This window comes from Barbus barbus, assembly GCF_936440315.1.
Source record: "Barbus barbus genome assembly, chromosome: 29".
NCBI classification, from domain to species: Eukaryota; Metazoa; Chordata; class Actinopteri; order Cypriniformes; family Cyprinidae; genus Barbus; species Barbus barbus.
Genome location: NC_136757.1, coordinates 9,131,657 through 9,250,544, shown reverse-complemented (window position 1 = coordinate 9,250,544; position 118,888 = coordinate 9,131,657). Strand labels below are relative to the sequence as shown.

The 118,888-nt window shown below is 35.7% G+C and overlaps 4 protein-coding genes across 9 annotated transcripts; 1 reads left to right on the top strand and 3 right to left on the bottom strand.

Annotated features, from left to right (window-relative positions):
- Window positions 1-1,229: 1,229 nt before the first annotated feature.
- LOC306848956 (uncharacterized protein) lies at window positions 1,230-14,533 on the top strand. Of its 2 annotated transcripts, none has more exons than XM_079383750.1 (9): window positions 1,230-1,514; window positions 2,439-2,552; window positions 2,646-2,708; window positions 3,261-3,431; window positions 6,866-7,052; window positions 7,231-7,367; window positions 13,257-13,303; window positions 13,450-13,490; window positions 14,039-14,533. In XM_079383750.1, the coding sequence occupies exons 1-9, from the start codon at window positions 1,476-1,478 to the stop codon at window positions 14,092-14,094; spliced, it is 855 nt and encodes a 284-aa protein (XP_079239876.1). In that variant the 5' UTR covers window positions 1,230-1,475; the 3' UTR covers window positions 14,095-14,533. The 2 variants fall into 2 exon arrangements, with proteins under 2 accessions (XP_079239876.1, XP_079239877.1); XM_079383751.1 differs by having other exon boundaries at window positions 3,336-3,431; window positions 14,039-14,471.
- Window positions 14,534-19,556: 5,023 nt separating this feature from the next.
- LOC306849555 (RNA-binding protein 39-like) lies at window positions 19,557-31,236 on the bottom strand. 5 transcript variants are annotated; one of them, XM_079384678.1, is made up of 18 exons: window positions 31,214-31,236; window positions 31,008-31,079; window positions 30,628-30,687; window positions 29,577-29,647; window positions 27,785-27,837; window positions 27,503-27,694; window positions 25,480-25,545; window positions 25,313-25,366; window positions 24,169-24,286; window positions 23,886-24,038; window positions 23,661-23,798; window positions 23,472-23,537; window positions 22,508-22,712; window positions 22,293-22,373; window positions 21,736-21,850; window positions 21,509-21,614; window positions 20,405-20,483; window positions 19,557-20,312 (listed from the first exon to the last, which is right to left on the bottom strand). In XM_079384678.1, exons 7-18 carry the CDS (start codon window positions 25,542-25,544, stop codon window positions 20,212-20,214), a joined length of 1,281 nt encoding a protein of 426 aa, XP_079240804.1. In that variant the 5' UTR covers window position 25,545; window positions 27,503-27,694; window positions 27,785-27,837; window positions 29,577-29,647; window positions 30,628-30,687; window positions 31,008-31,079; window positions 31,214-31,236; the 3' UTR covers window positions 19,557-20,211. The 5 variants fall into 5 exon arrangements, with proteins under 5 accessions (XP_079240804.1, XP_079240803.1, XP_079240802.1 ...); XM_079384677.1 differs by lacking the exon at window positions 29,577-29,647 and having other exon boundaries at window positions 30,982-31,079; window positions 31,214-31,234; XM_079384676.1 differs by lacking the exon at window positions 29,577-29,647 and having other exon boundaries at window positions 31,214-31,230.
- A 5,221-nt stretch (window positions 31,237-36,457) lies between these two features.
- LOC306848925 (ammonium transporter Rh type B-like) lies at window positions 36,458-40,575 on the bottom strand (the record flags this gene model as incomplete). The annotated part of the gene is made up of 2 exons (XM_079383715.1): window positions 36,458-37,453; window positions 40,129-40,575. The coding sequence occupies 2 exons, from the start codon at window positions 40,573-40,575 to the stop codon at window positions 36,458-36,460; spliced, it is 1,443 nt and encodes a 480-aa protein (XP_079239841.1).
- Window positions 40,576-43,548: 2,973 nt separating this feature from the next.
- LOC306849358 (solute carrier family 12 member 5-like) lies at window positions 43,549-102,137 on the bottom strand (the record flags this gene model as incomplete). Its single annotated transcript, XM_079384316.1, has 26 exons — window positions 43,549-49,149; window positions 49,258-49,391; window positions 49,569-49,583; window positions 50,611-50,825; window positions 51,205-51,330; window positions 52,538-52,645; window positions 52,937-53,068; window positions 55,082-55,251; window positions 56,341-56,536; window positions 56,624-56,792; window positions 56,942-57,046; window positions 57,983-58,102; window positions 58,344-58,442; window positions 59,785-59,903; window positions 60,006-60,180; window positions 61,372-61,429; window positions 61,673-61,771; window positions 62,253-62,420; window positions 62,835-63,046; window positions 63,129-63,376; window positions 64,034-64,164; window positions 64,460-64,514; window positions 67,558-67,704; window positions 67,914-68,045; window positions 68,139-68,239; window positions 102,083-102,137. The coding sequence occupies 26 exons, from the start codon at window positions 102,135-102,137 to the stop codon at window positions 49,058-49,060; spliced, it is 3,381 nt and encodes a 1,126-aa protein (XP_079240442.1). The 3' UTR covers window positions 43,549-49,057.
- Window positions 102,138-118,888: the final 16,751 nt, after the last annotated feature.

Genomic DNA, 118,888 nt, shown 5'->3' with positions numbered 1-118,888 from the left:
CTGCATTCATGAAAGACTTGCTATATCTAAACGCACATGTCAGTCTTTACTGGCTTTTGTGATATCTCATCATCAGTTTTTATCATCAGTTCCAATATTTCTTCATTAGTTGGGAATAAGCAGTAATTCGTGCACACTAAATGTTCTTGACAATGTAAAAATGGTTGGGTTCAAAGAACCAAATGCGTCTTTTGTTTGCAAACTGATAACTTCAGTGCCCCAGATCAGTTTGTCCTTAGATCAAGCACACAAGACATATGATCTTGGAATTATTTTTAAATGATCTAAATCATGTTTTTTTTGGATAGCAAGACAATACTGGATAGCAAGAGGTTATCATCTATCAACATTGATATGAAATGTATCTTGAGCAGCAAATCAGCATATTAGAATGATTTCTGAAGGATCATGTGACACTGACGACTGAGTAATAATGCTGAAAATGTAGCTTTAACATCACAGGAATAAACTGCATTTTAACATATTAAAACTGAAAACTATTATTTTAAATTGTTATATTATTTCACAATTTTACTATGCTAACTTTTTGATTATATAAATGCAACCTTAATGAGCATGCAAGACTTTCAAAACATTTTTAAAAATTATTACAGAGCCCAAATTTTGAACAGTAGTGTATGTATTATAGATACCATTAATTCATAAATCATACTTGCAGTAAACATTAACTATCACAGATCTATTGGAAACCAGGTGTCCTTTCATGTCTCACCTCGTTCTTTAATCTTAACGAAGCCTGTGGAGAACACAGTCTTTTTCCCTCTCTTGAGAGCAATGACTTTTTCTCTGACAGCTATCATGTTAAGATGTCTCTCAGCATGCTTCAGAAGGTACAAATCTATCCCAGGAACATGGAGAACATCCCTGCACACAAAAGAAAGGGGGGAAAAAACGTAAAATGGTGTGTGAACTTTGATCACAAACAGGTATAGGTTTAGATTTACTGTTGTGTGAGTCTAGGGACCATAATAGGTCCTAATAGGAATAACGGGGCTTGTTTGAGGGACAGAGAAAGATCATGAGTCAAAAATCAAATAATTCATTGCATCATCTGTAAAACATAGGCATGCAAAGGATTTAACTTGAAAAAGACATAGTGAGCAGGAAGCCTTGCTTTCATAAAAACATTATGAAACATGAGAACGTAAAAAAAAGAGAGGAAGAGAGAGGTGTGGGCTTGAAAAGGCGGAGAAGTTAATGAAAAAGACAAGGAGGGGGTGAAGGGAAGGGACAGAGAGAGCTCCTGTGAGACACCAGTTGTTTAATCATTGTGCTTGTCAAGAAAGCGCTATAAATTCACTGTCTGCCTGCACATACATTTTGATGGTTCATCGATTCATTTAAGAGCTTTTCTGTCATTCTGCTTCAACTCTGCACTGCAAAACATCCCCTGGATCTGCTCAAATGCATCTAACTGAGGATTGTAGACTTCTCCTGCTGGATCGGTGAGCCAGATGAACAACCCTACACCTCTTCACTTCTACAGAACCAAGGTAGGCTTGAAGGTCTTCAGTGGGACTATACTTCTGGTCCTTCTAAAAGATGGAAACACACTCTCTTATTGATACGATTTTTAAAAGACGAGCAGCAATGTTTTTCATTTTTTTACATATTCTCATTTTATGGGGTACTAGTTTTGACATGTTAAGATGATTTAGTGATGATAAAGTGGTAGTATTTATGCATTTCTCAGCTCTGTCACCACATCAACTGATACGGTACATCTGCTTGTTACACTGTCAACAAAGAGTTAGTTTACCTTCAATTCAAAGGGCTAAAAAGGTTTTTTTTTTGTTTTTTGTATTTATTCACAAAGTGAACAGACTGTGGTTAAATCACCCTAGAGGATTATTGGCTACTAGATTAGAGTATGCTGGCCGTAAAAGTTAGTGGCATAATATCAAAAGAAATTTTAAAAAGATGGAGTAGATGCAGAAATATCAAAAGCAGCAGGATGCAGGGCTGACAGAGAGCTATAAAAGCGATAAAAAAGATAAGGAATGAAAGAGATAAGATATATTGATAGTGAGGGAGGGAGGCATACCTGGCAAAAAAAAACCCCATCAATTCTTCATTTTGACTTTACAACAACTTGCAAGAATAACTTTATTGACAGAAGTTAGAAGAAAATGGTGAAGCGTTCTCACCATTTATATTCAGGCATTGATTTTTTTTTTATTCCACATATATAAATAAAAAAATATATATTTATAAAAGCATATTATTCATATTAATATTTATCCGACAGTTGCCACAAGAAGAATTGCTTATTAAAAATAACACTTTCTTAAAATTAAAATTTAAAACGGCAAAATGGTGTATGTGAGAGGTATGTTTAGGTTTCTTGTATATAAAAAGTCCCCTAATGATAGAAAAAACAAACATCTCACTCTCTCTCTCTTTAACTGTCACTACAGGGGAAGAATGTATGTGTTCTCATGCTACTGTGTGTTCCCCTCTCCATGATGGACATCCCTGGTCCTTGCAAACATGCCATAACCATGGACCACCTGCTTCAACTAAAACAACTGGTGAGGAACCAGATCACAATAAAGTTCACGGAGTCATCCTTTGATTTCAAATGCAATACCTCTGTCTTAACTATTCATATTTTTACTCTTCAGATCAGAAACCAGTTGCAGACTGGCTGTTCAATCACATATACATTCATAGAGAGAAAACACCTGGTAAGACGGCCATTAAAACACTCTCTTCCACTGCTCTGTGTTTAAAAACTGATTTGTGTTTTTTTCCATAATACGAGCTTCTACTCCAAAATCTTCTGTTTTGAATCTGGCTTTGGAAATGCAGCAAAATCAGATGTGTGTTTTAGATTAGATGCTCACACCAAATTGTCATCACTCATTGCTGAGATTTCCATTATGGCACCCTTGACATGGCTGAATTCAGCATGCATTTTGATGAAGCTCTTAAATGTCTCTGTTATTTTGTAAAACAGTCTTTTTTTTCTGAAGACAGTCTGAACTTTGGTTTAGCTCTTAAATCTGAAGCACATAGTCAATCATACCATCTTACAGAAGATAATTCACAAAGTACATACTGTTAATATCAATTGAGTCGCTGATTCACCAAACCAGCGACACAAACAGCAGCAAAACCAAAGCCAACTGCATGATCTCTTTTGAAAGTAAAGTCAAGTACACAAGCTAGTGTGCCAGATTTTGCTCTCCGGGTTTTTCCAAACGGTTTCTTACTCATTTCTCTTCCTTGTCTTTTAGAGCGTGGTGTGTTATGTCAAAGCTGCTCTGCCAAGGGTGCTTGAACTGTTTAATGTCCACTTCAAATACGTGCAGGGCTCAGGAAGTGCTCAAGCAGTGGTCTCCATACAGAACCTCATCCTCAACATCTACTCCCAACACTGCATACCTTCACTGGACGAGCAACTGGAGGTGTGTGCACACTCACACTCAGTGTTGGGGAAAGTTACTTTTAAAAGTAATGCATTGCCTTACTTGTGTGTTAGTTTTTGTCACATGGGCTTGCTTATTTGTTCTCTTATTACTAAAAATCCCAAACGTTATATTTTTGGCAATTTTAAAGGCCTTTTTAAAAGTGAAATTAATAAGCCTCAGTTTAAAGGAAGTGCTTCTGCACCTCACTGCAGTACTTTACTAGTTACTTGAAAAAAGTAATCTGATTACTTTACTCAGTTACTTGTAATGCGTTACATCCAAAACTGCAATTATTTTGATCTCAGGGACAAAAAGCCTCACTTTACTTATGGATCGCTAGGTTACTTTAAGATTAGTCAGTGAATTGTCATGAACTCACAGTAAACAATTATTTTTTTAACACTTTACAATAAGGTTGAATTACTGTACATTCTTAAAAATAAAGGTTCTATTGGCATTTATGGTTCTGTGAAGAACCTTTAACATCCATGGATTCTTTCCACAGCACAAAAGTATCTTTATACACCTTTTTCCTATTCCCCTTTGAAGCTTTGTGTGAAATATGGAAATAAACGGTAAACAATCAGTTAAAGGTTTGCCCTAAGAAAGCAAAAATAAGGATTTTCAAAAACTTTGTATAATGAGGAGACATTCTACCTTCAACCATTGAATAATAAAAGGAAATTTACAAGTCTAAAAGCATTAAAAATGGACTTTCAATTGACTATTTCTGCAGCAATATTACAGACGTGTTAAATATCACTGTAGTAATATATATCTACATCATGTAACATACGTTGCCCTAACTGGAATATTGAGTGATAATATTTCAAAGGCATTTCCATCATTTTGCCAGACAATAAGTATTGTTTTTACCTGCTTTAGAAACATTCCAGTAAACACTGTTAATAAGGATTAGAATTGAAAAAGGGAAACAATCACACTCTAAAGCATCCACGTGAAAACAAACCAGGAAAGAGATATATTGTATATTTAAAGCTCATGTCTCATAACAATGTTAATGCAATTGCAGTGTGCATTCATACCACCTCTGAGCTGCATTAAACATTAATGACTGTCCATTTACCTTTATTTAATAAATGCTATATGTAAAAGATGGCTAATGTTCATTGCATTAGCTGCTGTTAACATATAATTTTCATATTAGGTGTTATTTACTTATTACAGCATTTAATATTCATGGGTTATGTGCAACTTTAACATATGCAACTTTCAACATTAAAAAACGTTTGGTAATCCTTAGAAATGAACATTTACCAATCAAGATTAACGAATTATGTAAATGTTTTGTTCACTGTTAGGTCACATTGCCTATTGCATCCAAAAATACTTCTCCACCTTGTTGTAAAGAGTTGCCTTTAAAGGTTATCAAAATTAAAATTTTGTATCCAGAAACATCACTCAAGCACGTTTTGGCCTATATGTGTGACTATTATTAAGCTTTACTAAGCATTATTAAGCGTATTCACTATTGTTTATTGGTTTACATAAAACATTTGCATTCCTTTTCATTTATTCAAAAAGATATTTCGAAAAAATTCAGCTTGAGAATTTTTCCATCTGGTGGCTGGTGTCGTATATCAGCCGTGCGTGAGAAAGTGGTTCAAGTACAAAACGTAAAAAGAAGTCATGCTGCTACTTTCTCATACTTCTAATGTGAAAAAGGCATTACTCTCTATACATACTTTCAATTAACTTTATTTTCTTTTTTTTCCAATAAGGCGCTTTTAGTGATTTATTGACAATGCTTATTTGCCATGTCATTCCTAACTGAAACTGCATGCACTAAAGTGTGGAATGAGGCAGAAACTCTCCTTCAATAGCCTCTTCATCAAAACAATCTCTCGTGGCATGAAGCAAAGCATGTGGATTAAGGGATCCACTCAAACTACACTTAAGGAAATGCTAGTTCTGGCTTTGCTGAAGACAATAACGAACAGACAATTTGTCATCATAGGGATTTCCCCTTCAGATCAAAGGAGGAAACCTACTGAGACTAATTTATAAACCGGCTACGTTCTTGACATTTTACATGTATAAATGCAGCCAACCCTAAACTTTTCAATAGTAATGCACATTATGATGCTGCTGTATTTTTTTTTATATTTTTAAAAATTATTTACTATTTGATGGCTTATCTTAAATAAGTTCAATATTGATCCACGGTCATGACGATTTTCTTCTGTGAAACACACACAGCAAAAAAATTCTTATCTTACTTTAGTATTTCTGTCTTGTTTCTAGTCAAGATATCTAACAATTCTTAAATCAAGCCACTTTTATATAAAAAAAATATTTTTTTGTGTGTGCCCTGCAAAAAATGGCTTATCTTACTTGGTATGTTTGTCTTGTTTCAAGTCAAAAATCAAGATACTTTTACTAGATCAGCAGACGTAAGATATTTAGTCTTGTTTCTAGGGGAAAAGACTAAATTAAGTGCATTTTGCTTAAAACAAAAAACTATCTGCCAGTGGGGTAAGTACAATATTCTTAAAACCATACCGTTTTACTTACCCCACTGGCAGATAATTTTACTTGTTTTTTTTTTACTACGTCATTTTGCTGATCTAGTAAAAGTATCTTGATTTTTGACTTGAAACAAGACAAACATACCAAGTAAGATAAGCCATTTTTTTGCAGGGCACACACAAAAAATATTTTTTTACAGACATAAAAGCATCAAGAAAGTAGGCCAAGTCATCCAAGGGTTTATTCGTTCACCAGTCCGACATTACTTTCTCATGACTCATAGTCATGTGTGGATGTCAAGGTATTCAGTGAACAATGACTTAAATTTAATTTCTGATCTTCAAATGAGTGAAAATTGTATGTCATGTATTTACATTTGGAATTGCACATTTGTAATAAAGTTTATATATGAACTTTAAATGTAATAATCAAATAACACTACAATATTATAATACAGTATCAAGTACTTTAGTGTTATATCAAATATCAAAATAAAAAAGTGTACTTCTTTAAGAATGACAAACAATTATTAGAAGGTAATAGTTTACTATTTACTTTAAAACTATTAATTTAACAAGAAGTATACAAAAGTGTCCATTTATTTCATTAATATTATATGCAAGTACATTTTTAAAAAATGTTCTTTTAAGATTTGAAATGTACTACAAGTGCACAATTAAGCATACTCAATCCGCAAGGGATGGACCACATTTATGATTCTTTGATGGTACTTTTGTGTTCTTTTTGAAGCTTGAAACTTTGTGTTCCAATGAAAAAAAGACATTCATGGCTTTATAACAACATGAGTTTGACCAGATGATGACAGAACTGACATTTCTGGGTGAACGATCCCTTTAAAAATCCACCACAACAATCTTAAATAGAGCTAAACCCCATCCCTTTGTATTTATTTATTTTTGTTTCTCTCTCACTCTCTGAAGGAGGACCCTGTAGCATTCGAGAGGCAATACAATGAGTCTCCTGTCCAGGCACTTCAAAGAGTCGAGGAGGTCCTGTCCCTCTACTTGCACCTCATCACTACCACAAACACTCCTGTTAACTGGACCTGCGAGCAAGAGTATAGCAGCAATCTACCTCCTACTGTAACACAGCTAACCACCAGCACAGGTGAATGCACGCACACACACACACACACGCTCGCACGCACACACACACCTACCTCTTCAGGAAAAAGGAACGGGTACAACTAGTAAAGCTGTAGGCCAGACTGAAATGATTTTGAAACACACACACACGCATACATCCCTCCAGCAATGATTAAAGCCACATGTTTGTCTTTTGAAAGAGGTTGCGGTGGGATTATTCGGGCAAGATCCTCAGGAGTCCTTCAGTGAGGATTTCTACAGGCTGGGCTTCATTGTGGTCTCCATCTGTGGAGGATTTCTTATCTTACTCACCGCCTACTGCCTCCTAGAGAGAAAGGTATGCTATTCCTCCATAAACACAGACATAAATGCCACCTGAACATTTTTAATTGGGTCCAGAACTTTTATGTACAATATGTTATAATTTGATAAGTTCCCATAAGGCCAAATGGGCAAAGCAATTATTTTCACACAATGACACGCGTTTGACCTCTTCTCAGCAGCGTTCAATAAGGCTTGGCAAGCTTCTATTTAGTGCATCACGATGAAAGACCTCCAGCCAGCACAATGATCTTCAACTCAATCTGGAATTGATTTGTGATAGTGTGTATGTCTAACACTAGAAAGCCTTTGGTTCTTATAGAAGAAGAAATTAATGTAAAGACATTTTTAAAAAGCTGAGTGATTCTTGAAGCATTCTCGAAGCAATTTCATAGTGGAAAATATTCTCACATTACCAAAAAACGAAATACTACATACTTCATAAGAAACTGCTTAAGAAATAAATTACTTTGTTGCAGCACTTAATTAAGTATTTTCAGCTAAATATGGACCAGAAAATCACTCCAGATTATTCAGGTTAGGACAATTAGACCCAAGAGTCCATTATTTAGCAAACCAAAACAGGTTCTCTTGTAATATATGCTAGTAATGAAAAGCAGTCCCACAGCATGACACTATTATAACCTTTCTGAAATTCTCTGTAGATATTAGTGGTAGAGGTGTTTTGCCACAAGCATGCTTGTGAATTTTGACTTGGAGGCTTAGAGAGTACACTTTCATGTTTCTTAAAGGGGTCATCGGATGCCCATTTTACACAAGTTGATATGATTCTTTAGGGTCTTAATGAAAAGTCTGTAACATACTTTGGTTAAAAATCCTCAATGGTAGTGTAAAAAACACCTTCTTCACCGTGTCAAAATCAGCTCTGTTTTCAGCACGCTGATCTAGTTCATGTTGCTTTAAATGCTAGTGAGCTCTGCTGACCCCGCCCCTCTCTTGTGTGGAGTGATGAGCAGACCATAGATATGTGTAGATTCCCTATTCGACCGCTCCAGATACATTGACGTATCAGCCATCTCGCATTCACCATAATAAATGAATTTTCAAAGATATACAAGCGTATAACTCTCTGTTGTAGACGCACACAGTCAATGCGCTCAAAGATTCGCAGACCGTTCCAAAACTGGCGGATGGCTTACGTATCGCAGCCCATAGAAACAGTCGATAATGAGGCATCTAGGTGTATATATCTATGGAGCATACTAAATTTCAGCTGCAAAACTGGCTTACTAGCACATTATTAGGAAAGGCGATTTGCAAAGATTCATAAAAAACCCTTATACTCACTTCTTCTGTAGATGAAGCTGGATCACGAATGATTTGGGCGAACATAGATGCATTTATGTAGATTGAGGATTGGCGCATTCACTTCAAAGCGAAAGTAAATCCTCTGGGTCTTCAGCGGCTCAGATATCGGGAGTAAATGATGACTGCTATATTCATTATTACATCCAACAACTAAACACTTCAATCGCTTAATTTGAGACATCTTGTCTTCCCCTGCACCGGAGCAGACACAATGGCGGACAGCTCTCAGCTCACTCAGGGAGGGTCTAAGGTAAGACGGTCTTGTCAATCAACTCTCGTGGGAGTGGTCTGTACAGAACTTCGTCAGAACAGCCTGATTTGAGAAAGAGGATTTTAAAATAGGGATTAAAAAAAAAAACACTGGGTAGATTTTGATCATTATAGGATGGATGTGTACACACACTTCCAAAACATATTTACGTTTAAACAACTTGAAAAGTGAATTTTGCATCCGATGACCCCTTTAACACAAATACGCATACTTTTAAAAAGTGCATTTTGTAATAATGTCCAAATAAAAGTTTTACTTTGAGTTACATTTTAAATCATAATGTTTTCATAATCTTGTGTCATGCTTTAAAGTACGCTTATTTAGATGTGTTGACTAACATATTAAAAGGTGACATATCATGAAAATCTGACTTTTTCCATGTTTAAATGCTATAATCGTGTCCCAGGTGCATCTACCTACCCAGGAAATGTGAAAGAAATTAACTCAGCAATTTTTTATTTATTTATTTTTTTGGTAAGCCTTTCTCTGCAAGCTTGTAAAAAAAAAAAAAACGCATCAGATTTCCCTCCCCTTGTGGCATAGAAAGGGGATCTTATTATAATATTACCGCCCTTAATCTGCAAGTTTCCAGCCATGGCGCCACCATTGTGTTTTCACAAGCAACAACGGTGTACCAGTTCTAAAGGCATGGCGAAAGCTCGAGCAAAGCATGCTAACTGTTCTATCACTGGCTGCACTGACGAGCACAGAACACTATTTAGAGTCCCAGCCCCAGAGGAGACAAGAAAGCAGTGGATTTACTGATTTATTTACTGCACTGGAAAAAAACAAGAAGTTAAATTTACTTAATTTTTATTTTGCAAATTTTTGCATGCATATTTTTTAAGTAAAATTTACATGCGTAATTAAGTAAAAACTGCTTAACTAAATTATGTAAAATTAGCAAAGGAAATAAGTAAATTTAATGGGTCATTTTGAGTAAAAAATTAACTCCAGATGTCACAAAACAGCAAGTTATTTAACCTAACAACAAAAGCTACCATAAAAGTGTAAATACATCTAAAAAAAATAAAAATTACCTTATTAATTATTCATGCCCAAGTGCATGATGGGAACAACGGGATCATGACATTGATATTTATTTACTTAAACAATCTTTGTAAAACATACAATTCCAAGTAAAATATACTTATATGTTCAAACTTTAAATTCTACAAGCTTAAATTGAGTACTAATATTGAATTTACTCTTTTTTACATTTTTTTATTCTTGCCTGAACTAAATTATTTAAAGTAGAAATTACATTTGTTTTTCTGTAGCATTTACTTCACCACAAAATCATTTTTATCAGTGTGTATAATACGCTGCTGCCACACAGATCAAATATAAACATGCGATTTCTTTCCCAGCGGTTTACCTTCACAGACATAAACGACTGTTTTTGTAACTCATATGTATTTTTAACAAACTTATATGTATTTGAAAGATAATTTATAGTTTAGTACTCGTATGCTTTCTGTGCACGTGTTTAAGATGTTTGCGCTCAGAATCAGAAAACCGTATATCAGAAGTTTAAACTAATATGGATTTAAAATGCATGATTTATGTGCAATAGACATGCTAATCAAAACCTACTCTCACGTAGCCAGACCTTCAGACTGACGGCTGAAAGTCTGGAATCCATGGCAGCTTTCATTGGTCAAGGCCCGCCCATGAGGCCGTTTGACCGACATGTTAAACAACCAACCACTTTGGAGCCACCGATAAATAGTTGTCTCTGTCACACCATCCCCCTGTTTTTACTTTGGTTGCCCGTCTTGTTCATTGACCCAGTTTCTGTCTCCCCTTGATTGCCTTATTTAGTTCACCTGTGTCTAGTTAATGTAGTCATTAGTTCCTCTCTTCCGTTTCTATAAATTCCCTTGCTTTAGTTCTCAGAGTTGCTGGCTATTAAGGTTGTTTTGTCTCTGTTGCATTGATTTACACTTCGTTGGATTTCGTAGCCTTACCTGTCTGGATTTTATGTTTGCTCTCCTGAGGATTATTATTAAAAACTGTGTATTTGGACTAAACCTTCGTCGTGCGCTTTGTATCCTGCCAACGAGAGTGAGAGTCTACTTGGCTAATGCACATTTTCCAGTCAGCCTTATATATTAACCCTTAAATGCATGAATGTTTCGCCAATCACTATTACATATTCAGGTCTTTAGCGACCCGGACCTATATATCCAGCACGGATGGATCTCTAACTGCTGCATTAGCAAAAAATTATCTTGATGTTTTAAGAACAATTACAGAAGAATAAAGTAAAGCATATTTCATTACCCTTTGAAACTTGGAAGGGTTCAATTTGAGCAGATGATTGTACCATCGCCGTCATTGTCAGAGCGCACTTCCACAGTACATTCACACATTTCTCACATCTGGCTCATATTCACGATCTCAAACATATTCTACCAAAACTACCATTTTCAGTGACTTCAAAATCAATAGTTTGATCGCTGGCAGCTTATTCACCACATCCACCATCAAATGACAGTTACACTTGTATTTTATCGCATAAAGTAATTGCTCTGCAGTATAGCCATTCAAAAGTTCAATTTTTGCTTATGATATTCTTTTGTTTCATGCCTGCGATGATTATGAGCGAAACATCATGTCATTATCGTCTATTAAACAGTGCCATCTCGAGGAGGAAAGGTGAATTGCATGCATTGAGTCATCAGATATTTGAATATTTTTTGTGCAGAAAAAATACACTTACACTAATACACACCTCGGGTCTCAAGCGACCCTATACACTATTTATAAAAATTAATCAGAAAACAGACATTCTTTTAAATGTATTATTTTTTCCCGTTATATTGTTTATAATGAATAGATTGAGGAATACTAAGAAAGGTGATGTCTAACTTTAAAAAATGAAGGAGGGAGAGGGTAGTGAATGACATCCCGGGTCGCCAAAGACCTGAGGTATGCATTTAAGGGTTAAAGGGTTACTCCACCCCAAAATGAAAATGAGGCTTGTGACTGTCCCATTGACTGCCAAGTAAATAACACTGTAAAATCCCAGAAAAGTATGAAAGACATCGTTAAAATAGTCCATCTGCCATCAGTGGTTCAATCTGAATGTTATGAAGCGACGAGCGTCTCCTCCGAGTCACCGTAGTGCCATTTTGGAGAATATCTGCTGGACGCAAACTGCGTACGCTGTTCTGTGTCAGCCGCGCCACACGGTGATTCGGAGGAGACGAATTGTTGAATAAAGTTGTAATTTTTATTTTCTTTGTGTACAAGAAGTATTCTTGTCGCTTCATAACATTCAGATTGAACCACTGATGGCAGATGGACTGTCTTTAATACTTTTCTGGGCCTTGACAGTGTTAATTGTTTGGCAGGCTTGGGACAGTCACAAGCCTCCCGGTTTTCATCTAAAATATCTTAAATTGTGTTCCAAAGACGAACAAAGCTTTTACGGGTTTGGAATGACATGGGGTAAGTGATTAATGATATCATTTTCATTTTGGGGTGGAGTAACCCTTTAAAGGAATTCTTGTTCATTAACAGCTATTGAAAGCTGTAGCTGTGTAATCTGATAGTACTGATGTTTTTTTGTTTTTTGTTTTATATTGTAGATGTTTTGCCCATGTTCAGGTTTGATAGATCTCTTAATGGTGTGAAATGAATTTGGAATGGATATTTTTTCTCTGTCTCCTGCCTTGTTAAAAATTAACACTGGAGTCAGAATTAGCTTAAACCAGAAAAATATATTTCTCCTATCTTATGAATACTTAGGCTCACACTTAATCTATTAATGCCTTTTAAAGAGAATAATGAAAAGTGAGAAGTATAAAGTGAAGAAATATGTGACCCTGGAGCACAAAACCAGTCTTAAGTCGCTGGGGGTATATTTGTAGCAATAGCCAAATACATTGCATGGGTCAAAATTATTGATTTTTCTTTTACCAAAAATCATTAGGACATTAAGTAAAGATCATGTTCCATGAAGATATTTTGTACATTTCCTACCGTAAATATATCAAAACTTAATTTTTGATTAGTAATATGCATTGCTAAGAACTTCATTTGGACAAATTTAAAGGCGATTTTCTCAATATTTAGATTTTTTTGCACCCTCATATTCCATATTTTCAAATAGTTGTATCTCGGCCAAATATTGTCCTATCCTAATAAACCACACATCAATTGAAAGCTTATTTATTCAGCTTTCATGATGATGCATAAATCTCAATTTTGAGTTTTGTGGTCCAGGGTCACATATTTGTTGAATATGTGACATCACTTATGCATATCATTTCAGCTATAATTCTGTTTCCTCAACAGAAGCTGCAGCGTCAGCTTTACAGAACAAGAATTTCATCAGACTTGGGGTAACTTTGTGTTTCATCCTACTATTAGAGGTTTTTGCTGTTTTCATATTTTCATATAATAATTTCATATATTTGAATGCTTTGTACAAGCTATGACCTAATATGTCAAAACATCTAGCCAAGGAATATCTAAATTTCTCTTACAGATTACAAGTTGTCGAAAACTTTGAAATCCAAGAGAAAGTATGTAAGTATATGATTAAATAGTAAATCTATGATTGAGTTCATAATATCAAAAGTGACAATAAAAATAAATTAACAGTGATATAGATCCCTGTTTAGAACTGATATGTGATATTGGGTTGGCATTTGATTGATCAATATTTCTTCTTCATACCTGTCCCAACTGCTGACGCTCAACCATTATCTTCAGCACACAGACAGTTTTTCTCCAAAAGTAGGAGTCAAATGACCTAGGAAGGGCATAAAACATGACTGAATATTGTACACAGCAAGTGATTAAAAAAAATAATACAAAAATCTTGGTTAAATGTTTGAACATTTATACTCTTATACAAGGTTTCCCAAACTCACGAACTGCAGGAGGGTCTTCGTAGTTGATGAAAATTAATTACATGTAATGAATAAATAAATAAAATAAGCATACTAATATATTAAATGTTTTTAGAGTATTTTATGTTTTTGAGTATATTTTTTTACAGTCTTTACTCTTCTATACATTAACTATAGCGCATATGTGTTAATTTCCTTAATTCTCCTTCTCATCTTTCATAGACCAGATGAATGACAGACGGACACAGCTTGGCTCACACCTCTCCACTGCCTTCTAACTGATGTGCTCTTTCTGGGTGCTCAAGAGAGTATAACAATGAAATAGACTGTCTGATACTTCAGGAAGACCACGACCACGATCAGAGGAAGCAGACTGAAGAGATGTGTCTGATCTGTCAAGATAACTCATACGCCTTGGAACTTGTACACATGTAAATGTGCATATTACTACAAACATCTATTTCTGGACTACTGGAAAATTCAAAGTATTGCATGCTCAGTAATGCTACAGTTACATCAATCCACAACACCTACTGTATGAGCTACAGGAGGAAAATAATTCAATCGTAGTTTGTTTCATTTGTCAGTCTACTATATTGATGTTATTGTTCATATATGAGCAGTATCTTACAGTAAAGGCTTAGTTTGTTGATGCAGAACAGTTTCCTCATTTCTTTCCATTTCCAGTATGAAGTAAATATATATTTGAAAGTACTGTGAAAAAAAAAAAATGCTCACCAGAAAATTAAAATCGCCCTTAACATCATTACCCTGAAAATGTACTCACCCTCAGGCTGTTCAAGATGCTTTAAAGTTTGTTTCCTCATCCGAATGGATTTAGCATTACATCACTTGCTCACCAATGGAGTACTCACCTCTGCAGTGAATGGGTGCCGTCAGAATGAGAGTCCAAACAGCTGATAAAAACACCCTAATATTTCACAAGAAGACTCTAGTCTATCAATGAATGGCTTGTGAATCAAAAAGCTGTGTTTGGAAAAAAACAAATCCATCATTAAGGTGTTATAACTTTAAACTGGCCAAAATGAAAAAGTCCATCCACTGTTGTCCTCTCACATCAAAATCCATACGTCAACTGGAACATTTTGGACTGTAAAAAAGTGCTTAACCTGTGCATATTTCTCTCCTGATTCAGACAATACAACATTTTCAATGGAAAAAACTATATTATGGATAGAGACTTGTTCTTTAGGCGGAAGCAATGGTTTGAAGCTAAAAAAAAAATCTTAATGATGGATTTGTTTCTTACAAACATGCTGCTTTTTGCTTCACATCAGATGGACTGGACTTGTGTGGATTACTTGTGGATTATTGTGCTGTTTTTATCAACTTTCACTCTGACGGCACCCATTCACTGCAGAGAATCCATTGGTAAGCAAGTGATGTAAATGCTACATTTATCCAAATCTGTTTTTTAATGGATTTTCATTTTTGGTGAACATTTCCTTTAAGATAACAGTGTCACATATCTGCCTATTTTCCAAAAAGAGGCCAAAAGGTTATCTCTTTTTTTTTTTGGTGACATGCTGACATGAAAATGCAGTTTGAGCTGACAACACTACATTTTAAGAGGGTAATTTTGCTAATTTATATTTAGTTTTATAAGTTGCTCTATGGGAACTTTCTTTTGGTTTTCCACACAAAGCCAAAATCTAAGCAGGATGGCATATTATCTACTATAACAAAGCAGAAAAAAACAGTTCCAGACACAAATGTTTCCGGTCGACCCACTTGAGCTTTTCAATTTGAATTTTGTTTCCGTCTAAGTTTCTGTTGGAGTGTGTGTCAACATTTGGCTAAAGCATTAAACATTCACAGACTTCTCTCCAAATTAAAACCAAAGAAATGTGGTAGAGATTTTCGGATGTCTGCTAAAGATTAAAACAAGATTCTTAGTAAAAAGGAAGAGCTTATATTTAGCAGAAAAACAGGACGAAGCTTTTTGTGAACGAGATTTGAAAGCTGACGGTGTATTCCTGTCTCAACAAAAATTAAAATTCTCAAAACAAATCAAATACACAAGCTACACTTGGTTTGCTTTATGAAGGCTCCGCAGTGAGATGAAGGTTGTATTTATTTGTATCAAAATGGCATTTTCATTGCAGTTACACAGCAGACAGTTGCAGCAGTGCATGTAAGAACAAGAGCAAGTAATAATTAATCATTAATTAATGAAATAAGAGGAACCAGGGTTGGTTGACACAGGGTTAAGTTCTGAACCCGAGTCTTAAAACCAGTCAGATTTTTGTTAAAACAAATTTTCTCTCTAAAACCTTTAAATATTATAAAACTAATATTCTGTACACGATCGTTTAAATGTTTGGGGTCAGCAAGACTGGTGTTTTTAGAAAGAAATTAACACTTTGTTTGTAATCAAAGGTGACAGTAAAGACATTTATAATGTTACAAAAAAATCGATTTCATATAAATGCTGTTCTGTTGAAGTTTGCATTCATCAAATAATCCAGTATTAAGTTTTCATCATTGATAATCAGATTTTTTTCTTCAGAATATCAGAATGTTTTCTGAAGGATCATGTGAAACTGAACACTGGAGAAATGACTGCTAAAATTCAGTTTCACAATCACAGGACTTAATTTCATTTTATATTTAGACTTTCTGATCAAATAAATTCAGCCATGGTGAGCATAAAGGGCTTCTTTTTTAACTTACTGATTTTGTGAGAAAAGTTAAAAGCTTCTGAGAAATTGTGAAAGAGTTGAAACAGTTAGCACATGGAGCATACAATTAAATCATTATGCCCACTGGGATAACTAGCATTATTTTGTCACAAACTAATTAAAATTCATGTTCAGTGTTTCTTGACTTTGCATTTGCACATTGTAAGTTTATTACAATAAAGCACACGTGAGTCTACAATTAATCTGTTAAATCATGCACTTTAAAAGTTAAACGTCTTTAAAAGTCAGTTTTATAGTCATTCTAAATCACAAACATCATAAAGACCTTTTCTAAATGTCTGGCAACTAATTGTGGCAACCATGAACTGCAGTTCTGCAATTAATTCTCATTCTTTCCCACACTTTTTTTTTTATTCCTGCCAAGGTTAGCCTTTATCACAGATGTCTGTGAACATCAAAGTGCTGTTTTTGATAACCGCTGGTGTTTTTCACATGGATTTTTCCTGTTGACCATTTCCTATGTTCCTATATGAAACAGACTTTTGGTATGACTAATATTTTGTATTGACAAAAAAACAAAACAATAACCGAGTTTCCTAATAATGGAGAGCCAAACTTATTGAAATTTTCAAAAAACATTTTTACGAATGTGCGAGACTTCCGGTGTCAGCCGCTTCCAGTTATTTCGGCTGAACAAAAACAGTCAGTAAAGCTGCAAACCAGTATTTCTTATTTCATTTTAATTATCATAAACACATTGGTTTGTAACGCAAACAGTTTTACTATTTACTGCACTTTTTTTTGTTATTCTTTATTTTACGTTTACGAATCAGAAGTCTCACACGTGCAGTGTAAATAGCTTACCCCCATTTGAACAGCTTTTTTTGTACGGATACCCTTGTGAAAAAGTGCACTGTATTAAATAATATGAACTTTTAGTGTAGCCTTCTTAAAATATTAAATCTTTTTAAAAACTGTACTTGCAGATAATACTATAATATTAACACAAAAGAAGATATTTTGAAGAACGTGGTAGTCATTGACTTCCATAATTTTTTTCAAGTTTGGTTACCAACATTCTTCAAAATAGCATCTTTTGTGTTCAACAAAATAAAGAAACTCATACAAGTTTGGAACAACTCGAGGTTAAGTAACTGATGAAAATTTTCATTTTTGGGTGAACTATCCCTTTAAGTAGGAAATAAATGCATGTCATTTCCATTGAAAGTTGTATGTTATGTATTTAAATATTTGTAAAAAGTAATATAATAGGATATTAAAATATAATATGGTTGCAAACAAACATAAGATTTGTATTATTATTTTTGGGGGGTATTTTCTCATTTTCCAAAACGAGGCAGCCTCTATTCTCAACATGAACAGTAAAATTAGTTTTTCAGACTCGCTGAGATGACTAGCAGATCAAAAGGTGTCTGAGATCAGGCCAATTTAATGTCAGATTTAATTTACTACCACAGATGGGGCGCAGGATTTCTCAAAGGAAGAGCCAAAAACCCATCTTGGCTGCTAAAGTTATGTCATGGTCTGTGGGGTTCTGGACACTTTACAGATATTTCACAGAACTCGAGTCCGCCCGTCCACTGAGAGCTGACGCAAAAAGCTGAACATTTGAACATTGGGTCCTCTTTTAGTGTTTTTTATTTTTATTATTATTTGTAATCTGCATTCAACCCACTCTGATGCTTTTATACACCTGAACCTTGTCCTTTGCTGTTTGAGATACTTGCAGTGCATTACTGCAGACACTTTCTCAGTCCTGGTCCTAGAGGTTCAATAATAAACATGGCTATTAGGAAAGTTATTATTATTAGTTTTTGCCTATACAGATAAAAGTTAATGGCTCTAAAAATGGTTATCAACATTCTTAAAAATATCTTCATTTATGTTCCGGAGAAGAAATACATACTGGTTTTTACATGAGGGTAAATAAATGATAAGAATGTTAATTTATGGGTGAACTATCCCTATAAGAATTAAAAAGTCACTTAATTCTGATTGGCTGGAAGGTGTGCCTTTAAACAAGTCTTGCATCACACCACACAAACAGACAGCTGCTTGCTCACAGAGACAGTCTACCTTTTTAGCCAGGACACGTCCCATTTGACATTATTTACACAAGACTGACTGGGAAAGTTGGAATATTGCCTTTGGCTGAGCTGGTTCATCCTCGGATTGGAATCAAGCTATTTCATCACAAGGCAAATTCCCAAGGTTTCAGTGCATCTCAATCAAAAATCACATTAGCAGGCTTTCCAATATTTTATGCAATATTTCCTTAAGCCCCAATGTTCAGTTATGGGATTTGGGAATTGATTCTAGTGATACATAACATTACTCAAGACACATTACATTTCACATGATCCGTCTCATCTAGCAGAGTTTACATGTCTGGTTAAGGTTAATACTACAGCTGCACCCTTAAAATGACTTCTCCAAAGGAGTGCGAGTTCATACAAGGAGTGCGCAGATCTGTCATCTGTACATGCCTACTTTGATTAAATATTTTAGTTTAGTTCACTTAATTCCAATAATTTCACTTGCATTATTCACCAGTTATTTTGATATAAATGTTTTTGATTATAGTTATTCATATTATTTTGATCTTAGTATTTTAAAATCTGACAAAGTCATTTAATCATAATTTTCTGATATCATTTGCATACAGAAAACAGTAGTTTAAAGTGACAGTTCACCCAAATATAAAAATCCTGCCATATAATCACCCTCGTGTCATTCCAAACTTGTACGACTTTCTTTCATTTTTCTACATAAGAAGATATTTTGAACAATGTCTGTAACCAAACAGCTTTGGTGATTAAATAAATAGAATTTCTCAAAATATCTTCAATGTTCTACAGATATCATACAGGTTTAGAACAACATTAAGGTGAGTAAATTAGGACAGAATTTTTATTGTTTGTGAATTATTCCTTTAATACTTCATTATTGAATAAACTAGACAGTAAAACATAACATCTCCCTCTAGTGGTGCTCTGCTCTTAATAAAACACGTCTACCAACCCTTCATAACAGCATGAATGCAAAGACAGAACTCATTTTTACAGTGTTGTGAAAGTCATTTAATCAGTAGAAGATTTTAGAAAAATCAATTCTTGATTATGAAACGTTATAAATTCAAAGATGTTTTAGAAAGCTAAACAGCTCAACTGGACTCCAGAAAAAAAGACAAATCAAATTTTTTGGTTGTCTTTTGATGCTTAAAAATGAAGAAACGGAAAGGAAAATGAACCAGTCGTTCACAGCACAATGTCTGTCATGGAAAGATGAAGACCGATGCAAACTTTCACTTGAAGACCAAACAGAAAGTAACCTTGCAAGAAAAATCCAACAAACATAAAGACGCTCAAATACCTTTCAAAAAAACGCCAGAATCTCCTTCAAAACCGGTTTTCGGGAGTCAAGAGCTCATCTAGAGGGCGACGGTGTTACAGGTTTTTCACTTATCAATAGACCACTGTACATAAAGCCGAGAGCTGGTCTGAAAGCTTGCGAAATGCAGAGAGGGTGATTCTAACTGCAGATCAACACCCCTGCTAAAATACAATATGAAAATACAGTCCAACTGTGAAATCTAACTTCATACGTTAGATGGCCCTCCATGACAGGACTCCCTCTGTTAATTTGGGAAGGGGTTGTAGGGCAAGCGTAAGGAACCAGACGAAGCGGGGTCAGCATGGGTCACTCCGTGGATCACCGGTTCATGGGCCTCAGGTGCTCTGTGGCTGTGGCAGCATCTGGAAACAGGTTATGGTACGTAGGGAGAGGCACGTAGGCAGCTGTGATCATTTTACCTGTTAAAGGGAAGGAGAGTGTGATTAATGTCATACACAACAACACAAGGCACTCTATAAAGAGAAAAGATTGGGAAATGCGATGGGTTTACCTGCAAACCACCGGCCGTGCAGAGCACTGACAACAGCCATTGCTACTGGGATGGTTGGACACTTTACATAAACATTTCCCTGCCAAACAAGAGCAAAGTGAGGATTAGGACTTTTAAGAAAAATGAAAGGCAGCCTTTGATTTTGAACCCTAGAATGTAGGGGTGAGTCTCAAAAAACATGTTCAGGTCATATTTTACCCCAATATCTCACACACAAAAAAAATTATTTTATGTTGCATTTAGAATATGATTCATCTTTTCAGGACCAATAGATTGTGAATTAATTATGACAAATAAGCATATCCCCCTAAAATCTCATAACCATAATGGGTCTTGAATTATTTCATAATTGCTATATTCTCTAATCTATATTGTAATTTTCATTAAATTATTAAAAAATATATATATATAAATTTATTTTTAAAAATGTAACTAAAATTGACTTAAAATTAAAAAAAAGTTTTATTTTGCACAACAAATGCAATTGTTCAAACGTTTGGGGGTTTATTTCTTTATTTGAAAAAAAAAACAAACAAAATAATTATTCAGAAAGATGCATTACAACAGAAGGATTAGGTGACAAGACTGATGTTGCTTAAAATTCAGCTTTACCATAATAATAAACTGCATTCTTAAATATTAAAATAAAAAACAAAACAGTTATTTTGAACTGTAATAATAACAATATTGCTGTTTTTAATGTATTTTTGATCAAATAAATGCACCCTTGGTGAGCATAAGAAACTTACAGACCTTAAACTTTTGAATGGTAAATGTAAAAATACTTTATAATACAAATTCTATAATACTATGAAAATATATGACATGCAAAAAATATTATTGCTCCTAAAAACAGGATTAATTTTAAATAAGCTTTATTTCCTTTTCACCCATTTTGATGGGAAATATGACCATGTTCTCAATAGATTTGGTGATATTTAACTACTGTGTGGCTATAAAAAGTTTACACGCACTGTTAATGTTGCTGCTTTTTAAGAGTAAAACTTTGCTGGTTTTCATATTGCATTGAAAGTGGTGACAAAAGTGACATTAACAGGGCTGTGTAGACTTTTTTATAGCCACTGTATGAAGGTGATGACTTACTTGAGCAGAGTTCTTGTCGACATATATGTGAATGATGCCTCCGTGTTTTCTGCACTCTTCAATGACATCATCCTTTATCTCCAGGTCCCAGCCAGGTTCGTTTTCCCTACAAAGCAACACAACAAGAAATTTTATTATCAATTTCTTTCTTTTAAGGAGGACACATGCCATTCGACATCACACACACTATATTGTCAAGAATAGTCTTAATAATAAATGCAACTCACATCTGTGGACTGAACATGTTGGAGAGCTGCAAACAGTGCGTAGCCAGTGGCTGACTTGGAAGGTTCATAGCTTGGTTCATACCAGGATTGGGAATGAGAGGTTGTGTGGTTGAGGCTGTCAGAGGCACAAAACGCATACATAACTGTCACTGTTAAGGCCTTTTCACATGAAAAATTAGACATGAATATTTGGAGCAATGACACTTTTGAATCAAAACAATAGATCCCTATGTTTACTGACGCCAGGTGCGATCAAGATACATATCTGAGGAAAATGCATTGTTGGTCAGCGCCACTATTAAGGCAATTAATCATTCCGCGCTCCGTGTGAAAGCACCGTTTGTTTGCAATTCACCTCGCTTTTTCACATCATGCTCAGTGCGAAACGGCTTTCTGAAGAATCAGTAAATGGTGGAAACAAGACAGCAAGTCAACAAGCTCTGCTCGATTTGTCATATCGCCCCTAGGGGCAAATTCTCAGGACCTCAGTGCACTTCAAATTCCATACAACTTCATGGATTCTAAAATAGGAATATGAAAATGATTCAAAGACACACCATTTGCCAGATTTCCAAATGCCACAGAGCCGCTCATCTGTAAGGCCTGCTTAGCAGCAGCAGGAATCTGCAGTCCTGTACCTAAAGACATCCCAGAGACACGTATAAATGAGTTTACAACAATGCAATATCATATGGAATAACAATTACACAAGTAACTTGAATAAGTCATTGGCACATCTGAGAGACAGTAACGCGCAGTGTTCAATCTGTACCTTCTGCGAGTCTTGCCATCAGCTGAAGTCGACCTGTTGTGCCCAAGTCAATGCCAGTTCTCTCCAGTTCATCGCTGTCCAAGAAGGAGCTTGCAGATGAGGCATCCGAACGCTCGGTAACGTGACCCACCTTCATTGGCCGTCCCGCAAGCTCGAAACCATTTAGCTGCTCCAGGGCTTTTTTAGCACATTCTGCATCTGCAAACTGCACAAACAGACAGTTAATCAGAATTGGATTTATGACGCAATGGCAAAATAGAACCGTCCTTGTCTTCCTGAAATGACGTTTTTCCATTATGTAGATAAAGTTATTATAGTTATGTATATAAAGTGTTTCCTTTGCCAGTCACAACATGATGAAAAAAACTGAAAAATGTATCATTTAGAAATCACAGTTACAAACTCACAATGAGCGATGCACGATTACGGATCTGGCGATCAGGCGTAGTGTGAACACACATCTATAATTATAGAAGCACTGCATATGCCTTGTAATGAGAGGTTATACACAGGATGGATTTGTTTTAAAGGCATTTTTCAGCCAAAATAAAAGCTTGTTGATTTGTAGTTCTGAAAATGAGGAAATTATATTAGAACTGAAGGTACAAGACAAGACACAATATTAGTACTGGAAAATGACAGTTGTACTTTAAAATTATTAACTATTATTTTTCTTAAATACTAGTCTTAATTTTACAGTCAAATATTACAATTGTAATAAATCCTATTATAGATGGCAATAATTCCTAAAATAAAAAAAGATTATAATAGTAACTACTATCGCATTGATAATCAAACTTTTTGGCCAAATAGTGCAGCCCTAAAATCACAAAAATCGCAATTCAGTCATGCAGCTCTACTCACATCCATGATGACAGTTACAATAAGGAAGGACCAAGATGGTGAATAAAATGTCAAATATGGCCCCTTTAACCTTAGTAAATTTGTATTTTGATGAACTCACTGATATGAAGCCGTATCCTTTCGACCTGCCAGTCTCACTGTCCATCATTAGCTGGATGCCCTCAATCTGCAATAACGAGAAAAAAACAAAAAAAAAAACACATTAAATAGCAGATTCACTCCACGCTAGTTTTATCTTGGTTAAGCTGCTTATTTATGCATCTAAAACCATTTAAAATGCCAACCACACCTTTCCAAACGGCTCAAAAATGCCCCTGAGCATGTCTTCAGTTATATTGAAGTGCAGGGAGCCCACATAAAGCCGCATTGGTCCTGCGCCGCCTCTCTGCAGCATGCTGGCCATGGCTGCTGCCCTGTTCTTCTCAGCCTGAAATATGCAAACAATTCAACAAAATGATTCACATGCACTGGAATAGGAAGCGGACAGAGGATTTGCTGTGTGTTATGCTCTGACCTGTGAAGCCTGGACTATGATAGGCACTCCCAGAACCCTCTGCCCCGTCAGGCCGATCGCCAGCGGTACCGATGTCGACTCCACAAACTCAATGTAGGCAATGCCCTTCGACCTCCGAGAATTTCTATCAGAGATCATCCTTACGTCACGGACCTTAAACGATGGATACAAAAGCTCTCATGTGCTTTATTTGTCATTTAACATCAGCAAATGGAGAGTAAAAAAGAAAAAGGAACCAAAAAATTAATCACAACTAAGTTTGTTTTAATCAAAGGCATCCTACTTTTCCCACTGCAGAAAAGAAATCTTCCAGATCTCTGGGTCTAATTCTGGCAGCGAGCTGCATGCAGAACACAGTACGGGCGTCTCTCTCCTCTGGGGTCAGATTATCTATCGGTTGCCTGTTTGAAGAAACACACAGGTCATCAACCACTGAAACACAAATTATTCCCTCTGGAAATAAATCTTATGACCTTAAATTAATCTCTCATGGACATTCCCAAAACATAAACCATTGTCTAACCATAAATAAAGATCATGGTCATTCCATGAAGTTTAACTTTTAGAATATAAACTACTAGGTTTAAATTAATATCTCTCAGCCACAAGATTGAAAATCCTGTTCTAAGTTCCATATAACTGAACATACTGCAAAATATTAAATTGAGAAGTAAGCTTCTGTAAAATATTAAGAGATGTTTTACATTTCATTAAGTTTATTTTTCTTGACCTATTGGCAAAATTTGAAATACAAGTTACATTTATGCTTAAACCCCCTTTTTTTTTCTTGAAAATAATTAAGAAGCTCTGTAGGCTAACAGGCTCAAGATTTAAGACGATTTTATTAATTTTTACCCAGCTGTTTAACTTGATATTTGATAGAATACAAACATTACATTTCACCAGTATATGAGCTTTTTGTGTTTTGAAATAGTGTGCAAACAATGCACTCCAAGAATTGATATAGCCTAAATATGCTATATCAGACTGTGTACTAAATTTGACACCAAACTAAGACACTTTAGGAGTGAATCAAGTTAAATTAATATTATATTAGATTAGACTAGATTATCCACGATAAATGCTTTTTAAAAACATTCATGTCAGGCTAAAAGGACCTTATTATTCTCTATTAAAATGACATTTTGTGTATTTCTATTGACTATATTGAACAACATTAATGAATCGAAACAATTGCACAATTATATAGACCCTATAGCAACTGTAGGCTTGATATATGACATACAGTATTACTGTGAGGCAGAAGAGTTAACAGTGCCTTTAACACCTTTTAAACACAACTGCACCCACTTCCTTTTCTCAGCTTAACCATTTGTGCACTGGAAAGATTCCATGATCTGTGTCGATTTTTAAGGTGTTCAATACTTCAGTACTACAGCAGAGTAAGACAGTGATGAGCATCTCACCTGACAGGGCTTTTGTCCTTCTTAAACGGGCTTCTGCTCCGAGAGCGCCTGCGACTAGAGTCAGAATACTCCGTCAGTCTGTGTTTATCACCCACCCGTGTATGATTACTCAAGACAGACATGCACATCAGCACACAACAGGCAGCAAGATTCACAGATGAGTTCACCTGTGTTTGGCGAAATGTTGTGGGCCGGTCTTCCCTCCAGGACCACCATTTAATTTCGACCCCATACTATGACACATAAAACAAGGGATGGTCTCAGCGTTAAACCAGTCAACTTTCAGCCATCGTGGCCATGCAAGGGCAAGTATCCAGTGAAAACCCATTGCAAGCCATGGCAAAACTAAGGGTTCCTAAGCTAAAAAATTGCCTTCACAAGATTTTTTATTATTAAAAGTGTAACAAAAAGACAGACCTAACATGAGTTGTGATGATATCGATAGAAATCACTAGAGCGATTTCAGCTTCAATTTAAGTGGAAAACTGCACTACCCATAACCCTAACCCTATATTATATTGACATTTATTTATGGAAAAAATTCAACCATAGTCACAAAAAAAAAAAACGAGCGATCAATGTTTCCTCTGTAAGGGCATTATATTTTATTATATTTTGATGAATATTTGAAGAAACCCAATGGAAAAATATATATATTTTTGCAATCATGATAACTGAAGAAGTGGGCGATCACTGCTTGCTCCATAAGGGCATGCTGAGTTTTGTGACTGCAACTGGCCAATGAACCTGTGGTTAAGGTGGCCCCCGTGAACCAGAACACAGTAGGCCTGGATGGATGTCGCCTCCAGGTTTTCTATTCTGAGAATTCCTCAAAACAAGCACCAGGCATCTTCAAAAACATTGCATTAAGGAATGTAAGATTCACGTAATTCTGCATTCTTAGCAAAGCAGATGAACATTTAGTAAGACACTGATCACCTCTCTAGTTACAAGAAACTAAACCATGCTTCCCAAATACACAACATGTGGCAATATATTCAAATTGGTCCATGGTCTGTGGAAAAAAGGAAAATTCTGTCATCATGTACTCACCCTCATGTCGTTCCAAACTTGTATGACTTCAACTCATTTTTAAAACATACAGTAGAGCTCATGAAATCTGGTAAACGGAAGTTTAACTGTGCTTAATTGCTGGGTAAAAAAACCAATGAGGTTTGTACAGTTGAGCTTGTGCAATGCAATGTGTGCTTGTTTCTTTGGAAGACTTGGATTAAACTGCAAAATTCATATTGATACTTTTACAATGTCTTTATGAACTTTTTGAAGCTTGAAAATTTAGTTTGAAAGGACAAGAGAGGATTTCAAAAATCTCTTAATTTGTGTTCTGAAAGAGCTAAAGGGGTCATCGGATGCCCATTTTCCACAAGTTGATATGATTCTTTAGGGTCTTAATGAAAAGTCTATAACATACTTTGGTTAAAATTTCTCAATGGTAGTGTAAAACAACACCCTTTTTACCCTGTCAAAAACAGCTCTGTTTACAGCAAGCCGTTTTGTTGCATGTTCCTTTAAATGCTAATGAGCTCTGTTCACCCCACCCCTCTCTTCCGAGCCGCTCTCTGAGTGACACTTAACTTCCTAACTAGCACATTATTAGGAAAGGCGATTTGCAAAGATTCATTAAAAAAAAAACTTATACTCACTTCTTCTGTAGGTAAAGCTGGATCACGAATAATTTGCGTGAACTTTTTAGATAGATCGGGGGGTGCATTCCCTTCAAAAACAAACGTAATCCACTTCGTCTTCAGAGGCTCAGATGTCAGGGCTAAATGACGGCTGCCATGTTCATCATCGAAACAATGGCGGACTGATGATAGCTCACTCAGGGCGGGTCTGTATTGTAACCAAAGTGTTCAAGATCTATGAACACTTGATATGAGAAAGGGGTTTGGATTCATCGGGATTTAAAAAAAAAACACTGGGTGGATTTTTATCATTATAGGGTGGTTGTGTACACACACTGCCAACACATTTTAGTTCAAACAACCTGTAAAAGTTAAATTTGCATCCGATGACCCCTTTAAGAGTTTTATTTCTGGGTGAACCATTTCTTTAACTATTTTACAGTGTTGTAGATGACTGAGTGACAATTTACAACCCTGAATTCGGAATGCTGACCAAGAAAAATAACATACAGACTCCAAATTGAACATTTAGGGGTTAACTTACAAGGGGCTTTTGCGTCCACGAAAACGTCCACCACGATCCTTGCTGCGGGACCGCGACCGCTTGCGTTCTCTGCTCCGAGAACGTTTCCGCTCATGGCTGCGGCTCCTGCGCTGCTCACGGCTCTTTTTGCGGCCCCCGCTTCCACTCCTCCGTCGACCAGGGCTCGGACTACGACTGCCGCTGCGTCTTTTCCTACGTGAAAACCCCCCCACAAATTCATTCGTTACCAACGTGTACTTACCTGAAATGCAGTATGACAAAAATACAGAGGGTTTTGCTTACTTTTTGCTGCGTTCCTCATTATGACCATTGGCGCTAGAGGACTTGCTTTCACCCTGAACAGGATTGATAAAAGAACAACATGAGGATGGAGAGGATACATTGGAAATTAAGAGGGGAGGGGGATAAGAGAAAAGCCAGAAATGCTACTATTGTTGGCTCCTTTATAATAAATTCCTCATTTTATCACTTTGGATAAAAGAGTGTACAAATTCAATGCAATCAAATGGTCTGTTGTAAATAATCAGAGGTGAGAGGGGCCTGTCTTTAACATTTTTGAAAACTGTCAGTTATGTTCAAGGTTTTGACATGCTAGGCCATGTGTTTTCAGGGTAGTATAGGTACCCTGCTATTTTTAGCCTAAGTCTTGTTGTTGTCATGCTATAGAGCTGCTAAAGGGCATTCCTGAGTGGAGGCTGTCAGTCCGTGTGATCTTCCCCAGTTTGCGCTGTTGGACTGTGAGAGCTCGATGCCATCTTTGTCTCACAGCTTGTCCTGAAGCAGACAGGGATTTACACGGCTTAGTCATATCGCCTCCCAAAAGACAACGCATCAAAATCAGCCAAAAAAAGACAACTTAAAACCTCATCAAAAGATTTTCAGGGCTTTTTTCCGCATCTGTCTCATTTTGACAATTATGACAGGCATTTTTTGTTACTTTTGAGAAAACTAACAAAAATTATATTTATATCTACCTTTACTGATAAAAAAATTATTACTGGGTAATTCATTTTTTTTTTTAATAGCAACAGCTTTGTTAGAAAGAGATATTACTAAGTACATGCACAAACCATATGCCAATGTCAGCGGTTTTAGAGACCATCAAAACACTGGGTAGAGAGACAGTATTCATATTTAGAAACTTCAAATTCATTTATAGGACACTTCTGCTCTTTTCAGGTTTGAACACCGAAGCTGACCTTCAGTAAAGGTCAAATGCAGTCCAGGGCTTCAAGGTTTCAATTCTTGACTCCAGGTCCAATGAGAAGGCTATACCATACGAAATGCCATTTGCAGTAAATATTACTTCCATAATATGAAGAATTTCTCTTTTTTTAAATGTTGGGCAGGGGTTGATTTTATCAGTTTACAACGTGTGTCTATGGTGTATAGCATGTACACCACCATTCAAAAATTTGCGGTCAGCAAGATGTTTATTTTTTAAAGAAATTAATACTTTAATTCCGCAAGGATGCATTAAATTGTCCAAACTTGACGGTAAAGACAGTGTTACAAAAGATATATATTTCAAATAATACTGTTCTTGTGAATGTTCTATTTATCAAAGAATACTGAAAAAATAAGCAGCCGAATAAGCAGTGTTTTTACCATTGATAATAATAATAAATGTTTTTTGAACAGCAAATCAGAATATTAGAATGATTACTGAAGGATCATGTGATACTGAATAATGATGCTGACAATTGTTTTAATTAAATTAAAATAGAAAACAGTTATTTTAAAATATAAAAGATATTTCACAAACCACAATATTACTGTTTTTACATTTTTGTTGTCTTGGTGAGCACAAGGCTTCTTTTCAAAACATTCTTACCAACCCCAGAATTTTGAACAGTAGCGAATATTTTTCTGCCACTGCATCAAATTCACTTTTAACAGATTTTTGGTGACATGGCTGAAACCTGAATACTGTCTCTGCTCCATGTCACATTACGTTCCATCTATTGGCATTCATTCACCGTTATGAGACCAAATTGATTTAAAGGTGTATGGTGGCGGTCTATTTGTATTTTAGATCAAAGTACATTAATACATTGCGCAATTACTACCTTACTTTTTTTCACAGTTCACACTGGAATCAAAGATGTATTCAGGGGAGTAGAGGTGAGATATCATTAGGCAAGTCTATAAAAAGAGATAGATGGGCATTTATTTGTAATTCAGGATATCACACTATAAATCATAGCTCTCTCTCATACACATTACACAATCTTAAACTTTAGTCAGGCACAGTCAATAAAAGCAGGGTTTCTGAGTAGCCATATGACAACACGAGTTCAATTCACACACAAATTAAAATGTTGTTATTGTTTATCCACCCACGTTGTTCCAAAACCTCATTCTACTGAACATAAAAGGAGAAACTCTGAATTTTTGCCAATTAAAATGAATGGGCATGGGGGCTTTCAAACTTCTATATATATATATATTATTATTAAATTTGCTTGTAAGACTAGCAACAAGGTGAATAACAACATTACAAACTTTGATTTAAATAAAAACAATATTTACAACTACAATCCCATGAATCAATCCCAAGATATGATCAAATTACAACAAATTGAGACATAAAATTATTACCGTAAACATTTTTACAATATATACAGAAACTGCACATTTATTGCAAAATATGCATTAGACAATTTTTTAAATAATTTTAGAGCATCATTTACAGTCTTTTATATTTATAATGTAGATTTTCATTAAGGATTTTGCTGTTAAATATGATCATTTTGAAACTAAGGTGGGCTCATATCTTCAACAATAGCATTATGCCATTGTTTAACAACCTCGTAGGTCTGTCTTTAATGGATTTTTAACTTATCCTTATCAAGAAATTCCTCTGTGGAAAATATTATAATTCTATTTTTAGTTCTACTGCACTCATATGGACTATTTTTATGGTGCTTTTTGAAAAAAAAAATCTTAAGCTTATAGCTTCAGTCCTCATTCATGACTCTCACACGGATAGAAGCAATCTTCAAAATTTCTCCCTTTGTGCTCATCTTAAAAATGATATCCATACGGGTTGAAAAAGCATAAAGGTGAATAAAATGACATTTAAAAACAAAAAATGATCCGTCAACTTCCGGTCGTCCACCCACCTTCTTGTAAGGAGCTTCCAGCATGGCCTCAACGTCGAAGTCGTCCGCCATTCTGACCTGCTGAATATGAAAACAACAAACATACATTTTACAAACACAGCCAACCTGATGAGTTATAGTTTACGGTTCCGTTTAAGCACTCGTTTCATCGACTGAACAAACAAACAAACATCTTCCGGTCGAGCTGTGGGTTCTGCAGTAACCCAGACAACAACAACAGCATTACATAAGCAGCTCATTAGACGCCATACTCGTGTCCATATATGACAGAATACTCTAATTTATGCTATATGTCCATTTAATTCTGAGCCCAACTCTTAATTAGACCAATATCTGCTTATTGGCAAACATTACCTGGTTTTATTTAGCACTCCGGTTACCGTCGCGACCTCTTCGACGGGCGAATTAATTTTGACCGTAAACACAGCTGCGAAACAAACAATCCGACCCGCCTGTAGACGAGCAAAACATACAACGAATTATCATTCAAGAAAAAACAAATACCGATGTGTGTATCTGTGGATATTTAATAAGCTCGGTTCAGTTTGTCATGAGGTTTCCCTCACAAGACAACTTCCTGCTTTACCCAAAATGGAGGCTGAGAGGGGCGGGGTTTCCTATCGTTTCGTAATGTAACGCTAGATAAAAGTCGAGGAACTGTGGTTATTCTTGCAGAATTAGCAATGCTTTTGTTTCTTTAAATACCATGCACCCTTGATAGACCTGCTCTGTTTATTGCACAATTCCCAACTAGTTTAGCGCTTTGTAAACAAGTCAGATTCAATCTAGAAAGGCTCGAATTAAAATTTGATTTACATGAATATTAACGTTAAATGTATACACATGTATAAAGTAATATTTATGAAAATTAAAAGCTTATGTTAATATATTATCTGTATCTATATTAGCTATAAATGTGCAATAATATGCAGTTTTTTATGTTCTAATTAATAATAATTACTTAATTTGAGAGAGTGTTTATGTATGTATATTACCTCAAATTTGTTGGGTATAGTTTTCTTCTCATTCTAATGCCAGTTCTTCACTCGTCTTCACAGCTGTCTGAAATAATTGTCCAAAGCAAAATTTAGGGATATTTTTTTAATAAAATATTTTTTATTCAAATATATTGGCTAAAGAGACACCAGAATCTTTAAATAATGTTCATTACATGGTTTAAAGATTAAAAAGATATATATATATTTTATAAAATTTGTTTCAATATCATACCTCTTAAAGAGTTAGTATCTTTCATTCTTGTTTAATTCAATATGTTACTTGTTGTTTGTTACTTGTAATTATTTGTGAGTGAAAACTGTTTGAAAATTGGTTCAGTGCACAGAGATGTAGGCCTAGTAGATAGATTTCATATAAATATATTCAATCACAAATATCCAAAACAACTTTTTTCTTGTTTATTATGATAGGACAGATCAGAAGGACATGAAGTGGGAAAGAGATAGGGGCAGGGTCAGGAAAGGTCCTTGACACAGGACTCAAACTCGGGATGTTTGTAGTGCAACGGAGCACTACCCACAAGGTTATCGGTGCCGACTTGTTTTGTTTTGTTTCCTTTTCAAACTAAATAATTCCATGTACTGTATTTTGAGAAAGCGTCATCAATCAGCATTCACACTCTGACCTTGAGTAACCTAGCCTTACTTTACAAAAGACTATCACATTATTTAACTGGATGCATTTACAGCCTAACTTATTAATACAATAATATTCTACCCATGGTTATACATTTTACAATATATGCATGCACTAAAACTCTGTGTATGCTTGTAGGCTATTTTAAATATGTGCATATCTATCTGTCTAAACAGACATGGACATGACCCCAAGAAATACAATCCACTTATAACTTTTCATCAAGATAACTTTCATCACCTGTAAATGTACTAGTTCATATTTCACAGTTTTTGAACTGTTAACGGTTTAACTTATCTTTTGTTTAGAGAGGGAGGTGTCCACCTTTACTCAGTGTGAATCTGGCTGTGCTCACAATACTCAGATATCATAAATCATTCATTTGTAACCTTGTGAAAAAGAAGTGCACTTCTTTGTATTAAATGTACACTTGTAGTTTTCAAAATTTAAAGTATGTTTAACCAAAAAGGAAATGGAAGATAAAATAATATTACTGACATTATAAAAGGCCACTTAAAGAGAGACACGTTCATGACTGTTTTTTAACCCCTTAACTGTCATCCCCATTTTTGAAAATTCCTGAGAAAGTGCGCTATCCAAGGTTGGTCTCTTTTTAAAGAAGACAATTAACAGATTATTACAGAAGTGAAATCATTTAATAAAATTAAAGTATTCAAAAATGATAAAAGTTTAAATTTACTGTAAAGAAAATGTATTATACTATTTATAATATACATTGTATAATACTATGTATTATTACTATTACATTACTAGTGTAATGTACTACACTAATAAATATAAAAAAATAGTTAAATATCCAAAATTGCTATAAAATTAAAGCCATATGTCTACATAAGTTGTGTTCCAAATTTGAAGTTGATATAAAAAAATGAGATTCATATGCAATTTTGTTTAGGCGTTATACCAAAAACAGCCACCGGCTGCCATCCAAACTCCATTGAATTTTTTTTTATGCATTTGTCACAAATCTATCAAGTTCTCTCTCAATATTACATCTATAACAAAATAAAACCATCACATATGGAATCTTGAGACTCAGACCTTTCCAACGATATGTATTTTGTCAAGATTATAAAATGTTTTGATTCTATTATTTGACCATAATACAAACCCGATTCCAAAAAAGTTGGGACACTGTACAAATTACGAATAAAAAAGGAATGAAATAATTTACAAATCTCACAAACTTTTTTATTCACAATAGAATATAGATAACATATCAAATGTTGAAAGTGAGACATTTTGAAATGTCATGCCAAATATTGGCTCATTTTGGATTTCATGAGAGCTACACATTCCAAAAAAGTTGGGACAGGTAGCAATAAGAAGCCAGAAAAGTTATATGTACATATAAGGAACAGCTGGCGGACCAATTTACAACTTATTAGGTCAATTGGCAACATGATTGGGTATAAAAAGAGCCTCTCAGAGTGGCAGTGTCTCTCAGAAGTCAAGATGGCAAGAGGATCACCAATTCCCCCAATGCTGCGGCGAAAAATAGTGGAGCAATATCATAAAGGAGTTTCTCAGAGAAAAATTGCAAAGAGTTTGAAATTATCATCATCTACAGTGCATAATATCATCCAAAGATTCAGAGAATCTGGAACAATCTCTGTGCGTAAGGGTCAAGGCCGGAAAATCATACTGGATGCCCGTGATCTTCGGGCCCTTAGACGGCACTGCATCACATACAGGAATGCTACTGTAATGGAAATCACAACATGGGCTCAGGAATACTTCCAGAAAACATTGTCGGTGAACACAATCCACCGTGCCATTCGCCGTTGCCAGCTAAAACTCTATAGGTCAAAAAAGAAGCCATATCTAAACATGATCCAGAAGCGCAGGCATTTTCTCTGGGCCAAGGCTTATTTAAAATGAACTGTGGCAAAGTGGAAAACTGTTCTGTGGTCAGACGAATCAAAATTTGAAGTTCTTTTTGGAAAATTGGGACGCCATGTCATCCGGACTAAAGAGGACAAGGACAACCCAAGTTGTTATCAGCGCTCAGTTCAGAAGCCTGCATCTCTGATGGTATGGCGTTGCATGAGTGCGTGTGGCATGGGCAGCTTACACATCTGGAAAGGCACCATCAATGCTGAAAGGTATATCCAAGTTCTAGAGCAACATATGCTCCCATCCAGACGTTGTCTCTTTCAGGGAAGACCTTGCATTTTCCAACATGACAATGCCAGACCACATACTGCATCAATTACAACATCATGGCTGCGTAGAAGCCTGCAGTCCAGATCTTTCACCCATAGAAAACATTTGGCGCATCATAAAGAGGAAGACAGTTGAGCAACTAGAAGCCTGTATTAGACAAGAATGGGACAACATTCCGATTCCTAAACTTGAGCAACTTGTCTCCTCAGTCCCCAGACGTTTGCAGACTGTTATAAAAAGAAGAGGGGATGCCACACAGTGGTAAACATGGCCTTGTCCTAACTGTTTTGAGATGTGTTGATGCCATGAAATTGAAAATAAATATGACACCCCCGCGAAGGGGGAGGAGACTGCTAAAACATTTTGAAGTATCATTTCAATGGTATCGCAATGTCTGATTTCAAAATGGTTTTCACAGGAAGACTTTTGAGATTTTAAGCTTTAAAATGGTATATAACTTATGATGATTGCTAAAACGTGATAGGCAAAAAGGCAAGGAAATACAGACTTTTTGTGACGAAGGTCAGAACTCCTGTTATGATGTAGATTTATCACAGACTCTTGGTGCACTCTTGTCATAAATCAATCTATTACTGTTACTACATAATTTGTAACAACAACAAAAAAAGACCTTTCCAATGATATGACCTTTCCCCTGGTGGCTGGCTGCAGTACAGGTCATAAACCCAATAAGGTTTTGGTGATTTAAGGTAGTTGTTTTCACTCTATTTGTTCAATTGTTCGTTTTTGTGATAAGTTTGATTTTAGCTAGTAATTTGATGCTATAAGAACGAGGCGTGACGTTATGGTTGAGTTTAATACCGCGGCTCCACCTCACTACTGCGCAGACTCTGGCTCCAAATGACGTCATTTTCTCACGATGACAGCGGCCATACTGAGATGCTTTGGCTTCACTTTCGCATCATCCATCTTTTTTTACAGTCATGACCGGAAGAAGTGGAAGCGGTCGACTTTGGCATAATAAAAGCTCCGCTTCTTTCGAGCCGTGTATTGCGCTCGTCCTTCATTAGCAATCGCTCCAGTATCCACTTCTTGCTTCCACGACTTTCAGCCCCACCCTGCTTCATATTACAGTGGCCTTAATAAGTCTTTAGCTCATCCATGGATGATTTCTGCCCGAGTCCCGACGGATTGCATCAGCTGTGGGGATGAAGGCAACAACTCCCATGATTCCACACTCAATCACGGCGTCATCAAACTACATATTGTGCCTTTAACACACTTAAGTCACTTTTAATAAGTGCACTTTGTAATAATGTTAAATTCAGCGTTTTACCTTAACCCACATTTCATATCATTGTTTTGTTAATGTTTTGTCACTTTTTAAAGAAGTACACTTATTAGGATGTATTGACTAATAAACTAAAGTACATGTAAAGTATATAATGGATTATGATTTCAAATGTGCTATTTCATATTTAAATATATTAATATTTAATAGTTAATATATTTTAAATGGAATAATTTGCAACATCATCATTATAATTATGTCTAAATATATGACTTACCGGTTTTAATAGAAATGACATTAAAATATCTTCCTTACCACAAATGCTTGTCAGTACATTTGTACATATTTAGTTCTACATAAGTGGGTCAAAACACTCTTAAGTCCAACTAACTGCATTTAAAATACATTTTAATATAATTGCAAGTTCACACTTACATACAATATATTATTTCCATAATAACTACTCATTTTAAAAGTATGCTAATGTGCAGTTTTTTTTATGAATTATATAAAATATTATTTAAAATATTCTACAAATACAAAATTTGATCAAAATCATACACTTTTTATATTTTGATACACAGTATACAAACCTCATCCCATCAAATATTAAAATAAACTATTTTTTGGGTAAATACAATCACAGTTAGCAAGTTACACAGTACTCAGTTCTGAAGTTCACAGCAGTCCTACATTGACATTTATTCCTCTTACTTAACGCACAGTCTTTTTCATTGTTCAGTCAGCATCAGTTTTGTTTGTCTCTTTGAGAACATAGGACCATACGTCCTGCGGACCATTTACACAGTTGTAATCTGGAGGAACATTAAAGAAGAGCTCATCATCAAAGCATTTCTCATCACAGGGGGAAGCCAGATAAGGTAGCTTGAGTACCACACCAGTCAGTAAACCCCCGACTGCCGCCAACGCAATAGTCACGAACACGGCAGCCACCTGAAAGAGGGCCTGTTCCTGCGCGGTTCGACCCAAACCCGCCTCCAGATCTGGGATCAATTCCTGCAACTTCGCTAGCAGAGGGTCTCCCTCTGGAGGGGCCCGATAAGAGAAGGTCTGGTAGAGACTGGGGCCGTACGTTTCCTCGGTCGCCAGCAGGATGGCGCAGATTCCTGCTAGGCTGGAAATGAGTCCCGTCAGGCCGTGCAGGTTGTGTATGCCGCACTGATCCTGCAACCGCAGCCGGCGCGCCAAGAACGGGCTCAAGTATTTATACCCCAACATGCATGCAACGCATCCCAGGATGCCCAACACATAAGCAGCGGCCGGCGAAATCATCATGTCCACCGAAGCACCGACAGTTACGCCACCAGCCAGTGTTACGTTCTGCACATCAGCCATGCTGATCTTGCCGTTCTTGGTGAGCATGCTGGACAGGGCAAAGGCGGTGATTGTGGAGGCACTGAGACCTATGAACGTGTGGAGTACGGCTCGGTGCTGGTCGTCGCCCTTGAAGGTCAGCGCTGAGTTGAAAGAGGGCCAGAACACCCAGAGGAACAGGGTTCCCATTACAGATAGCAGATCCGATTGGTAACTTGTCGACTCTTTTGGGTGTCCCTCGTTTAGGCTGGGCCTGTACAGGACAAAGGTGACACCCAGTCCAAAGTAGCAGGCAAAAATGTGGATGAGGATCGAGCCACCGGCATCGTTGATCTTTAGGTATTTCACTACAGCCCATTCTGTGACACCAAACACAGGGATCTCCAGCAAGGCCATGATCTGCACAATAGAATATAGAATGAGGATGTGTGATATGTGCAAATTTACATGCATTCGGCAGGTGCATTCACCCAAGCCTTTTACAACTTACAAATGAGGAATACTATTAATAAAGTGATAAAGTGATTGACTTTGGTGATGTAAATGTACTCACAAAAGCATGATAGTCACACAGTTGAGCCATCATTGAACTTAGTGTGCTGCTTACATAGGCAGCATTTTAAGGATTCATAAGTTAACTACAAGAAGTGTGCGTCTTAATTATTTAGTTTTTTAGGATGGATCATTTAACCAAATTCAAAGGCAGCACTGTTTGTATTGACTGTGGAAAATGCAATCTCAGACCATATTGTGCCGAGCTTAGTGAAAAGATAATAAATAAATGTACATTTCAATCTAAAGTGAGAAATCTCAATGAAATAGTAGAAGTTGGGGTGTGCGATATTGAAAAAAAAAAGATCTTGATATTTTTGGGGATTTTTTAAATAACGATAATCAGACGATATTTTGCTGAGTGTGTTATTGTGCTAATATCTGACTACCGTGGACAGCTGCAGTTTTTGATATTCTTCATATTCTGTGTGGTAGAAATTAATCTTTTCATGTAAGTTTAAATACATTTTTTACCTTTTATGGGCAATTTTACCTTTAATAAAGCCATTTTTTTCTAAAAGTGTGCATCTTTTGAGTCAAATTGTTACATTTAATCAGTCAATTAGAATAATAAGACATTTAGGCTGTTACCAAACAAATGAAACCAGTATCAACAAAATTAATCTTTGCAGAAGTTGCATCTGAAGTGGTATCTAGATGTATTTACTCACTGTTTAATGCAGCTCAGAGGTGCATGGCATGCTTTAACCGGCAGTTACAAATGCATAATGATTTGATATTTTAAAACATAAAACATTGAATACTGATATTTGAAATTAGTTTAAAATTAAAAATATACTTTGAATGTGAAATTAAAACCACCAGTAGGTGGTAGCAAGTGACTGTTAATAAGTGAGTCAAATCATTTAAACGGTTGATTCATTCAGGAGCGAAACATAGTCATATGAAATTATATATATATATATATATATAGACATACTGTACATACATTTTCTGCCCCATATCTTGAATTTTATGATCATTTTATTAGACTGAATCATGCAGTGAAACACACTCTAAATGCGCACATGCTCTAGTCTACACTTCATCACATAAGAGTGCGCTCCGTAGGTGTTTTGTTTGGTTTTTGCTAAATTATGTCAGGTACTTTATATTAGATGGCCTTAACTACTATGTACTTACATTTAAATTGATCATTTGATACAATGCACTTATTGTGTACATACATGTTGTTTTTACATTGTACTTAAATTTTTAAAAATACCTAAATGTAGTTATATCTGTAATTAATTTCTGTAATTACATTTATAATTACACTGTTGACCCATCCCTTGCACATTAACCCACCCTTAAACCTACCCATACCACCAAACCTGTCCCTAACCTTACCTGTATCCCACCTCAATAGCAGCAAAAGTGTTTTGCAATACAATATGAACACAGTAAGTACATTGTACTTATTTTTTGATGTTAGTACATAGTAGTTAAGGCCACCTATAAAGTGTGACCTAATGTCAAATTACATATCGTTAAAACAACAATTACTATATTATTGCAGACGATATATATCGCACACCACTAAGTAGAAGTAGTGTAATTAAAATGCATTATTTATTCCAACATTTGTGTATTTTTATGCTTATTAGGACATTTTTTTGTTAATGTTAAGTTAATGCTGCTCTGTGTCTGTTCAAAATTCTGTGTAAAGACAATGCAGCATAACAGTCACACTAAATTATTCCTGCTCTGACACACACCAGCTCCTAGTATGCAGTATGCAATACAAATTGCTGTGTAAATCCATTTATGCCACCTCTGAGCAGCATTAAATAGAAGCGCTTCTGTGCCACCTTTGTGGTGTCAATTTGGCATTAGAGTATCATGCTGTTTGCTTACCCTTGTGAAAATTTGCACTTAATTGTATTAAATGTGCACTTATAGTGTACTTCACATCTTGAAAGCATATTTTTAAGCAAATTATATATTATTGAAATAAAAGGCTACTTAAAAAGAGCAGAAGTATATTTTAATTTACCATAAATGCTTTTTTAAGATATTAGAAAATACACTTTAACCATTTTTCAAAGACAATAGAAATAACCACAGAAGTATTGAAAAATGACATAACAGTGGGTCAAAACTCTAAAGTTCAGCTAATTGCATTTAAATTCAAACTATAATAATGTTCATGGAACTGCAATTAACATTACATTAATAATAAGGAGCTCCAGTTGGGATGCTTCTTAGAAGGAAGATGCTTTTGGCAGTAGGCAGTGAATTTTAGAGAAACTTTTTATAGTTTATAGGAACATACTACGCAAAAGATTTCATGACAGTCTTGCATTGCTTAAGAGAAAACATTGGTGCATGGCAGATCTTCATCTCATACATATAACAGGTGAAGGTGAATATACATAACAGATTGTTGTTAACATTCAACAAATCTTTGAACTGTACATTTTCAGAGCTGCAGTCATCTGACGATGGAAAATAAAGCAAAACATCTTTTGTTGATTCAATATCAAATTTCAAGCCTCCTGCTGCAAAAATAATACACTTACCAGGAGTTGCACAGGGCTCGTCTTTCCCAACACTGCTCCAAAAGAGATGAGCACGACAGCACAGGCAAACTCAGCATTGATCAGATTCAGCACACCAAGATGAATCTTCCCATCATGGTAAAACTGAAAGAAGCCCTGCACCAGAATGGCCCACTGAATGGTAAATGTGGCGATTAGGAAATTAAACACCATTCCACCAAAACCATAGCGCCGGAAAAAGGCCAGAAGGCAGCCGAATCCGAGAAATATCATCACCTGAATGTCAGCAAAAAATGGATAGTTCTGATACAAAGAGTTCTCCATGGGCCGCGTCTGGTTGTTCTGTAGAAGTGCATTAGCATCATCTTCGTATGTCACAAAGACTGCATAGAGAACCACAATCATGACCTCCAATGCAAAAATTAGTGCAGGAAGCCGCACACGGAGTCTGGTAGATTTATTCTTCATTTTGACTGTAACTGAGTGCACAGCCAGCAGCCCTGCCTTGCTTTCTCTTCCTATGACACTTATTTATTTTATCTACTGTAGATTGATAAGCAGAATGCTGGCCATTGGCTGAACCATGAAGTTACATCATCCACATGCTGATTTAGGCAAAGGGGAGGCCAACTGCACTTTGTCCTAAGTAATAACCATTCCCAGGATTTTAAATTACTCAGCAACTTCAACAAAGGGTAATGTATAGACTCAGCTTAAATCATATCACAGAAGAGTGATAGATAGGAAGAGAAAAGAAATTCATTAACACGTTTATTGCAAAGATCAATGGCACAATCAGTTACAGTCAAGATAGAAGCTCAATGCTGAGTTCAGAGCAATGCACTTTATTCACATTATTGTTTTCTATCGTGCTGACATAACACAGTACAAAACGATCTGCTCATTTGCATTTAAATATACAAAAGTGAATCTTTTAGAAAGCTAGTGAGATTTCTTTTGAAAGATGTTAATGATGATGAATTCATGAGAGTAAAAGGAAAATCCAATCAAAGTGTTTTAAATCTTGTTGAACTTTAAGGAAAATATTGTAGAAGCTTTCAGCTGTGTGATTATGTATGTTAACTGTTGGATGATCTAGATAGACAGACAGATTGACAAACAGACAGACAGATACCCTAGTAAAAAAGTAATATATTTAAAATAAAGTTTGTACTAAGTTGAATAAAAATCTATTTAAATCTATTAAAATATTTACTGACATCGCTCAAGACTTACTGATATAAAATATAATTAAACTTGATCTGGAGTACTACTTGTGGACAATGCATTTTTCTTAATATTAAGCCTAAAATGTATTTTAATGTCAGTATTGATGAGGATTGTATGATCTTTGAATAATATCAGTCTTTAAATGCAAGATATTTAAAGTGTAAATTATACTTAAGTGGTTCCACTTTAGCACAATCAAATATGCTTCAGTATATCTTTAGTTGGACTTCCTCACAATTAAAGTGCATTAAGTACAAAATTAGTTGTTCTAATTTAGCAGACTTGAAGTACACCAGTTCAGTATACTAAAAGTACAACTGGGTATTTTTATTAAGTACATAAATATGTAAATGTATTTGTAGTATACTTAGCATGAAATAAATGTATTTAAAATTCAGATTTTTATTTTTCACCAGAGTAGACAGATAGGCAGACCAGCAGACAAACAGAAAGAGACAGACAGACTAATAGACGAGCAGATAGACAGAACCACAGAAAGATAGACAGAGACAGACAGACAGACACAGAGTGTGCTCTTTTATTGCAGTTGCTCTGATATTTTCTTCTGCTGTAGTTTTTTAGACACACTATACTGTTGTTTGGAGGTTTATGCTGACCTACCAGAGCAAACAGCACCTCTGTGTATTAGTCTGAAGAGCAGATTATATTCTCTGTATGTAAATGCAGTAAGTCCTTGAGACTGTGTTTATGGAACACATTGTTCTAGACACTTTGGTCTATCCGGATCGATCCTGTTTGCACAGACTGTTTTGACGCATTTCAACAGTTATTCACACCGTAAATGTAGCAATTTTTTTATACTTTAATTTTTTTAGAAATTTACATTTAGAATGTTTTGTGTTTTCTTACAGAAAACTGGTTGCTGCTTTAGTGTTTCTGCAAATTTGACATCTCTCTTCTGACCAGCATCATCAATCTCTCTGTATTTTTTTTTTTTTTTTTCCACTTTTAAAAAGTCATAGAAACACCATAATGGATTTTTTCTTTCTTTTTGTTACGGGGCGAATGAGACATCAGATGTGCGGATCCATCTGCAAGGCTTTTATTCAGGAGAAGTCGTCATGAAACAAACACGGTTCAGACAATGGCAAACAGGTACAACACAGGAAAGACAAAGAGTAATCCTAGGACAAGCGGGGGTCTTCGATCTGCAAACAGAATCCGGAGAGCTTGGCAAAGGGGTAATCCGCAAACACAATAGTCCAGACAGGGGCGAACAGAGTCCAAATGGCAAGAAGATCGGGCAATCCGAAATACACAGGCAAGGATCTTCACACAGGAAAACAGGCAAGGCAAGACTAGACTAAACTAGGAACTATGAACTCCGTAAAGTAGCTATCGCTAGAAGAGTGATAAATGCTAGGAAGGTCATGGCTTATGTAGAGAGTGTGATTGGCTGCAGCCGTGTGCGTAATCAGAGTGAAATGGATTGTGGGAACTGAACTGTGTAAGTGTAACAGTCTGTGTAGTGTGAGAGTCAATATGATGGAGGGGCGACCTCTGGTGGCAGTTGGACAGAAGTCCATGAACCGGATCCGTGACACTTTTGCTATTAGGGCAAATGGGAACGCAAAATGTATATTCTCTGTTCACCACTACAGAAATTTACCCAACTATGACGACTTCTGTTAATTTCAGCCTTGTTTTCACATTTGCTTTTTCTCAAGCAACTTTGATTGCATTTCAGGTATAGGCTACCTGATTACTATTATTATTTTTAATCAGTCTGTGCATTCCCTCTTTGAATTCACCCAGTATCTGTTAAGAGCTGATAAAATGTAGAAACTGTAACTTGAATGCAATGTAAGTCGCGTTGGATAAAAGCGTCTGCTAAATGCATAAATGTAAATGTATCTGTTTACATTGAGTGTTAATGGCCAACCCTGTTGGCAAAGGCTATTTTCAACCCAACACTGATTAGATATTTTGCGTTCAACACAAACAGCATAATACTTGTATTGGCATGTTGTGTAAGTTGCACTCATCACTATTTGCATTTAAATGTAAATATAATTTTTTACTTAGTCTATACTTAGACTGAATTCTGAATGAAATGTTTGAATACAAATATTGTTACTGAGGAAAATACTCACCATGACTACGCAAAAACTCCATACTTTACTGTATATTAGAAGAAACGATCCCAGACTGCTTTCGCTTACAAATGAAAACACAAGAATAGTTGTAATAAATGACTTGAACTTTATTGCATTTTGTGCAGACAAGTCTATAAAATGGTCCAGAGAAACCATTATTCATAGAACATAGAAGCTTTTGACAAGATAAAACAATAATTTAAGATATCTAGTTTAAATATATTTTCATATAACACAATTGAGACACAATTTTCTATTTATTTTTAAAATATTAAACTTGCATGGACACACAAATTAAACAGCTAGCATATATTTACAAAAGTAACTGCCACGGTTTAACCTCTCTTTTTCCAACAGAGTGATATGTAACACAGTCATATACACGAAGAAACAGAAACACGCCACCTCGTTCCCCGTTACAGTCACGCTCACAAACGCATGCCATTTTGACTCCTCGTGAGAACCGAAGCAGAAAACATAAAACACAATCACTAATCAAATCACTGTCTTTGGATCTACACTGACTACCATACAAAAAGTGTCAAACTGCCCTCCTATGGAGAAAGTAGAAATGTCGGCTGTGTAGAAACACTCTTGCACACACTGCTGGGAAAGTTTCAGAACTCAGAAGTATCTGAAAATGTGCCATTAGAAAATCAGAATAAATGCTTAAAATCTGAAAGGATGACTGAGGTGAGGCCTGGTGAATTTCTGGAGTTAAAACACCAACATGCTGAAACAGGTATCAGGAGCACTGAAGGAATGATCCCGCAAATCTAAAATAACTGCAAAAGCTTCTTCTGTTTGTTCACTCTTAAAAATAAAGGTTCCAAAAGTGAGTTTTCATAGCAATTCAATTTTAGGTTCCTCATACAAAATTTCTTTGAAAAGAACATTTTTTTTTCTTATTAGTGAGGAAAATATTTAGTGATATGAAGAATTTTTTTTTCCAGAAATTGCTGAATATTTACTCACCCTCAGGCTATGAGAGTTTATTTCCTCATCAGAACCCATTTGGAGAAATTTAACATTACATCACTTGCTCACCAATGGATCCTCTTTAGTGAATGGGTGCCGTCAGAATGAGAGTCCAAACAGCTGATAAAAACATCACAACAATCCATTGTGTTTTCAACTTTAAACTGTTGTTTTCAGCTAAAATATGAGACTTTTATCTGTAAAATTGCTTTTTTCAGTGCAAAGGTCATATTGTGTGAATAAGGAGGGAAACATATGCACAGATCAAGCAAAGTCTACAAGCAAAAACAGTTCAAAAATATGTCAGTGGATTTTGATAAAAGGATGAACTGACATTTTGGTCAGAAGTTACGGTTTAAAGTAATAAAATATGATAATTGTTGGACTGGAGTGGGGTGGATTACTTATGAATTATTGTGCTGTTTTTATCAGCTGTTTGGACTCTCATTCTGACGGCACCCATTGACTGCAGAGGATCCATTGCTGATCAAGTGATGTAATGCTACATTTCTCTAAATCTGTTCTGAACAAAAAACAAACTCCTCGAAAACTTGAATGGCCTGCGGGTCTGTCAGTAAATTTTCATCAAATTTTTGGGCAAATAATTCCTTCAAAGGTTCTTCACAGAACAACTGATGCCAATACCTTTATTTTTTAGAGCGTATATCCCAATACAACATGATAAATCAACTGTGGCAGCTTCTTTTCCCTCGATTAACTTCAAGTCTGGCTAAATAGCTCATTTCATACAAGTCAGCGTTCTCAATAATGCACTTGAACATTTTCATACACGCCGCTTCAGCAATCACTTACAAATATCATTAGCACCTTCTGAAACACCTGCGATTTCAAATTCAGTTCGCTGGTTATTTTATAAGCCCTGTTAGTCGACTAGTATCATTGTTGCAGGATTCTTACAAGTCAGCGTTGCATAAAAAGCATCATGATTAATCTATACACATTGTTTACTTCAGTTTCCTACAACAGTGCTCCATAGCAAGGACACGAAATAAAGATAAAAAGTGACTGAATGTAAATATGTGAGAAAGAAACTAACTTTGAATTTTCACAGTGCTTATTTCTAGTTATGCTTTGGCCAATTTGGGGTGACTTTCGAGTTTACTGCCCCTTTCAAGGGAAGATAAGGATCGACATGCTATACAGCATAAGGTTTATGACACTTCTTTATATCTTCAGCCTTGGGGAAGGATAAGACGAATCTGATAAAATGTTATCGAAAAGCCCTTTGCATCAATGTGAATTCAATTCAGATATTCTATACTTCATGAAGAATGGGACATCATTATCATCTTCAGCCGCAGAGTGAAACCTCTGTATCCAACAGCACGCAGCCAATATGGCTTAATCATGACATTGTCCCAGCATGTTTCCCTTTGCATGACTTTAAATAATGTGGAAAGTTCTCATCGAACTGCAAGTCACCCTGGCAGATACGGAAGCTCTGATTTCAGTCTATAATACTTAATAGTACCACTATAAACAATTCAGTAGAAAGTAGTTTTAGGCCCTCAAAGAACTAAACTGTAATTGCATAGGACTCCAAACAAGCCAAACTGGTCTTTTGTGTTGTAAATTCTAACGTATAGCAATGCAAAAGTTCCTTCAGATAAGATCATCATTTTAGCTAGAAACATAAGCAATAAACTTGGAAGAATTACGATAGGTAGCACTTTGCAATTTCTGTTGTGGAATAATAATAAAAAAAATCAGTTGGTTCTGAGCATAACTAGAATACTGATAAAGAAAATTTACTTTGCTAGAATTCAAATTATTTCCGCAAACAACGATTTAGTTATATTTCACTTATATGAACTTTTACACCACAACCTTTCTACTACAAAGTGTGAACTTTGACATGATCATGTATGAGGTATGCTTGAGTAGTATTAGGACAGACCGATGGTGGCATTTTGACAAACTATCTGAGACGTTTTGCCAGTAAAGTACTTCCTGTCTCAGAGTTGTAGAACTCCAAACCCTGTAAAACATCACGTGAAAAATGACTAATTTGGGTGTCTGAATGTAATACGCTTATGATTTCAATGCAAAAAAACTATAAATATTGCATTTATTTTTTCTTTTGTTTTCAGTCTTATGTTTTGGGGGAGTGCAATCTATTTACATTTTAATGACGGTAGCAGCAACCTCAGCACAATTTGATTTGAAATTTTAAAACATACAGTTAGTTATTTTCCTTTTTTAAGTCTCACAGTTACACAAGACGATATTTTACTAGTCTAGTCAGTAATCTAATATATTCCTTTTTTCAACGTTGTAATTTTACAAAAAAATAAAATAGTTTTTTTTAGATAAATGTCTTTTGATATCTTCTATTTCTACCACACATGAACTAAATAATATGCTCGTGCTCGTGAATTGAACAGTCCGCATCAGTCGCTCACAGATGCTGCTTAAATGTAGCAAATTAGTGTCGTCTTTACAAATGTAAAAATAAATGAAAATTTCAAACATTCATGACAAACATTAGATATGGTTTTAAAATACTATGCAGTTAAAATATGCTTTTGTTCACAAATTTGATTTGGTGAAAAAGGATGATAAAACTGCATCTGCTGTATAAAGCAACTGGTGATATCAGACGCATGATATGTTTTAATGTCGTGACCCAGCACTATCCGTTTCTTGTATATGAAAATGCGAAAATTTGTTCACTTTTTTTATTTTTTTTTTATTCTCATATGGCACGGTTTATATTTAGTGATTTGGTAAGAGATGTAAATACCATGTTTACAATCAATCAGAAATTGCTGGATGAATAAATAATTTTCTTTGTAAATAAATATTTGAAATATAAATACTAATTCTTTTCTATTTACATTCCCTTAATATATATGTGATTCTACTATTAAATGAGATTATTCAGGATTATATTGTCATGGAATATTTGAACTGTGTATGGGTTTTCCATTATACAGCAGTTCTGTTTAGACTCTCTTCACAGTATGTACACGTGTGTGACTGAGCAATATAATTCATGTCTGCTGATGATATTTTAAGTGAACATATTTGTGAAAGGAACACAGCCTTCAGACCCTCTTCTATATTATAAAACCCCTGTGAATCTACTCATGTGCAAACACAGACACGGTCCAGCCCTCTCATATTGTACAGTATATATGACTCTTAAAAGGCTGATGTAGTCAGAGGACATGCAGATGGTCAAGGGCAAAGCTGATAGTCATTGATCCAGAAGTGCTTACACCTGGCTCACATTAAACCCTGGTCAATTCTGTCCTTGGTGTAAAAACAAACCTCGGACATTTACGTGGTACACTGGAAGACTTGTTTTCAACAAAGAAAGATTCCACTCTATTTACCCTATGACAAGTAATGAAACAATGGAGAGACAGTATAGGAACAAAATGTAAAGCATAAAGGGACGGTCACACTAGATTTTGACTTTCATTCCCTTCCATATTTTCATTCACATGCAAACAAACACAGAAGAATAATAATCTGGTGGACTTTGAGCTGCCTATTCGAATACCTATAAAATGTTTGACTAATAGAAGATTTAAATATCATATTGATGTTGAGGATACTCTCAGTTTAGGGATTTTTCATAATCTTGTTCTATATACACTACCATTCAAAGGTCTGGGGTTGGAGAGATTTTTTTTTTTTGAGAGAAATTAACACTTTTATTTTGCAAGGACTTTAAGCAAATGACTTATATTCATCAATGTTATCTGAAAAAACATTATCATGGTTTCCACAAAAATATTAAGCTGCACAACTGTTTTTAACATTGATAACAATGATAGGAAATGTTTTTAAGCAGCAAATCAGCTTATTATAATAATTTCTGAAGGATCATGTGACACTGAAGACTGGAGCAATGATGCTGAAAATTCAGCTTTGCATCAGGAATAAGTTACATTTTAAAATATATTCAAATAGAAAAGTTATTTGTTATAGTACTCATACTTCAAAATACAATTTTTTTTCTCTCTCCATCAAATAAGTGCAGCCTTGGTAAGCATAGCACACTTTCAAAAACATTTTAAAATCTTACTAACCCCAACCTTTTGAAAGGCAGTGCAATACAAGTTTAGATAAAAACACACTTTTAAAGAAAGCTGGATGAATCAGAACAAATGCCACATTTTGACATTTAAAATGAACTGTTTTGAAGTGCCCACCAAAAATAAAGTTGTTTTGCATGTTTAAAATCCAGTGCGACTGTCCCTTAAAAGTGTTGTTATGATACATAATATTAAATAAAGAGAAGTTGGATCAGAGTATTTGGTCAGGTGCCACTGGAGTACATGGGCTTTTGGAAATTAGTCAGAAAAGACCAACTCAATCATTTACTGATTTGTGTGTGACATAAACTGTTGACTTTATGAGGTTAGAACTGAGCCAATAAGAGGAAGATTGAGAGATAGATAGAGGGATAAAACTTAATCATGTGGAAGAAGTGACATCTATTAAGCTGGTGTCTTTTTAGACTATGTAGTGCAAATTCATCTTATATGTGCTGGGGCGTTATTGCTCATGGTGCAGGTTGGGGTTACTGGGACGTTCCGTCTATGCAGTTAGGGACGAGGGGTGAGGAATATTTGGTGGTTGAGCTGAGCCCCTCAAGAGTAGATAGTGATGACCTCACGTCCACCTCCACGCACGAGGAGGACCCTGTTGAGACCCTCGGTCAAGACCTCGAGGAACTCCATGTCTTTGTGAATGAAGTTAAGAAGCAAACTTTCACATTTACCTGACAGCTCAAAATAGCTTCACTGTAAAAAAAGTCTGAAGTTACATATTTTTAAATGAAAAAAGATACAGTTCTCTTCTCCGTTGCGGTTCTTAGGTGGTCCAGGCATGTTTAGAAGGACTAGTTTAGCTTCTTGTGACTTCTTCACAATGACCTCATTGAGTTTCTGTGCGTGGTGCATGCGTCTGACGTTGGATTGGTTCCTGTTTGAAACACCATATTGCAAATACTTTTTTTGTGAGTGTGAGCTTTCTTTATGTCTACATATTTAGCAGATGTGAAGCGCACATTTATATGTGATAATTAAGTGTACCATCTTTTAAAATAATCAGAAGGTATCAAATAATGTAGCATTAGTGTTATCTTAAAAGTGTACTCACAGGTTCTCCCATTCCCTGACGCATAAGCGAAGGAAAATAACAGTGAACAACACAACGAACAGACAACACAAATACAGTAACAGTACAAATTCGACTTTAACCATAAGTTCAAATGTAGAGATGTACCAAAAGTATGGACAGCAATATATCTCAGATGATTATTGATCAAGTAAAAACTATAAGTAGGTTGGATGGCTTTTGTGTCATGTCGAACTGATTTTTTTTGCGTGTGTGTGTGTCAGGTGTCAAAAACGTTTCTCACTGTTTTTTCCCGAAGTAGGCTAAGCAAATGAAGCAAATGCAAGTGCTGATGATGACAAAAGTGTTTCTGTTTCAGAGTGGAGTTTAACTTACATTACCGATGTTTGCTGCAAATATGCAAGAAAAAAAAAACAGCTATAAAATTACATTGACATACGGATTTTTTAAAATATAATGTATATGTTTTTTATATATTTTCATTTTAATAAAATAAATATAAAATAATAATTATATATAAATATATAACTAAATATTATTTATATTATAAATATATAATTTAAATAAATGATTCAATTCATAATTATTTAAATTATTATAAATATATACTAGTTATCATGAAAATAATTACTGCTATTTTCCTTTCATTATATCTTCCATTGTAAGCTTTGTTATACATCCTACTAACAGATCGATGTACACTGATCAATGCACAATGCTCAGTGGAAATACTTAAATGTGACATTGAAAATAGCTCTAGCACATCTCTGTGGGGCTGTAATTAAGTTTTGTTAAAGTAAAGTGTCAATACAATGATCTGGTGTTCCATAGTCAAACGTTTAATAAGCAAAATATCTTATCCTGTTGTTTTGTTTATTAAAATCAGTGTCGATGAAACTTTATGCAAAGGTTTGACTAACATCTCACCCTCAACTAACAGAATAATAAGTTGATTGACGGATGTTTCCTTAATAATTTAAATCTCATTTTTGATTCGTTAAAAGCTTTTGTATTCACTTGATACAAAACATATTCAATACAGACCGTCTTTATCTTGACTCACGGTTTCATGTTGAACAGATCCTTTATGCTTTCAGGGTTGGCCACTGCTGGGTTATTGGGCTTCTCCGTATCGTCCGTCCAGGTCATCTGCAGCTCCTCTCCGGGGCTCATGGCCATTGGTGTGGGAGCGGTAGGGGAGGTGGGGCAAGTTGGGATGGGGGTGGCATTTTTTTCCTGAATGAGCTGAACCTGTCGAGGACGGGAGATACGGACAGACTAAGAGAAAGGTAAAAAGAGTGAGAGGGTAGAAAGGGATAAAAAAATTAAGAAGTGAGAATTGTTGGTTTTCTGGGAACCTTCTTTTCTCAGAAGGATAAAGAAAAATATAGAGGGGGAGAGAGACGTATGCACTGCCAGGGTGTTAACAAGAAAATAATGATTTTCTAGTAGATAATGACTGAGAGAAGAGAGAGAAGGGCAAAAATAGAAAGTGATAAAGAGATACTATTTTCATGGCTGATAGGTCCGTGCTATCATCTAATCATCCAGATGGAAGAAGGGCGTGAATAGCTCAAATGGAAAACAAGCACAAAGTCACACACTTGATGGATAATAGCACAGAGAACAAAGTGAGAGAGAGAGAGAGAGCAGCTACCTCCTCTTCAGATTTCTCTTCACCACTTCCTCCCACAGACTCCTCAGCAATACTCCTCTGGGGGTGCAGGTTTGAAGGGTTCTTTCGCCGTATAGAGCCACGGGACACGTCTGTGATGCTCTGAATCTGAAGAGACAACAACAGAGCTGTTAGATTGATCAGATTTATACTGTTAATCTCTTTATGTAACAGTTAGTTATGGTTCTCTAGCTTGATTGGCCAAGCAGCTTTTCTTCTGTATCTACAGTACATACTAACAAAAGAAAGTCACAGGTTTGGATCAACATGATGACAGAAGTTTTATTTTTGGGTGAACTTGTGACTTTAAAAACTTTTGTTTACCCTTAGTAAAAAATCTATGTATCTTTCACAGCTTATTGCTTCAAATAAATGTTTTTTGGTAGAATAAACCTTGTGTAGAAGAAGTGAGCTTAATTGTATTGAAAGTGCACTTGTAGTGTACATTGACTCTTTTAAAAAAGAAGTATATAAGTATATTTATACTTCCAGAAAATATATTAATGAAATAAAAAGCCACTTAAGTGTACTTAAAGACAGTACATTTTCATGACTGTTTATTAATACACTTAAGTAGACTTTTAAGTGCTCTTAAAATAATGTCAGATCTAATAATGTAATAATCAAATGTCAAGTGTAATAATGTCAAATTAGTTTAAAATAGATTTTGAATCCTTGTTTTATTATTCTTTTATCATGCTTTAAAAAAGAACTCTTAATATGTTGACTATGTACTAAAGCACATGTAAAGTACATGATTATACTTTTAACTGTAGTCTGTTATTTAATATTACATTTAAAGTTATTATATTCGAAATGTACTAAATTGCAACTTTATTACAAATGTATAATTACAAATATATTGAAATGCATGACTTACATTTTTAAGTAGAAATGACAAAGCATATTTGTCAGTACATTTGTCAGTACACCATTTCAAAGACAATTTTGAAGTAATTATGAAATTATATAAAAAGATGTAATTAGGTGCTACTTAAGAAGCTTTAAAAAAGGCATTTGAACATTCAGCTAATTGCATTTAATATACATTTAAAATATAATATGTTTTCATTTAATTGTAAAGAACATGCAATTATGTGTCCAAAAACATTACATTCAGTTTGCACTTAAAGGACTAGTTGACCACAAAATGAGAATTCTGTCATCATTTACTCTCCCTCAAATTGTGGAACATGTATGATTTTCTGTATTTTGGCATTTTGAAGAACGTTGGTAACCAAACAAATTTTCTTCTCCTTTGACCTCCATAGTATTTTTTTGAGTATGCTAAAGTGTCCTTTTTCCCTCATAATACCTCTCTCTCACGCTCATTCTTGGTCAGGTGCATCTCTTTCAGAATCTGCGACCGCTGCTCCATCACCAGGGTCTTTTCGTAAGTGTAGGCCGAGATGTCGCTGTCATGCTTGAAGTAAATAAAAGCACAGGTTAGAACAGGGGTGTCAAACCTCCGACCCTGGAGCCTCTCGTCTTTTGCATCCTTTAGATGCAACCCTAAACACACCTGATCCAGCTAATCAAGTCATTAAGGCTTATTTGAAAACTACATGGTATGTGAGTTGGAGCAGGGTTGGAACTAATCTATGCAGGGCTGCGGCCCTCCAGGAACTGAGTTTTACACCCCTGGGTTAGAACGATGGTTGTCAGTATCTGTGTGTGTGTGTGTGTGTGTGTGTAAAGTTTGTTGGTTTCTCACCATTTCAACCACCTCCACCTCAGCATCAAATCGCAGATGATAGAGGAACGTCATCAGGTCCTTCTTCATCTGAATGCTGTTGTCGTCCATCTGAGCCACAGTGAAGATACGCATCTTGCACTTCCTCCACACCTACAGTTGAAGCAATATAATTATCCAGTGTAGTAATCATCTCATTCAAAGACATGAACTAAATGTGATCTCAGTTTCGATAGCTAGTGAGTGCCCTCACTAGGGAACAACTAATAAAAGGCATCCAAACTGAAATGAAATGTTAAATGAACACATAATAGACATCAATTGTGTTAATCCTCAGTTACTCAGTTAAATACAGCACATAAGAGACTGATTTTGGGGCGGTTTCCCAGACAGGGTTTAAATTAAGCCAGGAGTAGGCTTAACAGCTACAAGTCTCTCCTATAATGCTTGATGAGTTTGGAGAACACCTTACAAGAGATCAGAGACCATCTCTCCAGATCCTTCAGATTCCCAGCTCCGTACTCTCTCCTCTTCAGTTTTCTATAGGGTTTAGGTCAGAGAACCTGGACGGCCATGGCAGAACCTTCATTTTGTGCTCAGTGAACCAGTTTTGTGTTGATTTTAATGGTCCTTTTGGATCATTGTTCTGTTGGAAGATCCAACCATGGCCCATTATAAGGATTTCTGACCCCATAAGTCAACTATTTTCTGCAATTCTCCAGCTGTGATCCTTGGAGAGTCTTTGGGCACTCAAACTATCCTCCTCACGCTGCATTAAGACAATATAGACACCGACAATATACTGTAGGTAGAGTTGTAACATTTCCTGTTGATTGGAACTAATCGTAATTATTGTCCTAATGGTGGAAATGAAAATGTTCATTGCTTTAGCTCTTTATGATGTTTTATTAACAAGGTTTGGGAGGAGCATGATCAGATAATCAGTCAGGCCCAGGTGGAGCTCGTCAGCTAACTCACCTCTGTTCTATGACAGTTGTCCAGCATCCCACCTCCACCTCAACTCCTCACTCTTAATCTTATTTCATCCCATTCTTGGCATGGGATGGGGGCTCTCTGGGTTCGGGCTCTATCCCGAGCTCGGAGCCCTCCCTCCGGACAGCACGCCAAATATGCTTACTAATTGCTCAATCAAATTATATGTTAGTGCGAACTTGTGAATCTTTTTTCTCTGTTTTTCTCCAATATAATTCTGACAATGACTCCCCCCCCCCCCTCTCTAAAGCAGCTGCTTTATAATATAAATAAAAATAATATTCTTGGCATTCCTTTTTTATTATTCGACACCTGAAGTCTGCAGTTCACTTTGCTTGCTTTAAAAAAAGTGTTCTCTTGTTCAGTATCATTTTTGTTTGTTTTTTTGATCGCAGTCTTTTTCCACTGCTATTGTTTCCTTGGATTTGCTTCTCAGTTCCATACAGTTTTAAGCTTTTCTTGGTTCATTCCATGTTTTACAGGCAATCTTTGTCGTGCTAATTCAGATTAGCACAGTTGGATTTAAATTAATGTAGTTTATTTTAGTTAGTAATCTGCACTTAATCTGTGTTTCAGAAAACCCTTTTTTAAACTATGATTAAATATTCTATATTAAACTGGCAAAAGGAGGTTGCAAAAAGTATTGAATAAAAGGATGCCATTAATTGTGGCCAATGTTTATTAGAGAAAAAAAAAAACATTCATAATGAGATTTCCATTCCCTTTTATTTTACTTGGTTGAATTTAATTACATTTTTTTTAATGAAAGATCAAAATGATTAACAGTGCACATTTATTTTCACAGGCTTATTTGTTCATATCTACCAAGGGTACCAATAATTTTGATACATAAATACTGGAAACAACCTTAATCTGAAGTTAAACCTGCCTCCTGGTTTAATTTAAGACTCAATTTAGTCCTGAAGTAGTTCTAGTCTTCCTCCAGGAGATCATCATATTAAAATCTGGAATAGACTAAGTCCATGACAGAGAAAGCAGATTTCTGTCTAGGCCATTTTAGTCTAGGACTAGGCTTAATCTCTCTCCAGGAATCCGCCCAATAGAGTTTAGATCAGAGCTATACGGTTTTTGTCCACAAGTAAAGTACTATTATATACCATCAATAATAAAACATTTGCTGCAACACTGATCTGATCACTCCATCAACAGTACCTTGTGATGGCGCAGAAGGAAGGGAAGGAGCATGAGCATGCCTCCATCATGGACAATCCACCACACGTCGATGTGGCCCTCAGTGAAGCGCTCTCCGTTTGATGGATATGCAGAGATGTTCTTTGGCACCAGCAAGGCCAAGTGAGCTGCAGTGGTCTCCCTAACAACCTCTGTGGGGGAATAACAGAAACTCAGTAAACTCAATACACCCAATAAACTCATGCACATGGCTTCTTGATAAAAAAAATCTAATTGTGATAAACAACAACAAATATCCAGGTTTGCTGAGCTTGTTCATAGGGCAGCACAATTTGTTCATAATATATCAAAATGGTTATAAAATAATAATTATTATTACTACATAACAATATAAAAACACTACATTAAAACAAAACAAGAACTACTACTGTAATACTTCAAGAATTGCTATTTTAATATTTCACTGTAAATCAAGTATTTAAGAAAAAAATATGATAATAATAATAATTTCATTTTACATTACAAATGTAAAATGACAATTTATGGCCTTTTTTAAAAAAGTATTTGTTTTTAAATATATTAAATATGTATGGCTGTTTTAATTTCTTTACACAATCATATTTTCTGTTTTAATTATCTTCAAAATTTAAACGGTTAAACTTTTAAGTGAAAAACTGCAGGAAGCCCTTAATGCTTCTCTTTTGTTGATACACACTACACATTACAAGTTTGGGAAGATGGTGGTTGCAGGTTTCACTCCCAAATGCATGTCAAAGCATTTTTCTAACTCATATGTAATAAAGAGATATAATATATAGGTTTCATGTTTTGTTTTGCAGTAATGAACCACTATTTATGCATTTATGTATGTACAGTATGTATTTATTTACTTAAATAATATTATATGTAAAAAAAAAACCATCTAAATTTACATGGTTTAATTAAAAAAAATGCATCTCTAAATCAAATACATTCATTTATATCAACAAAATGAATGTTATTTTGATTAATTGTGCAGCTCTAGTCATGTACTGTAGCAGTTAGTATTCATCTATATAGATATCTATGCAGTCTTTATCATTGCTCATAACAGACAGTTTACAATCCGTTGTGTGAGCATATAGCTTTACTGCTTGATAACATATCAAGCAGTAAAGTTGCGCTGCAACGAAAGTCATGAAAACATGAGTAAAAAAGTTATTGATTAGATATCAGAGGCAGTGCTCTCTTTGCCACACTGTTCAAACTAATCCAACTCCATGTCTCGTCTTTTGTCTTACCAATGAAGTTCCTGCAACGGCGGTGCTCCTCAGCCAGTTTCCAGTTCTTAGGGAAGCTGACCAGAACCGTGTTGTGACGGAGGCCACCTAGACCTCCAGCCTGGATGAGATGTGACGTGGCATTCCGCAGGTTAGAAGAGATCACAACCTGACTGAATCCCTTCACCTTCTCGACCTCCATCAGCTTCCTTAGGGACTGAGAGAGATGGAGCTTATTAGTGTCTCATTTCTTCAGGAGCTCAGCTTTGATCCTGTGTGTGTGTGTGTGTGTGTGTGTGCGCACTTGGTCTCCTTTCTGCGCCTGTGGTTGGTTGTTTAAGTAGGTGCCCTCCACACATGCTCCCACGATGGTCAAGCCTTTGCCTGCTTTCAGCTGATTGGTCAGCGACAGCAGTCGAGGCTGCTCTACGTTCTGCTCCGCATCCAGACTCATAAGCACCAGAATCTGGGGCCTGGAAGATTGATAACATTTGAAAAAACGTGTAAAATACATTCTCAGTATTTTGGATGAATGTAATTTGACATGGCAACCAAACACTGCATGTAATACGTTACTGCTTGTTTGTTGTGTGAAGGGGAATATTACTGATCGGTCACTGACCTCCAGTTTTTAGTGTGAGGAGGACCTTCCTCCAGCCGCATCAGAGCATAGCGGGCGGCACTCAGAGAGATGCCACGAATCCCATCGCCCCACTCTTTCTCTGCCCTACAGAGAAGAAATACACATTTGGTAACTTTCTGTGGATCGGGTGTTCAAACTATGCTCAAGTTATAACTTTTAGATATTACAAATGTTTAACACAGTCTGAAATCAGGATATTACCTAACAATTATTTTATTCTAATCACATCACTATTTTTAACAAGAAATAAAAAAGAAATAAAGGTTTATACATTTAACATTAATAGATACTGAAAAATGTTTTGATAATCAAACTGAACTGCTTGGGGTCAAAACAAGGTTTTTAATTAATACTTTTATTTAGCAAGGATGCACTGAATTATTATTAAAAGTGACAGTAAAGTTATTTATAATGTTACCAAAGATTTCTATTCACAAAAAGTTTAAGCAGCACCACTGTGATAATAATAACTTATTAGAATGATTTTTAAAGAATCATGTGACACTGAAGACTGGAGTGGTGATGCTGAAACTTTTATTTTGATATCACAGGAATAAATTACATTTTAAAATATAATAAGATACAAAACACTTATTTTAAATTTTAATAATATTTAACATTATACTGTTTTTACAATATTTTTGATTAATTAAAAACAGCCTTAGTGAGCATAAAAGCAAAAAAAAAAAACAACAATCTCCAATGATTTTTTTCTATGAAAAAAAGTGATTATATTTCAAGAAGAGGGACCCTTGTAAGGCTTCATGTTTCGTTGGCCAAAATTTAGATTTACATAAGTGATGATTATTCACCAACAATCTTCCACTAATAATCATCTAAAACTACAGTATATACATTTACAGTGAATAATTACTCGTCAGGCCTTTGAATAAATCCTCATGCAAAAAACAAAAAGCTGTAGAGACAATAACGCCTGCCAAGAGTGAGATTGATCTAGTTAATGTGAAACTCATTAGGTTTTTCCCTTTTTTCTCCTGTCGCTCAATTAGGTTTGCTTACCCGCAGAATTCGATGTACTTGTAGATGCAGCTGGCGATTACCATGGCAACAATGGCGTAGTACCAGGAGCAGAGGAACATCAGGGTAAGACACAAGCTCATGCCCAAGAGTGACAGAGCCCTGGAGAGAGATCACAGGCCATCTCATGCTCAGTGATTTTAGTGTCAGCTGTGTTTATTTTAGTAATGATAACCACCACTTATGATCTTAGTGGTGGAAGAAGAACTTATTTATGTGGTGTGATATCTTCATTTTAGACTTTAAGCTTTCATCCCCTCAAACCAGTGATATTGTGAACAAACACACTTTCTGTTCTGTCAGTGACAATCGTAAGGGAGCAGGTGTTTGTGTGTGTTTGTACCAGTGGTAGAATTTAAAGCGTGGCCTCCAGTTCGGGGTCCTGAGGAGCGTCTGCAGCGCACAGGCCAGATTTACAAACATGTAGCACATCAGGAAGAACCTGTGGGGAAGACAGATCAAAAACTCATATGTAATAAAGAGATATAATATGTGTGAACACACACGCGGAGCAGTTGGCAGCCAATTCTGCGGTGCCCGGGGAGCAGTTGGGGGTTCGTTGCCTTGCTCAAGGGTCTCACCTCAGTTGTGGTATTGAAGGTGGAGAGAGCGCTGGTTATTCACTCCCCCCACCTACAATCCCTGCCGGACCTGAGACTCGAACCCACGACCTTCAGGTTACAAGTCCGACTCTCTATCCATTAGGTCACGACTGCCCCGCTTGTTGGCTATTGCTACAAAAATACTCATGCTAATTAAGACTCCAAGGTCACATTTAATCAGCATTTAGACAGCAGAATTTTATTTTTGTATTCTGAAATAAGAAAATTTTTCGATATATTTCAAAATGTCAAAATGCTTTATTTCATATTATATTTGAATATTCTGATATTTCAAAGTGCTAATATAATAAAGTGAACAAATTTTTAAATAATATATAATATTTTAGATAACGTTTTATAATAATTTAAGATATTTACAACTTAAAACTATATATTTAAAATTAATTATAAATTATGATTAAAAAGAAAAGTCATATATTTTAAAATAATTTATAATAGTTTTTAAATAATATTTTAAAATAATAATACAATTAAAGAACATATACTTGAGGATAGGCTGGAAGATACTTGGATGAATGAAAGGCCATCAGTGGATTATGATGCTTTTTGCAGCCAAATCTTGCAGTTATGGCATCTACCAGCGGAGGCTAACTGGCTCATGCCAGACCTTGACCCCTTAATTGAAGCTTCTTGACTTCACACAAGTGATCTCCATTTAACTACCTTGGCTTTAAAAACCAATGAGCTGCATTAGTGATAATTTATGTGTGTCATATTAAAGGTGTTGAATATTTATGAATTCAATTATTCTGGATTTTATGCTCATAATTATATTAGACCACTTTGTCTGGATCTGTTTGAAATCAAAGACACTTCTTTTGCCAGTCAGCAGCAAAAAAAGAAAAAAAAAGAAAAAAAAAATACCCAAAGCATGACAAAGTCCATACTTTTATCAGCTGTACATTTGTAATTCATATCTGCAGAGGTTATAAGGGGAAATGTAGTGTTAGCGAATACAAAGTGCTGATTTAATGGTATTTTATTGTGCTATATACCTGTAAATAAGTTTAGGAGTTATTGAAGATCAGGCTTTTATAAAAGAGGCTATACAGCACAGTGGAGAAGTTTTATTACAGCAATAGAGACAGTTTATTGCTGTTGTTTCTCTGGGAATCATAAAGAATGAGGTGCACTGTGTATTTTGGGGGGAGTGTTATTTACATGGACAGAATGGGAGCGACTGCATCCAGGGAGGCGATGAGGATGCCAATCTCACAGATGCAGGCCGTCAGGAGGAGAGCCCATGTAGGTTCACCGTTAGCTTTGCCATGACCAAACACCTGTTAAATACAGAATATGATCACGTTAGTATGATCACTTAGTATGATCAAGTATCGAAGTATCAACAGAGAGATAGTCAGAGGGCAAATGTAGAGATGTACCCTGAGGAAAGGAATGATGCCGTCTCGGGCGATAGCCTGCAGGAGACGGGGCGCTCCAGTCAAACTCTGAAGCCCTGCCCCACAGGTGGAGAAGAACGAGCCGAAGACAATGACCCAGGGCGAGGGCCATGCCAGGGTGCCAATAACCAAGTTACCGTTGACACCTTCCCCAAATCTGGATGTTTAAAGCAGTGTTGTTATTGTTTATATTGCAATAGTATCAAAAATAATTTTTCTTTGAAAACTTAAAAGACAATTAGAAATATGACAAAAGTTTAAATACTAAAATTACTAAAATTAAACTAAAATAAAAATAAATAGAACTTCTACACATACACTGAAATCTATATGTGTAGAAGAGTGTTATTATTGTCAACTAAAATATTAAAAAAATCTTCAATCTATCATTTTCATTAACTGAAAAAGTTATAAATAAATCAATAAAAATATACATGAAAACTTAAAAGAAACTTTATAATTTTCACTTGGCAATTAGCTGAAATAAAATAAAGTTTGTTTATTTTAAATATTAAAAATACTAAAACTAAAAATTGAAATAAATATAAATGAAAGCTAAATAGAAATATTTTAACAAAAACTAACAAAAATGACAAAAACATATAACAAAATCACTGAACTTAAACTAAAATTAAAATCAAAACGGAGATATTTGTGCCTAGAACTGTGTTATTATTGTTAAGTAATAGTATTAAAAGCATTTTTGTACAAATGAAATAAGGCTGAAATCAAATAAAATGAAAATATCAGATGAAACCTTAAAAGGAAATTATAAATGCTGCCTTGGCAATTAACTGAAAATAAAACTAATAAACTAATAAAGCTAAATAGAATTATTTAAACAAAAACTAATAAATGACAAAAGCTAACAAAAAATAAATAAAAATAATAAAACTTTTTTTAAATGAAAATGAAAACTGAAAATATAAAAATAAAAAGGTAATTCTAAATATGAATAAATGCTATATTAGTTTATAAATAATACATACACACACACAAACACACACAGTTGGGTTTAAATGCTTTACGGGGACATTCCATAGGCATAATGGTTTTTATACTGTATCGCCCTACAGTTCACCAGTCCTAGACTTAAACATACTGCATTTTTAGATTTTCAAAAAACTTAATTCTGTATGATTTATCAGCTTGTTTCTTCATGGAGACCAAAAAATGTCTCCACAAGTACAAGGATTTGCCATCTTTGTGATACAAGGATTTGCCATAACGTAGGGTTTACCCAGACCATACACACACACACACACACACACACACACACACATTTTTTTGTTAATTATTCAGCCTATACTGAATCCAACATGAATCTAAAATAGAGTTCCAGACTCACTTGTCCCTCAAAACGACTCCGTCCACACAGGCTCCGAACAGAATCACACTAGACATGTCTGCGAGAGCAAAAATTTAGGAGAACGACACAAAGCAGCAAAAAGGCATTCACCATATTTCAGCTATTTTCCCACAGATGGAAACATCAAGTCTTATGATTTTATCACAGTCGTTTCCTGGATATCCAATTACACAGTATTCTGTACATTCCAAGATGTGCAGTTCTGCATTGTGTGAAAGTCACGAGTCATTTATTTCTGCAAAGCTGGAGCAGTTTATTGCCTTTTCGGAGTAAAGGATACAGATGAAGGAGGTGGTTATGATGGCCAGGATGGTACCAATAGGGATGGACTTCTGAGCGTCCTGCAGGTCACCAGAACGGTTTGAACCAGCCATGATACCTGTGACACACATATACTGTACTGTATATATTATATCTACAAACACTAGTGTTTGTGGGTCAGGTTCTGCCTGGGTTGAAGGGATATTATGAGAAAAGATATTACGAGAACAAAAAATGACCTTTTACTGTTTTTACTGAATTTAAAAAAGACGAAAACATAAGTACACTGTAAAAAAAAAAAGTTGAGCCAACTTAAAATTTTAAGGCAACCAGCTTCAGCAGATTTTTGAGTTTTCTCAACTTGTTGTTTTAAGTTGATACAACAAAAAGTTGAGAATCTCCCACAAAAATTAGTTGAGAGTATCAACTAAAAAATCAGCTGAAGCTGGTTGCCTTAAAATTTTAAGTTGGCTCAACTTTTTTTTTTTTTTACAGTGCACGATTCAAATTACTATGACCATATATTTAAAAAATGTCCATAATAAACATAATAAAGACATGAATAATTTCCCTACTAATGATCAAACTGTTATACTGACCTGTGACAGAGGGGAAGTAGATGCCGACCAGCAGGGTGAAGAAGCTGGTGATGTCAGCCAGGACGTATCGGTTACTGTTGGTTTCTGGGGCCTCAGGGTCGAGTACTGCTGGTAGACCTCGCTTCTCTAATATCGAATTTTTCTCGCTGAAGGCGCTGAAGAGGTTTTCTGTGAAGAAAAATAAAAGAGTACATTATTTTTGAACATTACATTTATTTTATCCTCCCCCCCCCCCCAAGATTTATAATCACAAAGTAATTTTATTTTAAATGTAATTTATTCCTGATGCAAAGCTGAATTTTCAGCATCATTATTCCAGTCTTCAGTGTCACATGATCCTTTAGAAATCATTCTAATATGCTGATTTGCTGCTCAAGAAACATTTCTTATTATCATCAGTGTTGAAAACAGTTGTACTGCTTCATGTTTTTGTGGAAATATTTATTTTAGAATTCCTTATTGAACAGAAATGTCAAAAGAACAGTATTTATTTTAAAAAGTAAACTATTCAAGTATTATTTGAAATAGCAAAATATGGTGATGAATATTAAAGTATCAATGTGAGTGTTGGGGTTTTCTAACCTGCCAGGATGCCGCTGGTGATTCCAGGGATTCCCTGGATCTGACTGACGTTGTTGTTGGTGAAGTACTCATCGCAGGTGGCGTTCAGGAACTCAGAGTCACAGAAGGCTCTCCAAAGCCTAGTGGTGACTGTGGCATTGCCTCGCTCAATGGTCTTGGCACAAATGTCAAATCCCTTTGACACAAGAGTTCGGTTCCCGAGCACACACACCCTACACAGGATAAGGGCTGTGTGATTATAGTCACTCCTGAAATGTATTCTGTACCCTAAAGAAACATTCAAATTCTACTTACGGAAAGTCAGGGGGCTCAAAAGAAGTCTTGATGACGCCAGCGTAGACAGCGACAATGGAGAGAATGACGCAGGCGAGGAACACAAGGGCCAACTTGTTGACATACTTCACGCCGACAAAGACGACTAAAGCCATGAAGGAGAGTACGATGGTACCGTACACACGCATGTTATTCAACAGCGCTGCCTCGGCCTCTGCTCCCTCCAGACCCTCCATCTTGAATACGGCAGCTGCTGGCACGATGTAGATCTAGAAAAAAATTCAAGAAAAAGAAATTAAATAAAATAGTGTAGAAGATTCCAGTGGTTAAAGGGATAGTTCATCCATAAATGAACATTTTGTTATCATTTACAAGCCCTTAATTTGTTCTAAACCTGTATGAATTTCTTTAATCTGCTGAACACAAAAGAAGATATTTTGAAGAATATTGGTAACTAAATAGATTTTGGTTCCCAAAGACTTCCATAGTATTTTTTTTCCCCCATGGTATGGAAGTCAATAGCTACCAGCAACTAGTTGGCTACCAATATCCTTCAAAATATCTTTTTTGTGTGTGTGTGTTCAACAGAATAAAGAAACCCAGGTTTGGAATGACAAACAAGTTAAAGGTGAGTTAAAGAAGATATAATTTTCATTTTGGGGTGAACCATGAAGTTTGGGGTGACGTTGTGCAAAATTAATGTTCAAGTACTGCACAAATATCAAAACTGTGAATAATACTTATTCAGAGTATACATTAAAAGTTACTTGTCATTTACAATAAAAGTATTTTATAAATGCACATTATTTTGTTATACAAATTTAAGAAAAAAGATGTGAATTATGGTTATCATTGCCTGAAAGACTTGTCAGCTAATTTTGCTTTAAAATGAAAAATGAAAATTATATATAGCAATGAAAACGTACCAGCAGGATTTCGATGCAGCCCAGGATGTACATGGCTCCTGCAAAAGTGGTGCCAAGATAGAAACATATACCAACGGCCCCTCCAAACTCCGGCCCCAGTGAACGAGAGATCATGTAGTATGAACCTCCAGCTGTAAGTGCACAAACAAATGTACCATTAGACATATACATAGTAGAACATTTCACGCCGTCATAGCATTTTTCTTTTCTTGAAATTTCTTGAAAACAAGAGGCACATTAACAGGTTGCGGTTATTTCAAATAAACACAGAGACAGACATGCATCCACACAGTTATGACTGCGAAGCTGATTTCAGCACAGTTGGGAGCTGTACTGTGCGCTGTAGCTAACTGCCCATGAAGAACAACAGGATGGCCGTCCTCTGGGTGTCTGCACACAAACACAAACACGCTGAATTCTGCTCACCTGGCACAACTCCATTGGTGGCAATAGCACTCATTGAGATAGCAGTCAGCATAGTCTGGAAATAGAGTAAATAATGATCAATACAGAGGGGACAGTGAGTGACAGAGACAAGAGGCCCCCAAGTCCTCCAGTCACTCGTGAAAGAAAAATGTATTTATTAGAAAAGAAACCTTGAGTACATTAAGACATTGTGCGGTTGAGGGGGGTTTTACAGCCACATAGCTGACTCATTGATCTTAAGGAAATGGGGGGATAATCATTTTGTCCCATCAGGCCCCTTGATTTTAAGTGAAAGCCCTGCACAAACACATGAATTTTGTAATTATATTGTATCATTATTGTGTTTTTTTGTTGTTGTTGATTAAATACTTTGCCAATAAGGTTTCATTTGTTAACCTAAGTTAACATTAACATTAAATTCTGTATTTACATTAATTTAATCATTTAATAACATACTTTTAAAAACAAAAGTTGTATCTGTTAACATTGCTTAATGTACTGTGGACTAACATGAACAACAATGAACAACTGTATTTTATTAGCTAACACTGACAGGGAGTATTAAAAAATGCATTGCTTATTGTTAGTTCGAGTAAGGAAAATGCATTAAACAATGTTAACAAATGAGACCTTATTGTAAAGTGTCAATATTTTCATAATAAATTATTACATACAATATTACATACAATGCCCATATGCATGTTGTAGCACTGTAACACTGTCTCAACCAAATGGCATGAGTTTGAGGTGGAGCTACATGTATACCTATGACGGATGAGAATTTGAGAAACCTGTTTGGTAACAGTCATTATTATTTAAAAAAAAAATATTATTGTGTCTTCATCAACCTATATACAATACTGTTCAAAAAATTTGGGGTGGGAAAGATTTATGTTTTAAGGTATTTATTTTAATTTTTTTTTTAAAGTAGTCTCTAATGATCACATGATCACACAGTGTCACATGATCCTTTAGAAATCATTCTAATATGCTGATTTGTTGCTCAAGAGACATTTCTGATTGTTATCAAAGTTGAAAACAATTGTGTTGCTTATTATTTCTGCAAAAACCATGATACTTTTTATCAGGATTCTTTTTAATGAAAAGCAATTGAAATAATATTATAAATATCGTTACTGTCACTTTTGATCAATTTAATTTCCTCTTTCCTAAATTTCTTTCAAACTTTTGAATGGCAGCATTCTTTAACATACAGTACATACACACATACATTTTTACACTCATGTAACGTGTATGATATCTGATGTACTCAAACTCTAAAACACGAAGCTAGAATATGATTTATTTGTAAGTATTCATATACTGCCAGAGCAGCCAGGACCGAAACAAACCTTGTGACAATGACTAGTGAGTGTGGCTTGGCAGAATTATTCTGTGAGTGTGTGTGCATTTCCTGGGGTTTGGCAGGGTCAGAAGGGCATTATGGGGGATTTATGGTGGTAGAATCTGAAGGGACAGCTTTCAGCTTTTTTATATCAAACAATATTAAAACAGATATGACAGGAGGGGAAAGTGCTCAGAGTGGGACCCCACTGCACGTTCACTTACATAATACTGCTGAAACAAAATACTGCAGCAAATATTCACTAATATGTGTCACAAGCACACATATAATGCATTAAATCACGCACGTAGGGGCCTATGATTTTCAGAATGCTGAAAACGTGGATAGAATCACAGAATCCAGTCAAAAAATGGTGTAACTTCGAATTTGGAAAATTTAGGATGAAAAAAAGGAGAAAAAACAGGTCTTAACATTTAATCAAATCATTATATGGACTAGTGTATGTGAATATTAAACGGCAAAAAGACTGTTATTTAAATATGAACATGTTCTGTTTGTCTCTGTGTGAACAAGTGCTGTTTTCAGTATCTGCTGTCTCATTACATGAGGATATGAACACATGAACTCTAAGGGTCACTTAAACAGCATTTCACTATTTCATTTGATTAAAAAGTATCATCAGATACACACATAATCTTGAACAAAAGGTCTTAACTACAACCAACAAAATATAAGTTTGGTTTAACTTGAAGAAATTGTGAAAAAATATTTCTATTGTAAAGTACTTCTCAAAATAACAATAATAATAACAAAATTATAAAAAACATAAGATTTCACACACAATTAAAAATGTTTCTTACATGTTTTAACTAATTACAGCTATGTTTTGCAGCACTTTGTTTGCCAATACAGACAACAATAAAACACATTTTCAAATAAATAAATACAAATATTTCATAGGGCCCTAGTATTGTACAAAATGTAAAAATGTATTAAATTGCTAAAGGTTTATTAATTAGCCACACATTTTGATTATTAAAACTGAATTAAACCTTTAAATCGGAATCAATAAATATTAAAACAGAAAATGCAGAATTTGGGAAAATACATCAGAATTTGGGAAAATTTAAAACAGATTTCATGGGCCCTAAAAAAAATAATTTGTTATTATTATTATAATTTTTTTTTGCATTTGTTGTTTTGTATAAGTTTCATGGTTATTTATTTAAACATGCTTTTTGATTATTAACACTTAATCTAATTATTAAAATGGACTCCATCAATACAAAAACCGCAACTTAAAATGGTGAAAAAATAAAAGAAATAAATAGAAAAAAAATCAAGTGGATTTCATAGGGCCCTACGCACGTCACAAGAATCACCAGCAGCAGGAGCGACATGTGCTAAACTGACAGCTCTGAAATCAAACACCTCATGTAAGCATTTACATTTATGTTCTTGGCAGAAACTCCGTCTGGCATGCTCACAAACCCACTCACCAAAATGACTTACAACAAAGTGATTGTATAACTGTAAGCAATCTCCAGTTAAAGGAGCAGAGGGGTAAAAGGAAACCCTACGCTCTGAAGAGGGAGTCTCTGGGGCTCTTGCTGCATAATGGTAATAAAGAATTCTGCTTTCCAGGCCTGAACAGACCTTTCTGTCGGTGTAAAATACATTCAGATCTGAAGGATAGTGTGCCTATTTATAGAGTGTTTGAGCTTGTGTGTCCCACCCACTGGCATACCGGACCCCCCATGCCTCCTGTAGTGTATGTGCATTTAAGACTGACCGTGGAGCAACACATGAAGACAATGGTGAAGGTTCCCAAGACGCCTCCAACGCCCACCAACCAGGTCATCCTGAGGAACAGGATCACCCCCAGGATGTTCTGCAGACATGGCAGGTAAACGCCCATGATGGTGCCCATACGTGGAGCCTGTCAATCAACCAATCAGTAATCAGGACACCATAGAACATAATGCTCAATACACAGCATCGTTAAAAGGCAATTTTGGCTGCTTGTCAATCAACATCCACCCAGTTAATGCGTAGCTACCATCCATCAACACAGAAGACCGAGGATCATGAAAGAACGGTCAGTAGTGATTTGGCAGTCTGCAGAGATAATGGAAGAGTTCTTGTCACCTGCACGGTTTTCTTGCGCGCCTCCTCGTTGTTTTCTGCCTCCTCATGCTCTTTACTGCCCTGCGTCAGGTTGGAGTAGTTGGCGAGGCTGCTCAGCAGAGAAGATACCATGGGACTGGTGTCCATTTCCTCCTACACAACACACACATACAAACAAACAAACGTGTAAACCTACTGCACATTCATTTCTAACTGTTTTAAATCATTAGCAACACTGAGGACTACCTCAAACAGGGCCATGTTCTTCCCATCATACTGCTGGCTTTTCTCTACGTCACTGGTGCTGCTGTTGATAAAGGGGCTGCTCTCCTTGGATGTCGCATCTCCTGTGAACATACATGAATTAAACATTGTTTATTAGAATCTGAGATAGAATATATTTACAAAGGATGCAAATTGTAACACTTTAGGACACTTACAAATAATTTTATAAGTTTTGGGTTAGCAAGATTATATTTTGAAAGAAATTATTACTTTTATTCAGCAAGGATGCATTCGGTTGGTCAAAAGTGACAAAGATACAGTATTTATATAATTACAAAAGATTCTTTTGAACTTTCTATTCATCAAAGAATCATGAAAAAAGGATAAAAAACAGTTTTCAACATTGATAATAAAAAGAGATGTTTGTTGAACAGCATATCAGCATATTAGAACGTTTTGTAAAGAATCATTTGACACTGAAGACTGGAGTAATGATGCTGAAAATTCAGTTTTGCATTACAGGAATAAATTACATTTTAAAATATATTAAAATAAAAAAAATGTTATGTTAAATTGTGATAATATTTCACAATATTAATGTTTTTACTGTAGCTATGCAGCCTTGGTGAGCATAAGAGAGCATATAATATATATATATATATATATATATATATATATATATATATATATATATATATACATATATATATATATATATATATATATATATATACATATATATATATATATATATATATATATATATATATATATAGATATATATAAATGAAAAATCTTACATAGCCCAAAAAAAAAAAAAAAAAAAAAAAACAATTCCTCACAAAACTCCTGTTAGGTTTTAAAATTTTCTAAAAATATTATTTATATTAATACAATTACATTATGCTTTAAATTAATCAAAATCAACATCAAATACAAACAATAATACATTTGCAATTTGTCAGACATTGGTCCCACTGGATTTGCTTACATGCAAGATCAATGTCATCGTCAACGATTTTGTAGCAGTATCATCAGATTTACATCACAAGCATGTTTGGTTGAAAATGTTCTGTTTTTGCAAGACAGCTTTGTCTCACAATATTTGCAGATAATCTCACATCTCACACAAACTACAAGTGCTGTGTACAGAACAATTACCCCAAGTTTCCTGTCCATCTAACAGAAAAGAACAGGAAGGGGATGGATAAATACAACTGTAAAGAAAAAACAGGAGCGCATCAACATGGTGCACTTCTTGTGTATCAGTGTGTGTGTGGGTGAGGAATTCCAGGACTTCTACATACTCTTCCATAGCAACAACCCGGTTCTGAGCCTATTTTTACACTACCGCTTTCAGCCGCACATCCTTTATCACAGGAACCTTTGATCGCTTAATTCTGAAGTGCAACATAAACCCTCACAGGTTCAGAACGATGCTGTTGTGTCCTATAAATATGTCATGGTTTTTAATTGTGTGTATTTCTAAATTGTAGTGCGTATTGTAATTTCTTTAGTATGCTGTCAGCTTCCCTGCCTTCTCTAACATAATTATATGTGGGAGCATGCCCATTAAATGGCCAAGGGAATCCTGCCTCTTTGCTTGCCCGGTTTAATCTGATGTATTAGTTTAATTAATCATGCTTCCTGGCAAAATGTTGTACATTTTAATTTTCACAGCATTTGCTTGCTTATTGACCTGCGACCCTATGACCTTTAAACACACAATTCACCACCTTGTAATTTCATCTGTCAGCGCTGAATCAATATGCCGCAAAGCCTTGTGCTTCCTATGGTAGTTTAAGATACAAGGACACAATAAATGATGATTATTTTAAAGCTTTTAGCTTTTTTTAAACCAAGCACAGTTGATCTGAATGCTTTTATTGCCTTTGAGGCTAGAAACATTTGTAAAATTCAGCCTTAAAAAATGCATAAAGCACTATTGCATATGATCAAAGAAGAAAAGTTGAGTTGGTCTGTGACCACATACTTTCATTTTTAAAATATAAATGTATTTTAATAATTATATGTGTTATATGTGTAACAGAAACATTTTATGATTATTTATATATGACTTTATATGTAATCATTAATACTCATATTAATTACATTTCATGAGATTAACTATGACTGTATATACTCATGATTATGTCAATTGTGCTAAACATAAAATCATATATATATATATATATATATATATATACACACACACATATATATATATACATATATATATATACACACATATATATATACATACATATATATATTGACAGCTAGGTTTTTATTTTAAGGTTTACACATTGAACATTAGGCAAAATGAGTAGTAAAGAAATATTATATTTTTTCAGACATCTTCATATGCACCCCGAATTCCAGAAATGTTGGAACGTTTTTTAAATTTAAATAAAATGAAAACTAAAAGACTTTCAAATCATATGAGGCAATATTTTATTCACAATAGAACATAGAGAACGTAACAAATGTTTAGACAGAAAATTTGTACATTTTTATCCACTAAATGAGCCCCTTTCAAATATGACGCCTGCTACAGGTCTCAAAAAAGTTGGCACAGGGGCAACAAAGGGCTAAAAGCAAGAAATTTTGACAAGATTCAGATGGGAGAACATCTAGCAACTAATTAAGTTAATAGACATCAGGACTGTAACATGATTAGCTATAAAAGAGATGTCTTAAAGAGGCAGAGTCTCTCAGAAGTAAAGATGGGCAGGCTAGCCAATCTGTGAAAGAGTGCGTCAAAAGATTGTGGAATACTTTAAAAACAACATTCCTCAACGTCAAATTGCAAAGGCTTTGCCAATCTCATCATCTACTGTGCATAACATCATCAAAAGATTCAGAGAAACTGGAGAAATCTCTGTGCGTAAGGGACAAGGCTGAAGACCTTTGTTGGATGGCCGTGGTCTTCGGGCCCTCAGACGACACTGCATTATTCACCCGCATGATTCTGTCATTGACATTACTAAATGGGCCCAGGAATACTTCCAGAAATCACTGTCGGCAAACACAATCCACCATGCCATCTGCAGATGCTAACTAAAGCTCTATCATGCAAAAAGGAAGACATATGTGAACATGGTCCAGAAGCCCCGTTGTGTCCTATGGGCCAAGGCTCATTTAAAATGGACTGTTTCAAAGTGGAAAAGTGTTCTATGGTCAGACGAGTCCAAATTTGACATTCTTGTTGGAAATCACGGACGCCATGTCATCCGGGCTAAAGAGGAGGGAGAACTTCCAGTCATCAGCATTCAGTTCAAAAGCCAGGATCTCTGATGGTATGGGGGTGCATAAGTGCATACGGTATGTTTGCATGTTTTGGAAGGCACTATGAATGCTGAAAGGTATATAAAGTTTTTAGACATATGCTCCCCTCCAGACAACATTTGTTTCAGGAACGGCCTTGTGTATTTCAGCAGGACATTGCATAACCACATACTGCAGCTCCTACAACAGCATAGCTTCATAGCAGAGGAGTCTGGGTGCTGAAATGGCCTGCCTGCAATCCAGATCTTTCACCTATAGAGAACATTTGGCGCATCATTAAATGAAAAATACGTCAAAGACGACCACAAACTCTTCAGCAGCTGGAAACCTATATCAGGCAAGAATGGCAGCAAATTCCAACACCAAAACTCCAGAAACTCATAACCTCGATACCCAGACGTCTTCAAACTGTTTTGAAAAGAAGAGGAGATGCTACACCATGGTAAACATGCCCCGTCCCAACTATTTTGAGACCTGTAGCAGGCATCAAATTTGAAATGAGCTTATTTTGTGCATAAAATTGTAAAATTTCTCAGTTTAAACATTTGTTATGTTATCTATGTTCTATTGTTAATAAAATATTGGCTCATGTTATTTGAAATTCTTTTAGTTTTCATTTTATTCAAATTTAAAAAATGTCCCAACAATTCCGGAATTACGGTTGTAGTACTTTAATGATTTAAAGCCAAATATTTCATTTAGGCATCCCTGGTCTCAGTTTGAAAACGCATGAATCATCCTGGTATAGCACTTGGTTCCTACTGTATATGTTTCTTTTCTCTCTAATCTTTGCAAAAACTCCTACTTCTGGCTCTCTTGATACACCATCCCACAACCCCAGCAGACTCACAATGAGAAAAAGATTGGTATACAGATTGAGATAGATCCTAATCTCTGACATCTTGCATGCTGTGTGGTGAAATTTATAACAGAAGCATTTGGTTTGTTGTTACAACCCCAGAAGGGACTCGGAGCATCTCTAGACTTATTACAGACATCATATCATACAGATATCAAAGCTTGCTAGATGAGGGGGTCTGCTGACTTTGCCCTGCTGTCCATTTTATGTCTCTGGTTCTGCGATGTTGCAGAGGCAAGAGCAGGTAGCTGATGCTTGTAGTTTTCTTAGAGCTATTCTTTCCACCACTTTTTCTACACTGTCTTTGCACTATTAGAAACACACACACAGTACACACACCTCAGGCCTCTGGCCTGTTCTATTTATTATTATCTATAAACTGTATGCGATCAAATTATATTCAAGCCATATCACACATAATGCCATGTCATTCTAGGCGGTTTCTAAGTATAATATAAGTCACCTATTTGTAAAAGTACTAGCTAAATGATAACTTAGTAGTACTGATATGTCAGTAATATTGCTAATAGCTAAACTTGGTGAAATTATTAGTGCATCAGTCCATACTTATAGCACTTCCCTCTTCTTCATACCAAACAGTCAACACTTGCACATCAGCATGTGTGATTAGCATGATGAGTCAGTCAAAGCCTACAGCAGATCAAGGGAAGAAATTCATGGTAACTTTATGCATATTTCATTTATACAGCCCATCAAAGTCTAAATAAGTAAATGCTAATTAGTGATGAGCAAAATGTGTAGGCTGAGTAGGCTGAAGCAGAACATGAGCATGATGTTCTTATTTCATGCAGTTTAGCTTTGCAGCTATTGTGAAAAAAGTACACTTTAGCATAAAATTATGTTTGTATAATTTATAAAAAAAAGTTTATTTAAAAAAACTGTATTTGCAGATAATATAAATATGAAATAAAAGGCAATTTAAGTATACTTAAAGTAAGTACAAATCCATGACTTTATTTATTTTCTAACACAATTAAGTAAACTTAAAAAAGTAATATAAAATAAAATAGAATTTATAGTATTGCAAGTGCACATTAAATACAAGCAAGCACACTTCTTTTTCACAAGGAACTAGTTGCTCACTAGTTGTTGTTTGCTGCTTTGTACAGTGCTAGCAATTAAACTTATGTTTGGCAAAACAGACTGTCTATCATATTTGACTTTGTCTGACTTCCACAGTTGGGGTGTTGGCTCTTTATTGAGCTCATATGCTGTTACGATATGGCTCAGAAACATTAAAAAATGCTAATGGTCACTGTTGAGGGATAATTGTAACAGTAAAAGTTCATTGTTGTTACATCAGCACATTTAATACGAAAGCATAAAACGAATATAAAACAACAATAAAACAAAGCAATAAAAAGTCAAAGCCCCAGTGTACTATAAAAAGCGAAAATACAAAAACTACAAATAAACAGCCATGTTGCTCAGATCCATCTGTTAATATGGGAATGCTCAGTGAAATTAAGACAGCACTGCTCTCGTTCCCTCTAAGCACCTTTGCCTTTCTATAATCCACAGTTTTAAAATCTGCTTTTCAAAGCCCATTTCAGCCCATGACAAAGTAATCTGCTTTTTAATTTTTAATGTTTTGCCTGCCCCTTTCTTTTTCTCTTGCATTTGTGTGGTCACATTTAGTGTTCAGTACTTCATAACACATTCAGCACTTCATAACTCTAAATATTTATGGTGTGTAGGATCCATGTGCTGACTCTTTTGACAAATGAGTACACTTATAAGCACTTATTATGAATATACTTATTTTGTATTTATATATTATCAGGCACTTTTTTGCAATTAAATGAAAATGTTTACAGTTTAAATTTATATTAACTTAGCAGTGCTTTTTTGACCCACTTAAGCACACATAAATGTACAAAGGCATATAATTGCAAATAAATGTTTGTAATTGCACATTTGTTATGATAAAGTTGCAATTTAGCTACATTTCAAATATAATATCCTTAAATGTAATATTGAATAACACACTTTATCAAGTACTTCACATGTAATTTAGTCAACATATCAAAATAAATGTACTTCTTTAAAGGATGACTAGTAAAATAATTTAAAATGTGCTAAAGGTTTTAATTTGACATTATAAGTGTAAATTTAAAAGTGTACTTAAGTGTGTTAAGAAACATTATAAAAGTGTTATATTATCTGCAAGTGCAGTCTTTTAGAAAAATATTCCTCGTGTTTTCGCGCACACTTGGTGAATAAAGCTGATTCTGATTCTGATTCAGTACAGTTATTTTCTTTTTCAGAAGGGGCGATACCCAAATGTGAGATCTAAAAAAAAACATTCTGACAAACCCAAAGTCCAGAAGTGGGCAAAAATGGGATCTTCTGGAGCATGAAGATCAGACCATCAAGCTGCAATGAATCCAGTTTAGATGGCCAGGGATTCAAGCTATTTCGGGTCCAGCCCCTTAAAGGATTTCATGATCTGAGAGCCTGTATATTCCCAAAGGCTGAATGTCATCTTTGTCAGCTTCTGAATTGAAGCACCTTTATCTAACTGAAGGAGAGAGCAGGTGTTTGAGAAGCCTGCAGAATTGGTTAGCTTGTGTCTCAATCTCCCTGAGGCTGATTATATCAGGCTGTGCTGCTGTGTGGAGCTTCCTCAATTCCCTTCACAACTGATCAGCAGAGATAGGCAGCCTGAGACTGAAGGAGTGGGATGGAGGCTTTGGTGTCCTCGCTGCATGAAAGGGTTATAGTGGGCAACTGAAAACCAAATTTGAAGAAAACAAGCTTTGCTTTAATGCATGGCCACTGGCCAGTTTGCAGTTGGTGATGGTTTTCTTCCCACTCCACACCTCCTTCGTGCTGTTCTGACTAAGTTTGCAATCACACTTGTGCTGTTATCATTTCTCCCCTATCTCAAGTGCCATATTCATGTCTTCCTGTATCCTCTTTGCCTCCTCCTTTTGTCTTCAGGCCACCTTTTGGCTCAGCAGATCCTTCAGATCTTTAGTGAATCATGTTTTGTTGTTTGGGAAAACAACACGGCCCTCAACAAAACACCTTGGTGTCATTGTATGACTCACAGATCCAGTCTTATTTGATTTACTTCAAGTAAAGCCTCCTTTACTTCCGTTTGGTCCTGGTGGTTAAAGGCACTTGTTAAATGGTCAGTTTGCATTAGGGAAGAAATGCTGCATCCAGAAGTCCTAGAATTTGTTGGATCTTCTTGTTCTTGTTCGGTTCCCTCATAGATGAGATGTCTTTTATTTGCTTGATTAGAATTGTTCATTGACTTTTGATGCTGAAGTCTGCTAAATTGGAACAAGTAATTTTGTACTTATGCATTTGAATTGTTCGGAAGAATGTCCAACTAAAGATATACTGAAGTATATTTGATTGTGCTAAAGAGGAACTATTGCAAGTATATTTCAGGTTGAAATATCTTGCATTTAAAGACCGATATTATTCTAAGATCAAACAATCCTCATCAATGGTGTCATTAAAACATATTTTAGATTTGAACTATACTTCAAATCTAAAGTATAGTTAAGGTGTGCTGACAATAGCCTGCTCCTCAACACCAGCAAGACAAAGGAACTCATTGTGGACTTCAGGAAGAAGAAAAGTGGAACGCATGACCCCATCCACATTAACGGGATGGTTGTTGAACGTGTCTCCAGCTTCAAGTTCCTGGGAACCCACATCTCGGAGGACCTGACCTGGATCACCAACACATCCAGCCTAGTCAAGAAGGCTCACCAACGCCTCTTCTTCCTTAGGACACTGAAGAAGAACCACCTGTCTCCAATCATCCAGCGGAACTTCTACCGGTGTGCAATTGAAAGCATCCTGACCAACTGCATCACAGTCTGGTATGGGAACTGCTCAGCTGCTGACCGCAAGGCACTACAGAGGGTGGTGAAAACCGCCCAACGCATCACAGGGACACCACTTCCTGCCATTGAGGACGTCCAGAGAAAACGCTGTTTACGTCGAGCTCGCGGCATTCTTAAGGACTCCTCACCCTGACCATAGACTGTTTAACTTACTGCCTTCTGGGAGGCGCTTCAGGAGCCTCCGAACAAGGACAAGCAGACTCAGGAACAGCTTTTTCCCAACAGCTGTTTCCCTACTAAACTCTGCCCAATGATACCCCCCTCACACACCACTACAAACTCTTCACCCCTCCCCATCATTAAATCGATTAAAAAAAACAAAACAAAAAAACAACAACCAATCTACACTGAGTACTATGTACTGTACATTTTTATTTCTATGCACTTTCAATGTTCATTGCACTAGTATTTATATATCTTAATTTATAGCTTATTCATATCCATTTGTAATTATTTTCATAGTTTTTGCTCATAGTGTACATACATTTACTGCACAATCCATCTGTATAGTATGTTCATATCACCCATCTGTATATCATACTGATAGTATTTAAAAACTTGTAAATTATGTCCATAGTACTACTGCCTTATCTGTATATTCTGTACATATGTAACATATTGTAGGCACTGTATATCCTGTACCTCTGCTTATTGCACTTCTGGTTAGATGCTAACTGCATTTCGTTGCCCTGTACCTTACATGTGCAATGACAATAAAGTTGAATCTAATCTAATCTAATCTAATCTACTTAGTGTGAAATAAATGTATTTTAAATATATAACTTTTTTTTTTACTAGGGAAACACCATAAAAAACTTTTACTACACTGATGAAAACTGAACTAAAGTGAAAAGAAAAACTGAAAAGAAAATAGAGGGGATTATACAAGAAAGAAGATGTAGAAATAATCAAATATGATCCAAATTTACAAGATAAATCTTACTAATTTCAGTATTTAAAAAAAAACAGTCAGCTCCCTAGAGATTCTTTTCATTACTGCCTTTTTTATACATCCTCTATTTTCTATAATGCCAACCTTATCCGGTTTCTTGAGAAGAACTCAATAACATTGCATCACTTCTGGGTCATGACCAAAGACATAACTGAACTTTGTTTACTGAAAAAGGTATTGTGGTTCAGAAAACAATTTATTTTGTTTCATGAACAGCACTCCAGTCTACTCTTTCCTCATTTTATGCTAGTAACGTTAAATGATATCCCTTTTTAATCATGATGGCACTCAGTGCAACACAGCTTTCCCTCAGGACAAAGGTCTTTGTCTAGTTATATACACAGAGAGCCAAACTGCAAGAACTGCTTGCCCTGATCACTCAGAATTCACTGTTTCTCGCAAATGATCCTCCACACTCTTTAAAATAAAGGTTCCAAAAAGGGGTTTTTGCAATGATGCCATATAAGAACCATTTTTGGTTCCCCAAAGAACCTTTCAGTGAACAGTTTTTAAAAGAACCATTTTTACTAAGTGTTAAGAATATTTTAAAGATCTACAGAAACTTTTTCCACTATAAAGAACATTTTGTGCAATGGAAATTCTCTATTGATGTTAAACGTCATAGAACCACAGATGCCAATAAAGAACTTTTGTTTTTAAGAGCCAGTCATCACATTAGTGATTATATAGGATGGATGTCAGATCAAGGTTTCTTTAAATCGCTGTTTTGACAAGCATTCTCTACTATGATGCATCATCAAGGGATTGATAGTTATTTTTGATCTGAGAATCTCCTGTAGAGAAGCTATTTATCTTCTCTGAGTATTTGGCCACATACACACTGTAAAGTTTCAGGAGTAACAACCACGTTTAAAGGTCACCCAAAAAATGTATTTCTGTCATTAATTACTCACCCTCATGCTATTCCAAACCCGTTCGCTAATCTTGAACTACTGATGTCACATGGACTATTTTATTGACATCCTTACTACCTTTCAAGGCCTTGAACGTGGTAGTTGCTTTGCTGTCAACGCAGGTTTTTTATAAAAAAAATCTAAATTGTGTTCTGAAGATGAACAAAGGTCTTACGGGTTTGGAACGACATGAGGGTGAGTAATTGATGACAGAATTTCAATTTTTTGGTGAACTATCCTTTTAAATACGGGAGCGAATCTGCTGAATTATCATTTTGTGTTTATACAAAACAGAACTCACTCTCGAAACTGCCTTGATTGACAACACTCATAGCAAGCAGTAATAATAGCAACGTTTTGCTGTCTCACACGTTTGGTATCCATTATTTTTAACCAAAGTAATATTACAGCTACAAAAGTCTTATAATGTTCAGCCATTTGAACTAAACCACCAACAGAGCTGTCGTGTTTTATGTTTGGAAGGCTGGAAATATAAGAGCATGCTCTTGAAGGGTTGCCATGTCCACTCTAAGTGATGATTATTTGGGCTTTAGGCTTGTTGTTTGGGCTCGGCTCATAAATTGATCCAGTAAAGTAGGCAGGTGCAGGACACAATATTTTGCGTATGAGGTTTGTTTTCCAAGATATTGCATTTGGATTTGCATTTATTATGCATTGTTCTTATTTTAGATCTGACAACACTAATGAGTCAAGATGTACCTTGTTCCCTGTGATTTGACTACACTGTAAAAAAAAAAGTTGAGCCAACTTAAAATTTTAAGGCAACCAGTTTCAGCTGATTTTTGAGTTTTCTCAACTTGTTGTTTTAAGTTGATACAACAAAAAGTTGAGAATCTCCTACAAAAATAAACGGAGAGAACTCAAAAATCTGCTGAAGCTGGTTGCCTTAAAATTTTAAGTTGGCTCAACTTTTTTTTTTTTTTTTTTTTTACAGTTTACAACTCTGATCTGTTTTTCAATATGGTTTCATACACACTGTGTGAATTTCTGTAAATGAACCCACATTTTTTGGGGAATCAATTCGGTAGTAGATTGCGGTTGTCAATCCCTTAATTTACTGAACTTTGTTCTTGCTGTGTACAGAACAGGATTAAGCACTAAAAGATGAATTGACCAATTTAGTGTGAATTGTGAGTTCTTGATGAGTTCTCATCAAGAACTTACAATTGATTCAAGATTTCATTGGCCAGTGTGTTCCCTGAGAATCGAACCTATGGCAACACCAAATTCTACTGGTTGATCTACAGTTGTTTCAGCACGAGTTTTATCAGATCTAGACAGAAAGTGGGGGCAGAACATAGGGACAGCATCTGGGTCAATCCTGAAACAGGCAGAGTCAAAGAAAATAACCCAAACAGGATTAAGCCCCAGATTTCCTGTTTGTTACGTGGATCCCTTTTCACCATGATATTAGGTCACATCCATTTAGTCTTGAGTAAAGGAGAAAAGAAACCAGTGATTGTACAAAAGTTAATTAAATAACTGCTGATCCTCAGATTCAGGAGCTTTGATGATAAAAGACAGTTAAAGACCTGAAATATTAAATATGGAATCAGATGATGTCTGCTAATAAGCTGCAATGAGAGGCTTTGTTTTCGGGAAAACTGACAAGAGAAGTAATAAAGGTGGAGAAATAGAGACATTATAAGAGAAGAGCTTGAGGCATGTCAACTCTCTTTCACAGTTCTCAAGTGTATTTAATGCAGCAGAAATTAACCTAGACTTGGGAAAATGACATTTCTAACAGGTCTGTTTTGGTGCGTATCTTTTAAATGCTTTTTTCTCTCAGCAGTTGGACTGAATATACAAGCATTTATCCTCAAGCCAAAAGTGCTGATTCATGGAGCTAGCAATGTGGAGTTGGTGACATAGAAAGTAACACTTTGCCAACTGGCTTAATCCAAACATACTTAATGGCGGAAGGCTTCAGTGTGGGCAAAACATACAAACTGTCTGAATTCACAAGCACAGAATTGGACATATGGTGGAGATTTGATTGAGAAGCCCTCCAGGGTCATGTCATAAGCTCGTCTGTATGTGCTGTGAATGTCTTGAGGTGGATCTAAATGAGCGTTTCAGAAACAAGAGCTGACTAGTCTTGCATAATAAGATATTTGATCGTCATGGCGGTTTTCAAACTTTTTCAGGTGGCAGACCATGTTACCAATAAAATATTACATAAATCTACCAGTTTTCAGCAACCTGATAACACTTACCAAAAATCCTAGTTATTTTTTATTTTTTTGGACTTGAAATAGACAAAATTATATTGCTCCATATTTTACCAGATCCATCAGTTTACCAATTTTATGAAGGTTGCACAATTGTCCAAAAATGTATACTGTGATTTTGACAAATATAATCTTGATAAGCAAATGAGCATGATTTCTGAAGGATCAAATGACACAGAAAATATTCAAATAGATCTTATATTTGTTTTTATTTCACAATTGTGTGTTAATACCATGCAGTTCTGACTATTTTTCTCAGAATTGCAAGAATAAAAAGATATACGAAACAAAACATATCTCACAATCAGAATTGTGAAATAAAAATGAATGATGAGAAAAAAATGTTTCAGTTGTGATTTAAAATGTTGCAATTACGTTTAAAATTTTTGATTCCATGATGTAAACTTAGAATTGTGAGGGAAAAAAGAATATCTTGCAGTCCTTCATATACAATAAAAAAGATAATTGAGGCTTTTTATCTCACAATTGAAATGCAATAAAAACAGTAATATTATTACAATGTAAAGTAACACACACACACACACACACACACACACACACACATACATATATATATATATATATATATCTCATCACAAATATTTCAATATATGCTCATTTGAAGGAATTCAAAAGCCTTGAAGTGGAGAATACTGTATAAGGACAGCCAAGACAATGACCCAAAACACACAAGTAAATCAAATAATGAATGACTGAAAAACAAGAAAATATGTGTTTTTCTGAGTCCTAACCTTAAGCCAATTCAGATTCTGAAGCATAACCTGAAAGAGATGTGCGATCCAAGAAGGAAGATCTAAGTAAGTAAATTCAAGGGTTCACTTACTTTTTCCACACTACATTGTGAATGATTACTTAAAGTATTCAGTAAGAATGTGAAAAGTTCAACTGTTTGCGTGTTATCAGTATAGCCAGATTGTGCTTGTCTTCAACTGTGCATTAAACTAAGATCAGACTACTGTATATTTATGCAGAAATCCAGATATTCACAAACTTATCTAAAGTGTATAGGCTCTTTAATTTTGTAATACTTGTCTGTTTTGCAGTGTGCTATAAAAGTCAGAGTCAAAAGGTTCTGTGCAACAATGGCAAGCATTGTTCTGTGTCTAAATCTTTGGTCGTTCACAGTCTTTGCCCTCAAATCCTGTGTGGTGTGTGTGAGCATTATTGACACAAACCTTCATGTTCCCCAGGAGAGCTCACCACCAATTCAGTGACTCAAGGCTTACACAATGACTGTCCAGACCACAAGTCAGAAACGCAGAGAGGACCGCAGCTGTGTGTGGAGACCATAGCCAAAGGCAGTGCTGCAGCTGCAGCGTGCGACATTCTGCAGAGATCCCTCAGCACTGCCATTACAATGAATGTGATTGTGGATCAGTGAAACAGACAATATATAATATTCAAATACATATATACGTGCATATGCATATTTTGTGGCTCTAATGTTATGCAATGCCACAACCACAGGTTTGATTCCTTGGCAAAATAAAATTTACAGCTTGAATGAACAATAAGTTGTTGTGTGTAAAAGTGTCATGTACATGCATACACTAAACCAGAATATTCTTTGCAAATTTTAAAGTATTTAAATTATGCTGTTAGAATATAGTGCAGTATAGTTGAAGACCTGCCATTTTATGTCAAGAATACACTTACTATGCTTAAAAATGCATTTTATGAGGCAGTTTAGAAAGGACTAACCAATTATTTTGGAGTTCATTAGAGGACATGGTTGATGTTGCTTACTCAGCTGCTATAGACCTACAGTATATGAATCATTAAAAGCCTGTAATGCTCACCACATATCCAATAAGTTGTCTTTGTCTACTTACCTAAATGGTTCATTACATACCTATAAGACTCACTACAGACTCACTACATCTTATTGACACTATAGGTCAATAAGATAATATTCCCATGTGAAAAAGACGCACACTTAAAAAGCATTCTTGAATTCTTAAGTGAGAACTGAATGTTTTCAGGCACTTATTTGCATGTTAATTGCAAATAATGGAAAAAGTAACGCTGTTTAAATTTATATTAAATGCAATTACCTGAACTTAAGAGTGCTTCTTGACTCACTTGAGTAGGACAAGGGATAGTTCACAGAAAAATGAATCTGTCATTAATTACTCATCCTCATGTCTTTCCAAACCCATAAGGCCTTCGTTCATCTTCGGAAAACAAATTAAGATATTTTTTATTAAATCTGAGAGCTTTCAGACCTCGCATAGACAGCAAACAGAAATTACAGTTGAACCTCTGATGTCACATGGACTATTTTAACGATGTCCTTACTACCTTTCTGGGCCTTGAACATGGTAGTTGCTTTGCTGTTTATGCAGTGTCAGAAAGCTCTCAGTTTTAATTAAAAATATCTTCATTTGTGCTCTGTTTTGGGAGTCCCCAACAATAGGCTGGCATGCATGCAAGGTCAAAAAACACTTTCATTGTCTTATAATATGCATTTATTTTTTACCTTACTTGCTCAATGACTCCCAGACGTTTCGCTAAACGATAAATTTTTCAAACCCCTCCTTTGCGTGACGCTAATCTGCGGTGATTGGTCTCATTTTTATTTCATCATGCCTGTAATGCCTGATAAAGCAGAGTTTGTGAGTGCAGTGCTGCTTTGTGTACAATGTTACCGGGGAAATTGCTAGTTTTACAGCCCCAAAAGTCGTGCCTAGTGGCAAAGAATGATTTTGCATTTTCATTCAGACCAACGGGAAAAGACCAACCAACAAGCGGGGATGGGCAATATGCTAATGTTTCATGTTGACGTCAACATGAAATGGCTTGGGATTCGTTTTAAAAAACGACTTGTTTCAATGATTCAGAGTCGACTCTTTCTTTTGAGAGACAATAACTTTATACACGGAGCACTTTCAGATTTAAAACTTTGCAGGATGTTTTCATTCACTTAGAGCTGTGTTACACACTGCATGAAAGGTCATTTTCAAAAATTCAAAATAGGGGTACTTTAAGAAGTATACTCAAGTGTGTTAAAAAAATTTACTCTCTTCAAGTATACCTAAGTGCCCATATTTTCCATTAATATGATATAATCTTCAAGTACAGTTTTTAAAAAATATACTTTTAAGATTTGAAGTACACTACAAGTGCACATACAATTAAGTGCACTTCTTTTTCACAAGGGTCTGGTTCATAGCAGATCTACAAGGTTCTCTACAGTACAGACCTATGAGGCTTACTACAATACAAATAGCACTATAGATACAGTACAGGAATAGCACAATTTGATGTGACAATTGAATGCCACTATATATGGGTCCATTTAAAAAGCAGATTGTTTAAAACACCAGCAAAGACTAGATCAGCACAGGTTGTCTCTCTCACGTGGTAGATTCATCCCAAAATGGACAGTTTACACTAGCGTTCAAAGGATTTACTAGAAGTGTGTCTCACTAGGATTATCCCACATGCGGAGTGGGTGACCGTGGCATGCCAGAAATTGCATTAATTTCAGTAAATAGGCCACCTGAACGTTAGCGCACAAGTACAAAGGCACGCGCAGACACACGGCCACAGCTGTCAGATTAATGTTCCACCGGAGGTACTGACACACAAAGTGCTGCAGAGCTGCAAAGGTGCTGCTGTTGGCCTGAGTAACATCTCTCTCCTTCCTTTTCTCTGTCTTCATCTTCCTCCCACTCTTGTTCCCTGTCGCAGACTCTCTGATGAAATCCCCCAGCTGTCTCGCACTCCTCATGCTGCAGTCTGCCAGTCGAAACGCACCTCTCATAGATGCTGCTTATCTGAACAGATTCATGGCCATATAAAAAGTCGTACTTTTTATACAGTACTGTAGCGAATGTGAATTCTGTACAGCATCGGTGCTCTGACGCAGCAGTTTTTTAACACTTACAGCAGAGAACAGTTCAATGTCAAATGTGAATGCAGAACATTCTTTAATGTCTAGGTTCATTGGTCCCAAGACTTACATTGACTTAGAGATGACACAGCATGGGAGTGAAGGGGGAACAGTCATTCTGAATTAAATCAATGGTTGCCGAAGGACAAGTAAAGCGTTGCCAAGGAACAGGTTGCTAAGTAACAACAAAGAGTTGACTGGTATTCAACGTCTTAATCATAACATACCTTCACTAGCCTGTCAAACCGGGTCCTTCAATGCAGCAAAGTTAAACATCCACACTGAGAACATTTATTTGCAATAAATTAAACTTTAAAGGTGCCATATGATAGACTTTTGTCACATTTTATTTTGCATAGCCTTTTATAATATCAGTACCTTAAAGGATTAGTTGACTTCCAGAATGAAAATTTCCTGATAATTTACTTACCTCCATGTTATCAAAGATGTTCATGTCTTTCTTTCTTCAGCTGCAATGAAAACAGTGTTTTGAGGAAAACATTCCAGGAATTTTCTCCTTATAGCCAACTTAAATTGAGGCCAATGAGTTGAATGTCTAAATTGTAGTTTCAATGCAGCTTCTAAGAGCTCTACATGATCCCAGCCCGAGGAATAAGGGTCTTATCTAGCTAAACGATCAGTCATATTCTTTAAAAAAAGAGAAAAATGTATATACTTTTTAACCACAAATGCTTGTCTTGCACTAGTTCTGCGATGTGCATGCATGACTTCACGCATTGTGTAATCATGTTGGAAAAGTCTCTTCGTCTATGTACTCCGGTTCAGAAAGATAGGGTAGGGCAAAAAAACTCCATCCTCCAATTTCAAAAACGTCTGACATCATTGTTTTACCTTTTTTTGTAAAGGGCGTTTGACTTTCTTCGCATGTTCGCTTTGTAAACACTAGGGGTGCTTCTCAATATCCCTCCTCGCTTCCTCGCTCCTCCGTCCTCCATCCTATGACCCGGAAACCGATCGAGCTTAGCCATCTTGAAGGACATCTCAATTCTCTAATTGCACCGTGAGGAGACGAGGAACGAGGAGTGAGGAGCCTTCCAAAGGAGCTATGAGCGAGGATACACAGGTGTATCCTATGCGGAAGTCTTTTTCATCGAAAAACCTGACGCACGTGTAAATTCTCCTCCCCCTTCTCATCTGTTGTAATAATTTTTAATTTATATTTTACCTTTGCAATTTAAATAAACCATACATGTCATATATTTCAACAGGGCATCTTGCTTTATTAATGTTTATTTTGAAAGTCTTAAAAAACAAACTTTAACAACATAAGGGCAGATCCATTTTGCGCAGCTGATCACGCTCTAAAGTGATCGAGGATATATCATTTCACTTGATTCAATTCCTCCATCCTCGCGTCTTTTATGTGCATCCTTCCCTCGTATCCTGAAGGGGTGGAGCTAAGATGCTAGGAAAGGACGCAAGGAAAGGAAACGAGGATGCACAAATAAGAATTGAGAAGTACCCTAGGTCGGTACTTCCATCAACGTCACACATGCGTGATTACGTAATGCGTGAATTCGAGCTAGTGCAAGATGAATATTTGTGGTTAAAAAGTATATAAATTTGTATTTTTCTTAGAAAATTACCGATTTCCGATGACTCAATTTCAAGACGGTTGAGTAAATTATCAGGAACTTTTCATTTTGGAAGTGAACTTCTCTTTTAAAGCTATAATTTAATTTTATATTACTATTTTTCACTTAAAAAGAAAAAAAAAGTTTTGTAACCTGACAATGGTTTTACTGAAGTTGAAATATTACAACAGAACATAACAGAAGCATTAGAAAAAGTAAAAACAGCATATTATTGCTTTTATCAATATTTAGCAGTTAAGACTTCTATAATTACATTATAGCTCAAAGTTTTTGAAAGTATCTGATGCTTACCAAAGCTACTTTGATCAAAATACACTAAAAACGGTACATTATTTTATTTTAAAACAAGTTTTCTATTTGAATATATTTTAAAATGTAATTTATTCCTGTGATCAAAGCTGAATTTTCAGCATCTTTACTCCAGTCTTCAGTGTCACATTTTCCTTCAGAAATCACTCTAATATGATGATTTGCTGCTCAAGAAACATTTCTTATTATTATCATCAATGTTAAAAACAGCTGTCCTTCTTTGTTGTCAGGATTCAATAATTAATAAAAAGTACAAAAGAACACCATTTATTGTAAATTGAAAATCTTTTGTAATTTTACTTATGTATTATTTAATAATTTTAATTGATAATTGAAATTTTATGGAATGAGCTAATTATGGCGGAACCTCCCATGTATCTGGAAATTAGTATTTTATTCTTGTGTCTCTGAAATAATTTATCCTACATCTGATTACTTTATCGTGACTAGGTGGGCCAAGTTGCTGAATACTGAATTGAATTGTTATGCACATGTGGGCAGTTTAATGTTAATATGCTCATGGTTGATGTTTGTTTCAAAAGAGCAAGAAAAATCCTGTGTTCCACAGCTCCTTTTAAACTACGTACAATGTTATATGAATGCACATTTGGAGATACTTAAGAAAAGACATCGTAGTGCTGGGTAACTGAAGGGCAGGGATTGACCCACTGCACAGCCAAACTTCAAATCAAATCAAAGTATCTCCAGATCTGATATACAGCTATTGACACCCACAGACAGCTATTAATACAATAAGCCAGGCTGAGCATCTCCCTCCCTCTCTATCTCTCTCTCTCTCTCTCCACAGGGTCACTCTTAGCGTAGATCAGATTTAATCTCCCATAATGGCTCGTCTGGCATTCTCCTGCAGTCCATTCCACCATCTCCCATCTATTCTATTCTATTCTATTCTATTCTATTCTATTCTATTCTATTCTATTCTATTCTATTCTATTCCAAATAAAAAAGGCAGCACAGAAGTAGCATAAAAATAATCTTGATATGTGTACTATAAATTTTGTCATTTACTCAGTGTGTTTTAAATTAAAACCTGTAAGACTTTCAAGCTTTAAAAAGATGCAAAAGTACCATAACCAATGAGGTAGTTATAAAGCAGGTATGTCTGATATTTTAGATCTTTTCAATTAATCATTTCATAAATAAGTAAATCTAAATGATTAACTGGTTCTGAATTGGGTTCAGCTCATTGACTCAATGATTCAGTTACAACAGTTAGCCGCCCAGTGGAGGGGAACATTAACAGCCATGTACTGTTCATTTATATTTTCTAAATCTGTGTTCTTATTCTTATTGTGTATGATTCGTCCATGGATATGTATCATTTAAAAAAATTAAATATGGCATTTTTAATCAAGACAATTTTCCAGTGAAATGTCAGACTTCTTTCTTGAGTCGTATAATGGATTGATATTCAGTGTACATTACAGAAGAACATATCTGTCTCTACTTACATTACATTGTAACTTTGAATTAAACTTTTAACTTGGAGTAAAAGCCATACAGATAACTTATGATATTTCTATGATCCATTTTGTGTTTTGGGGCCAGATTTACTAACATCTTGCAAAAGCGCATACCTTCTTTTGGCATTAGAAAACTATTGTCAGGATTTACTAAAGGCATGTGGTGAAAAAAATAGTGATAAAAAGGTTAAGTTATTTTTGCAACCATAACTACTGCATATTCATTTGTACCATTTTCCCTTCTAGACACAAAATTTATGGGAGGAGAGGTGCAAGGTGATTTACTGTACTAAGGTTTGCGGTAGTCAGTTAACTGGTATTTGCGCCATTATTTACTGAAAAAAGTCTTAACCAGTTTTGTATTTCAAATGGCAGCGAAAGCTGCTGATTTGTGCTGCTCTTGGTAGATTGCATTGGTCATTATGGAAATGATCTGGCTGCATCTGTGTTCTTTAATTTGCTCATTGTCAGCAGATCAACCAAACTTGTCACTCCGATCTGCACTTTTATGGGATTGTGATGCTAATTTGCTCTGTTTAGTAAATCTAGCCGTAATCTGCATTATGTTAAAATCCAAAAGCAAATGCATCTGTAATCACATGCCTTAGGTAAAACTGTGACATCTCTGATGATAAATTGATATGCAGCATAATATACTAGTCCAAAAGTGTGATTGAGTACCTATCCCAATAAGCCTATTGTTGGGGGTTCTTTCAGGAATGCATCTCTGACCTTCACCAACCATGCACCTGCACACACACACACACACACACACACACACACACCTGTCTCTCTCTAGAGAGTTCCCTGAAGCTTAAGCTGCCTGTGTAAACCCCCAGGGGAGTTGCTCTTACTTTAGGACAACTTCTATGACAAGATCCCTAACTGCGCATACAAGCACAGAAGCAAACATACGCACTGACATGCCCACACTCAAACCTTACCTCTGATTTTTATTTATTTATTTGTTTGTTAAATTGAACACATGAAGGCATGATAAGTTTGGAAATTAATTAACTCTTGGTTCCAATTCAATAATTAAGCAAACAGAGTCACAGTGTTGATGGCATTCAGCTCAGCAAACACAGGTCTCTATCTTTTTCTCTCCATGCAGTCTGACCTACATAGTGGAGAACTACTGCCTGATGGTGCATGCAGCTGCCACAAGAACACACACACACACACACACACACAATCAGATATGCATGTAATGCACCAGACATAGTGTGTATTCATGCTTGAGATCCACACGATTCATTCAGCTTTTTCATTATTATTGTGATTCCTTCAAGCATAAAATTTTCTGCAGAGTCACATACATAGCCTGCGTCCCAATGCACATACTATCCATCCAAAAGTCTATGTGACATTAGTAATTTTTAAAACTATTTAGGGCAGATAGGGTGGATATGCACATTGGGATGCAGGGATACTGATTTGCCTTGTTTTAATTATCAATGTTGAAAACAGCTGTGGTGCTTAATACATTATTATGGAGACTGTCATACAAGCAAGATGTCAAATGGTTTTATACGAATCAAAATCTCCTAAAAGGTAATAATAGAACAACACTTTTTAAAAGTTAATAGTTAAATTTTTTACTGTTTTTACAATAGACTTAAGGCTGGACGATATGGCCAAAATTTATATCACAATATTTTTCTTAACTTTGGTCGATACGATATAATTCCGATATCGATATGAACACTATTTAAAAAAGACTCATAAAAACTACCAAGAATGCCCACAACAGATGTCTGTACCAACAAATTTATGAAAAATTAATTTGCCAAGTCTATGAACTCCTCCTATAAAACTTTATAATATTTTAGGGGGGATAAAACAGCACAAATAAATTAATGTTCATCTTTTATTTGTATTTAGCCTTCATACAAACAAGAAATGTGAAATCACTGTCAAATAAGCATCTCAGACTCACCTTATTAATATTAATATCTTTAACTTCAAACTATAGGCTAACATACACTACCATGCAGTCAAAGGTTTTTGAGCAGTAAGTATTTTGTTTCTTGAATTCTCTTCTGCTCACCAATCCTGCATTTATTTGATCCAAAATACAGCAAAAACAGTAACATTTTGAAGTATTTTTATCATTTAAAATGACTGTTTTCTATATGAAAATATATTAAAATGCAAGTTATTCCTGTGATTTCAAAGCTGAATTTTTAGCATCATTACTCCAGTCACATGATCCTTCAGAAATCATTCTAATATTCTGATTTGCTGCTCAAAAAGCATTTATTATTAAAAAATTATACAAAAAATTATACTGACTCCAAGTGAGTTGCTGCAGAAAAAAATTAAATAAAATTGAGTAACAACGAAAACATGTTGCCGGAGACTGGCTTATTATTGAAAATGCAATCTGATTGTCTGCCAGTAGGAGGCACTTTGAGAGCGGTAGAACACTGTATATCGAAATATCGGAAATGTGTTTAAAAATCATATTACCGTTATTTAAAAAAATTATATCGCGATACATATTGATATTGAATTATTATATAACGTGTAATTTATTTAAGCCAAGAAATAAACTTATTTTAAATAAGTATAATGAACTATACAAGAAGCATTTAAAAAGTTTCTAGTTTTTAACTCTTTGTATAATTAACTGGCGTATTAAAATTGTATCCTTTTTAACAGGAGGCCCACAAGTTAACCGGCCCACTAAGAAAAGTCCCTGTGTTCCCTATGGCCAGCTCATCCCTGCACACCACACAAATGACCTTTTTTAAGAGCCACTGGTTGCACTGACATTAAAGCGTTCTTAGGTCAGTCTAAGACAGTCTTGAATACTGCTACTTAACAGGCCAGCTTATAGAGATCAGTACCCGCACACGGAACTCCAGCCAGCTGAGCGGCTATTAAAGATTCGTCCCACAGTGGGAGAGCAGAACAAAGTGTTAAGAGCCAATACTGGCAGGCTTCACCAGACTTCAGTGGCACATGGTGTGAAAACAGTCCTGTTGAAAGAGGACATGGTTTTGGACTAAACACACACACAGCTTTTTTTAGCACATGGGATAGAACGTCATGTGTCACTGTCTTGCGCATGAACATGTCAACTGCCACAAAACCCCTGGCAAAGCTCCGCTTAGAAATCTGTTGTGTCTGTCAACACGTGCCATGTCATAAATCATCTTGCCCTTGGAGATCATGTTGTCTTTATCAATAAAGCCATTTATATGCAACACACAAAGCTATGGAAAAGGTCACTAGAGATGACTAAGGACTAACCTATGCTATGTTAATGCTGACTGAAAAATCGAGCTACTAATTATATTATTACTGTCTAAAATCAAGCATGATTTATATGAATGTCAAGGTCAAAAATGTGCAATACTGCTGTTGCTTTGCATGTACTGCATGGATAAGCATGACTCTAAATACATGCAAATACACACAAAGCAATTACACCATCAATTTCTCTATGAAATTGACATCATTGTCTGACAGAGGAATAAAACATGGGAATCCATCAATTCTATAGCAACAACAAGGGACAAGCCCCGCTCATCTAACTTCCCTGTTTAAAGAGGAAATGAGAATACAGGGGACTGTGGTCCAATGCAAATGGAGAACAGAACTGAGAGAGACATGCATGAAAAGCGGCTGAGGGATTTAGTACAGTTCCAGATGAGAAAGGAGATCCTCACCCTACACAGAAAGGAGAGAGAGAACAAGGGAGGGAAAGAATAGGAGATTAAGAGAGAGAGAAATGGAGAAAGCACACAGTGCGCTTGGGGTGAAACTGACTCATCCAGCATTCACAGGGACAGCATGTACCATTTCTTCATTTCCATCTCTGCTCTCAAGGTAATTTACTGTTCTCATCAGTGTATGGACAAATGTGACCGAATATATGAATATCAGCTGTTTTAATACCAAACAGTTGCTTTAGTATAGTCACATTAGCAACATTTTTAAAACTTTCACAGGCAAAAAAAGCTGCATTGTCTATTGGCAATAAAGTAGCGATGTACAAATTGCTTTTCACATTGAAGCTTACTTTCAAACCAAGCAGTTTTCTGTTGTTCATTGCACTGAATTCGCTTGACCAACTTCAACTCGATACAAAATCTGTTTGGGGAAATCTTTTGCTCAAATGTGACATTACCTATCACATGTATTCCTATTAAATTGACTTGATTTTGCACAATTCGCAAATACGCAACTATGCAATTCGCAAACAACAGCAAATATAACCATACTTTCACCTCACGATTGCACATAATTATATTTAAAGGGGTCATATAATGCCCATTTTCCACAAGTTGATATTATTCTTTAGAGTCTTTATGAAAAGTCTGTAACATAGTTTGGTTAAAATTTCTCATTGGTAGTGTAAAAAACACCTTTTTAGGTAGATCAAGGGCGCATTCCTTTCAGAACCAAACGTAATCCTCTTCAGTGGCTCAGTCGCTTAGGAGTCATTCTTGTCTACATCTGCTCCAGCGTGGAAACAACTGATGACAGCTCACTCAGGGCGGGTCTGAGGTTAGACACCAGTGCAGTCTGTGCTAAAACGCTACTGTCTATCAAACTATCTTGGGCCTTTGTCCGTGTGACGTCACACAGAGATCAGCTAGATTTGAGAAAGGGGTAAAGATTTTAGTAGATAAAAAAAAAACACTGGGTGGATTTTTATCATTATAGGGTGGTTGTGAACACACACTGCCAACACACATTTCAGTTCAAACAACTAGTAAAAGTGCATGTAGCATCATATGACCCCTTTAAATAACTGGTTATCAGGCACAAAATATCCCAAACAATGGTGTGACTGCACCTTTAAGGCTTGTGCACACCGGGACGATATAATGCCTCGTTTTTTTGTTTGACGTGGCACGTTAAAAACTGGCCGACCAATGAGATTGGCACTTTTGTTCATGTGCCTGGAGTTGATGAAGTTACAGTAAAACATGACTTGGTGGCACTCAAGCACAAAACGGTCTTGCTGAGCACACATTGATACCCATCAACGAAGAGGAAGTAAGTATACAAAGAAGATGCATTGAGGCAAGATGAATGTAGAGCTGCTGATCTCATTGGTGTCTGAGCACAAAGGGCTTTATGACAAACGTGACAGCGACTAAAAAATCTGGATTAGAGGGAGTTGTTATGGAGAGGAATTGCAGATCAAATAGGATTCGATGTGTACCGGGGTATTTCTATTTTTCTTTAAGCACCATCTTATGTCAAGGAGTGAATTGGCACGTTCACTTGGCTCATCGCCAGTGAAAGTCGCTTGGGTATGAACACAAAGACACATCGAAAAATGTCTCGAAAAATGCTGCCGATAAGCGCGTGCGATAAACCTCCATGTGTGTTACTGATGAGGCTTTAGTCAGGAAAGACAGCCATGCAAATGGAAGCATTCCTGTACCTAAAAACAGTTGTGTTTGGCACTTGTAATGATAACTTATGGGTTTGATTACCAGGGAATGCATGAGCAAATAAAAGTAAACTAAAGGTTTGAGTGGCATTCCTTACATTAATTTACATTTTAGACACAATATTGCCAGGTAAGTTGTGGGGTTTTACTCCGCCAACCCAAACAGTAGCACAACACAAAGTACTGTTGTTTGATGTTGAATGAATTTGTGTTTTTGAATGAATTGGTTGAGTAAATGATTCGATGACTCAGTCACTGAGACTTTAATTCAGGGGCAGCGTTTCCGAATGGCAGAGTATGGCAGTCGCCATACCCTAGCCCAGTCAGGTATCAGGTGTGCCTTGGAAAATTATCCGAACTCTCTATTATATTTCGTTATTATTATTTTAAATCCCTGGTATTGGTCTTCCTTATGTCTGTTTAAGGGTTTTACAAATATTTAACCAATGAAAAGCATTCAGAAGAGCTTGTCACTAAACGCGCACAGCCTGGAGACAGATCTCCACTTGTTCACTATGCAAGGGTGAAAAAATAACTGATGTTTGTACAGCGTTTTCTTTACTCAACCACTATGTCTGTAAAGGCTAATGTTTTTTTACAGTCAGGTCCATAAATATTGGGACATCGACACAATTCTAACAGTTTTGGCTCTATACACCACCACAATGGATTTCAAATGAAACGAACAAGATGTGCTTTAACTGCAGACTGTCAGCTTTAATTTGAGGGTATTTACATCCAAATCAGGTGAACGGTGTAGGAATTACAACAGTTTGCATATGTGCGTCCCACTTGTTAAGGGACCAAAAGTAATGGGACAATTGGCTTCTCAGCTGTTCCATGGCCACGTGTGTGTTATTCCCTCATTATCCCAATTACAATGAGCAGATAAAAGGTCCAGAGTTAATTTCAAGTGTGCTATTTGCATTTGGAATCTGTTGCTGTCAACTGTCAAGATGAGATCCAAAGAGCTGTCACTATCAGTGAAGCAAGCCATCATTAGGCTGAAAAAACAAAACAAACCCATCAGAGAGATAGCAAAAACATTAGGCGTGGCCAAAACAACTGTTTGGAACATTCTTAAAAAGAAGGAATGCACCGGTGAGCTCAGTAACACCAAAAGACCCGGAAGACCACGGAAAACAACTGTGGTGGATGACCAAAGAATTCTTTCCCTGGTGAAGAAAACACTCTTCACAACAGTTGGCCAGATCAAGAACACTCTCCAGGAGGTAGGTGTATGTGTGTCAAAGTCAACAATCAAGAGAAGACTTCACCAGAGTGAATACAGAGGGTTCACCACAAGATGTAAACCATTGGTGAGCCTCAAAAACAGGAAGGCCAGATTAGAGTTTGCCAAACGACATCTAAAAAAGCCTTCACAGTTCTGGAACAACATCCTATGGACAGATGAGACCAAGATCAACTTGTACCAGAGTGATGGGAAGAGAAGAGTATGGAGAAGGAAAGGAACTGCTCATGATCCTAAGCATACCACCTCATCAGTGAAGCATGGTGGTGGTAGTGTCATGGCGTGGACATGTATGGCTGCCAGTGGAACTGGTTCTCTTGTATTTATTGATGATGTGACTGCTGACAAAAGCAGCAGGATGAATTCTGAAGTGTTTCGGGCAATATTATCTGCTCATATTCAGCCAAATGCTTCAGAACTCACTGGACGGCGCTTCACAGTGCAGATGGACAATGACCCAAAGCATACTGCAAAAGCAACCAAATAGTTTTTGAAGGGAAAGAAGTGGACTGTTATGCAATGGCCAAGTCAATCACCTGACCTGAATCCGAGTAGAGGCAGTAGAGGCCTGGCAGAGCATCACCAGGGATGAAACCCAGCGTCTGGTGATGTCTATGCGTTCCAGACTTCAGGCTGTAATTGACTGCAAAGGATTTGCAACCAAGTATTAAAAAGTGAAAGTTTGATTTATGATTATTATTCTGTCCCATTACTTTTGGTCCCTTAACAAGTGGGAGGCACATATGCAAACTGTTGTAATTCCTACACCGTTCACCTGATTTGGATGTAAATACCCTCAAATTAAAGCTGACAGTCTGCAGTTAAAGCACATCTTGTTTGTTTCATTTGAAATCCATTGTGGTGGTGTATAGAGCCAAAAATTTTAGAATTGTGTCGATGTCCCAATATTTATGGACCTGACTGTATGTGTGTTTGAGGAGTTGAGAAGAGTCTTTTGCAGTCTTGTATAGGCTATACATTTGTACATTTTAAATATGCTAATATATAATATAATATTTAAATAAAACTAAACACATATAGCTACAATAAAAGTTATAACCAGTATGTTGATGAAAGCGTATAATGCGATACATTTGCTGCCTCAGATTCGGCCGTTATAATGACAGACAAAACACAGATCTCTGTCATTTGCTGCTCAAAATAGTCCATTTGAGCTTGATTTTCATCAAATGTTAAGTGCAAGTGTCTGATAAAGCCACATACCAACTCTGACAACGCAGTATTGCCCACCCCTCAATCACCCCCCCCCCGCCGCGCACGATACCCTATGCACGTCGTGACGTATTGTCAAGTATGGTGACCCATACTCGAAATTGGTGCTCTGCGTTTAACCCATCCAAGTGCACACACACAGCAGTGAGTAGTGAACAAATGCACACACACACACACACACCGTGAACACACACCCGGAGCAGTGGGCAGCCATGCTGCAGCGCCCGGGGAGCAGTTGTGGGTTCGGTGCCTTGCTCAAGGGCACCTCAGTCGTGGTATTGAGGGTGGAGAGAGCGCTGGACATTCACTCCCCCCACCTACAATCCCTGCCGGCCGGGGACTCGAACCCGCAACCTTTCGATTACGAGTCCGACTCTCTAACCATTAGGCCACGACTTCCCATGAAACGCCACCTCTGCTTTAATTCCTGAATGAACCACCATTCTTAAAAGAATTGCTTTAGACAAAGATTCAATGACTCGCTCATTTAAACGAATTGCAGAATTTGTTATATACCACTCTTATTATTTCTAAAAATATTAAGAGTAGTATATAAGAGTAGTATAGTGGAACCGAATTCAGAAAATCACTTATTTTGTTCATGAATGAATCAGCGTTTTTAAACAAATCGATTGAATGAATGAAATTATGTAACCTGCAGAAAGAATCATTGAAATCCGTTTTCCCATAGACAGGGAAACACACTGGATGGATGGCCAATCCATCATAGGGCTCCCAGAAAAATCTGTATCACTAATTCACAAACTGACAATCGTAAATAGAGACAAATGGAATGATACAAACGATGAAAGTTCCCAGTGCTGTTGGGCTGTTATAGCAGTAATCTTGGAATGATGCATCGTCAGATTCAAGGACCAGATCTGTAGGCCTATTTATCTGAATAACCAGAAAAGACAGAAAAGGTACGTGAACAGAATTAGGAATTCAAACTGGCATCATCTGCACGAGCACCACAGCTCAATGTGTACCTCGCTCTTCAATTTTCATTGTGGTTACGCAAGAACAATTTCATGACTTTTTCAAGGCCACTGCCTACTATGATTTGGCACTTCAGAGTGAAACTTAATGAATTCTTAACTGACAGCAGGAAGGTGAAGATAATAAGAGTGAACTTGCAGACCTCACACAGTCGTGCAGCCGAGAAAATTCCTTCAAACATCAAAAGACAGACTTAATTCTTCTCAATCCAGTGGACGCAAATAAAGAGACTCTAAGGGTATATATTTGCTTGACTATATGAGATAAAAAATGGTGCAGATTAGCAGCACTACATTATGCAATCTGCAGTAGCACAAGGCAGAGATGTAAGTATCACACCTGCTCAATCTTCTGTGGACATCACTGTAGTGAGTGTTCATGCATAACCAGCAAGTCAAATACAGCAAGTGTGTGCTGCCAACTCTCTATGGCTATGTTTACAACTTCACACAGTCAGTGTTTGGGAATGACTAACATCTTTACAACAGAAAAAGATACCTTATATATATATATAGATGGAGCTGGGGGAGGTGGAGTGTTTCAGAGGAATTCTGATGAAAATAAAATGGATTAAAGATTACAAAGGCATATGAATTACAAAAATATGTTTTATAAGTACAAAAAAATTATGTGCAATAGATAAAAAAACTCTGCAATATCCCATAAAAAAGGAATTATTCATTTTGATTTCATGGTGATTTCAGTACAGAAATATATAGATTATATATCATAATTTAAACCTCGGTCCCTTTGTATACCCAGTGAAAGTTAAACCACCAAACTATCATTTCTTGTAGTCATTAAAAGAAGTACCAGTACTGGTGCCTCTTCGAGAAGATTTTGTGTATGATGCTCCTTGTTACATAATACAGTTTCTTTAGAACTAACCATTGTCTTAACAGAACAGTGTTTAATCAACATGTGATTAACCTCCTTATAACTTCCACCCTGCATGAAGTCTCATCTCCTCCTTTCTCTTCAGACTATTGTTGCTGCTCTTTTCTTTAGCTTGTCTCACCTCACAGCCTCTGCCCTCCCCTCTGTTCTCACCCTAAAATGGCTTCCCAGGCACCTGCCAGAGACAGCTGGCCACGACAACTTAACAAAACCATCCATCAAGGGCAAATACATCAGCAGGATTACAGGAGGGCATATAAAAATCCTTTATGTGGTATTAGGGAAATATTCTTATATAATGCATGGTCTTTTGCAGTGACATAATACTCACTACACTGCCACAATTACATAAGAACTACATCCCCCTGACCCTAAAACAAATGAATTACACACCTACCCCATGAATTATGATTGCGGTTATGTTTATTTCCTGATATGTAAATAATTTTTGCATTTAAAATTGGAATTCAGTTGAATACAAATTCTGAATTACAGTTCTGCATCCTGCTTACTACCTAAAATATGATTTAAATTTAAAATGTGTTACCAATTCAGTTATGAATGTCACATGAGCCTGAAAAAGACAGTACTGACTATAAATATAACTGAAACTTTAAAATGACGTAAACATAACCAGATGGTCTTAAAAGATAAATCGCAACCAATTATCACAACAGTCTATTTGTCAATGAATACAGTAGCTCAGAGCTAAGCCACCCAAAGATATTTTTGTTCATAAACATCCGACATGGACTCTGCATGGATCTAAGCAATGAGCTGACAGGAAATGCATTTTCTTGCTTGCCTTTTTGTTGCTTGTCATAACTGTGGCAGCTTGTCTATCAAACATACTCACACTACGAGCATAAAATGCCATGAGTTGATTGGTGGAGAGAAGCTGTTGTTAACACATGAATTGTTGATTAAAAACTTACATCAAACAGATCCATTAACACTGTATTCTGTCTTTATCAAATGATAGTTATGAACAACCTGCAGTGAAGTATAATAGTATTTACTAGCATCTGTGAATTATGAGGAAACGTTATGAATATATTTTGATACTTTATGAGTTTATGAGGTAAAATTGCATGGTGCAGTTTATAATACAGCGGAATGTATTACTGGATTCATAGTCAGGGTTTATGTAAAAGTGGAGTAGTATGACATTATGAATACTGTATGTTTTGACATAATTTATGGCTTCTGGCAGCTCCTTTTTTCTCAAAGAGAGAGTGCGTCATGGCATTATGATGATTGCTGTGTCTGCCTGCGAAGTGTTTTGTAAGGGAACCCAAACATGCATTTAAATTGATTTTATTCGAGTCAAAATATTTTTTACATGACTAAAGCATCCTGAATGCATTAAGTCGTGTTAGGTTCAAATTCTTGGTTCCTGTATAATTCTTATGCAATGCCCAAGTAATTAAGCTTGCTTAAGAACAAATAGTTCTCTCTTGTTCTGTTAGTATCTGTATGTTTTTTTTAGGACAGCTAGTACTCTTGATGTTCCTAATTTAGGGTGGTCCTGTTATGTTTTAATGTGTCTGCGGCTGTTAAAACAGGTCTGTGCCATCTGGCCTGATGTTCACTTGACCTGAGGCTTCACTGCAAGGACAAGCAGCCATCAGTGTACGCTCTTCACAGAATATATTTATTTTCCATCTTCCTGTGCTTTCTATCTTAGATTGCAGTATATAAAATTAAGCCCCCCATCTCTAACAGAAACACACATATACAGTTTATATGGCCAAAGGTTTACAATAATTATGATTTATGAATTATTTTTAAACTAAGTGATTTCTGAAGGAATAAATTAAATTTTCAAATATATTCAAACATGAAGAGTTATTTTAAATAGTAATAATATTTCATAATATTACTGTATTTTGAATAAAACAAATGCAGCCTCGGTGAGCATGAGACATTTTTCAAATCATAGTGAGACGATATATCATTTTGCTCACAGTCATGTGTATAATTTGGAGCTGTGATTTGATAGGGTCTTTATTTGTTCCTCTGAAGTCGATCAACAATCAATTTCCTTCTGTCTCCCATCCAATTTCTCAACTAATCTAGTCCAGCCTTCTTCACTGCTAACAAATGCCAAAGATCACCGGTGTCATAATGCAATCTCAAACCTCATTATCCACTGAGAGAAAGCACCTTAGGTCCGAAACGATCTGATGCATCAGGCAGGCTGCTCTATAAATGATGTAACTACATTGTCACAGTGACTGTCATAAGAATGCACATTATCTGTGAAGCTGCCGAAGCTTGTGACTGATATTAACACACCTAACTGTTCACAGAAGTCAGCATTTCACACAGTGCACCTTGGCTGTTAACTGACAAATCATTAGATAAAAGAATGACATTCTCTCCACTGAAAGTTCATAAAGCTGACAAGTCTGTGAATTTTAAGATGCTGTCATATGGTGATAGTATAGGGAAAATAACATATTTACAGCCATACATGTTTTCATTGTCTGCATGGTTGCAAGAAATTTACTTTAAAGTGCAGCCCTTGTTGTTTTTTGATTAATAGCTATTTTTCAAAGAATGCAAAACTCAAGAATGAAAAAACTTAAAGATATGATCCACTAATTTTCTGGGTAGTATTCTAGACAAAGGGGGAAAAAATCTGTCTGAAATCCAATGGATGATTAGACAAAATGATTATAGATAAAGTGAATGAAAGACTGAAGACTGTGAGTTTGTTAAACTTAAAAAACAAAATTTTAAAGTAAAAACATTCAGGCTGTAAAAATGCCAAATTTATTTATTTACTTACACATAACATTTTGAATTCTCTTTGATTTATTTATTAACTTACACAAATATCTTAACATATCAAATTCTACTAGTTTGTTTATTCATTCATTACAATTCAATTATTTAATAATTTAAAATACTGAATGTATTTGAATTTAAATTTAAGAGAGAATTATGTATGCTTTTTGTTTCCCCCAAGATGAGAATGACAGAACAAGACTGTTTTGGGACAGCTTTAGCTGGTGAGCTTCCAAGCATGAATTTTATGACCAAATAAGCATTAGCACCACTGCAGTACTGTCCCTACCCCCTGATGGGAGGAAGAGAGAGAGAGAATTCAGGGCAGCATTGAACTTTGAAGGAAGCGAAGCAGAGAGAGTGTGAGAGAGAGAAACCCTTTGAAAAGAAGCAAAAGCTATAATGCAGCAGTCTGCAGCCAGCTCCACTCATGTCTACGCAAAACAGATCAGTCCGTCAGTGACAGTGGGCCTGGAATGGGTTTGCATTCACAATGTATGCGATTGCTGACTGTTTCAGAACCATGGAGAGCTCCACTGATACCAGCAGCTCAATCAGAATCCATTTCAGCACCACGGACAGAGTTTCTGCCACAATCGCTGCAATCCAATCATGACACTTAAGCCGCGGTGCATTTAATAAGAGAGCTATTTGCTCAACTGCCTCAATTTGTAATATGTGTGAAACACACAAAATGTTTCAGCACTCATAATGAGTGCAGGTTCTGCTCTACTGCAGGGGGCTGATAAGAATGTGTGAGAGAAGAGGTCAGGAACAAGCTAATTTAATTCCTCTCTCACGGGCTGGAGCTGAGCTGTACCTGTAGGCACGAAGCTCTTTCAGAGACTGAGATCTTGCATCTAAGACCCCCGTCCCCTTTTCCAAAAGGTTAACGATATGAAATGCACCGAAGGTCTGCTTTTGTTAAAACGCTCCAATTATTCCCAAGGATCTAAGACACAGGAGCTGAATCCACTGCCTGCGGAAACTAAATACGATTAAGCAACAGAGAGACAGGCTGAGAAAAGGACAGACAAGCAGAAGAGCTGTGACAAGCAGTGTCGTCCTCTACAATTGTAAGAAAAAAATTTATAGAAAAATGGACTGGTACTGGTAATTTTATGCAAGGACATTATCTAGTAATTTTGCGAGTCAAAATAGGAGTAAAACTCCTGAATGAAAATGAATACGGAAAATTTCTTCATGCACTGTAAAAACTGGCAACCAGCAATTGTTACCTTAAAGATTTCTACCTGATTTAATCAATAAAAATAAGTTCTATATATATAATGTGTGTATATATATATATATATATATATATATATATATATATATATATATATATTCAACTTAATTTATATCCATTAATTTGTATCATTAAATACATATTAACATTTTGTAGTGCATTAAAACTGTACATTATGTCTATTTTTACAGACTTTTCTTAGTGTGAAAATCTACACACACACACTGCTGTCTGTACTTCCTCAGACAGACACAGAAGGCATTATCATTCTCCTCACAGCAACCTTGCAGCACGAGCCTTTGCCAAAGCTGCATACACACCAACACACACACACAAAATAATTTCCAACCGTATCATTCCTTTGAGTGTTTCCTTACATACACACATGCACACGAATACAAAAGCATCACTGATTATGAAAGTGCAAGAATATTTGCACTCAGATTCTGACATCTTGTATCTCCCACACACACTGACGAGCAGCTATCAGTCATTGGTGCATGACTGGTCACAAACACACACACACACACACACACACACACACACTCCAGCTTGAACTGGTACCATCACTAGTGACCGGTAAAATGCACATTTGCTCATCCTCTGCACACACACACACACCCAATAGCTGTTGCAGGATCAGTCCACTCACCCTGACTGTTGGGTCCCCCATCGCCCTCTTCACATTCAGTGAGGTTGTTGAGCATTTTGGAAGCTCAAGCACAGATCCCCTGCTAATGCTAACACTGCTGCTGTGTCCACCAGCCAATGCGTGTACCAGCTTCACACAGATGGAGGAGGAGGAGAAGGCTTGTGGTTCTCTGCCTCTCTCCTCTCAAGAAAGTGAGCAGTGCTGTGCTCCAGCAGACTGGAGTCCTCTCTGCGTACTGATTCTCTCTCTCTCTCTCTCTCTTTGTTGGAGGAGGAGGAGTTGGGGAGACAGAGAGAGGCTGCAGGGACGTAAATGATGGAATGCTTAAGATCACATTTTTTTCTCTCGAACATTCACACAGCATGTCGTCTCTCTCTCTGCTACACAACTAGAGGCTGCCTGTGCCTCACCATTATATGCACAATGCAGTGATCAGGAATCGACTTTGCTTACATGTAGTGTCTGTTGCAATGTCTGTGTCATCACTGTGTCAAACTGTGCTCATATGAGAAAGGTGGCATCTCAACAAAAGACTGCATGTGGTTGTAGGTTAAAACTGTAGCTTTCATTCTCAGGTTGTTTGCCTAGAGAATTCACCAACCAAAAAAGCAGCAATCTGCATTGTTGCATGTATTTTTTGAGAAAACATGTAAGGGTATAATGGCTAGTTGCTAGGCTGTTGCTAAGGTGTTCAGAGCGGATTTAAACTTGTTGATATGGGTGTTCTGAGTGGTTGCAAAGAAAAACTTGCTATGCAGTTGATAATCTGTTCTGGGTGCTGCTAATTTGCAAGTCCAATGCAATTCCAATTTGCAAGTCTGAAAGCTAGAGATATTTATATTTTTGCCCTTCCTTGCTGAAAAGAGCAGCACAGCTTGTTGCATGATTTGTTTTAGATGGTCCCTAGCTCAAACAAACAAACAAACAAACAAACAAACAAACAATCACCAGAAATGGCTGGTCAATTAATTTGTGTTTTTTAGTAACAAGCTAGACCAGCCCAAGACCAACACTAACTGGTATAGGGTTTTACTTTCTGATAAAACTTCACAATAAGGTTTCTTAACATTAGGTATGGAAGCCCATTTCCACCACTGAATAAAAAAAAAAAAAGAAAAGGTAATTGCGACTTTTTATCTCACAATTCTGACTTTTTTCTCGCAATTTCGACTTTACGTCTCACAATTCTGAGAAAAAAAGTCAGAATTGCAAGATGTAAACTTGTAAATGCGATAAAAAAACCCCCTGAATTGTGAAATAAAAAGCCGCAATGACCTTTTTTTTTTTTTTTTTTTTTTTATTCAGTGGTAGAAATGAGCTTCCATAATTAGGTAATGCAATGGCTAACATAAAAAAAAATAAAAAATAATAATAATAAATAAATAATTAAATAAATAAAAATTATATATATATATATATATATATATATATATATATATATATATATATATATATATATATAAATATTTTATCTATAAGATTTATAATATATATATATATATATATATATATATATATAAACTGCTATGTAATATAAATATAATATAATATAATTTATAAAATAGTTAAAGATATTTTGTAAAGGAGATTTAATATAATTTAGAATATTTATAATATAATACACAATTATAATTTAATTTAATAATTTATTTAAAAACATAATGGTTTATGTTAATTTCCACATTTGCTAATTCATTTTAACATTTTAAGTTGTACAAATAAGCATGTTAATTTACAAATAATATGAATGAATAACATTAACATTAGTATTTTAAAATTATTAACATATTTAATAAATTTTGCAAAAGAAAATAAAAGTAAATTTTTCATTGACAACACCTAATTTATTAATATTGTTAATAAATTGAACTAAGTTGTAAAGTGTTACCTATTTTCCTGTTTTCCAGAAAACTGGGTTTGATATCAAATCACATAGGGGCATGAGACACATAATCATGAGACACAAAAATCAAACACCTTGACCTTCTGCCTTAATGTTTCTATGTGTGGTATAATACTAAAATATTTATTTATAGGCATAAACCATATAAGGAGTGATTGCCAGAGGCTTTTACAGGCTCTATGTCATGCTACAGGTTGGGGAGTCGTTGTGAGATGAAGTGATGTGGAAATCTTGCTTTCTGCTGTCTTTTATACACACTTTCCTTCTGACCTCAGAGGTAAACTCCACTGAGTCTTCCTTCCTGAGAGCTTTCTATAAATACAGAGAATAAAATAAGGTATGGAGAGATTTTAAAGGTTTTTTTCTAAAGTGCAGGATGGTGAGAAAGAGTACACATCAGGAATGAGGGACACACAAATGGTTAGACACATAAATGATAGATCTGCTCAGAGAGAAACATTGATGGATAAAAGCCACTGTGTGAAGCTGGAGAGGTCAAAGTATGGATACAAATATGGGGCTTTGGAACAGCATAAAAATGTTCTCATACATTTTATACAGTATGTGTCCAAACTTCTAAAACCACATTGAATTCATAATCTAATTTAAACCAGAAATAACTTAAATTTTAAACAAAGAAACAATGGTCAGTTTTGAGATTTAAGGCTATCTGGAAATACTAGTGGAAAGAAAACCACCTTTTATGTTTATTTTATTGCACTTAATTTATTTTCATTTGTAGATTTCAATTCCGTATGCATTTTTAAAGGCTGTTTTTTATGAGTTAGAAAATAACTTAAGTTATTGTATCTATATTGTGAAGGGTTTTACAGAAGGAATTGTTTGTATATCATTTGCCTGATTTATATAACATTTTATTCCTAAAAATATGTAGATTTTTTTTCTGGATATTGACAGTATTTTCTTCAGTATTATTATCCAAATATATCTTCTGTAACCTTTGACTTAAATATGTCAAAGAAATCAAACAAGAATTCTGAGCCTGGCTTTATACAATGTTCAATTTTTTTGTTCTGGAATGCAAATGAAAATTAGTGCATATTTAATTAGACAATGCATCATTTGCATATTTAAACATGACATTTTAGAAAGCTTGTAATACAAAATAAATAAATAAATAAATCAAAATGTAATCAATCAACTGGGTAATTATGGTAATGTTTATTAGTTTTTACACTCTTCACTTGGAGTGTCTTGTCTTAAATTTCTAAAATTGTTGTCTGTTGTCTCTTGTACTAAAATTGCTAAATGTGCTATAAATGTTATGCAAACTGAATCAGAGAAACAGAGACAATAATGACAACCCCCCCCCAAAAAAACAAAAAAAACAATGACCCTTGTGCAGATAAGTGGTATCAAGGTCCAGGGTGAAGAAAGGAGATAAGATTTTGAGAAGCATGAGAACATGCTGGCCTGGCTGTATTCATGCAGTGAATCTCCACTGAGACCAACGCTTTTCCTCCTAAATGCATTTAAGTGAGGCATCTCGCCTATTTTTAGCATCAGAAGCTCAAAGACACAGAAAATGTTTCTTAACTCTGAAGATTTCTCTGTGATTAAAGAATCTGTTCTCATATCTGTGCATATTTTTGTGTAAAGACATATTTCTATATATGGTTCTAATGATATGGCTGAGAACAAAAACCTTCTGTAATATCAGGAATTCACAGATTAAAGCACATTCACAAACTTTTGACATTTTTGTCCAAATCCAAATAACTTGTCAGAAGAGAATATTGCTGTTTGTATGCATGTTCTGTCAATTTCCAGAATGAGATAAAATTAATAATAATAAAAGAATATCTAAAATCTCTCTCTGTATAGGAAGAGTCCCAAATGTTAGCAGATAACTACATGATAATTACACAGTCACGTTCAATTAGGCATCAAATATCATGAAACAAATTAATTCTCTAATGATATAACAATTTAGGGCTCATTAATAAAATTTGGCACAAGGTCTGCTAAAGTTTGAGCATGTTAATGTTTGAGAATGTTAATATTTATTCACATTGATCAGTTGCACCTTCTAATAAAAAATACACTAATGCATATACCTTCAAAGACAGTAGGCCATACTTATTACAGGAAAAAAAATGTTTAAAAAAATATTCATAAGTGTAAACTGAATGTGATGTTTTCTGACACTGGAGTGCATATTAACTGCAATTAAATGTATTATAGTTCAAATTTATATAAAATGCAATTAGGTGAATATATGAGCGCTTTTGTGACCCACTTAAATAGGAATTAAATACTTCTTTATATGTAATTTCATAATTCTACTCTTTGAAATATGGTTAAAATGTAGTTTCATTTCTAACAGCATTTATATTGAAACTTGTATGAGGCATTCAAATGTATTAATTCTTTAAAACATAACGATTTAAAATGTACTTTAAAATAAAACTTTTAATTTGACTTTAATGCAAAGTGCACTTTTAAAAGTATACTTAAGTGTGTTAAGAAACAATCATGAAAGGGTCTCTCATTTAATACATACATTGACGATGTGAAGTACACTACAAGTGTGCATTCCATACAGTTAAGCTCACATCTTTTTTCAATGGCTGTAAACATTATTTATGGATAGTGATAAAAGCAGAGCTGACAGAATCTTCAAGGATCACACATCTTCTGTGGTGTGAAATAGAAAGGCCTGGTCCAGATGTAGACCGACTCCTTCAAGTTTGCTGGAATCTCAAATCCCTGCCATGATTGGCATCCATCACGAATACCATTTTCATCTGGGCCAAGCGGCTTTAGCGCTTAACCCGGAGGGCACCTCCCATCTTTACGCATACACATATACACAACACAACCCTCCCAGACTGCAAAAGCTGACCTAATCCACAGATTAAGGCCATAGAAAAATGTTGCAATTTGCTTTTTCATTTAAAATAAAAATGAAACAAGAATGTAAGAGTCATTTCACTCGATTCGACAGCACAAGACATGGATATGAGTGCCTAATAAGCTCGTTTAAGCAATAACCAGTTTGGGATTCTCATTTTAATCAAGGCCAGCCAGTGTTTAAATGGAATTGAAATGAGCTGTCCATTTAGCCCCAGGACAACTAAGGGCGTTTCACTGGGATTACAGAAAGCACTAGGCTGACCAGCAGCTGTACTGGGGTGAAGATTAAAGCCATGGGCAGAAAATGACCTTTCCATTTTTTTTATATTTTAAATAGCTTTATTCTGCAAGGACATATTAAACTGATTAAAAGTGACAGCCATTTATATTCAAATATATATATAGTCAAAATATTTCTATTTCAAATAAATGTTCTTTTAAATTATGAATTCATCAAAGAATCCTGAAAAAAGTATGCTTCCACACAAAAAAAAAAAAAAAAAAAAAAAAACAGTTTTCAACATAGAAAATAATAAGCAATATTGCTTTAGCACCAATGATGTGTGTGTACTTGTTTATGCTACATTGTGGGGACCAAATGTCCCCAAAAGGATAGTGAAACCTGCAATTTTTGACTGGACTGTGATCCCCACGAGTAGGGGAAAAAATATCAAAAATCCTAAATGATGTTTATCTGAAAGTGTAACAATGCAAACAGGCTTTCTGTAAGGGGTAGGTTTAGGGTTAGGGGATAAAAAATATTGTTTTGTCAGTGTAAAAGTAATAGAAGCCTATGAAAAGTACCCACAATTCACAGAAACAAATGTGTGTGTGTGTGTTAATATTAAATTTTCACTTGGAATATAGCTTTTAAAAAACTTTTTACATACAGATTATTTTTAGAAAAAATATTTAAAAAAATATTAAAATAAACAAACATCTTAAAATCTAAGAGCTCATTAATGGCAATTAAATTACGTTTATTGCTAAAAATCCAAATAGGCAAATTAAGCACTTGTGAAAGTTTGTGTTTGTATAAGATTTTTTAGTTTATATGTAACAATAAAGTCTGTATAATATATTTTTACAATACAGGTATGATAGTCGTTGCAGAACATATTGATTTCACCTTTTGCTATAACCTCGGTCTGCAACCCTGTTATTGGCACTGCAGCTAGAACTGCTGAGATTTATGAGCAGCCAGGGAGAGAGACAGAGGAGCAACCATTTAAAAGAAAAGACAGAAAGAGAAATTGAGCCTGTCCTGAATGCACCCCTGGAGGAAGTCAAGGGCATATTGAATCTTTCAATCCACTCTTGCAAATATTCTGACCTTAAATTATGTTATCTGTTGCAAAGGAAAAAAAAACTGCTAAGTGTGCTGTTCAGTTATTGGCATGGATTTGTGCATGAGTATTTGGGAGATCAGTTGGAAATGTGATTTTCGTTCACTGATGTCTGAATCAGCTTGGCAGCATGTATGCGTGTCAGGCTGTGGCATTAAATTCAATATGATTCATTAATCATTGAACTCACCATTGAGCTCATTCAATTTTCTTATTTTATTGTTTCCGTAGGCCAAAAACAGCAAGGTCACAGATTCAGTTTTCAATATATACCTTAAATTTAATATCTTGTCAATGAATATGTTTTATCCATTCAATTTGATCTATCCATTAAACATCAGACTCTTTTAAACAGTTAAGGTTATATGTAATTCTATATCTATATTCAATATTATACGTAATATAATTATTCAGTTTGGGTCCACAGAAATATTTGACCTCTGTAAATGACCTCTTGACATCATTTTAAAGTCAATAATGTTCTCAGAGTTTATTAATGCATACAAACCAGTAATATTTTATTAGGAAACAGTGACATTTTATAATCTGATATAACTGTTAGCATTTTGATAATAGAGGTATTGATTTTAATGTATATGATGTGTACTTAAAAATCTAAATTAACTGGTTTTATTCAGGATAAAAATTATATTTATCATCTCCGAACCAACTAATATACATACATCCACACCAACAAAACTAATTTTTATGAGTTAAATCAGGTAGAAATAGCTCTTATACAGTAGGTAACAACTGCGGGTTACCACTTTTTACAGTATACTGTGTATCTTTAAGTGTTTTGCTAAATCTAGATGGCTGATGGTCACAAAATACACCGGATCTCTGTGCATGTGTCCTATTTTTTCAGTCATCTGAGTCACACTTTGTTTGAAGAGGTGCCGCTGTTGGCACTACAACGCTGTATTGTTTATGTGGGCTCTGAATGCATTCATTTTTCCTTTTCTTTCTTTTTTTGGCATGATCTGATCTGGATCTGTACCGTTGCAGCAGTATGGAAGGTTTCTCAAAGGTTTTGGGGTTTTCCCTATAAGAGTTATATAATCCCTCCACAGAAGACCTCGGGATGTGTTAACTTCAGTGGAGTGTAGACAGACTGCAGGCTTGAGTGCAAAGCATGTATAAATCATGATCAGAGAAATGAATAGGGAACAGTGTTCACACAAAACCGACCAACAGGAAAAAAATGACAAAACACAGAGGCAGACTGAAAGTTACAGTAAGAAAAAAGCATGCATAAACTAGCAGCAATAAGCATGCATACATAATCCATAGAATTACACAGGATGTCACTGACTTATAGTGGGATTTTTTTAAAATCTGTATCACGGTAACTTTAAAGGGAGTCCTGGTGGGCTACAACATGGTTAATTGATGGTATCTACTTCCTTTGAAGCATCGGACTGCATTACTTCATTTTTATTTATTTGTTAAACAAATGTGCTTCACATTGGAATTTCCAGTTAAAAACATTATCATGCTAAAAAAAAAATTCCACCAATCAGAGAATAATGCCGAGCACATCATGCCAAAAGGTGGGTTTGGTTCATGGCTTGTAACACTTTAATTAGGACTTCTTAAAAAATCTCTGGGGGAAAAATGAATGGGAAAAATACTTTTAGAACCAAGGCCACTGAAAAAGAGGATGGACGCTGTTGCACTCCAGTGATTAATAAACTGTGATTTTTAAAGAAAGAAAGAAAGAAAGAAAGAAAGAAAGAAAGATAAAAAATAAAAGGTCAGATGTCTTTGAGAAAGATATACAGAGTGTGAGTGTGAGTGTTAGTGTATATGTGTGTGTGTGTGCGCGCACATAAGAGAGAGTTGAGTAATGAATAAAGACTGGTGTTTATAAATAGATCAAGGAAGGAAGGAGTCCTGGCAAATAAATTATGCAGAAGAGAGCTAAGGCATATTCAGGATGACAATTGTGTCCACTTCCAACAAACAAACACCCTAAATATGTCTCTATGTGTCTTTTTTTGTAGAAAACCAGGAAAAAAGTCTTGAAGTCAAAGGCCATTCCTTTAAACAGCAACTAGAAATATTGAAAATAAAGGCAAAAAGGAATTGTATAGTACTAAATCATTTAACCCAGAAACCACAAACCTAAACCAAATGGTAAAACCTGACAAAGTAATGTTGACAAGATTTAACATATAGAATCAGTGCAGCACTCCAAAATGCGACCAAACTCTTTGACATAAATTTATCAGACCATCCAATTATCTAAACTGAAGTATTGCTAAAATATTCTGCTGAATGTATACTGATGAGCATTGATGGAATACTAAAATATAACACAGCTTTTTAAACATATACTTTAAAGACTTCAAGTACACAACAAGTGCATATTCAACTCATTTAAGTTTACTTCTTTTTCACAAGTGATGTACTGCAGTATGCACTGTAAATATAGTTTTCATGTAACCTAAAACGATGTGCTTCGCGTTCTATTCTGGACTCACAAATATAAATAATAGAACTGAAGCAACATGAATGTATTTTATTTCAACAAAGAAGAATATGTAAACTATTAGGTAAAAAGGAATAGGGAAAAAAGCTCATTAATTGAAAGACAAAATGGAATATTTATACTTTTAAAAATTCAGTTGCCATCCTTCTGGTTTTAGCTAATTTAAAATGAACTTAAGAAAAAAAAAACATTGAAATGGTGAATAGTCTCTCTCTTTCTCTTATAATTTTCAGGGTCAGATGATGTAGAAACAGGGTAAGGACCTGTTTTTACAGTATATGAGCTGTGAGTGTAGATCTGGGCTTCCTCTCTGCTGCAGTCACGTTGAGCATGAATATTGCATGTGAACGATGCATGCCTCATTTGTGAATTTTTATGTCATCATGAAGGATGGCAGTGTTTGCCAATCCTATAATACATATGAATTGCACAAATGTTCATGTATATCATGCAACCTTATAATGACCCTGCCTAGATTATAACCATGGCGTCACTGCAGTAAATTCCACTGACAGTGTGTGTGTGTGTGTGTGTGGGAACAGTGATGGCAAAAGTGTGCTTGCTCACTCTCACCAGCCCAAACATCTCCTAGCAAATGCTTATTATACAGTAACAACCTTTTAAATCAGCATTTATAAAATAAAAAGTCACCACTAAAGTATAATGTATGCTGTGATTCAGCTGTGTTCAGACTCACATAATCACGCAGCTGAATGAACACCCACAATGTCATTGGCGACAAGTACTCATAAATAAAGCAAGTAAAATCTATAAGAACACTCTTTAATTAATGATCGTAAATATTCCCTCTACAAGCTGCATAACATGAGGCTTGAGGGCAGATTCACTAAAGAGGCGTTCACATTGACCATGATTGAGCTGAGTGAACATCAACCTTTTCCACTGAGAACTGCTAAAATCCACGTTAATAAACAATTCACTCCGCCTTTTGAATCGAGCGCATCTAGGACCCCAAATAAATGACTTGGTTCTCTATTACCTCTATTTATTGCCTGATTAAGGCAAATTGTTTTATGATGTTCAGCATGAGGTCTGAACTGTTAAACATCTATGTATTTGAAATTATGTTAATGAAATGGATTGGGAAATGAAACATTTCTCATTGTTTATGGTTTTTGTTCTTAGATGTTGTGTGCAAGTTAGCTACTTAGTGTACTTGCTTGGCATACTGCTAGCATGGTATGCTAGCTAAGCCTACCCTTGTGAAAAACAAGTACACTTGTTAAAGAGGTATGCATTATGGAAATAATATAAAATAATATACTTTAGTGTAAACTGAAAGTAATGTTTTCGGACACTTAACTGCATTTCTTTACAATTAAATTAAAATATACAATAGTTTGAATTTATTTTAAATGCTTAACTGTCTTTGAGTTATAGTGTATAAGTGTACTGCTGAATGTACTGACTAACATTTATGGTAATTAAAATATACGTTACAATATTGTACAAAATGTACAAGGTCTTCACACTAAAGCAACTCTGTTTGTTTGTTTGTCCAAAGGAGCATCAGTAACTGGGGGGGGGGGGGCGGGGGCTTATCATTTGAGGAACTATTGCCGTAAATAAAAATCACCTTTACCGTTATTCTATAAAACCTATAATGGGCCTAATTTATACATAAAGGTGTGTATGCATGGAAAATAATATCACTTTAAATTCTGTGACGTGCCAATTCAGTGCATTTAGCATTATTTTGCCCTAACATACTATGTGCAAAAGTGGGTGCAACGGTGGTTTGAATTCACCTTACAGTAATGGGAAGACTGTTGATGCAGCAGACATCCTCCATCTCTGTCCGATTCCCCTCAGTCGGTGAGAAGTGTGTTGCAGGTCCAGGCACATGTGTATAAAGGTGAACTGCATCCATCATCTGAAACTGTTGCAGTGCATGAAGACACATTAGTTACAGCGGCAGTGACCAGTGACCAGTGACCAGGCCTGTCACAGCCACTAATATCTGCAAAATAATATCCTCGGCATCACTGATGAACACATGGCACAGATGTTACCAGAAGGCATTCAACAACAGAGCAGGCTTGACTTTGAATGGGCAAGTGTGTTGGAGAGCATTTCAAAAGGTAGCTCCTGCAGCCTCAGGGACAACATAACTTCCCTCAAGCCATGCAGATCCTTAATAGAGGACACTGCCAGAGCCCAGAGGCCTTTTACATGAATCATTCATGACCCATAAACACTGCACCACGACTTCACACCTCTCCACATGCACGACCATACACATCAGCTTGGCTAAACACTTGCAAATTGCCTGTCAATTCAGTCTGTGTTCTAGAGATTTGTGTCCTTATTGTGTGTTTATTTGCTCTTTGTACTATTTTCTTACAGCTGTACTACGCACAACATGGTAGAAATTTCCACCTCAAATAAGCTTGTGATATAAGAACTAATCAAACAAGGATGTACTGGATGTTTTAGGAAATCTGATTGTATTTGTTTGCAGTTTTTATTACAAGTTAAACATATACTTTTGGACAGTGTTGGGGTCTGTAATATTTTATAAACGTTTTTGAAAGTTTTTTATGCTCAGCTGCATTTATTTGATCAAAAATACAGTAAAAAAATTAATATTGTGAAAAATTGTTACAATATAAAAGAACTGTTTTCTATTGTAATATATTTTAAATTGAGACTTGTGAAGACAAAGCTGAATTTCCAGCATCATTACCCATGTCTTCATGCCAAATGATCCTTCAGAAATCATTATAATAAGCTGATCATTCTAATATTGAGTAGAGATGAATTATAAGAAAGATTTATTATTACTATCAATATTGAAAATAGCTGTTCTGAAAAAAAACACACAATGAATTACATTTAATTAAAATGATTACAATGAATAAAAGAGAAAAAAGTGCAATGGGCAATGTGGATTTACTGTAAACTGTACCGCTTTTGAAATTTGACACTGGTCATCATGACACTGGTTTTTAATAAGCCAGGCATTAATATTCATTTTATGCAGGGAAGCTTACAGCAGTTCAGCATGAAATTTCTGTCAGACAAAATTAGGAAAATTAAAAGAGGATATGAATGAAAGCTCAAAGTATCTATTAAAAATATCACTGATCTTTTAGTCTGTGCTACAGAATAACGGTGTTGTCTCACTATCCCTTGTGCACATGTGGTGTGGATATCTGTCCAGCCGACATGAATTATCTGTGACTCAAGAGCACCAATCCAAACTGCACAGGGGCCCAAAACCTGATCTCTTTGCTTTAGGCCATTTCATTTGACTCTCTCTCTCTCTCTCTCTCTCTCTTGCTCCATTTTTTACAAATCATTTAAGCTGTTTTGGGAAATAGAAAAAAGATGGTAAAAAAACAAATGTTGTAATCCATTTTGTCCAGCAATCCTCTCAGCACCACAGTCATAATCTGGATGGAGGAGAGGGTGTGTGTATCTTTTCACCTCACTCTACCTCTCATATTCCTGTTGGAAACGTCACCAACATGTTTTGGATGCTGTGTGCTAGTGTTCCTATAGACTTCTTAACCAGCTTAACCTGCAGGACACCTTTGTGAAAAAGAAGTGTGCTTAAATGTATTGAATGTGCACCTGCAGTGTATTTCAAATCTTAAAAGTACAGTTAAAAACGAAAGAAGTAGCCGATGCTAAAGTGTACGCATTTGAATGGAGCTAATATACTGTACCGTCTCTTGTAGCTCTTAGCAAAAATTGGGGGTAGCTGGAGGTAAAGGGTGAGTGTTAATTAAAACATCGTGTTTGATGTTACCATTGTTTTTATAGCCTAAGGATCATGAGAGAATTTTAGAATAAAAATATTAAATTCATGCTTTGCTACAAAAGTGTTTGTAAGTGCGGTTATGCAGCAGCAGCAGCATCCACAAGGAGAGCGAGTGTCCCAGTGGAACTATCACTAGCTGAACGGAATTCCCTCGCGCACAAACCCATATTAGCTCACTTGCGCGCATGGGGTCCTTCAGCGCATCAGCTGACCGACGGAATGCTGCTGCACGAGCAGAGGAAAACTGCAGCGCATCCGCACGACGCACAGAATACCAATCAGCTCTAGGCACCTCTCTCTCGCTCTGTAGGTTAGCTACTGATTAAATTGACTCCAATGCAACGTGTGTGTGTGTGTGTATATACAGTAAAACCCCAAATTATTCAGACAACAGATATCATTTTTGATTTTTTTTAGTGGGTGCAGGACACTATAGTTAACTTATCACAATAGCAAAATTAAGTAAACTGTGACATATTATACCCCCCAAATTCTTCATACAGAGGACTAACACTATGAATTGATAAATATTTGCGACCAAAAATTATGGTGACACTTTGACCTGACCATGTTTTTTTTTTTAATTGCTAATTTGAGCTTTTTACACCACAGACTGAACACAATTAAGCACTGCTTGGTAATTGGTTGACCTAAACTGGTATGATCTAATTGTGTACTTAAATGTAACAGCTAGCAGATATTCAAACTAATGCATTACATACCTTTCTATCAAAGTTATCTGACATTATCAAGATGAATTCTTAACATATTTTATTACCATTTTCTAAACTATAGCGAATAGCGAAAGTCTCCTATAATGCTTTTACAGAATGCTTGATGGCCTTGAACAGTATGAGATCAACTCACAGCCTTGAAGTTTATATCTGATCCCTTTACTTGTTCATATTACTTATAGGCTGTACTGGGACTTATACAAATCCTGCACTGGCAGGTTGTCTGTTTCATATCGTCTTTGTGTGCTGAGTGCTTTGATCAGCCTCTAGCCATGATCTACAATACTTTTTAAAGGTTGCCACCTGCTGGTTAATGTTCTGAATGATTATCCTGTGCGGTTCATTCTGTTGAGAAAATCTCAAGTCATTAATTGATCAAAATCATGTGGATTGAATTCAAGTAAATGCTGCGAGAGATATCTACAAATATGTATACGCCAATAGTTTTTGCTAATGCATTCAACTGAATGTATATCAGTGATAGTGTGTAGTTTTCCGATTAGGGTAGAAAAAAAAAGAAAAAAGAAAAAGCTTGACTGGATTTTGTTTCACCTGCTGGCTTGAGTTTATCCATGCATTGGTTTATATCCCACAGGCAAAATAAAGCCTTGATCTCTTTTCATGGTCAGGGATATCTGATGACGCGGATTACAAGTGAAACCATTCCAAGAGTCAATGTTTTGGCTTAAGCTTCTTAGGGAGTCACAGAGGACCCGTGCCAGAAATGATCTTTTCTGATAGATTAGTGCCTGTGGCAACACTGCACTTGGTAAACGTCATAACAGATGCACACATGTGGTTACTGCAGGAAGGATGTCCTTTTCTTGAACTCATTGAATTAGCATCGCATTTAGAAGGAAAAAGCCTTGATACGGTGAAGATTTTTAGTTTTATTTATGATATCCTTGCCTTACAGTGCAGACAGCTGATCAGTCTTGCAGTGGTAAATCACATATAACATATGTACTCTGACGTATTAGAGAACTTACAAGAACTGGCAAATGTGCTGCAGTCTATGAGGATGAGATGAACTGTACTTACAGTGACTTTTGATATTGACCCCCCCTTTGTTCAAAGACATTATTTCTGTTCATCAAATGTCTGTGAAACCTGTACAGTTTGTCTCAGTTGTTGATTTATTTTTCACTTATTGATATTATTCAACACTGAGAACATCCACTTCTGAAAAACACAAGAACAGGATCATATTTACTGTTGATCTCATTCATATGTCCCAGAATATAAATATGAAATCCACTGAATCTGCAAAAAGCAGTGCCTCACCCCATGGTTTTGCTCTGGAGAGCTGTATGGTACACAGTGCAGCAGTAAATGTCTCCCTCTTCTGGCGAGAACTTCTGAGTGGAGAAGATGTTGAAGGTGCTGTCTCTCTTTGGGTGGTACTCACTTAGATTGATGTTCTGCGTCACATTCTCCTTGTTCTTAGATTATCAGGACAGGTGCAGGGAAGAGTTCAGACACATGACAGATGAGGGTGTTCTCAACATGCAGCACCATGGAAGCTTCAGGACTTGCACAAACAGATTTGCTCTGAAACAAATGTTGGCACTAAACAGAGCAAACTTTAAATCTTCCCTTGTGAAAAAAAAGCGTTTAACTGTATTGAATGAACACTTGTAATGGATTTTAAATATTAAAATTATATTAAAAATATAAATTGCACTACAACAATAAAAAAAATTATAAAATCAAAAGTGCACTCTGTAATATTATCAAAATAAAAGTACCTTGCAGTACATTTTAAATCATTGTATTTTAATAATCTTTCGTCTCGTTTAAAGTACACCTAGTTTATTTTATTTGACACAGGAAAATTACTTGATTATAATTTTAATTCTCATGCTATTCAAAGTTACTTTTAAAATTAATATATTTTAAATGTACTAAATTGCAACGTCATCATTGCAAATGCGTAATGAAAAAAAAGTGTCCGAAATTAAGTGTCTGAAAACATTGTTCACATTTTAGTATAGACTATTCAGTAACACTTTAGAATAAGGTGTAACTTGTTAACATTAGTTAATGCATTAACTAACATGAACAATACATTTGTTACACTATTTATTAATCTTTGTTAATGTTAGTTAATAAACATAGAGTTGTTCATTGTTTGCTCATGCTAGTTCAGTGCATTAACTGTTAACAAGCACAACTCATGATTTTAATAATGCATTAAATGCTGAAATTAACATTAAGATGAATAAATGCTGTAGAATTGTATTGTTCATTCTTAGTTCATGTTAACCAATGTAGTTAACTAGTGTTAACTAATGAAACTTATTGTATAGTGTTACCGACTATTCTTTTAAAGTACTTCTTTTCCTCAAGGGACCATATATTCTTCACATTGCTCAATGATAATTTCAGTCTACTCTGTGTGACATACCCGTTCACTCTGTTGGGTGGTTACAACAGATACAGCTAAATTTGCTATGCAATGTTCTGTTAAGCCAACACCAATATCATGAAATCCAGAAAGCTACGAGGATCTGCAAAATCAGGCTCTGTCGATACTGCTACTGTACATGCCTCCTCTCCATTAACTGCATACTAGGCTATATCCACTCTTTCTCTGTATCACAGCATCCTTGTACGTCCCTCCGCAAAACTGAGAAGAAACGACATCAGTATAAGACTGCATTGCAGTTCACTCTAAATCTTTATATGTATAGAATGTGAAATATAGAATGCATAACTGGAAAAACAATGAAACACATGCAGCATGCAATTGTAAAATTTATTTACACAAAATCCTATTTACAAATTATTTGAAACTTTATATGAATCCTTTAATAATCAACCCAAATAACATTCAACTTTATACTACACTATTAACTTTCTACGAGATAATGTAGGCTACACAGTAATAATCAGAATGTGAATTATTGACTTGCCTTACTGACGATAGCCGTGAGAGAAGAACACAAACACCAGAGAAAATCATCAATCATGGTTTACTGGAGTCAGGAATAGTCACGCTGCTCCTCTGGCCGTAGACACAGCCTCATTATGAGTAGAACAGCCAATCAGAATTAGAGTCAAACTCTGACACGACTGTTTCCAAACAAGGATATTTTTCGGCTTCATACATATTTAAATCATATTTATATGTCAAGGCAAGACACCTTAGCACTTGATTCAAAGCAGCTTCACTGTAATAAATCAACTCCACAGAAGGCATGCGTTTTCATTCAGCTCAATTCAGTTCAATATATTTTAGTAACCAGAGTATTATCAGAGTAATATATTCCTTCACAAATCAACAATATGCTGATTTGCTACTCAAGAAATTTTTACTGATTAATTTTCTTTCTTAAAAAAAAACAAAAAAAACCCTGACCCAAACTTATGAACGGCAGTGTATATTTATACATACAAACTGTATTTAATCTGATATTATTAACATATAGTTAATAAATACTAAAAATAAACGTACTTGTAAGATATCATTTCTATAATAATGAAATATAGGCCTACTCAAATATGTGCTCACGTGTTTATTAACGTGTCCAAAATCAAATACAAAACCTGCTGACTCCGCATTATAATGAACTGTACCATTTGTTCAAAACATAAACAACCACCTTATCTAAGAGTCTAGAAGCCTCTTCCTTGAGAACATGACCATGATCAGGCCATAGGAT

What these genes read in the sequence shown, in the direction of transcription:
- LOC306848956 (XM_079383750.1), top strand. Translation starts at nt 1,476, where the DNA reads ATGAACAACCCTACACCTCTTCACTTCTACAGAACCAAG. An exon ending in CACTGGACGAGCAACTGGAG is followed by an intron (nt 3,432 to 6,865) that starts GTGTGTGCACAC and finishes CACTCTCTGAAG; the next exon opens with GAGGACCCTGTAGCATTCGA. An exon ending in ACTGCCTCCTAGAGAGAAAG is followed by an intron (nt 7,368 to 13,256) that starts GTATGCTATTCC and finishes TTTCCTCAACAG; the next exon opens with AAGCTGCAGCGTCAGCTTTA.
- LOC306849555 (XM_079384679.1), bottom strand. Translation starts at nt 28,334, where the DNA reads ATGCGTTGTCTTTTGGGAGGCGATATGACTAAGCCGTGTAAATCCCTG. An exon ending in AAGGATACGGCTTCATATCA is followed by an intron (nt 22,713 to 23,471) that starts GTGAGTTCATCA and finishes CTGTTTGTGCAG; the next exon opens with TTTGCAGATGCAGAATGTGC. An exon ending in GATGGCAAGACTCGCAGAAG is followed by an intron (nt 22,374 to 22,507) that starts GTACAGATTGAA and finishes GGATGTCTTTAG; the next exon opens with GTACAGGACTGCAGATTCCT.